A 144,179-nucleotide genomic window follows, 5' to 3' on the forward strand; every position below is an offset into this window, starting at 1 on the left:
CATGCACTGGGAAAAGGGCCTCATTCAATGCCTGTGAGGCCTCGCTCACCACGAGGGCTCCTGGAAGAGTTTGCAGCTGAAGGTTTTGTGGTCAAAAGAGGCTCCCTGTCTCCTTCACATTATTAACTCGGGCAAAGCATTTGTTCGAGCAAAAGGGGAATAAGCTCTCTAATCATCCGTAAAACTAATTAACTTCTTTTTTTTTTTTCAAATGCCTTATCAGATTTCTCCTTTGTAGCTTTCCTCCAATTCCTCAGGACTCAAGGACTGGAGACATTGGAGAGTGGTTATCGAAAAATATATTAAGCAATCAAAAATGTCTTTGAAGGAGAGGCGCCTTTGCAGCCCTGAAAAGCTCCAGCCTCAGAGGCTTGCACATGGATTTGAACCCTGGGTCTTTCCCCAGCTGTGATCTCTGATGGGCTGTTTATAACGTCAGCTTGCAGTTTCTGCTTCTGTAAAATGGGGTGAACCTCGTGAAGTTGACCTCGTGAAGTTGTTGTGAAGGTGAGAGATGTAAACATACTGTGCTTGACACAAAGAGCAGGAGGTGGCAGCTAGCACGACCGATGTAAGACAGCAATGGGGCACGAGGTGGCTCTAGTGGCCTATCAGAAGTGTGTGACCCTGCAACTTGGAGGACCCTGCATTCCCTGTGGATGTGGCCCTGAGGGGCCTGGGAGTCAGGTGTGTGGACTGGGATGGTCTGGGTCCTAGAATTTTAAAAAGACTTATTGGGCACGTGGTATATCCTGCCATGGAAATCAAACAATGTTTTGGGGCGAGTCTGGTCCAGTGAGAGCTTTAACAAAGGAATATAAGCCCTGAAAGGAGGGGACACCTAAACCCACTTCATATGCCTGGGGGGGTATGAGGTGAGGGTGGAGGGGATGGAGGGAGCTAATCAGGAGGGCCAGCCTGACTGTAATCTCAAGCTGGCTTGACAGGTGCTATCCTGTGACACAGGTGTTAACCTGCGAGGTAGGTTTAATCTTCCAAATGAATCAGACCCCGGCACCCAGGCCAACCTCGGGCCCCTACATTCCGGCTGTTAGTCACCAGCCAGAGGCACGCAGCATCCCTCACCATTCAATTTCAGCTCATTAACTCCTCACCAGAGCTCTTTTTAGATGGAGAATTCATCTATCCCCACCTCAACCCCAGACAACAACTCAGGAACATTCACCCAGTTTATGAGTGAACTGCGAAGATAAAGTTCATGGTTAGAGCACTATTAAATAGGGGAAATGAGAAGCGACAAGAGCAGGACTAAAACATTAAACATAAAATTCTGTGTCCAAACAAGTGTATTTCATCACCATTATGAAAAACCACTTGTATTCTTTTTCATAGTGTTTTAGAATTAATTAAAAATACTTTCAGAATCAGAGAAGCAATGTTTCAGTTGAACACCATACTAAAACACTTAATATGCTTCAAAAGTCGTGAATATATAATCCTGAGTCATAAAAGAATACACGCAAAAGCAGTTCTAGGAAAGAAGGGGTAGTGGCTTTCCTTTGCTAATATGGAGAGACAGGTGGAAGCAATATTTAATCCCAGTGACATTTAGAGTAGAGCCTTGTCCAATGTTAACCTTTGAAAATCAATTCCAATTTTTAAAAAGTATAAGAAGAAACACTACTTACTCACAAAACAAGACAACAGAAAGGATAGTGGTTCAGAAGACTTCCTGACTTCTAAAGTAATTTAGCCATCTATTTACAATGGTTAAATGTCATTTTCCTGAAATATATGACTTTTCAAAGCCTACTTGGAGTTTCTTTTTGTTGATCTGATGTCAGAACGATAAATCATTTTGATCTCGAAAAAGAAAAGTGAATCTTAATTTATAAAATAATTGTAATTTGAAAGGTTGTTCGCTAGTTTTAATCAGTCAATCAGAAAATCTTTATAATAACTGTGATGGGTACTGATAACCTCATTAATCATAAAGCTTCTAATTTATGCAGCTTAAATGCATTTTTTCCCCTACAGTATCAAATGTGACATGAAAGAGAGAGTACAAAAGAATGTTAGCCCTGGCTGTGTGGCTCAGTTGGTTGAGCTCTGTCCTGTGCACCATAAGGCTGCAGGTTTGATTCCCAGTCAGGGCCCATGCCTGAGTTGCAGGCTCAATCCCCAGTAGGGGGCGTGCAGGAGGCGACTGACCAATGTTTCACTCTCACATCAACGTTTCTCTCTCTCTCCTTCTCCCTTCCTCTCTCTTTAAAAATCAATTTAAAAATCTTTAAAAAAAAAAAAAGAATGTTAAATCTAGCCCATATCAAAGAGAAAGGAGACAGACCTGGTCTATTCTTGTGAGGAGTGGCATACTCACACAGGGATCAGGGGACTAAGAACAGCCAGACGTGGAGAGACTAAATGGTTTGCCTCAGAAGAAGGGTCTCATTTTACAGAAAAGATGAGACAGTGGTGCATAACATGACCATAGAATTCACTGTGCTACCAAAATACCCATCAGCCAGAAAAACTGGACTAATTTAAACCACAGATTTTAGTTAATAATAATGTGTTCGTATTGGTTTATTAATTGTAACCAATATAGCCCACTAATCCAAGCACACTATTAAGTGTAACAAATATAGCACACTATATACAAGATGTCAATAATGGGGAAACTACATGCCAGGGGTGGATGGGTATATAGGGCTTTCTGCACTATCTATTCAATTTTTCTATAAATATAAAATGGTATTAATAAAAACATAAAGTCTATTAATTATTTTTTAATAACTCACAATGATGAAAGAATTTCAAAGGGATACAGGAGTCAACTGAAATAGCTTCAAAGGGTCAAGCCTGAAACAATTTGTATAAGAAAATAAGTAATGTAGCAAAATAAGTAACGTAGATATGACCAAAAGTATAAAATAAATATCTATGAGTACTAACTGACATAAGTAAATTATAGAATAAAATTTCTCGTGAAGAAAAATTCCAAATAATTTATGTAGATATTCCACACTTAAGGACATAGAACATAACTATCCACTCCTTCAATGTGACGTTGTTCCAAAGAGTGCAGTGTGGAAAGGAAGAGAAAAAAGTAACTTTACATTAAAGAAAAACGGCAAACACTACTCCTGAGGCCAGGTGATCAAGGTCAACACCAACAGTGAGAAGCCACGTTGACAGAATGCAGCCTTGAGACGATGTAATTAGAATTGTAAACTTACCTCTGTGGACTTGCTGCATTTATATTTAAGGTGATCTGTGAGGAATTTTGGCTTATTTATTTAAAAATTTTTTACATATTATTTCTAATTTTTGTAACTTACATTTTCACCAGGGACATACTTAAACAGCTCTGGAAGGCCTTTATTTCATGTGAGTCGGAAATAGATTAGAGGATTTGGGAATTATACTTGAACTTTGTCTAATAGTTTTTATTAAAAACTATTAATCATATTTTCTTAATGATTTTAAATGCTGCTCCTATTTTCAACTTGGTTTGTTTCTTGATTCTGTTCTGCTTTTTAAAAATATAATGCTGTTTTATTTATTTACATTTTAAAATTATTTTTATTTTTCAATTACAGTTGACATACATTATTATATTAGTTTTAGGTGTACACCCCAGTGATTAGACATTACATAACTTACTAAAAGACCATCCCAATAAACCTCGCACCCACCTGACACCATATAGTTATTACAATATTATTGATATTCCCTACACTGTACTTTACATCCCCAGGACTATTCTGTAGCAGCCAATTTGCACTTCTTAATTCATTCACCCTTTTCACCCCTTCCCTCTCCCCCTCCCCGTCTGACAACCATCAAAATGTTCTGTCTATGAGTCTGTTTCTGTTCTGCTTATTCATTTATTTTATTTTTTAGACTAAATTGTTGATTGATATAAATTTATTGCTATTTTATTGTTCATATTTTTAATCTTTTTTCTTCTTAAAGAAGATCCTTTAATATTTAATATAATACTGGTTTAGTGGCGATGAACTCCTTTAGCTTTTTCTTGTCTGGAAAGCTCTTTAGTCATCCTTTAATTCTAAATGATAGCTTTGCTGGGTAGAGCAATCTTGCTTGTAGGTCCTTGATTTTCATCACTTTGAATATTCCTTGCCAATCCCTTCTGGCCTGCAAAGTCTCTTTTCAGAAACCAGCTGACAGTCTTATGAGAGGTCTATTGTAGGTAACTAACTGCTTTTCTCTTGTTGTTGTTTTTTAAATATATCTTTATTGATTTCAGAGAGAGGAAGAGAGAGGGAGAGAGAGAGATAGAAACATCAATGATGAGAGAGTCATTGATCGGCTGCTGCGCACAACACAGGCATGTGCCCTTCCTGGGAATCGATCCCTGATCTCCTGGATTCTAGGTCAACGCTTAACCGCTGAGCCACGCCCCACTGGGCATCTCTTGTTGTTTTTAAGATTCTCTGTCTTTAACCATTGGCATTTTAATTATGATGTATCTTGATGTGGGCCTCTTTGGGTCCATCTTGTTTGGGACTCTCTGCGCTTCCTGAATTTGTATGTCTATTTCCTTCACCAAGTTAGGAAAGTTGTCTGTCATTAAGTTTTCAATTTCTGGCTTCCTTTCTTCTCCTTTATGATATGAATGTTGGTATGTTGAAGTTATCCCAGAGGTTCCTTACACTATTCTCATTTTTTTTTTTTAATTCTTTTTTCTTTTTGCTGCTCTGATTGGATGTCTTTTGTTTCCTTATATTCCAAATCACTGACTTGATTCTCAGCTTCAACTACTATTGATTTCCTGCAAATCATTATTCATTTCGGTTAGTGTGCCCTTCATTTCTGATTGGTCCTCTTTTATGCTGTTGAGGTTCTCACTAGGTTCATTTAGCATCCTTATAACCAGTGTTTTGAACTCTGTATCTAGGGAGCTTTCATTATGGTGTACTCTAGGATACAGAGCAGATCAGGGAAGGATAGGTAATGGATTTGAGAGAAAATAGGCAAATTAGGGGCATGTCCTGCATGAAGCCACACTTGAACCTCACCAGACAATGATAATTTGTAGTGGTTATCTGTTGTGTAACAAACCATCCCTTAATTTAAGGCCAAGAACAGGAAACACTTTATTAGCTAAGAATTCTGCAACCTGGGTTAAACTCAGTGGGCAGTTCTGCTTGCTTTGTAGATAGTCACTTGTGTGGCTGAATTCAGCCAGAGGGTCTGTAGTGGACTGTGCTTAGCTGGGATGCTGGGATAGCTGGGCCCCTCTCTCTCATATCATGGGATCCCAGGATCTTTCCCTCTCCATGTAGCCTCTACCCATGATATTCCCAGTGGGATAACTGGACTTGTAACATGGTGGTTCAATATTCCCAAGAGTGCCAAAGAGGAACCCCCCAGGTTTTCTGAAGGCTGAGGCTGGGAACTGGCACAGCAGTTCTTCCACTACATCTCTCTAGGCAAGGTAAGTGAGAGGATCTGCCCAGAGCCAAGGGGGAGGGGATTACAAAAAGGTGAGAACTCTGGGTGGCATGGTTTATTGGGGGCAAAAAATGCAGAACACTACTTCATAGTTGCTTCCTGTACTATAGCATATATCACCTGTTTTTAAGCAGTCTCATCTTAGGGTGTTAAGCATTAAAAGTTTTTATTTACTTTTTTGCCAGTTAATGTTCCCCAAGTAGGAGATACCATCTGCACTTCTATTTTCCTCCACCTTCCATTACTAATTTTAATTCTCCTAATTTGAGTCAGGACAGAGGGATTAGGGACAAGGGTTAAAAATATTTTCCTTAACTTGGTACATGATCACATCCTCTGTCAGTAGTCCTCACCTTCCGATTAACCCTGAGTGGCCATCAATACCATCTCTGTGGCAGACATTCAAGGCCAACCCTCTTATGGGGCGCATGTATGACTTTTCTTGAGGGCTCCACACAGTGGTTTTCACCTCTACATGGTTTCCTAGCAGGTAGATCCTGATGTCCCTAAAATAGTCTCAAGACCTCCAGAAAACCCTCCTTTTCATGGTCAACTGATCAGCTATAGAGGGACTTTCAGGAATGGGAGCGATGGATTAGCAATGCCAGTTTGACTGCTTCCCAATAAACCCCGAGGCAGTGCCTGCCTTCCATTTTCTGTGTTCTTAAAATGTAGGGTCCTCAGTTTTGTACACTAGTTGCCAATTCTTGGACAAGTCCTTCTCTACATCCTGTGACATGTCCACCACATTGTACTTGTTATTTTATTTCCATCTTTAGATGGGAAAATTAGAGGTACATTGAGGTAAGTCCCAGTGATGGAGATGGAGGACACACTTGCACAGTGTCCACTGTGCTGGGCCGTGCGTTCTCCAGTTTCCTTTCCTCTCTGTGCCTCTCGTCACACTCGCGATGTTACTGCCATGACTGCTACTGGGGCTTGGGTACTTGAGGAGCCCAGGCAAGGACAGCAGGAGGGCTGGGAAGGAGGAGCGCTGTGAACACCCACTGCTATCTGAAACTGCAGTTCTGCTTTTGACATGAAGTCCTGCACTTCCAAGTGCCTCGCTCAGAGATTCTTTGGGCCTTTGTCTTGTGACTCACGGTTTTCCTACTCCTAGACTTCAAATGGTAGAAGACGACAGGCGTTTAAATATATAGTCGTGTGGATAGGGTTCCTTTTAAGGTCTTGACCCTTCAATAGGCTCCCTTTTAGGTACCATCTGACACCCCTGAGGTCCAGCAGGATGCCTCAGGGCGGGCCTGCTGGTAAGACTGGGCATTCTCCTCTCACCCTGGAAAGGGAGGGGTAGAGTTTTCTCTCATACTCAGCTCACTTGGTTGTTGGAAGGTGACTTTTTTTTTCTGTTACAGTTCACGGCATCTAGAGATACCCATTCTTTTGATCTTAATCCCCAATTCCCTGGAAAGAAATTCAGGTTGGTCCAACGGGGGAGAAGTGCTCACCGTTGGTCTAATTTCCTGTGGCTTCCAGGGTCCCCCACCTTCCTCAGGTGACGCTGGACTGGGTCGTTTGCTCCTGGGTTGGGTAGTTCTCAGTGCCCGTGGTTTTTCTTGCACTCGCGCTTACGCGTCTGTAACTGTCTTTAAAATGACTTGCAATTGCCTGTTTTTCCTTTTCTTTGGGCCTTTCCTCTCTCTTCATCTGTCTCCAATGACTATAGCTGCCTGGGGTTAGAGCGACGTGCGGGGCGAGGGGCAGGCGAGAAGCCACACCCCGCGCCTGTGAAGAGCTAGATAGCAGAGCAGGATGAGGTCAGTGCTCAACCAAATGCTAAAATCATAACATCCTGTATTTCTTAAAACAGGCTTCTTCCACCAAAAGTGTCACTCGAACCAATGACTTTAAAAAAAAAAATTATGGACTATAAAGCGCTCCTGGGCACCAACCACTTTCGCGGCAAGTCAGCGGCCGCCAGGACGTGCGGGGCTTTCCCCGGGTCTGAGAACCGGGAGCAGCACGTGCAGGCAGCTGGGGCGCGGTTGGTGCCGGAACTTTGCCGCCTGGCGCCGGTGGTCGGGGAACCGCGCGGGGAACCCTTAAGCCAGCGCACCGACGGCTCCGCGCGCCCGGAAGAAGTGGGGCATTGTGGGAAGCACCCGCCGTTTCGGCGGGTTCCGTTAAAATGGCGCCCTTGTCGCCGGCGGTTCCCGCGGGGCCTTAGGCTTTTGGGGACGCCGGGAGCCCGTGGGGCGCGTGGCGGGCACAGGCAGCGGGGCGCGGCGGGGCCTCCTGAGCTCGCCGGGCTCGGGGCGGGCGGGCTCGGGCCGGCGGCTCCGCGGGGCCCCCGTGGGCAGTCTCGGGCGAGGATGGCGACCCCCGACCAGAAGTCGCCGAACGTCCTGCTGCAGAACCTGTGCTGCCGGATTCTGGGCAAAAGCGAAGGTAGCGGACTGGGGCGGGCGGCTCGGGGTCCGGGGCGCGTCCTGGAGGCCGGTCCCCGCGAGTGCAGCTCAGAGGCGTGCAGGGGACTGGCGGGGCCAGGGCAGGGCGGCCCCCAGGCTCCGCGAGCTGGCGGCAGCGGAGCCGCGAGGGGCTCGGCCGGCCAGCGGGGCTGCAGCCTCCCGGCCGGGGTCCCGCGGGGCGCGGGAAGGAGGGCAGGGCCTGGGTGGGCTGAGTCACCGCTCCCCGCGCTCTGATTCCGAGAGCGAAGCCTGGGCAGATGTCAGCTCGCGAACCGTGTCCACCTTCTCCCAAGTCCCTGGGCCGGGCGCCTCCGAGTTTATTTGGGTGGGGAGAGCGGTGGACCGGTCCCCGGTCACGCGCCTGTGCAGCGCCGAGTGACGCCGCGGAGGGGTGTCAGGTGGTGGCGAGCCACGCCGGTTTCCCATTCCCTTGGGAAAGTATAGCAGGTTTGAGTATGATGCAGAGCGGATGCTTACGACCTTCACCTGCCATATTTTCCTGCTATAAAGGGCTGAGGGTTGCGTTTAATATAAAGCTATTTCTAGAGAGTTCACATAGCGAATACTGCTACCCAAAGCCAGTTCCGTGCAGTGCGTAAAGCCGGTCTGTGCTCTTGGTACTGTGAACGATGGCACCAAGTGTCATTTCTTGGTATTTGTTTTGGCCGGAGGGAGTGGGGAGTGGGGATGCACCATGAAGGAATTTTCTGGGTAATCGGAGCAACTGGGTTACTTATTCTTTAAGCACCATAACGTGGAAAAGAAGTTGTGCAGTTATTGCGAGAAGACTTTAAGCAGGATTACATTTAAAACATTGGGATTGTATTTTGACCTTTCATGACTGGTGACAGTGTACATAGTTTATTTGGTGTTCTGCGATAATCTCAGGGGCAAAAGATGAATTTTTTTTGTCAGTCTGTTAAATGACACTGACTTCACACAGATCTTGCTGCATTATATGAAGTTTCACTCTGTCAAGAGGCATCTCCACCCCCAGGCACTCTGCTAGGTGGTGGTGAGACACAGCCCTACAGACAAGTCTTTCCTCTTACATTCTAGTGGTGACCTGATAAAGGAGGTGAATGTATAATGTTAATGATGAAAGCTGTGGTAAAAATAAAGTAGGCCAAAGGGATGTTGAGAGAAGAGGTGAAGGAAAGCCTCAGGGAAGATATTTAAACATGGGCCTGAATGGAGTGAGGGAGAACCCTGTGAACATCTGGGGAGGGTTGTGGGTAGAGGGTACAATGGCCTTGTGATGGGGGGGACTCTGTGGTGTGGTCTTCTGTGTTTGTCTCTGGCTCTTTATGTGACTCTCTAGTTCTCTGAGTTACCTATCTGACTTGATGATCCTAATCCTGGAAGAAACCAGAGAGCTAAGATTGTTGGTTATGACTGACTTTAACATCAGTGTTTTCATTATACCAGTGGTTCTAAAATTGTCCTCCAAGGGTAAACCACACATTCCCATGGTCATAACTGGACTTTGAAGGCCACTGATGAGGTAGCATGATGTTTCTCAATTTAAAACAAACTAAATTTGGGACTTCTTTTGGTTGACTTAGTTTCATCCCTTTAAGGAGGTGGAAACACTTATCTTTAGCAAAGTGCTGCATCTTTCCACTTAGAATTGTGTCTTAGTTAAGAATAAATATACTTTCTATGAGAGTCTGAGGGGAGTCTCTCTTAAAATATAAAATCCATTAGAGATGGTGCTCTCTTTGCTGCCAAACAATTGATGTTGCTAAATAATCATTATATTCATAATTCCAAATAATGCTATTAATGAAGAATTTATAAGTATTTAATAGCTTGCTTTGTTCTATTTTAATTTGTCCTACCTTAGCCAAAAGAGCAGTATTAATTCTGCCTCTATAGTTTTAACATTTAAATTTTTTTCTTTTCATTAGTGTGTACTTTACCTGATAACTAAGTAGAACATTTGATTAATTACTTTATTTTCTAATGACATGTTACAATTGGCCTTATGCTTTTGTAATACATTGCTTTTTTAATACTATGAAATTGAGGCATACTAGACACTTGTTACTTTTAATGTGAATTTTATGTGAGTCAATTTTTCATAGGGCATTAGAAATTTTTTTGTTGCAGTTGGTTTCAAGGGACCTTCAGAAACTAAGCACCAACGTATCATGGTGCTTGACATTTTTATAAAGTTGTATAACCATCATTTCCTACCTTTTCCAGCTTATAACAGCTGTGAATTTGCTTGAAATATGCACTGCCAACCAGAAAATTCTCCATATCCCCTCTCATAGAGCAAATTTTACTTATATCTTTGGATAGTTATTATTTGTGTTTTTGGAAACAATGTGCTTGATGTTACACTGTTTCAACTCTTTCAGAAGCAGCACTCCTTTTTATAGTTTGTAATTCTCTTTCTAGCTCTGAGAAAAAGAAGAAATAAAGGAGTTTTTATTAGATAAGCATTTTAACAATATGACTACATATTGAAGTAAGATGATTGCCCTTACCTAATACTCTAATTTTTAGTCTTGGATTAAGCCAGGTCATCAAAGAGCTACAGTGTGGACCTCCTCATCTGGCACTTTTCTTGAAATGACTTTGGCTTTTCTGGTTTGGATTTTAGATTTCAATAGTATTGGCCCTGTGGATCTTAATACTGTGTCCTTTTCACCTGTTTCTTTGGTTTTTCACGAGGCAGACCCCTACCTGTCTTAAAGTTCACTTCCTTAGAGAGGCTTTCCCTAGCCAACCTATTTCATGAAGTCTTTCCTGTAATTTGCCACCATGGTGTCCTGTTTATTTTCTTAGTAGCTCTTAACCACAGTCTAATTACCTTGTGTATTTATTTGCCCCATTTTTTTTTTTTTTTTTTGGTATTCTCACTAAGGCTGCCTTGTTGACCACTATTTCTCTTCTATTCTTGGGGCCTGTGGTGTTTAGCATATAGTAGGTATTTAGAAATTATTCATTGAATTACTGATTGAGTATAGTTATACTTAAAAACTGAGCAATATTTTGGTAGTGTTAAACTAGACATTTGTAGTTGACATTGTCGGATATTTCATATTTTAATCTTTGAGGGTAGGTTCATTAAAAAAAGAAAAATTGCCCCTGCTAATTTCCTTAATAGTCCAGATTTTGTGTGTGTACCTTTGAAACATACGATAGGTAGATATGGTTTAAGAAGTAGCAGGTGGATTTTTCATATATTTTATAATTAGCAAGAAAGATAGACTGGAAATTTGGTTGGCAGGCAGGTAGAGATATTGAAATGTGGCTGAAGAGGTAGAAATGAAATAATATACATACCAAAGGTGTAGAGAAAATGTAGAGACAGAGAAAGGAGAAAGAATATTACTGGTATTGAGGAGTTTTGAATTTTTGGCAAAAGAAAATTTATATGTTTATGAAACTTTCGGAGTGGGGATTTTTTTTGATGTACTTGAGTATGTTAATGAACTATATTTTGTAGAACTCAGGATCATGGTAATTGAAAAATATTTTTAACTAGAATAGTTATACAAGCAGCCCTTTTAAATTAGTAATTTTCAATGACACTTTTAATATTTATAAAATTAATATATACTCAGTGTAGAAAATTTTAAGTGTGGAAAAGTATAAGGAAGAAAAGAAAAACTACCTCTAATTCTGTGACTCCACAAAAAACATTTAAATTACTTCCTTTTGCTTTCCCTGCTATGTATGCATTTACCAAGTACTGAACACATTCTGTTGATACAGTGGTGTTTAAGAAACTGTGTGTATGTGTGCACGCTTGTGTGCGATTGTGTCTGCTGGAGCTAGGAAAGCTTTTTGAGGAGGTGACATTTAAATAGAAAACCAAGTGAAGTAATGGAATAAGTCCTGGGAAGATGTGGGAGAAGAGTGTGTCAGGGTTCTGAGCTGGAAGTGAGCATGGTGTGCTCCAAGAATGGCAAGACCACAGAGTGTGGCATGGCTGGGAGAGGCAGATGCCATTGGTGAAGTAGCATGGGACCAGATCATGTAGGCTGTCCTCAGGAGTTTGGATTTTAGTATGAGTGTGATGGGTGGATTTGAGTAGAAATTTATTTATGATTCATGTCTTTTTTTTTTTTGATTCATGTCTTAAAAAGATTACTCTGACTGCTGTGTGGATAATTTACTCTAAGGTGGTAAACTCAGAGTAAGATGATCAGCTACTTAGAGTTATTACTATTGGATAGTAGCTGTGGAATGATCATATTTGGGATATGCTTTTAGAAGTGGTCAACAGGATTTACTGATATGCATAATTGCTTAAGAGTCTGAAAATGTCTTCATTTCCCTTCTCCTGTCCCCATGCTCTTGAATTATCAATCAGATACAGAAATTTTGGTTTGAAGATGTTTTCCTCTGTCCACTCTGAAGGTATTTCATTACTGATGAGAAATCTGATGTTAGTCTGATTCTTACTGCTTTGCAGTTATACCTGGCAGCTTTTAGGATTTTCTTTTTATCTTTTATGGTATGAAATTTTGCTATATATAAATTTTGCTATCATGTTATGAAATTCTTAAAAGTTTATCTGGATTAACACTTGGTGATCCATCAATTTGAGGACTGTCTAATTATAGAAAAATTTTACCATGAATTCTTCCTCATGAATTGTAACTGTTGTCTTTTGTTGTGTTTGATTTCCCAGCTTGCATTTAATTTCTCTTTAGTAGCTCCATTCTGGTATCATCCTATTTTAAAAATTTATATTTGTTTCTTAAAAAACTTTTCAATTATTTCCTTTGTACTGGCCACTTTGTCTCTGGCACCCATTTTCTGTTCTGTCCCTATATTTCGCCTTTTCTAGAATCGTGTAAATGCAGTCATACAATATGCAATCTTTTGAGACTGGCTTTTTTCATTTAGCCTATTTGAGATTCATTTATGGTGTTATGTGTATCAGTAGTTTATTCCCTTTCATTGCAGAGTGGTGTTTCATTGTGTGAATGTACCAGAGTTTATTTATTCCTTCACCCATTGAAGGACATTTGGGTTGTTTCCAGTTTTTGGCAATTGTGGATCACACTGCTATAAACACACACACACACACACACACACACACACACACACACACACATCTGTACAGATTTTTATGTCATCGTAAGTTTTTATTTCTTTAGAATAAATGCCTGCAAGTGTGATATAGTAAGTGTATGTTTAACTTTGAAAGAAACTGCCACACTGTTTCAGAGTGGCTGTACCAGTTTTATTTCAGTGTGAAAGAGCTCTAGGGGCTCTGCACGAATCCTTATCAGCACTCAGTGGTAGTAGTATTTTTTATTTCAGCCATTCTAATAGGTGAATAATGGTATTTCATTTTGTATTTAACTTGAATTTCCTTAATGACTGATGACATTGAGTATCTTTCCATGTGTTTCTTTGCATTTATCTTGGTGAATGATCTGTTCAAAACTTTTGCTTATGTCCTACTGATTTTTAGAAAAAAACCCTCCTGATTGAGTTTTGAGAGTTCTTTATGTATATCTAGATTCAATTTCTTTGTTGGGTATGTACTTCATAAATATTTTATCACTATTTTTGTCTATTAACAATGTCCTTTGCAGAGCATAAGTTTTAAATTTCAGAGGAAGTCTAATTTATCAATTCTTTTTCTTACTGGATCATGATTTTGGTATCTTATGTAAGAACTCTTTGTCTAATCCAAAGTCAAAAAGTTTTCTTCCATTCCCCCCCCAAAGAGTGTTGTAGTTTTATGTTTTACTCTTATTATTGTCTGTTTGAGTTAGTTTCATATATGGTGTGTGGTATAGGATGAGATTCTTTTTTGAGTTTACCAAAGAAGGCTTTTTTTTATTTTTATTTTTTATTTAAGTAGCTTTTACCTTTAAGACTAAGGGTTTTAAATCAGAGCTTTAAAAAAAATATTTATACCTTGGCCCCACTCCAGACCAATGAAATAGTGATTTGTGAAAGATGAGTTTTAGAATCAGTATATTTTTAAAAATGAACTTTTAATTTTAGAATTACAGAAAAATTATGACAATAATAAAGAGTTCCTATATACCCCACAACCATTCCCCCATTATAAGCATCTTACATTAGTATGGTATAACTGTTACAATAATGATACACTAATATTAATTAAACTTCATACTTTATTTAGATTTCCTCAGTTATTGCCTAATGTTCCTTAACTATCCTAGGGTTCCATCCAGGGTATTATATTACCTTTAGCTTTCATGCCTTGTTTGGCTCCTGTGGCTCTGACAGTTCCTCAGACTTAAAAACATTTTTTTTGATGACCTTGACAGTTTTGAGGATTAAAAGTCAGGTATTTTGTATAATGTCTCAATTGGGATTTATCTGATGTTTTTTGCATTAGACTGGGGTTGTGTGTGATTGGGAGGAAGATCCCAGAGGTAAAGTGCTCTTCTTATCACATTGTATCCAGAGTACACACTATCAAGGTGGCTCATCACCATGGATCTTGACCTTGATCACCTGGCTGAGGTGGTGTTTGTCACGTTACTCCACTGCACAGCACTCTTCTCCCCCTTTCTATACTCTACTCTTGGGAAGGAAGACACTGCAGCCAACAATTAAGGAGTAGATGTTATGTTTTATCTACCTCTATGAGGGAGTAGTATCTACAAAAATTTTTTAGCCTTTTTGTTTTAAGTTTCTGTGGGATCAGTGGTAATGTCCCTGTTTCATTTGTTTCTTATTTTTCTTGGTCACAAATTTATGTTTATCAATTCTATTAATTTTTTTTAATAACCAACTGTTGGTTTCACTGATTTTTTTCATATTTTTGTTTTAAATTTCATTGATTTTTTCTCTTATTTTTATTATTTCCTGATGCTTAACTTTGAATTTAGTTTGCTTTTCTTTTTTAGGATTTTATTGTATAAGCTGATATTATTGATTTGAGACCCATCTTCTTTTGTAATAAAAGCACTGTATACTATAAAGTTTCCTCTAAACACTGCTTTAGCTGTATCTTGCACATTTTAATGTGTTGTATTTTCGCTCAGTTCAAGATATTTTCCAGTTTCCTTTGCGACTCTTTTGCCAGTGTATTAAGTAGTACTGTGTTAATTGACTTCCAAATATTTGAATATTTTTTAGATGGCATTCTGTTACTGATTTTTAATCCTATTATTGATAGAGAACATCCTTTGAATAATTTCAGTTACTTTATATTTAATAAGGCTTATTTTGTCACCCCTAACTGTAGTCTGCCTTGAGGAATGTTCCATGTGCCTCTGAAAAGAATATGTATTCTTTTGTTGATGGATGAAATGTTCTGTAACTTAGGTTTAGTTGGGTGGTGGTGGTGAAGTCTATATGCTGGCTCACTTTCTCGTCACTTATTTTTCTGACTACCAAGAAAGGCACTTCTCACAGTGGAGCCTAGGGACTGGGGTTTTAGTTTTGTTACTGGTTTTTGTTTGGTGTGGGATTCAGCAGCACACTGCAGGGCAGTTGAGCTTTAGTGGGAAGGTGGAGGGGTGCTGCGTTTGGCTAGAAAATTCCCGGGTTTAGGAATTTTCACTCCCAGTGTTTGGGAGGGAGGGCCGGGTCCTTAACTCAGTCCTCTGCTTTTACTTCATATTCTTTGCTGTCCTGGTGTTCCATCCAGACCTTCTTTAATTTGCTTGGGTAGGGCAGTCAGCCGTTGTCTGGTTGTGTGGGAAGGAGTAGAGGACCCAGGAGTTCGTTTTCCATCCAGACTCTCAGCCAGCCCTTGTCCCTCAGCCATACTTCATCCACACCTGAGGTACTGAGTTTCCTTTCTGGAGCCTCCCTGGGTTTGTGTTCTTCTTGGCTTTTGTCTCCCCCAACCCCCTTACCCAGCAGGCTTGGAGGTTCAGGTTTCACTGTTCTCCTGAATCAGTTTCCACCAATCCTTTTGCTTTCCAGCTTCTCACATTTCGTTGACTTCTCTTTGTGTTGTTTCTGCCTTTTTTTCTTTGCCTTTGTTGATTTATGAGTTAAAAACAAACAAAAAAACTTTGGCCTTGACTAGTGTGGTTCAGTTGGTTGGAGTGTCATCCCATGTACTCGAAAGCTTTCGGGTTTGATTCCCAGTCTGGGCAACCTAAGTTTTGGCTTTTTCTAGTACAATGATGTTTCTCTCTCCCTCCTCCCCTTCCCCTCTCTCTAAAATCAGTAAAATATATCCTTGAGTGAGAATAAGAAAAACAACAACTTTGTTCTCAACTCAGTGGGTTTTATGAAGGGAGTGGATGCAAACATCTAGTTTAAGCCACCATCTTTACCTAGAAGTGCAAACACAGTTTATAAATTAATCACGCATTTTGATTGCTCCACGGCCCACTCTGGTTTTTTGTTTTTTGTTGACTTGAATCTTGCAGCTTCTCAGAGTCTCTCTTTGAGCAGGCTTGCTTCTCTCATGCTTCATACTTTGCGCTGTGACTTTTCCTGTTCCCCTTTTTTTTTTTATGGTTATCAGTCCAATTTGTTTTCTATCTCTTAGAATTTTTCAGATTATCTGGCCTTTTGCTGTCTCCCTTTCTTATTTTATAGAACTGTTATTTGTTCATTCATTTTGTTGTTTTGATTTCTTAGTAGCTTTTCTATACTCTCAGTTAAAACCTTGGGAAGGCGGAAAGTAGATACCTGTGCCCAGTCCACTTCTTGAACTGGAAGTTTCAGGTGATCAAAAGTGATTGGCAATAATTTGCATTCTTTTATTTACCTTTCAGCTGATGTAGCTCAACAGTTCCAGTATGCTGTGCGAGTTATTGGCAGTAACTTTGCCCCAACTGTTGAAAGAGATGAATTTCTAGTAGCCGAAAAAATCAAGAAAGAACGTACGTATTTTTCCAGAATGTTAGTTATCATGTGTTGGATTCTTAAACTTCTCAAAGCTTAAGAATATATATACACATATATATGCACATATATACATATACACACAGGGTGGGGCAAAAGTAGGTTTACAGTTGTGAGTATGCAAAATACAGAGTTTGTTCTTGTATTATTATTTATTAATGTATTATTTTACATACGAACATCTCTAAACCTATTTTTGTCCCACCCTGTATGTGGTTCCCAAGGTACTATTATGTATAATTATATTTATATAATTATGTTAAAAATAGGACAATTCAATTCTTTCTTTTGTTAGAACATAGTGCAAGACAATTGTTTAAATACTATTATAAAAACATAATTTGGTTTAAGAGTATGAGGAAGATAAAAGGATTTAATATAACTTCCTGCTTATCTTGTGATTTGCAGGATTTAATGTTATGCACCTTTTGACCAGACAACATAGAACACTCACTATCTTGGCAGTAAACAACTATCAGTAGATCAAATATTGCTTCTATTAATTGTCAACATCCAAACTCACAGTACTTTAGAACTTATTATGTGAACATTTGAATTCTGAGATGATACTGAAAGCTTCCTTAAACGTTGTTACCTTAAAGTAGAAAGCTTCCCATTTATTAGCACCTGGTTACTAATGCATTCTGTGGAAGGTGGGGCTCTGCTGTCCCTCTGTACTGCAGAGTATCTAAGAGAGGGAGGCTTTGAGCATAGGAACCCATGTATGAGAATTGCTCTTGTCTGGGCTGTAGAGTTGTTTTTCTCTGGTGGCCGTTTCCTTCCCTCCTCAGTTTTCTGGGCTCTTTGAGTCCAGCTCCAGCTGCCTGAAAAGTAGCTGCCTTGAAAGTCAGTGGTCTTCCTACCGGGGCCTCGCTCGCTATTAAATTGCCCAAATGAAGTGGGCTTTGGCCTTATTTCTAAGTGTGCTGGCAAACTGATAATAACATCTAGGAGATCTGTTTCTCATGGCACAGTTTCTCACACCAGCTGTTGCATTATTAACTGTATTCGGCCAGTGATCTATGTGGATGCCCCTTTTCAGAGCTGTGTAACTGAGCTGGATGGCGAGGTAGCTAGTGGTAGAGTTGAGGCTGTGGCATGTGAGTAACTGGATCTGACCATGGCTACATTTACAAGTTTAGAGCTTGATGAGCAATGCAAGTCTGAAATGATGATTCTGCTGATATGAGTCAGATCTTGGTGTTACTTAGTGTTATGTGTTTTATTTAAGGTAGTTGGACAAAAATTCAATATTTATCTTGCTATTAACTTATGAGAACTAATTTTCCTTTCTTGTCTATAAAACTGAATATAAGTACACTGTATTCTTGAACCCTGATGATTATTACATTTTAGATTATTTTAACATTTTACGTTATTTTATATTTTATATTATTAGTGAGAACCTCGCCTATTGGGTAATATTTTAACAAACCATTCCCTTTACAAATTTACATTTCCAGGCCTCCTGGTGAGCATATTACACATATGTGTAGTAGCTAAAAAAATTTTGAAATTCAGAGTTAACTGGCAGCTACATTGTTGCAGTGAATATGGCAAAGGAAGTCCTGGAATTTCTTTTTTAAGAAGAAAACTGTAATCATGTAGTCTTTTCCCTGTGTATCTTCTGTGTTTTTGAAATAAGACTTGATATATATTGATGCAGTTTGCTTCTCTGCCCATTACCCCCCAGAGTCCCCAGCAGTGATGTGGCCCAGCTGTAGTTCATAGAGTGTTATTGATGGTCTTTTCATGTAATGGTCAACATTGACCTATCACTTTTCAATAATTCTTAGACATAGTTTTTATAGTTTAACATTTTTGAAATATGATTTGTTTTTGATAGATTAGTTGAGTTATGGTAGTTCTGTTCTCTGGAATAATACAAAAACGTTAAACTTTCCATTTTATGTGGCTGACTTTAAGTATAAAATGCTAATATGATTTATATTAAAACATTGCAAAACTCATCATCTGTGATAAAATTTAACACCTATTGGTTTCCTAATTTTTCCATTGGTGGGTGGGGGTACATTGTAACCCAAGATTTGTTTTGCTATGTTTAGCAATCTATTAGATGAAACTTTTTTTGGGGGGTAAATATTGTGTTCATTTTGTTTTGTATTTACTATTGTTTTGCTGTCCTGTGACTAATTTTGTATTTGTGAATTAGTGTCAGTGTCATTCTATAGAAAGAACATTACTTATTTAATGTCATGGTAGTATTTATTTGGAGTGTTTTTATGTAAGCTTTAATAGGTAGTAAAGAATATTAAATTTTAATTTCATTAGTTTTGTTGAATGCATTTTGTGAAAATAGATTTTAAAGATAGCTTTACCTTTTGGCATAGGAAGACTTGAAAGTACAGATGTGATTAGGATGATGTAACCTCTGGTATGTGGTTCATATAATCAGTACATGGTACCAGCACCATTTCCTGGCTGATGAATATGAAAAAGTGTTGGATGTAAAGTCAGTCGTTGTCTCTCTAAAATGAATTTGAACATTCAAAGCTAAGTGAGTTTGGCTGATGAAATTTTAAGAAAGCGCTCCTACTAAATTGGGATAAATAAGCACAAAGGTTACTTGGAGAAGCTCTAAGATAGCTTTTAAAAGTGGTGCCTTTTCTCATGAGTGTAACAGGGTTTCTTTGAGAGGTACCTGTGCACAGGTGGTGTGTACAAATATTATTACAGATGCCGGTGAGTGGAGTTTCCTCCTACACAAATCCTGTGTATAGTCTTTTTCATCGAAACAGTAAAGCATGGATTTCTCATTTGTAATTGGGCTTTCAGAAAATTTTAAGTGAAGCGTCAAGGATCTGAAGATGTTTACTAATAGAATGAATTAGTGGATGAAAATTAGCTAATAAGCTGTTTTGATTTTTATCATAAGCAGTAATTGACTATTAATTTTGCTGTATGTGTTAACAAAAATGCTTAGAATGTGTAGTTTTAAGTCAAACTATTATGAATGGTATACTTTTTGTTACTGCCCTTTGAATTTAGGATTCCAAAGTTATTTTCACTTCACATCCTCTCCTCCAGATAGCCATTATTAACTACTTAAATGGATGGTAGTTTTCCCTCCTGGGCTGTTTATTAATATTTGTAGGTAGAATCTAAAAGGTCTCATCATTTCTATTACTTTAGCTTTTTACAGAAACTATTTGATTTCAGCCTAAAATTGTCCATATTTTACAAACATCAGAGAGATTACATGAATTGACCAAATTTCGTAGAGCTGAAATATCACTTGTCTAGTTATTTTGATTCTTAAGCTCAGGATTCTTTTCAGATTTCAGAGTTGTTACTATAGGTGAAATAGTATCATAAAAATGAATTTTGGTGTATGTGATTTAGTGTGTGCTTATTTTCTAACTTGACAGTTATTCGACAAAGAAGAGAAGCAGATGCTGCATTGTTTTCAGAACTCCACAGAAAACTTCATTCACAGGTATCATACAAGTATTCTGAAAGCCATTCCAGTAATGGTGAGAGTGATCTGGGAACGTTTGAACATTTTTCTGTGGTATCATTAAACTTTTCTTTCTTGAGTTATGGCTTTTAATTGTAGATGTAAATTGAGTTACGTAATTTTAATTGTAGAAAATCTTTTTTTAAAGATTTTCAATGTTAGAAGTAAGTTCTGGCTGGATTTAGTGCTAAGTTGCTTATAAAGATGAATGAAACTACACTGGGAAAATAATCAGACTTACTTACACAATAAGTATGTATTACAGAAGCCTTAAATCTGTTTCTGGTATAACAGCAAAAGCTTATCTTGATGATACACTTCATTGTTTATCAGGTCCTAATTTGTACTGTTATAGTAAATAACTTAAAAATTGATTTTGAACATTTTGTGATTGGATGTTGATACTTGCACACAGTGGTTTTTCTAACCTGCTATTTTTATATAAGACTCTGCCAGCCTCTACACCAATAAATTAATTGAATCATAGGGTGAGATTTTTGTGATTCTGACTATAAAGGATCTTAGTTCATCTGGCTGTCTCCTGCCTCTTATAGGGAAGAAAGTGAAATCCAGAGAAGCTTAATACTTTGCTCAACAAATATTAGGTTAGTGTTACAACAATAAAAATCACTGACTTGTGCCTAAAGTTGCTAGTAATCTACTTACTATTTTTCAGGTCTTCCTATTTATTTGTAAAATTAAACTTAAATTTATTTCCTGACCCCTTTGATTCCTTAATTCAACTTGATTTACTTGGAGTCACTGTTTTAAGTATGCTTTTCCATCTTTGGTAACATTTGCTTTGCTGGTGGTAGTCCCTGCCTGCTTCACCACCTTGTTTCCCTGTCCCTGTGCAGTTGCACACACCTCAGTGTGCAGTCCCTCTATCAAATGTTCCTCAGCAGACTGATCCTATTTAATACTTGTTTGTCTATGTTTAAAAAAAAAAGCTGACACCAGCTTTAAATATGCTGATTGCTGATTTTTGTGCACAGTTTTGTTTATTTTTGAAACTTTCTCCACTCTCCATCCTGTATACATCTTTGTTTTTCTGAAACAGCTGAGGATCTAACCCAGGACTGTTGTTGCACAGGTAGAATGTCTGCCGTCTTCCCGATGCCTGCTGGGCATTTTTACACAGGCATTCCTTAGGAAACATTCACAGGGGCTTGCAACTCAGCATCCTGGGAACTGAAAGGAGCATACTTTTAAAATTTCTATCTTCTAGGAGTCCATTCACATCCACCCACATTAAACCTGCTTTTCCTTCCATGTTCTCCCTTTTGGTGAATGATAACACCATTCACCTTTTACCAAAGACTAGAAACCTGGATGTCATCTTGACTCTCTCTCCCAAGTTCTGTCCCCAGGTCTTACTGATTGTTTCTCGTAGGTGTGCTTCTCGTTTGTCCTTATGGAGTCAGACAGACCTTGGTTTGAATCCTGGCCTATACCTTTGTGATTAAGTTATTTAACTTTCATCTCTGCTTCACTCATTTATGGATTGAACAGAATACAGTTTGTGTCTCAGTGTGGTTGTGATGATTATGGGATATGATGTCTGTAAGGACTTGTCCCAGCAGGCCTCCTTTAAATGACATTTGCTGATGACTAACTGCCTTCTAGGGCTTAAAGGAAACGGGATTGGTAGAGAGCAGATCTTTGGAGATAAGTAGATGAGTTTTAGCTTTTTGGTCCTGTGCCCCAACAGAGTCATTTAGCCCAGAGGCTTGGCTTATGGGGTTTGTCCAGGTTACCTTAGCAGATACTCAGTCACAGAATCCCAGCTCAGCCTCTGGTCATTTCCCTTCCAGATGACTGCAGTTTCCTAAGGAGGGCCTGTGCTTCTTGCTTTATCTCCCCTGTAGTCCATTCTCCATGGGACTGTCAGTGAGTAGATCCATTCCCCTGCATGGAATCCTTCAAAGGCTTCCTGTTGTCTTCAGCTTAAAATCCAAATTTGGTACAGCATACAAGGCACCCTTTGATCTGATCTTCCTTCAGTTTTCAGTTTCTATTCTCATGTCTAGCTTCAGCCAAATTTATCTGTTTCAGTTCCCTGAAGAGGCCATTCCCATTCCCCTTCTCTGCCTTTATATCACCCATCTTTCTAAGAGACTCACATCTCTGGGGCTCCTTCCTGAGCATGGAACACTCGAGTGATCCTCCTGTGTCTGAAGTGTAACTTATCGTACTGAAATAATTTGTCCATTTGTCCACTTACCACTGGACTGAGGACTCTGTCAGTACTGGGCCTCTTTCTTGCCTGTGCTGCCCCAGCTGGGGACTTTGTTTTTTCTGCAAAGTTCTGTGTAAATCAATTTTTTAAGTTAGACAATAATTTAAATACCTGGGATGAGCTTATTCTTTAGAGAAACGTTCAAGGAACATTTTATATAATGAAGAGCTTGTATAATGTAAGTAACCATCCCATAATTTGTTTTGTAAATAAAGATATTGATATGTTCTAACCTGTGCATTCAAAAGGTAAGGCTGTATGGATAGAGTAGAATGCTCTGTAAATTTGGATGAAATGTATTGAGGTTGGGCTGCTGTTAATGGTTGTGAATCAGGGCAGAGGGGTAGGTAATTGAAAATTAATGAAATCTGTAGACTGACCTTACATAGAAACCTAGGGGTTAGTTATCCTGACAACTAAGATCTTGAGTTTGGTTATGCATGATGCTGAGACTTACATCATACGCTTTGGAAATGTTAAAAAATTTTTTTAAACTTACTATTATTTTTAACCCTTACCCAAAGAAAAAGAGAAAGAGAGAGAGACAAGTATCTGACATTTGCCTCCCGTATGCACCCCGACTGGGGATTGAACCCACAACCTAGGTATGTGCCCTGACTGGGAATCGAACCGGCATCCTTTCCATGTACAGGACAATGCTTCAACCAACTGAGCCACACTAGCCAGGGCTAAATTTTTTTTTTTTTTTATAATACTCTATTTTGTGACCTAAATGGGACATTGATAAGGATGAGGGAATCACATATTTTATGATGGCATTTTGCTTATAATCACTATGTTTGGGAAGTTGGTTATTATAAGAATTATTTCAAAGGGAAAATATTATTATTCAGGAATAGGGTAATTTTAAAAACGTGCTCTTGTTAGGGACTTTGGAGTTAGTTTTCAGGAGAGTAAAGGTTCCAAAGGTATTACCTCATGAGACATTAGCCTTCTGATGGGTAGTGCTATTTGCAGTGCTTGGAAAATGAACAAATTTAGATTTGATGTTACTGTGTGAACTTTAAAGTGCAGTTCTCTTTTGGAATAAGGGTAATTTAGGAGAGAGGAGGGTAAAACTGGGAAGTAGTACAACCTTGTCTCTTTAATGTTTTCTTTCTGAACAGGGAGTTTTGAAAAATAAATGGTCAGTTCTCTACCTCTTGCTAAGCCTTAGTGAAGATCCACGCAAGCAGCCAAACAAGGTGAGAGGCTCTATTTTAGCAGCTCAATACCTTTTTAAAGGGCACTTTGCATCTTTTGTTGGACAGTTATGCCAAATTTTGATAGGAATTGGCTTTTATACTTAAGAAAATAGTATGAGTAAAACAGAAAAACTGGTCTAGTTTTCTGGACAGTCATGAAAGGCTGGCCAAGAGATTTCTTTTTCTTTTCTTTTTTTTTTTTTTTAAGAGCCATTTTAGTCACTGTTCTGTGTTTTCTTAAGATGTTTTTTAAAGTTATGTTACTCAAATATAACAATGTTCAATTAAATAGAGCATGAACTAGCAGTTTTCAAATTTTTTACTGCGTAAAGTTATTAATATTAGCATAGCAGCACAATTCTTTGAGTTAGAAGACCTTTTAGAATTTTTTTGTGTTTTTAGATGTCATTTTAAACATTAATTAGTTATACCAGTGCAAACTTAGTTGTCACACGGGTTCAATTTTAGACCTGTGCAGCATTTAAAAAAACAATTTGGCTGCTCCATGTCCCAGAGAGTCTGTTATAATAAAATACTCTACTACAGAAATTTGAATGCTTAAAAGTTGGAGAGTGTGGGTGAAATGATCATATTTATATCTAAAGCTTTATTCTGAATAATGAGCATTCTTTCATTATATAAGAATGCCAAACTTAAAAATATTTGAGTAATTATTTGAGTTTTAATTTGCATGGATTCCGAATAGTTATCACACCACATGGGAGTTTTAGAGTTTAGAGAACTTTCTAAACTGTATTAGTTCTGGTGTATTTCAAAAGTATAACAACTAATTTATTGTCTAATAAGTGCAAAATTCAATTGTAGGAATAGAACTAAAATCTAAACATTAATTATCTTTGTCGATTTGGGAAAAGTGTTCTGTAATTTTATATCTCCAGATACTTAATGCATTTTAATTTATTTTCAGATTTCCAGCTATGCCACGTTATTTGCCCAAGCATTACCAAGAGATGCTCATTCAACTCCCTACTACTATGCCAGGCCTCAGACTCTCCCATTGAACTACCAGGATCGTGGCACTCAGTCAGCGCAGAGCTCTGGCAGTGTGGGAAGCAGTGGCATCAGCAGTATAAGCATGTATGCCCTAAATGGCCCGACCCCCACACCACAGTCTGTTCCAGGGTAAATCAAGCTTACATGCCTTGATTCCTGCAATAGTAGAAACAGGAAAATCCTCAGGCTTTTTATCAGGCATTTTGTGTTCACTGAAACCCCTTTTAGAGGCTTGTGTGTGTCCGGAATATTCTAGGTGCTGTGTCTGGTATGATTTGTCTTTGGCTTTTACTCTCCCTCAATACTCAGTTGCATATAGGAATTCTTTCCACTTCAAATCTCAGTTGACTGTAAATTTTTGACCAGCTCTCAAGCTGTTAGTGCAAATGCGTATTAGTAAAGGACCTAGTTCACAAGCATGATGTGCAGAGCCTTTCACTTTGAGGTAAAATGATTGGCATTTCTCTTGCTAAACTCTCAGATTTATCTCTCAGTGAATATTGTCCCCTTCATTGATGTATGCTGTTCTCTTCATTGAATTATTTTTAATAAGTGAAAATTAAAATAAAGCTGTCTCATTCTCAAATGCTGAGATCTTCAAACTAAGAATTATGGCATCTTATAGTGCAAGTGAATTAAAATGAGAAACTACAGGAACACACAACTAAGATGTTATATACTTTGCAACAACCTGCTGTCACATCTAATTACATTTTGAATAAATATAGAATTTGCAGTTGAGAATACAGCAGATGCCAGTGCATTAATGGACTTATAACTTTGTTTTTCTTTTGTTTGTTTGTTTGTTTTTTCCATAGACAATTCTATGCACAGTTCATTCCTGGAAATCACATTAAAGCAGACTATTATAAAGCAGGGTATTTTTCCAGAAGAATAGTGACCAGGGATTTACCATCAAGTGATGTTTTCCACATGAGCATAATATAATTATAAATCATTGTGTGACTTAATAAAATTATGTTCAAGTTATTAGAAAATAGAATGTGTGTACCACACATATGGATTATAGATGGGAGTCTAGAGTTCTAGAAAGACAGCATAATGCATTCTACAAATTTAATCTCAAACTCATAATGGCTTCAAGAGTAAACAGACTTCTCATTTTCACTTTAAAATTTGAAATAATTATTGTCGTGATATGAAGAAAGCTTTATAGAAAACTTTGAACTGAAGTGGTTTTTTAGAATTTTTCTCTTAAATTTAGAACTGTACTCAAAGACATAATTTTAGTAGTTGTTGATGACCTTTTCCCCCATTGAAAACAGAAAAAAGTAAGAGCTTTTCAGGTTTTTGCTTTCCTCTCTTACTTCATCAGTGGATTATAGATGGACCCACCAGTATTTTACCAGTAATAAATCAGAGCTCTGCCACTTGGAAGCAACAACGTTGTTGAGATTTTTGTTTTTGCATTTTGTAGTCCTAGGAGGTGATAATTTTGTTACAGTTTTCAAAACATGTCATTGGAAATCAGCTATCATGTTCTTAGATCTTCAAAGAGCATCTTTGATGTAGTTTCCCAGTGATTAAAAGCTAACTTTTAGACCTTGGATGTGTGCTTTTTCCTTAAATTTTGTTTGTACATTTTAAAAATTAATTACAAATTAGGTTTTCCTTTTCCTATCAAGCACCATGAAGGCTGGGAGACAAGTGAAGTCAGGGAAGAGGGACAGTATTCCAGGGTTTTTTTCACTCTTATGCTCAACAAAGTGTTGTGTGAATGAATTATGTTAATACTGAAGGTAAAATTAGTAGTGAATTTCAAAGTGGTTTTAAATGAGTAGTGTATGTTATGTGTATGTAAAGAAAAGTCAAATATATTTTGGCTTTATGGTGGGAAATACATGTGGAGGTGACAGTAAGAGCCTGAATGACAGCTAAGGATCCCAAGAAGGCTTTGGACTGATGATCATTGTTGTTATGTTTGGATATGGTTAAGTCATTCACCTCTCTCAGATTTATAAGATTATATAATTCAGTGAAGTAATATAAGAACAATTTCTGGAAGTGTTTTTGTCTCTTCAGTGAATAGCTGGGATATTTGAAGATAAAAAATGTTCTTTTCTTTTTTTAGACAGTCTCATCAAGCTCCGGGAGTAGGAGACTGTCTTCGACAACAGTTGGGGTCACGTCTTGCATGGACGTTAACTGGAAACCAGCCTTCTTTACAAACCACTACCTCAAAAGGTATACCCAACACTGTTTCGCGCAATGTGACAAGGCCAAGGAGAGATTGGGATGCAGGTGGTGAGTAAGGATATATTTTAATGTAGCTTTTCTTTGAACATTCAGAATTTATGCTTCCCTTATTTTAAAATACTGATCAGGAATCCCTGCTTATAACTTTTGAGTGATTTCTTGTTCTCACGATGAAGTTCAAAATCCTAAATATTGTCTGTAATGCCTTGGGAAGTCTGATTTTATCACCCCATGTTACTCTACCTTGTATTCACCAGCGCCACCCCCTTTTCAGGTCATTGTCTGAATGCTTTCCTCTGTCTGGATCTCTTTTCCCTTCCTTGTCACAGTCCCTTTCTCCTTTTATTCTGCCTTTTTTCCTGAGAAAGCATCTCCAGGCTGGGTCAAGCCCTAGTGCAAGTGACTGTCTACTGCCAGAGTCCAAGTTCCATGAAGGAGGGGCATTTCTGTCTTGTTCTCTGTGCTAGTAACTAGCATAGTGCCTAGAAGGTTGAAGAAACTCATTGAAGATTTATTTGGTGGTTAATTGAATGCCTCGTTGAATTTTAAAACTTTGTTAGGTTCCAAAGAAAGTTTGAGTTTCTTACATGAGAACACTACAAATAGCCATGTTGGGAACATTATTCTGAAAAATAGGAGAGTGGGCTTTATCATTGACTCATAATCTACTGAATCTGAAATTCCTCTAGCTGTTTTCTGTCCTTGTGTAGGATGGGAGGACGAGCTGTGTCTTTTAGACTTCTGAGAACACTCATACACAGCTTGGCCTGTCCCTGTGTAGCTGCACTTACCAGCCTCTAGCTGTCCTGCAACATTTGACAGCTGTGTGCCCTTGGGCACAGAAGCTAGTGTTTAGAGCCAAAGTGCCATTCTCTTCTTCCTTTTTGTTTGCTGTGACTCCTGATCCCTAACCAGTGCCTTCAAACCTGTATTCTATACAAAGCTAAGAGATAACAGGACTTAAAAATATACTCGATTTATCCAAAAGAGCAGGAGAAGTACAAAGGAAGAAAACGGTGGGATAAATAAAACACATACCTAAATAAGGTAAATTTAAATCCAAGCATATTGGTAATTACATTAAATTCATGGGGATAGATAATTTGTTTAAAAGACTAAAAAAAATGCTGTTTAGATAATTATGCACTACTCATAAGAGACATTTGAAATATAGGGACACAAATAGGTTAAAAGTAAAGAGATGGGAAAAATACCTTTTATAAACACTAACCATGAGAAAGATAGATGGCTATATTGAAGTTGATGGTGGCAGGAGTGTTAGGACAGAAGGACATTTCGTAACAATAAAAGGATCAGTACTTTGGGAAGAAATAGTACTCCTAAATGTATATATTCACCTGCGATAGCTTCAGATGCACAAAGAAAAACTGAAAGAACTGCAAAGAAAAGACAAGTCCATAATTACAGTTGGAAAATTCAACTTGTCTCTTAGTAGTTGATGGGAAAAGTAGATAAAAATGGCCAATAATGATAGGTAAGGGTTGAACAAACTGCTAGCAAATTGATGTAATTGATGTTTATAGAATATTAGCCCCACCACTGAAATACAAACCTGTCCTTGCCTTCTGACTGTGCTGGCCTGGTTCTGAGAGTGCTGATCTTTGAGTATATTCTGACTGCTGGCCTGGTTATGAGAGTGCTGATCTCTGACTGTGTATTCTGACTGCTGGCCTGGTTCTGAGAGTGCTTATCTCTGACTGTATACTCTAATTATGTTTCTCCTCTCACTGATATATTGGATATCTGGACATTGCCTCTATCATTATTTTGAATAACACCTAAATTCTGACTTAGCTTTTGTTCCAAGGTTTCTGGAAATTATAAATAACTTTTCTGCTGAATTAACTCCCTTTTATATGGAGTTGGGAATGGACGAAGGTTGTACGCTTGCTCTGTAGTAAACCAATTTTTCCAAACATCATCTATTAAATAATTATCCATCCCTCTGTGATTGATTTGTGCTGCTCTTTGATTATATATTAAGTTTCCACATATTGTAGTGTCTTTTTAAAAGACTTTTTGTATAAGGACTTGCATGATCTCCATTTTCTTTTCAGAAAATTCTTGTTTCTAATAACTCTGTACTCTCTTCTCCATCTTAAGCTCGTTTACTTAGTTTTAAATTTTTGTCCTGAATGCAAATATATAATCTGGAACTAATTGTGTTATAAAATTCTTTTCATCTTAAAAATGTGTTCTTTAGTAATTGCTCTCTTATAAAAACCATTTTACAGGTACTGCGGAAGTTACTGAGGCAGCCCTTGTCAGAGACATTTTGTACGTATTCCAGGGCATAGATGGCAAAATCATCAAGATGAGCAACGCTGAGAATTGTTACAAAGCAGAGGGAAAGGTACAGTAACTAAATGTGATTAAGACCAGATAGGAGCTATTAATTTGTGAGGTGTTATTGGGGTAATGAGGACTGGATTTATAAAATTGTGTGTACCAATCAAGTTGCACTATTAAATTCTGGTTTATATTTCCCTGTGCAGTTTGGGACTTGTATAGTCTTGTTTTGAGGCCCTTTGTCAGCCTTTTCTATCCTTTTGCATCCTTTCTCTGTGTTTCTTCCTTTTCTTGTTTTCACTAATGCAGTTGCCCCACTTAACTGGTCTCTGTATCCTGTAATGGTGATGTCAGAGGTACCTGAGGGACCAGATATATCTTGGCATCTCTGCTGTTGATATTGGCTTCCAGATAAGGTTCCTCAGCTTGCTTTTGCTTTCACCTTCTAGAATCTGCCTCTCCCCTTCTTGTTGATGCCATGTTCTTCTTGACTCTCAGCTGTTTCACAAGGTGCCTGACATCACAGACTGTCCCTGAGACGCTGGGGGGTCCCTGGCCAGTCACTCCTTGGGGTGATACTACTCAAGCTTAACATTTACTCGGAGGCGTTTTTTACTTCCCCTGCCTGTTACCTGATGCTTTTTGTTTTTCAGAATCTCACTGTTTTTACTTTAATGATGGTATGTTAGTTATTTTTAAATTAAATGTGTTGAAGCCTAAGCATTATAATATTAAAAGTACAGATGGTTGAGAAAAATAATAATTAAAATTCTAGTATTAATTTTTATCTCTTGATATATTTACTTTTTAGGCAAACCTAAATAAATCTTTGAGGGATACGACAGCCAGACTTGCTGAGTTGGGTTGGTTACACAATAAAATCAGAAAATACACGGACCAGAGGAGTCTAGACCGTTCATTTGGACTTGTAGGTCAGGTATGTTCATTATTACTAGAACATTTGGGATGCCATTCACTTTGGGAAATGCTTAATCCACTTAAAATCTTAGGAAAAGAATTCTTAGAGGGTTCTTTTTAAATAAAAATGCTTTGGTAATGACTATTGTATCAGTCATGATCCAGTTTACTTCTGTGCAGTTTACTTCTGCTCTTTCTCTCCCCCTCAGTAATTTTTTAAAGGCTTCATTAGAAATAATTACTGACCAAGAATCAATTTGAGGCACCTTATCAAGAAGCAGCTATGCTGCTTAACCATTCAAGTAGTAGGGACTCCGCAAATTTCTTTGTTGGCTGCCTTCTGTCAGGATCCAGAGCTAATGAGAGAGGAAGGACCAGGTAGACACTGCCCCAGCTGTGACCATTCAGGGCAGCAGCAGCAGTTGGTTTCTGTTTCTAGCTTCTGTAGCATTCCCAAATCCAGGCTCAGTGTGCTGTCCGGGGGCACACACAGCAGCTGGGAGTGTCCCTGCTCACAGGCCTGTGCCCCAGCAGGCCCTCTTCAGAGGGCTGTGTTTGCTGGGAGCCCCTCTTCCGAGCTACTGGATTCAAATAATCCCAACACCTTCTCTTTGCCCCCAGTTTTACCTGTTTTAATTAGTTTATGTTCTTTTGCTTTTGTAGTCCTCCAAAAGCTATGTAAACAATTTGCTATACTTGATTATCTTTGTCAATACCTGCTGTGGTTTCTATGTCCTTGAATGGATCACTGCACAGCATTGTACAGCATTGCACAGCACAGCACAGCAGAGCAGCGTGGCTTTGAAGTGAGACCGCCCAGGGGTCTAACGTTGGCTTCGCCTTTTAATAGTTATGTTATCTGGCACAAGTTACCTCCTTTTGCCTTAATTTCTGTGTATGTAGAATGGAGGTGATGATGATATGTAAGATGATAATCTCCAAGGTGGTTAGCATTAGGAGACAGTGCCTAGAAAGGTGCTGTCCCCAGCCTAGCACTGCTGTTAATGCCGTTCACTAGTATAGAGAATTGGATAGATGGGTCAGGGACCCTTCCCTCTTGCTGTAATGCAAATAGGACTCCACCTGAAGGTTTTAATGATACATGGAGTTTGCAAGCCAGGTGAGCCCATTCGCCATCCCTTCCAGCATCATGCCCTGATTTCTGTGAGCTGTTGCACTCTTCTCAAAAGGAACCATTTTATCATGTCTGTATCGTTCCCTCATGAACTAAAATTCCACTGATATATCCTAGTCAATTTATTAGATATGAAGTAAGACAAACACCAAATAAACAGAGGAAAATTAAATAAACTATTATATAGATAGTCCATTAAGTTGATGGATAATCACTATAGTAGTGTCATGTAGTATTTTATAGTACTGGATTTAGAAGCCTTTTATATTTGATTCTAATAACAGCCCTCTAAAATTAGCAGGGCAAATGTAATTGTCCTCATTTGTAGATAATAAAAGTTGAACCTCAGAAAGTTTAAATGGTTTACCCATATTGTCCTGATGCATACAGGCAGATATAGGACCAGAATATGACATGTAATTTCTACTCTAGTTCTTTGCATTCCACTCTCATTTTCTGCTTTTTAAAATCATTGCTCTGTACTATCTAGTTACTGAAGAAGTAGTGGTTTAGCTTATTAGAAAAAATCATTGAGTGCTCTTGGTGGGTGATCAAAGGTTACGTTAGCATGGGTACTACTGATTTGTGCCTGTTGTTACAGTGTAATTATTATTAGTTCCCCTTTACTCTCAGAAGTGTCCCGGCTCTAGACATACTAAACAGAACAAATTTTATTTATAAAGGGAGATATTGTTTTTTAAATATGAATCTTATATTTGCTTTTTAATAAACCAAGATGAGAACAGCTTCAGTTAAGTGAAAATTTTTCATGTTGAATACACAGGTTGCTGAAATACTCAGATTGTAATTCTGTTAATTTGGTGGGAGACTGCTTATAGGCTGACTTGTATACTCCGTATACTTATGCTCTACATGATAAATTATGATTTATTTATACTGCTCAGCAGTTTGGTTTTAACTTTTATGTGTTTGTGCGCATGTCTGTCATGGACACCAGGATGCGTTTTGGTAAAAAGTGATGTTATGCCTGAGAAGATGCCACATTGTTTTCTCTGTGAATATTACTTAACTATTGAAGTATTCCTTTGAGTCTGCAAAATTAGTATGTTTCGTGTTCCTTTTTATAGCTTATAAGGAGGGAAGTGTTTATATTAGATCAAATCCATGAGACAAAAATACCTAAAAATAAAACAATAGATGACTTGATTATATGTTGCCTTAAAATAAGCAGAAAAGTATAGAGCCTGACACTTAAAGAAAACAGGTTTTATCATTTACAAGTTCCGTTGTAGGCTCTCAGAAACCAAGCGTCCCATTGAGTATCCCTGGGTTTACATCCCAGAGTTTATTACAGAAATTTCTTGTCATAGGGTTATGTGAAGGTCCTCCTTATAGGTTCTGTTTTGATACCTTTTTAGCATTTAAGATGGAGAGATACAAAGAAGTTTTTAATAATATGGATGGGGAAAATGAGCAGTAAAAATCACTCCCCCCAAAAAAACACCTGGGGGAGAATTGGCATAAAGTTGCCAATTAAAAAAATCTTCCAGCCCAACTGGGCGTGGTTCGGTGGTTGAGCATTGACCTAGGATCCAGGAGACTGAGGTTCAATTCCTGGTCAGGGCACATTCCTGGGTTTCGGGCTCGATCCCCAATGACTCTCTCATCATTGATGTTTTTGTCTGTCTCTCTCTCCCTCTCCTTTCCTCTCTCTGAAATCAATGAAGATATATTTAAAAAAAAAAAATCTTCCAATTAAGAACATTAAAGAAAATTACATTTTAACACTATAAATTTCAAAGGGACATAATTTTAAAATAAAGAATCATTGTCTAAAGTGAATATACTTTTAGCTTTATGAAAACCATACTTTGTTTTTTTCATTTCTTCATTTCTCTTCTTCAAAATTCATGCTAACATTACTAAATATACTGTGTATTGTGGTTAAACCTGCTAGAAGACCACTGACAGAACGAGAATTAAGTCACGCAGAACACCTGAACTTTGTCTTAAAGCATTGTGCCTGTGCAGTTCAAATGAGTTGATGTGTGATGACTGTGTCATGTGTAATGACTATGTCATGCTTTACTTATATTTACTCCTTTCTGCACAGAGCTTTTGTGCTGCCTTGCACCAAGAACTCAAAGAATACTACCGATTGCTCTCTGTTTTACACTCGCAGGTAAATATCTTGTTTTTATTTTAATTTCTTCATGATTTGAAGTGTTACAAAATGACAGCTACATAGAACTTTAAAGTGTTTTCATATATTACTTTTATAAGATAAAAATCTGTTTAATAATACTGTTTGTAAGGTCTGGATATTTATAAAGTTTCGCTGTATCCTAGAGGTAGTTAATTGCTAATTTTAGGGTCTTGTCTGTGGTTTAAACAGGTCACTTGTAGTTTGAAGGAACTGTTGTTCATTCAGAGGGGACCTTTGGCTTCATTTTTATGAGAATAATCCCCTCTCCATATTTACTTTACCTGGATTAAGAAATGATTATATCTTTATTGTTTTTCAGCTACAGTTAGAGGATGATCAGGGTGTGAATTTGGGCCTTGAAAGTAGCTTGACACTCAGGCGCCTCCTGGTTTGGACATACGATCCCAAGATAAGACTGAAGACTCTTGCAGCCCTGGTGGACCACTGCCAAGGTTATTTTGCATCTAATGGACCTGCTTTATTTCAAAGGAGATTTTAGAGAGTGTCATCTGGGTTTATTTTTGTGCCTGTTCTTTTGTATCCTTAATAGCCATAAATATGCTGATTAAATACAAATTAATAGGTATGAACTTATAGGAGAAAGTAAGTTACCAATGTGGCCAATATTTATAGTTGTGGAAGCTCAGGATTTCATTGAAATGAAGGAAGAAAGGAGGTTTTTAAAGATTTTTTCTCTTTCTTTTTTGGTAGTCCTTGGTATTATAACTGTTTATCTTTATTCTTCTTTTACTTGTCTCTTAACCAGCAGGCTTTTCTAGAGTTTCATTCCTCCTGAGATTATGGTCTATGTTTAGCTATATGCTACAAGTTCCCATGTTTGCATGTCTGGTGTAGTTCTGTATTTCTAGTTGCCTTCTGAACCTTTTTTCTCATTAGCCAAAAACTTTTCTTTTTTCTCTCATCTGTAACATTGGGGTACTAGTAGTCTGTACCTCTTAGGATTGTTAGGACTAAATGAGATGTGAGATGCTAGTTGTCTTCCCCATGGTTCACGGCTCAGTGTTTGCTGCTGTCCTCCTGTTATACGATTCATAAAGACCAGAACTTCAGCCTGACTAAATCCAAGTTCATCATGCCATCTGTGCCCTGCCTCCCCCACCTCCTGACACTTCCTCTCAAAAAAAGAAAGAAGTCAACCTTCGCCATTGTGCCTCAGTTAGTTGGAGTGTCATCTCCTACACCGAAAGGTTGCAGGTTTGACCCCCAGTCAGAGTGTGTGCAGGAGGCAACTGATTGATGTTGTCCTCTCACATCGATGTCTCTCCCCCCTTCCTCCCTCTCAGCGCCTTCTCTTTCTTTCAAATCAATTTTAAAAAGCATGAAAAAAATGAAATATCCCATTAGCCACTGAAGTCCTGATACCTCGAACTCCTTCACATGTCTCAAATCACTGCCTCTCCCAAATCAGTGCCCTCAAACAGGATTCTGTTTGAATCCTGCTCTGCATCTTTTCTCTATGCTATTGTAATAACCTGCTCACTGACTGTCCTCCTTCTCACCCACCTCCATTTTTGTGCATGTATGCCAGAAAGACCTTAATTAAAATCAGTCACCTTAGTCATCTTCTTAAAATCTTTCAGCAGTCTAATAAAATTCTGAATTCTTAACATAAATTCTTCATGTGCTTATATTTTCTTACTTGATTTTTGCCACTCCCAATACATTATACTGAGCTATGTTCCCAGGATACAGGGGACTGTTATCTCAATGTAGTGTCATGTTTTTCAAACTGTAATTTGCAGCCAGTTAATGTTATGAAGTCAGTTTAGGGAGTTGAGATTAGTGTATTATATCAAAAGAAAAAAGGGAGAAAATAGAAAATACTAAAGTGTAAGTACTGTTTTGTAAACTTTTATATATATTTGTATATTAGATTGCAATATAAGATTCAAGCGTGAATCTTAATGTGTTTCTCAGTCAAAAAACTTGAAAAGTCATGTTCTGAATCTCATAGCAAGTCAAGTTTTTACTGCTAAAGTACTCTGTAGGGGTTACGAAGAGATGAGTGATTTGCTCTGACCCATGTAAAGCCAGGGGGAGACTCTTGCTCTCTTGGCTCCTGATTCATGACATGTTTATTGCTGCTTCTGTGTCCAAACTGGTATCAAGAAAACAAACACACTTTATCTTCATTACTTGACCATTTTGGTTAGTGTTAAGTTATTGGTTTCTACTGTGAGTCTAAATTTGGCTGTTTTTCATGTATTCCTTCCCAGGAAGGAAAGGAGGTGAGCTGGCCTCAGCCGTCCACGCCTACACGAAAACGGGAGACCCGTACATGAGGTCCCTGGTGCAGCACATTCTCAGCTTAGTGTCGCATCCTGTCCTGAGCTTCCTTTACCGTTGGATATACGACGGGGAGCTTGAGGACACTTACCATGAAGTAAGGAATGCTGCTCGATTGTCAGACTTGGATTTAAGAAGCATGGGCACTCAATTACTCGTCCCCCCCATGATTACTGTTTTCTCTTAACAGTAATGCCACCACACTTCATTTGAATGCCATGCATATTTTGTACAGTGCTTTTGAAAACCAATTATTTATTGGCAGAGCTGTATTTGGTTAGTGAAAAATTGTTACCCCATTTTTAATAGTGGGAAACTCAGCAAGGTCAGATCACTTGTCCAGATTTACTAGCAATAGCAAGTTTATGGCAAAGCTAGGACTAGGTCTCCTATATCTTAGTCTAGTTTTCTGCGCAGAACAGTATTACATGTTCTGTCATTTTGCATGATTACATGAAACCAAACTAACCATGGTGCTAACAGTTTTAATAAAACAAGTTACTTGTATATGTACCCATTGTACAGTTAGTTTTGCTAGAGTGCAACATATGTGTTCCTAAAAAATCACTGTGCTAAAATCACAGAGCAAAAGCAGGACTTCTGACAAAAAGGGGAAATGAAGGGGGCATCACACTCGATAATCTTGTCAGTGATGTTAAATTAAAAAAGTATAGGAACTTAATAGAAGTTATAGCACAGTTTTAAACACATACTGAATTGTTAAGAAATATGTACATTCTAGAATAAATATGGCATTTACCTTGAAAAAGCCCTCTTGTTGGCTTGTGGACATGGGCTAAAGGAAGCTTGTCTGAAGTGGAACAGAAAGTAGTGGCTGCTGACACACACGATGATGGATTAAGGTAGCTAGTGGGTTTGAGATGTGTCTGTGTTTGATTTGTGGACTCCCGTGTGGCTGGGTTGCTCTTTTCACCTAGTTTCTTGTGGATGAAATTGCACTTAAGCGATCATGAAATTTGTATTAATGCTCAAATAGTTTCCTAATTATCAGTTGTGCCGTAACAAGTTGTTTTAAAAACAAGCATGATAGTGGAACCAACCATATGTGGTATTGTTTTGTGGGTGCTTTTGAAACATAAAGGTCATGCTTTATGTGCATATGTATTGTGCAAGTCACTCATTATGTCTTGTGGCTCCTTCCATGACAGTATTAATAGCTGTACTTTATTACTACATATTATTTCACTGTATGGACATTTATTTAGCAGCTCTCCTATTGATGGAGATCATATTCTTTGTAGTTTTAAACCTTATGAACATTATTAAAATTGACCTCCTTATATGTGCCTCTCTGTGCATATTTATGAGTTTCTCTAAGGTAAGTACTGGGAGGTGGGATTGCTAGGTGTGGGGAATGTATACTTTAAATTTTGATTCTACCATTTGAGCTCTGGAGTGGCTCTACCAGTTTTCCCGAAATCATCAGCTTTCTGTTATGGTTTTTTTTCTTCCAACCTTTTCAGCGTTTCATGTTACCCAGCTTTAATGAAAGTGTTTTTAACCTAATATATAAGATGTGGCATCTCCAGTGGTATTTATTTGTATTTCACTGGTTACTAGTGACATTGACCAGCTTTTCATGTTTATTAGTTATTTTTATTTCCTCTACTAATTGCTGTTTATATTCTTTGCCCAGTTTTCCTGTAGATTTGTCTGTCTTTTTAGAATTGAGTCATGGGATAGTTTTATGCATTTATATAACTTTTGTCTGTAATGGCACTTTTTTCCTTTAATTATTATTATTTTTAACTTTATTTTCATGTTCTGACTTAGAGAAGAGTTGTCAGAAGAGCACAAAGAATCATAGTCTTGACTGAAACTCCCTGAATGTTAGTGTTGCCTCATTTTATCATATAGTAAACAACCATATACACCTGAGTCTGCTTGTGGATTGTTTTTTTTTTTCAATTTTTATATTTTGTTGGCCATTTGTCAGTATTATTTAAATAACCATAGCTTTATGGTTTCATATCTCATCGGAGCAGTTTCTTCTTTTCACAATTTTCCTTGCTTTTTCCACACATTTCTACTTAGATGTGAATTTAGAATTAGCTTGTCAGTTCTGCTAAAAATTCTTTTTTTGTATTTATAGGAATCACACATTGATTTATAGATTTAAGAAGAAATGTTTTTATGCTTTCTGTGTTTCTTTTGCTAAGTGAGCTATTTTATCTGCTTCTGCCATTAAGATAAGGAATTTTGTACCTCCCCCAGGTTCTTTTCTGCCATGCATTTAATCTCTATAGCTTTTGCTACGTTATTGTATTATTTTCAGTATTTTATATTCAGTTTGTAAAAATTGCCTGCTCTTTTAAAATTTTAACTTGCTTTTAAGATTTGTATCATTTATTTAGGCATATCTTTTGTTTTACTGGCATTATTCCCTATCACCAAGCTCAGTTATAATTTCTGTTATTGAGATATACATATGCAAAAGTACACAAATCATAAGAGTAATGCATGATACCTTACTACAAAATGAACTACCATCCAGGTCAGGATAGCACCTTATCAGCACCCTCATTGTATGTCCCCCGTTCCCACCCCCACCCAGTCACTGCCCCCTTCCTTATTCCTAAAGGGAAACACTTTCCTCACTTCTAACAGCATGGTTTTGCCTTATGTTAACGTTTATGTAAGCGGAGTCAGAGTTCCTCCATGCTGAAATACATTTTATACGCCATCTGTACGAAAGCATCCTTTGTATTCGTCGTAGTTAAGTATGAATCTTTTAGACTTATGGAAAGTGCCATACAGTTGTTTATTTAATTCAGACTTAGAACTTTAAATCAGACTTAAATGTTTAAGATTAAATGAAGACTTTAATTTTGGTGCAATTCAGTTTTTATTTATCACTTTTGTGATAAGGAAACTTTTAGGTGATGCTTTCACTTTCATATAGTGAAACATCATATTTTATTAATTTGAGGTCTGTTATTCTGTAATTACAGGATGAGGTGAATTTGGGGAGCTATTTAAAAACCTGTGTAATTGATTATTTACAATGCTTATTAAATCTGACCATTATCATAATAAGTAAAGTGACCTTAGTTTTAGGAATTTGTCATTTATGAGCTTAAGAGAGTCTAAATGATCTTACTATGGTTAAGAAAATTAAAAAAATAAATGTTCTTTTTGTATTATAATTTGTGTCTGATGAGCCATGCTTACTATGTAAATTTATGAAAAATGGCTTGACCAGCTTGCAAACCAGAAATAAAAAGCTCTCTATATTATTATTTTCAGTTTTGAGGCTTACCTGTTTATCACCCATTAAAATTATACCTGTAGAATTAAAAAAGATAATCTTTTAAGGCAGCCTTTAAAAATAAAGATTATTAAAAGATGAAAAATTGTATCTTTAATAAAAAATCTGCATTCTAACTCCTCCCTCATTCAATAATTAATATGTTAATTATAATATGAATTTGGGTGATACGAACTTTTTAAATAGCTGCTAATCAGTTGATTCAATGAATCTGGTTTTCCTCAGAGGTTGGGTTGGGAATTGCCTGAGATATAGTGCTACCAATTAAAACCAAAATTAAAGCCACAAATTGATTAATTATCTTTTCTAAGTTCAGTGCCTAATTTCTACTTTTGTCTTTTTTCTTGAGAATAATTTAATTTGTATTTTCTAGCAACCAGATTTTTTAAGTAGTCCTTAATTATATCACTAATTCATATAGACTTCTTGTTTTTCAAAAGAGTTTTAGAAGTACCACCAATTTTTTATTGATTGTCTTGCCTTGTGTGTTATTCAGGCTTATTTACTTATTTATTTTGTTGTTAGTAATTGTGGAACTCGAGTTGATGGAAAATGTAGAGAGAATTGGGAACAAACTTCCAAAACTGATTTTCTTCTGGACTTTTTCTTTACTATTTTTGGACACTGATTCACTGAGGTGAAACAAAAACAAGGTCTTTTTAAGACTAGTGTAGCTTAAATTTGGTGTACTTTTTTTTTTTTAAAAACAACTTTTGTTTCATAGAATATGTATAAGACAAACTTCTGGGTTTTATTTATTTAAAGATAAAATACTAAATAAATATCCATGACTGTTGAATACAATATTAGCATTAGTAGCTGAAATGATCACTTAACAAAGTTATCTCAGATCTTGCCTCATTGGTAAAGTTATTTATTTTTAAATGTTTTTATTTAACTGTAGACTTCTGGAAATGTTGAAAGAATTATACGAAACATTCCCAGGTACCCTATCCTCAGATTACCAGAATGCTAACATTTTTCTACAATGAATTTATCTTTTTTTCAAAGGTTCTATATTACTGGTATTCACACTTAAGGTCTGAGTTTAGATGGAGCTTTAGGAAATTCAAGATTTGTAAATTTTTTATTTGCTAGTGTTATACCTTAGATGTTCCTGTTTGCTTCACTAGTTTTGCTTGTGGGATTTTAAAAAAATGCATTGTGATCGTTAGAGCTAAAATTAATCCTTCTTAACAATGTATTTTATTTTCTTTGGATGAGCCTGCCATGTTTAGCACTGCTATGCCAGTGGGCTTTACTACTTAACAGTGTCTTGTTATAATTCATCTGCTTTATTTCTGTGGGTTAGAGCTTAAGAGTTCAGATTCTGAAGTCACATGACTTGGGTTTGATGGTCAGCTTCAGTTTCTAATGGCTTTGTGTCCTGGTTGAGTAATTTAGCTTCTATTAGCTTTACCTTCTGCATCTTTCATATGTGCAGAATAGTAGTGCATATTTCAGGGGATTTTGTGTAAGTGTGAGGATTGAGTCAGGCAAAGAGCATGCAGCATGTTATCTGTTGTTAATATAAGAGAAGCATTGGATAAGATTTGAATACCTGGTGGCCCAAAGATGTCTGTGGCCTTTCTCTTATTTGCATTGTTCTCTGACTTCTCTGTTTTGTTGAACCCTAAATTTATAAATATTCATTTAAGTTTCATTAATTTTGGAAAGGTTTTCTTTAATTTATTCTAAGTCATATATTTACCATAGACAAGTGCATTCTGTGTTTGATCCTTATATAATTAAGATTTGAGAATTTTTTTTTTTCAGTTTTTACATAGGTTAATTTTTCCTTAATCTGCATAATGACTTATAACTTGGTTGTAAAGTCCTATTCAAGTATATGTATAGTTAACTTTAAATAGCTGTACATGAGCTTTATAACCACTCACTTAATAGTAGTTTATTAAATATTTACATAATATTGCCACTTTCTAGAATCAAAAGAAAGCAGAAAATATGAATAAACAGAAATTGTAAAAAGGAACCAAATAGAAATTCTAGAGTTAAAAAGTACAACTGAAATAAAAAAAATTCTTTGTGGGGCTCAATAGCAGATTCAAATAGGAAGAAGAATAAGCATTTTGAAAATACAATAGATCAATTAAGATTATCCAGTCTGAGGAACAGAAAAATAAAGAGTGGGAAAAAAAATGAAAAGAGCTTATGAGACCTGTGGAACTCAAATTTGATGAAAAACATTAATCTACACATTCAGGGAGCTAACAAACTCAAAGTAGGATAAACTATAACAGATTCACAATAAGACACTATAATCAAAGTAGGATAAACTATAAAAGATCCACAATAAGACTATAATCAAACTAGAAAGCCAGAGAAAACTTTGAAAGCCTCAAGTGAGGAAAACTCATATAGAAAGGGTTTTTTATTATGTTAACAGCTGATTTCTCATAAAATCTGTGGAGGCTAGAAGGCAGTAGGATGATATATTAAAAATGCTGAGAGGAAAAGGCTATCATTTAGGAATTTTGTATTCTGCAGAAACTGTTTCAAAAATAGTGAAGGAGATATGAAGATATTTCCAGATAAATAAAACCTGAGAGAATTCCTAGAAATAAACTCAAAAAACTGACCAATGAAGAAATAGAAAATCTGAATAGACATATAACAAGTAAAAAGATTGAACTAATAATCTAAAGCAACTTTTCAATAAAGAAGAGCCCAGGATCAGATGGCTTCACTAGTGAATTCTACTAAATATTTAAAGAACTAACATTAATCCTTCTCAAACTCTTCTGAAAAATAGAAGAGGAAGGGAAAATTCCTAACTCCTTTAATGAGGCTAGTGTTACTCTGATACCAAAGCCAGATAAACACAACACAAGAAAAGAAACTACAGACCAATATCCCTTGTTCAGAAATCCCCATCAAATACTAAAAACTGGATTCAGCTGTACTGTACACCATAAAGAAGTGAGACTTATCCCATGAATGTCAGTGTAATGTACAATATTAATAGAATGAACAAAAAAAGCACGTGATTAACTCGATGCAGAAAAAACGTGGAATTCAGTACTCTTTCATGTTTAAAACATTCAAAGAAGAAATAGGAACTTTCTCACCTACTAATGGACATCTATGAAACACTTAACAAGTAACATCATACTTAATGATGAGCTTTCTCCCTAAGATCAGGAACAAGACAGGGTGTTCATTTCACTACTCAGCATCATCCTGGATGTTCTAGCCAGGGCAATTAGGTAAGGCAAACAATTAAAAGACAAAGACATCTACATTGGAAAGGAAGTATTATTATTTCTGTTCACAGATAATACGATCTTACATATAGACAACTAAAGTATCCACGATATTTATCTAGGTAACTAGTTTGACAGATTAACTGGTATAAGATCAATACACAAAAATCAGTTGTATTTTTATATACTTGCAATGGACAATCTAAAAATGAAATTAGGAAAACAATTTCATGTACAGTAGTATCAAAGCCAGTACAATACTTAGGAATAAATTTAACCAAGGAAATGCAGACTTGTACAATGAAAACTGAAACATGGTTGAAAGAAGACCTAAATAAATGGGAAATCTTTGTGACTTTAGATTTAATGTAATCTCTATCAAAATTCCAGTGGCTTTTTTGCAGAAATTGAAAAGCTGATTATCAAATTGGTATGGAAGGGCACAGGGCCCCAAATAGCCAAAATACTCTTGGAAAAAACAAAGTTTAAAGACACTTTCTGATTTTCAAACATATTAAGATGCAAACTAATAAAAAGAATATGGTATTGGCATAACTATAGACTGGTAGATCAACAGAGCAGAATTGAGAGTCCAGAAATAAACTTACTCATTTTTGTTGAATTGATTTTTAATAAATGTCCAAGACCACTCAGTGGAGAAAGACTTGTCTTTTAAACAACTCATGCTGGGACAACTGGATATATACACATTAAAAGAATGAATTGGGACCCCAGTTGCATTCCTATATAAAAATTAACTCAAAATAGATCATACATCTAAAGCTATAAGAAGTTTAGAAGTAAACATAGGTGTAAATCTTTGTGACTGGATTAGGCAATAGTTTTTTAGATATGTCACCAAAAGCATGAGCAATAGAAAATAATAAATTTGATTTCACCATAGTTAAAAACTTATGTACATCAAAGTACATAATTGAGAGAGTAAACAGAACCTGTAGAATAGGAGAAAATATTTACAAATCATATATATGGTATGGGCCTAGTATGTAGAATATGTAAATAACTATTATTACTTGACAGCAAAAAGATAAATAACCCAATTACTTGTAGATATTTTTCCAAAGAAGATATACAAATGGCCAATAAGCACAGGAAAAGATTCTGATCATCATTAGTCCTTAGGGAAATGTAAATCAGAACTACAGTTTGATACCACATCACACGCATTGAGATGGTATTTTTTTAAAAAAGAAAGAAAAACCCAACATAACTTGATGAGGATTTGGAGAAATTGGAACCCTTGTACATTGCTGGTGGGAGTATAACCATTGAGGAAACCAGTTTGGCACTTCCTCAAAAACACATTCATATAAAAACTTGAGCATGAGTATTCATAGCAGTATTATTCATAATAGTTAGACAATAGAAACACCACCAATGCTTATCAGCTGATGAATGGATAAGCAAAATGTATATCCATACAGTAGAATACTATTCAGCCTCGAAAAGGAATGAAATTCCAACACGTGCTGCAGCATGGATGAATCCTGAAAATATAGGCTAAGTGAAATAAGCCAGGTCACCTGACATATGTTGCAACATGGATGAATCCTGAAAATATTAGGCTAAGGGAAATAAGCCAGGTCACATTGTATAATTTTATGTATACAAAATTTGCAGACCAGGCAACAGAGAGACAAAGTAGAGAGGGATAGGGGAGATCCCAAGTTTGATGGGTATGGAGTTTCTCTTTGGGTGATGAAAATGTTCTGGAATTAGATAGTGATGGTTGCACAACCATACTGTGAATAATACTAAAAGCTACTGAATTACACACTTTAAAATAGTTAAAATGGTGACTTATGTGAAGGGATGCCAGCTACATCTGGCTCCTAAGGTTTAACTTTCTGGTTCATTTGCTCAGTCTTCTGCCTCGTTGGTGGCTTAGGAAGTTCCTTGCTGTCCACCACATATTTACGTGCCTCGGTAGAGCTCAGTGGTTCTGAATATGCATGTCCCTTTGACCTGCATTCAGGAGCCTCGTAGGGCGTTTAAGGATTTCCAAATCTCCATGGTGTTTGTGATGTGTGTTGACACTTGAGCTGGTATCCCCACCCTCTGATCCCCTGCAGCACCAACCAGACTTGAGTGGGACATCTGCAGAGTCTGTCCTCGAGATTGGGGGCAACGAAAGGGAGGGGAATTCAGAGTGCCTCCTTATTCCACACCAGCAGTCATTCGTAGAATACTCTACTTTTCTTGGGAATTTTTCTGTGAGGAAAAAAAATGTTTGATAGTCAGTTAAGAATAGGAAACTGCATTCTACAGAAATGCTATAGTAAAGAACTTTTATCTAGTGTTTCTAAACTTGATATTAAATTAGTAATAGAGTAATAGATATGTGTTTTTATTAACATTCAGTGAGAAGGATTAGTGGCTATATTAAGGTACAGGCAACAAGGTAACATGCAATGTGGAAAGATATGTTTTCTGTTGGTGACAGAATCATAGGAACTGAGGTTTGTTATTCGAAGAAAAAGCTAAATTTCAGATAGAGAATAGTGCAAATAAGGTGTAATAACCTTCCTTCTGGGTTCACAGACTCCTCTGCCTTGTGAAACCCTCAGAACAAAACCTACAAGAGAAGTTGTGAGCTGGTCCTGACACCATGGAATGGAGCTAGTTTTCTGCAGAGTTATCAGAGGTGTGAATGTGAACATCCATGCCTAGGTTTTCTGCCTTGGAACTGCTGGAATTCCAGTCACGTGGGACTGGGAACCATCTCTGTCCTTGTCTGTTTTTGTTGGGCTTCTTGGACCTTCCTCTCCATGGCCCAGCTGTGTGCGCCTCCTCAGTAACTTTCCTGCAGTAGGCTCTCTGTGATGGCTTTTCAGAGCTCACTTCAGGTGCAGTAGCTTTGCTGCTGTTGTCCCTCTGGGAAGCTCTTTCAAATGCCCAAGGCTACCTGTTTCCAGGAAAGGCTTTCTCTTCCCTTCCTGCTGCTGGATGATGCCCAGTGTCCTGCCTTAACTGCCTCTGGGTTTGGCTGATTTGCAGAGGAAGGAAGAGCTTTTACTCTTTTCATCTAAAATAAAAACTTCCAGGTGGCTTCTGAGCTCTGCTATTTTTGGCGTGGCATCATTAAAATCGGCCTCTATCCCCTACCCTCAGTAGTGCAGGGACTGGTGTCCAACTTTTATTTTGTTTTTATCTTGTATTATAATGAAATGGGAAGAGAGGAGAAAATAGAGTACTATAATAATTTACAGATATTCTGAATTATTAGTGTAGAAAGTATTTTCAGTTGTTGGGGGAAAGCTTCTAGTTATTTTTGGAAGGAAAAGCAATATTATACAAGAAAATTTCACTTGTTACTAAAATATCTAGAGAAACCATATCCTTATGCCTTTTGTGGCTAAATGCTTCTCACTCCGTAAACTGACTGCAGTAAACAAACCAAGCCTGCTGTGGGCGAGGAGTCAGCTCAGTGTTTAGTAGATGGGCGGGAAGAAGAGGCTTCAGGGTGAACTTGTCAGAGCTGTAAAGGACCAGGGCTTCAAACTGGGGCAGAAAAGGGGGAAAGTAAGAATGAGGCACTATTGCTTTCAAAATTAGAAAAATTTCAGACTTGCTTCAAATGTTTACTTAAATGCTCTAATAATGTCCTAAAAATCTCTATTCTTAAGTTGGAAGGGCACTGAATTGTAGATAATGCAGTGACTGCTTTTGGGGTTATCTATCTTTGTGGATATATTCAGTTCTCATTATTTTGTTCCTTTTATACTTTTGCTGGGAATTACTGAAATCTAAAAGTTTCCCATATAAGATTTTTATTGTTTTGGTTCTTTTACGCCCCACCACGGAACTAGCGTAATTTATCAGTTTACCTTGTCAGTTCCCTTTTCACCCCTTCCTCTGGTTCAGAGCCATTTTAGCTTCTCTAGGTGTGGATCTCTTGGTATTTGCCTGCAGGATTGACATGTTGAAGTTGGGTCTTTTGTGGTCTGTATTAATGGATCTGGTTCTTAGAAACTAAGTTGCTTGCTAAGAAAATTACCCTCTTCACTTCTGTGTTTAGTAGGGAGGCCTTGGCATTTGTCCAACAGTTAATGAGAAATCGTGGTACAATTATGTTTTATTTTTCCCCTCAGTTCTTTCTGTGTTTGACATAATGCTGAAAATTAAAGAACCTTGAGTGGGAAATGCATCAATAAAATAAAAGCATATTGCAATTATATTCTGACCTTGATTTTTCCTCTATAACCGTATATTTTTCACAGGATTAATTAAATTCTAAGATGTACCTATTCCTCTCAGTGTTTGCTACTAGACGTTTGCTAGTAGAGTAATTGCATGCTACTTTGCCCTCAGATGAAGTGATGCTTTCATAACTTCTAAAGAAGACAGAATTGTCTGAGGTTTTTATCTTTTAAATTAAATTTTCTTATTGTTCGCACTGATAACAATCCTACTGCACTCCCAACTCTCAGGATAAATTGGTGTGTTGTCTGTAGAACCTAGCTCTTCTGTCTAAGTGAATAGCAGATAAATACAATTTATATGCAATTAATCTAATCTATTGAATGGCAAGCTACAGCATGGTGATTGAGTAACCTTTTAGATTAGTACTCCTGGTGGGATTATAACATGTTTTTATTTCTATCTGGGATAATTGAAGTATATGTTGAAGTGATGATAGTCTCAGTACAGTAGTACTGTTTACCCCTTAAAGCAGTCATTAGTTATGTATTTAAAATTAGAAAGGGAATATAAATTAAAAACTAAAAAATAAAGATCAATAAATACTTTAGTAATTTAAATTAGTACCTAATGATAAGAAATTTGAATTGAAAATAAATGTAGAGATCTTGTTGTCATAAAAATGTTGACATTTATTTAAATACCTACTTATAAATGAGACTGTACTTAATTGATACCATCTAGCCCTAACTTACAAGGATCAAATGTAAGATCTTGACATCATTAAAAATTTTGTTTCCTTAAATATGTTTTTAATTGATTTTAAAAATGTATATATTTATCCTTGGTATTAGATTTGTGTGAACAGAAGAATCATCTTTTTTAGTTGGTGCCCTGAAAAAATGATGTCACTAAAAACATTCTTTTTGGTGCCATATGTTTACTCATTGGCCTGAATTGTTCCATTCCTTTGAACAATATTTTTTCTGATTTAAAAATATTTGTGCAATTAAAATTTTTTTGAGCATTTAAATGGAATAGAAAATTAAAATTAGTAATTTCATGATAAACATAATCTGTTAATATTTTCATATATCCCCTTTTCTAGTTTTTCTTATATGTTTCTGTGTGTGTATCATACTGTGCATAGTATTTTGTAAACTTTTTTTACATGAAATAAATAATGAAACTAACTTCATGCCATTAAATATTATTCTTTTGTACCAAGTCTTCTTAAAATGTGACCTCCGAAACTGCTGAGTAGTACGTAGAATTATGTATCCTGTGGGTATATGCATTCTTCCTGGGAGGAAGATCTGTACTTTTCATCAGGTTCTCAGAAGGGTTTGTGATAGTTAAGAACAAACTTTATTTTAAATCACTACATGATAATGCTTTATAATTCATTATGTATTTCCTTGCTTTTAGACATTTAAGGCATATTGTTAGTATAATATGCCTGACCAAAATATTTTATCCTAGTAATGCAAGAATAATATTTTATTCAGAATTTCATCTATGTTTGCAAGTGAAACTGGCCTATAGTTTTCATTTTGGGTATTTTCTCAGGCTTTGCTAGTGTTATACTGGATTTAATCTACATTAGCATTCTATACATTTTTAGCAAAATGTAGCATTCTGTACATTTTTCTGTGATTTAGAATACTTTAAATAACAAGAATGATAACTTAAAAAAGTAGGCTCTTAATTTGTTTTCATTATACTTCAATTTTAAAAGCCTGGGTTTTAAATGCCTTAGTGATAACATTTAAACATATTGCTCTTTTTAGAGCACCTCCCCCTTCTCTCTTTTCTTGGGTTAATTTTGGTTATTTAAATTTTGCTAGGAAACCATTAATTTTGTATTGCTATATAGATACTAAAAATATTAAAAAATTCTTTAAACCGATTTTGTATCTGTGGATGCACCTTCCTAGTCAGGGGTGTATGTTATTCACCTATTTGTGATTTGGAATTTATTTGTAGGTATCACCAAAAAGACACTTTAGGTATGTTATGACTTCAATGGATTTTACAGTCCGCTTGGGGAATCAAGCCGCCATGTATAACATAGCCAGTGCTGAGCCTCAAACCATCCAGCTTCCAACTGAAAAAACTGTCAAGTACTGAGGCTGCGGTCCAAATGCCATTCCACCCCTAAAGGAACTAGGGCTCCTTGGAGAGTTGACTGATTCTAGGTCCAGGGTAGAAATGAACAAGATGAGCCTAGAGCACTTTATAAACCAGAAGCAAGGAAGACAACTTGGGTGAAGGCTGAAGAACTCAGGAGCCAGCTTGAAGATGCTCCCGTCACCCTAGAATGGGAATCATGGAGCACCAGTAAGGACAACAGCTAATGTATTAACACTCCAGATAGACTTAAATGCATATTCATAATGATCAAACAAAAGCTGATTGGTCACCATTGGAGGATGGGAAATAAAGACACCAAATATCTCCTCTTGATCTCGTAATACAGTCAAATTTCCCCCCTTTTAATCTATTGATATAATTAGTTATAGTGATAATTTCTGATAAGACATCCCTAAGTCAGAGGAAAGCATGGCGTATTAAGTAAAGGTGCTGACCTGCCATTAAAGAGAAAATTCTGTCTAGAAGGAAACAGATCCCCTACATCATGCTATATCTAAGATAAAGTCTAAAGGGAAGAAAGATCTAAATAATAAAAGTAACAATTGGAATACTGAATGAAAATAAGGTAGAATATTCTGCAATCTGAGAATGGGAAGAGCTCAGGAATATAGGAAACTCAGAAGCTATAAAGGAAGACATTTACCTACAAACCAAAAAATAGAACAAACCATAAACATGGACTAGACCATAAACAATAGCAAATAGTTAACTTGGAAAAATTAAATTTGTAATACTTAATGATTCACAAACGGTCACTATCCCTAATATAATAGAATCTGTTGATAAGAAAAATAGAATAGACAGGTCAAGGATATGAAAATACAGTTCACAGGAGAAGAAAAGCAAATGGCAATCAGCATTGTGACAACAGGCACAACTCCCTTTGTTGTCAGTAAAATTGCAGTATAAGCAACCATGATTTTACCTAACTGATTGGCAAAATCTAAAATGAGTGAAGGTGCAGAATATAGAGTATCCTGCTGGTAGGAATATCAGTTGAGACAGTTATTTGGAAAGGAAATGTGGCATTATCTATAAAAATTAAATATTAGTTTGATTCAGCTGTTCTGCTATTAGAAATTGACTGTATAGGAATAAAAGCACAAGTCTATTAGGATATATTACTAAAAAATGAGAATGGCTTCAGAATAGCCAATGAACTGGAAACAATAGCAAAAAGTGTTCTTACCATCCCATGTTCTTTCTGATGTCAGTGATCAGGCTGGTTGGTGGGGAAGCAAAGGTGAGAAGCACAGTAGACAGAGGAGAAGCTTCTGAGCACAGGTGGTTCTTGGGAAGAGCTACCAGGAGAAGGTCACTTCTTGTGCCATTTAGTAGACTGGTGCTGGCCATTCCCCTGTGTGGTCTGCCTGTAGCTGACAGTGAGCAGAGTATGCTAGCTTAGGCACCTCTGTTCCATACTTGAGGGCTCTGCAAGAGAGAGCCTACAGAGGGTCGGCGTGTGGTAGGAGACACAGCTAGGTGGGTGGGAGTGACATAGATGGAAAAACCGAAGCAGGCAGGAATTGAATATTCAAACAGCTCCAGAGGCCGGTATGTTTTTACTAAGGTCTGAAGCAGATTTGGTAGCCCTCACACTCAGATCTTTGACATTACACAGCAGAGGCCATATTGATACTTAGAATGAAGATCATAGGTCTTCAAGAAAGGAAAGCATTGCGCTCGTTATACATTGGTTTTGAAAGTCTGGGAAATACGTGATTACTTTTAGAGAGATCTACCCAAAATGCTTTTTAAAACAAGTTTTAGTATATAAGTGGTAAGTTTCCCTGTATCTGGAGAACTTTGCTTTCCAGAATAACATTCTTTGATGTTGCTGTTAGATAATATTGTGTCATACATACTACTTTTTGATGTTTCAATGCCTCTTTGTTTTCAGTTTTTTGTAGCATCAGATCCAACAGTTAAAACAGATCGACTGTGGCATGACAAGTATACTTTAAGGAAATCGATGATTCCTTCATTTATTACGATGGATCAATCTAGGAAGGTAGGATTAGAAGAAATTTTGGGAATTTTGAGGTTTTAATGCTATATCTACCTGGATCATGTGACAAAATTAACCTTCAGTTAAACAAAATTTTGTTGCATTCTAGGATTAGCATTTTGAAGTGAAGTGTATGTTAATTGGATACATCAACATATTAATGTGTTTCTTAATAATATCTTTTCAGTTCCTAGAATTCACTTCATATTATCCCACATGTTCTTGTTATTTAGTTTTTAATCAATAGTTAAACTTGTTTCTTATGAATATTTGTTGTAGTTGGACGATTAATTTTATATAAAGGTAACTCTAGGATATTTTCCTCTTTTAGGTCCTTTTGATTGGAAAATCAATAAATTTCCTGCACCAGGTTTGTCATGACCAGACGCCCACTGCAAAGATGATAGCTGTGACCAAGTCTGCAGAATCACCTCAAGATGGTATGATGATGGTGGTGGTGGTGATGGTAGTGGTGACTGTGATGACAGTGGTGTTGATGGGTGGTGACAACAGTAGTAGTGATAGTGATAACGATGACGCATATTGCTTGAAGTATTTTTCATTCCATAGGACTGACACATTTTCGAAATGACCTAAAAATACCTTAATATACAGTGTAATGTGTATAAAATGTCTATTACTATGTAAATTTTGAATTCACCTTTTTATACAGAGTTAAACAGTAAGTGTAGAAATTAATGTAGCAGTTTTACTCTTACTCGTATTACTCTTTTTTTTAAAAATCTTCATCCAAGGACATGCTTAGAGAGAGGGGGAGAGAGAGAGAGATCAGTGTGAGAGAGAAACATCATTGCCTTCCGGAATCGAACAGGAAACCTTTTGGTGCACAGGATGACATTCAGCCAGCTGAGCCACTCTGGCTGGGCATGTATTACTTTTTTTTGTAGTGACAGTATGCCAAAATAAGAAAATAAAGGAAAAAATGTTGCTATGGTAGCCATACTTTGGAACTCAAGACTTGTCCAGAAATTAGCAGGGATTTACAAGTGTTTATTGTTTTGAAAATGCTGCATAAATTCTGCCTGCATTACATGACTTACGGTTATTCCTCATTCACTGCTGTTTTCTATTTTTTCCTTTTGCTGCCTGCCCCAGCCTCAGCAGTTTCGTGGTATTTTGTGTCTTGGCTATATTTGCTATTTAGATTGTCATCTTGGTTCATTCATATTTACTTTGCATATGACATTGTGGTAGATATAGGGGAGATGATGTGAATTCACCATGGCTGTGCCTTTCATGAGCAATAGATATGCAATAGAGGCTGCTTGAATCTGAGTTTCAGCTTCTTACCTTCCTCCTTGAACAATATGAACTTCAGCACCCACTCCAGCTTTTCCACAAATATCAGACCCTGGGCTCCATGCAGGCACCCAGCCACGGGGCCTGGCTGGCCAGCAATGTGGGAGACTGTAGCGCAAAATCCGGGAATACCTGGAGAAGAAGGGGCCCCTGGTCAGAGACTGGGGGCATTATTTCAAGACCATTGAGGACCTGAGGGCTCAGATCTTTGCAAGTTCTGTGGACAATGCCAGCATTGTTCTGCAGATTGACAATGCCCTGAATTGCTGCTGATGACCTCAGAGTCAAGTATGAGACGGAGCTGGCCATGGGCCAGTCTGTGGAGGGTGACATCAGTGGGCTCTGAGAGGTCATTGACAACACAAATGTCACTTGGCTGCAGCTGGAGATAGAGATCGAGGCTTTCAAGGAGGATCTGCTTTTCATGCAGAAGAACCACGAGGAGGAAGTAAATGCTCTACAGAGCCAGACTGCCAACTCTGGGCTGACCGTGGAGTTGGATGCCCCCAAATCTCAGGACCTCAGCAAGATCATGACAGATATCCAGGCCCAGTATGTGAGCTGGCTCAGAAGAACAGAGAAGAGCTAGACAAGTACTGGTCCCAACAGATTGAGGAGAGCACCACAGTGGTCAGCTCGCAGACCGCTGAGATAGAAACTGCGGACATGACATTCAGAGAGCTGAGATGTATGGTCCAATCCTTGGAGATCAAACTGGATTCCATGAGAAATCTGAAGGCCAGCTTGGAGAAAAGCCTGAGGGAGGTAGAGACACGCTGTGCCATGAAGCTCAATGGGATCCTGCTGTACCTGGAATCAGAACTGGCCCACACATGGGAAGAGGGGCAGCCCTAGGCCCAGGAGTATGAGGCCTGCTGAACATCAAGGTCAAGCTGAAGGCTGAGATCAGCACATACCCCCGCCTGCTGGAAGAAGGGGAAGACTTCTATCTTGATGATGCCCTGGACAACAGCCACTCCATGCAATCCATCCAAAAGACCACCACCCACAGGATTGTGGATGGCAAAGCAGTGTCACTAAAGTTCTGAGGCGTTAAAGACAGCAAGAGTGAGGCACCGCTTGGGGGCACGTGCAGGTGATTTAACACTGACCCACCCTATTCTTTGCCCTTTTCACCAAACTGTTTTAGTGAGATTTTGAGTTAGTTACATTGTAGAAGGTAATTTGAATTTTAAATCTGTGAGGTGATGAACAGTGCCGTTAGGGATCTTCCTGTAGGTTACAATAGAGATGTCTGCTGTAAATCTAGCCAGATATCAGCATTTTCAGTTTCATGGGCTCGGCACTCTGGTTTGTCTTCCTGACCACGCACATGACCTGTTTGGGCTGCCACCAATGCCATTTACAGGCATTGGCAATGACTTTTGTATGTGTGGTATGCGCCTTCAGTTTTTCCTTTGTTAAAATACAAATTATGTATGTATGTGTACTTTTTCCTTTTGTTCTTTACAGCTGCAGACTTATTCACAGATTTGGAAAATGCATTTCAGGGGAAAATTGATGCGGCTTATTTTGAGACCAGCAAATATCTATTGGATGTTCTCAATAAAAAGTACAGCTTGCTGGACCACATGCAGGCCATGAGACGGTATTTGCTTCTCGGTCAAGGAGACTTCATAAGGCACTTAATGGATTTGCTCAAGTATGAAAACTATTTTGATTTTTATAAATATACAGTAGATTTCAACATGGTAAAGAGTATTACATTTTTTGTTTAAAGAATAAATGGCATCAGAGGAAAATTTGTTGAGTTCTTATACAACGTATTGGTAAGGTAAAATCGGAAAAGAATTGTCACATTGTCATGCTCAAGTCTCTTTATTGTTGCTTGTTCTTTGCTTTGTTCTCAGGAGACGCTTGTGCACTTTACGAACACTGTGGCACTGGCAGTCCAGTGTACGAGGCGCACACAGCATAGTCACAATCCTCTTAGCTTTACTTTGAATGTAGTCGTAAAAATAAAATGTGTTTTAAAGCTGAACTTTTTAGTTTACATTGCTTTTTGTTTTAAAAATAACTCAAAAAACAACTATTACTACTTTTTTTGTTTTGTTTCATGACATTAATTAAATGTGTGTCCTTCCCCTCCATTCAGAGAGATGTAGACAGCTCTGTACCAGAGCCTGGCTCTAGAGTAGACAATTAGACACTCTGGCTGCAACCCAGCGCTCCCAGGCAGCACTGGTGAGAGTGAGCATGTGAGTGTGGGCACAGCATGGGACTAGTGGTTTTCACTCAGGCATATAGGAATGGAAATGATTTTTTTGGTGTTCCCTTTAGGACACTTAAAATAGTATGTTACCTTTCAATCATATCTGTGCTGACCAAGCAATTGTTTCAGGCCTTTGGTTCTGACTTCAGTATGCATCAGAGTTCCTTAGAGAGTGTTGAAATGGATCGCTGGACCCACCCCTAAAGTCTGGTTCTGTAGATCTGGGGTAGAGCCTAAGAATGTGCCTTTCTAACAAGGGCCCAGCGGAAGGTGATGCTGCTGGTATGAGGACTATGCTTTGAGAACCCTTATTTCAATCACATAAGCTCCTGTAGTCCAACCTCTAATATGAAAAATAATCTAGGTTTTGGGGGAATATATAACAATAACTGACCTTCTGCATGCTCATGGGTGATGCTGTTTAATTAATTAGCTCAAGAAAGAGTTGATTATCTGAAAAACAAACTCTTTGTGATTATACCTGCTCAAGTAAGCATGTCTGCACTCTTAGGTAAGGGGTGGTTACTAGTTAGTTAAATACTGTTCATGAGGTCAGTACTTGCTGGAAGTGTGAGTGGTGATGAGTTTTTAAATGGGAAATATTCTTTAAATGCCAGAGGGTTAAAATGGGAGTACATGTGAGGATGTGGGATGAGCCAGACCCATAAGTGTAGATGTGCAGGTTGACACACAGGTAGAGATTAGCAAGGTGTTTACAGTTTAAAGTTAAAGCAAAATTTAGAGGATGGCAACATTACAGATCAGCTCATACAGCTGACTTAACATATTAAAACCTATGGTAGGTTTTAATATTTATAGCGTCTCATTTTTGGTATTAAATGAAAGCTTTATTTCTTCTCAAAGGCATGTTTTAAGTCTAGTTTTAAAGGGGAATGCCAACCAATGTTTCACTTGCCTCAGATTTATTTGAGCGGAGCTAATGCCCCTTTTCACTCGTCTCTGCCTGATGTTTTACTGCCATGGAGGCCTGCAGTTGACAGATTTATATTCATACCTGGGGAAGATTGGCTGTGTTCTTAACTCAAGTCAGCTCTTGGTCACAGAAATGTTAGCTTCATATTTAGAAACCCAGATATTAGGACCCCTTCAGGAATGTTTGCTGATAATGCAGTAGTTTTTAGCCTTTAGAATCATGACATCCACCGATCTGATTGTTTTGATTTAATGGACCCCTCCTTCCATTGGATCTATGTAGGAAATTACAATAGTTCATGCTACAATAGGCCAGTCTTTAGTTGGAAAACTTTATTTGTTAGCATGTATGGCACATTTAAGTACCTTCAATTTAAGCTGAATCAAAATTAAATTTTTTTTGAGATTTTTAAGGAGATGCTTTACTTCCCCACATACTTGGTGAAATCCTATTTACAGTTAATTCTGTGAAAGTTTTGTTACCATGTAGTATTGGTTCTATTTGTCTTTAGTTTTTATAATTTGAACTCTTTTTATAATTTTAAGTTTCTGCACAGCTCATTAAGAATTCCAGTAACATTTTCATTTTTAAAAAATCTGTTAAGACCAGAACTTGTCCGTCCAGCTACAACTTTGTATCAACACAATTTGACTGGAATTCTTGAAACTGCTGTCAGAGCCACCAACGCCCAGTTCGACAGTCCTGAGATCCTCAAAAGACTGGATGTGAGGCTTCTGGAGGTACTGCAACTCTGGGTTTTGTACAACCTACACAAAGCAATGAGCTCTCACTGAGACCAGCACATTCCCCCCTAATGTTTTCCATGTTAAGACACATCTAGTCTGGCGGGTAAGAGTCATTACTGAAAGACTGGACATGCTGAGTTCGAATCCCTGCTGTCGCCTGTTATGGCATCATCTTAGACAAGTCACTGCTTGTCTACACCACACCAGGTCTCACTTCTCACCTTACAAAGGGGGACCCTCACAGGGCTGTTGGGCAGAGAACATGCAACACTTGTCACAGTGCTTGGCGGCACATCATGGATGCCTAGTAAATCATAGGTCCTGTTCATGGTAAAGTCCATAGGAGGCACAGAGATGATATAGAATAATAATATTTATCAAAAATAGATGTTTTTAGTTTTAGTTTGAAAGAAGTTAACATTTCTTAGGGAAATGAGTATCATAAACCTCAGACATTGTTTACTTAGCTATGATGGACCATTAGCAGAACCTGTTGGAGTTTTATTTTTAAATGTTGATTTTTAAGGATTTGGAACACATAAAGCAGTAGGTTTTGTCATAAAGGAATGGTGATGAATTTTAAACACATTTTACAATATTCATTTAAAAATATTCCATTTATTTCCAAATATTTGTAGAGTACCTACTGTGTGCCTGTCATTTTCTAAATGCTGAGGACCCAGGAAGTGACAACAAGATATATTTCTCTGCTCTCATGTAGCTAACACTTAAAACTACTGAATAGTTTTTAAAAATTGGGCTTTATTTTGTTTCCTTTTCTTTGAGGATTTGACAAGTTCTTTGGCATTAAGCTTAACAGTAGTGGTGGCAAGTCCTGCAGTTGTTTGTTTTTGCTCTTAGGTGTCTCCAGGTGACACTGGGTGGGATGTCTTCAGCCTGGATTACCATGTTGATGGACCGATTGCAACTGTAAGATCATTCTGTGTATTTTTATAATAGTCACAGCTATTTAGATTGCTAAACATTTTGTTGTTTTAGAATTGGCTTTCTTCTCTAAGAACTTCTAATTAAACTGATTGCTTGACATCTGCAATATACCCAGTGAATGAATACTTAAGCCAGGATTGTGTGTGTGTTTTAAATAATCATTAATGAGTGCTGAAACGCTGTATTATTTTAGGAATTCTTAAAAATATCATTTGATCTATCACAGGTTTCAGCAAGTATTTAATAAATGGATTATTCATTTTGTTCCATTATCCTTAAACTGTAGCAACTAATTTAGGATAATTTGAAAGGAACTATAAAGTGTATTTTAGGGGAGTCGTATTTTTATTTCTTAGATAAAATTTGATATTTACTATTCATTTCAACTGATGAGAAAATAGCAGTACTGCTGTTCATAGTGCTTTTAGCATGCTTGAAGAAAAGTGCTGTTTCTTTTAACAGTTACCAGGTCATAAAAGACTGACCAGCAGAGTTTCCATTTTAGTGTCTGTAATTCATTCATTCATTCACTCATTCATTCATTCATTTTCACTTTCATTTAAAAAAATTTTTTTTAATTTATTTTTTATTTTTCTTTAAAATATTACAGATGTCCCTTTTTCTCCCCAATGACCTGTTCCACCCCGTCCCATCTCGCTCCCCAGTCCCTCCCCCCACCATTGTCCCCGTCCTTTGGTTGTGCATATATGCATATGAATTCTTTGGTTACTCTCTCCCCCTCCACCCACCCGCCCTCCTCCATCCCTCTGACATTCGTCAGTCTGATCTGTGCTTCCATGTCATTGAATCTATTCTGTTCATCAGTTTATTAAGTTCTTTAGATAGTGCCTGCAATTTAAATGTCCTTTCTTAAGTGCTCATTCTTTCTTTATTCAGATTCGCTTAAATTCTCCTTGACTGAGATACCTCTGAACTTATTTCAGCCATTTTTATATCTGAAATATTGAAAAAGGACATTCATTTGTTTAATTATTGGGAAAACTATTTTGTTAAGAAGTGATATAATTTGGGTCTAAAATTTCTCCGTAGTGGTTCTTGCAGAGTTTTGACTCCATGGTTGTTCCTGCCTCTCAAGATATAAGTCACATATCCTGCTAGAATACTTTCATCAGAGCCATACCTTCCCTCTTTTCAAGTTAACAGATTTGCCATTGACAAGTGGCTCTGATGTCTCTACTGTGAAGTGGTGGCTACTAGTGTAGTTCTTTTTACAGATAAGTTACCAGATCAAATCTACCATATTTTGAATGTGCAACTGCTCTCAAATTTAATTTTCAGTCATATTCAAATATGTTTTTTTCACCTTTTTTTGTTTTGTTTTCCTAAACTTTATTTCTTAAAAAAGATACTTAGTTGGAATCTTACTTACATATCAATCTCATACAGTAATTTTTATAGTTTAGCAAGACATACATTTTTAAAAGTGATATCTTTACCTAGCAAATACAAATTTGGACATTTTGAAAGTTAATATTCATATTTTAAGAACTCAATCTTGTCTTATGAGAGTACACAATAAGCTAAGTTATTAAAATATTTAAAAGACAAATACCTTCTCCAAAATTATAAATCAGTAGTTAAATAGGTTTCTGCAACTATTGTAAATTTCAAACTCCATATTTTAAACACGTTTATTTTTTTAGAGACATGGGGCAGACCAAGGACAGGAATAAAGTGTTAGTTTTTTCACCTTTGACTTATATCCTAAACAATTTTAAATACTTTTAATGTACAAAACGGGATATTTTAGCAAATTATTTAAATTAGGAATTGTCATATTACCTAATTTGTTAATATTGTATACATGGTTTTTTTTATAGTATAGTGTAAAAGATACCATAGTAAAAGCAATTGTATCGATTACTTCACAAAATGTAAGTGCCTTGAGAAAGTGGTCTATATATACAGTATTATTTCATAATATTGCAGCTCTTACTAGGGAGTATCAGAGTTAATGCATTACATACCTTGTGTATAAATGATTGATCATGCAATATTATATTTTAAAAACTTTAGATTTTTAAAAGCTCTAGTAGAAAGAGTATATTATACATTTATTTATTTATTTATTTATTTTAAATATATCTTTATTGATTTCAGAGAGAGGAAGGGAGAGGGAGAGAGAGAGGTGGAAACATCAGTGATGAGAGAGTCATTGATCAGCTGCCTCCTGCACGCCCCTGACTGGAGATCGAGCCTGCAACCCGGGCATGTACCCTGACCGGGAATTGAACCCTGATTGCGTGGATCCCAGGTCGACGCTCAACCTCTGAGCCATGCCCGGCCGGGCTATTTTATAAAACAAATTTACGATACATTTCTGTCTGTGGCCAATAGGTGCCAACTCCAGTGGGTTGATGGTACAACCTGAGGGGCTGAATTGGGAAGGAGAAAAGGGTCTTATAATTGATTAGCAAGGTCTACTAGAGACATACGGGAAATGATCTCTTGCACATCTGGTATTTGCCGTTCCAGTCTTAGGGTTAGTTTATGTCCTGGGTTGGTATATTTTCAGCTAAATGGCTTTACCTATAGCCATATTATTGCTCAATTGCAGGTATTCAGACTAATGTTAGAAATTGAAATAATTTTTAACTATCAAGAGATTAAATTATATGCAGTTGTATACGGAAGTTACAAGAAAGATAAAAAGAAGACTATTGCATTTAAAAGTATAATTTGAGTCAAATTTTGGGAGAAAATGGATTTTCTACTTTTTCCCTGTTAAATTTATCATATTATCTATTCCTTTTCTATTCTCATTAATTGAGATTGTCATTTTTGTACAGAATTTAGTTATAATAGATATGTCTTATATTAGTTATATAATTATGTCTTATATAACACATAATTTTAGCTCCTTATTAACTCTTCGAAGAAGGATGTGGAAAGATTATCTTTAATCTTCTCTTTCTGACAGTGGGCAGGATAAAATCCAGTTATTTCTGTCATTGATCTCTAGGGTGTTAGATGAGATGTCAGAAGCTTATTTGTTTAATTTTATCTGAACTTGATTTTATAGTAGGCGATGAACTGAAAGAACATCTACATAGCAAGACTAATATGTGGAGGATGTTTTCCCCTATGTAAATGCAGTGGAATGTGGATTGTTACTAAACTAAATTTTTGTAAATCCAGTCACGTTAAATGTACTCTGGGAGCTTCATACTTACAGGAACCTTGTAAGATATTTGTATAGCAAAGAATCCTTAATTTATTTGTAAAATTGTTTCATTTAAGTAAGTGTAAGAATGTTAATAGTGTAAGTAGCACAGCAGAATGGATAATCTCCAAAACATTCATAGTTGGCGTTGGAGTCCCTTCAAACCAGCTCCGAATCACTCCTGATTAGACATGTATTGAGCACTTACCAGATACTGGCACAAAAATGCATACAGAAGGATAAACAGGTCGTCCTTGTAACTGGTGAAAAGTGCCAAGAATATATGAAATAAGACAAGGTAAAACATTCTACAATTAAGTGCTAAAATTGTAAGGGTTAAGCAGTAAATGTTCTAAGTGTCTGAAGAGGGAAATTGGTGAGACCAGGAAAAGGTGTGGCCTTTGTCTTTGAGAGACAGGTGGGATTTGGGCAAAAGAGAATGATGGACTAGGTCATAGGACAGTAATGTGAATCAAGGCCTAAGGGCATGAACAAACCAAGCTGAGCTTCAGCGTGAGAAGCAGACTCCAGGAGCAGAGCACATGCTCCTGAATGCCCCGCCTAGACCTGCTGCTGAGTGCACAGGCCCTACTTGGACCAGTTATTTTCAGTAACAAATGTAAATGGGTTCTCTGTAAACCAGGTCACGTTAAATGTGCTGGAAGCATTAGAAAGGAATGAAAACGTGCCCATGTCTGTGCTGCACACACATGTGTGTCAGAAAAGTGTTTGGCTGAAATCTGCAGAAAACTCTGTTACCTTTATGCATCGGACAAACTTACAATAGAAAATTATTTATGGCTTATCTGACATTCAAATTTAACTGGGTTTCCTGTGATTTTATTTGCTAAATCTGGCCACCATAGGAGGAGGGTGGGCATAGAGAGCAGGCTTGGCCCCATCCGTACCCACAGGGCTCACTATGGTTGTGAAGCTGCTATTTGCAGTGAAATGGTCTTCAAAAGCAATGAATGAGTACATGTGTTGAAATAACCTGGATGGCCTGTTTTCAGGCTAGAGATTCTTCTAGGCCCTCCTTCCATGAGAATCACCACTCTCACATATCCTTCAGGTTGGTGGGGGTAGAAAACACTGCTATGCATTTGGACTTGTGACGATTCCACATTTTAGACTAGGATTAGGCTAGGTTTAAAAATCCCCCAGCACCACTTACTAGCTTTGTGACCTTAGGCCTCTCTTTCCCCATCTGTAAAATTGGCATAACAGTATTTACCTTGTATTATTGTGAGTTTACTTAGCATACTGCTTGGCACATAAATAACCAGTGTAGTTGTTACATATGACACTTTCCTAAAATGTACCATATTAGTTGCTTACATACTTCTTAGAATCTATTAGAGTTGATTGTGTGTTCTCTGTTTTTTTGTTAAAAAAGAAAAAATTATTGAGACCTGTACTGGGAGAATTTTTATGTCACAGAATACTATCAACCTGTCTTCTATGTTTTCTTTAGGTGTTTACTCGAGAATGTATGAGCCACTACCTAAGAGTGTTTAACTTTCTTTGGCGGGCTAAGCGGATGGAGTATATCCTTACAGACATACGAAAGGGGCATATGTGCAATGCGAAGCTCCTGAGGAATATGCCAGGTAAACCTCCATCAGAAGGCGGTCGGATGAACTGCGTGTCCCAGCCTGTTTCATGCTTACCAGTAGCCTCACACTCTGTGGTGTCCAGCAGCATAGCACAAATGAAAGTATACTTAAATGTAATTGAACTGAAAAGTGATTTGTTATTGTGCTTTTGGATTTGACTTCTGTGATAAGGCTTGTTTGTAATATTGCTTATCTTGACCTCATTGCAAATCAGAAAAAAATAATTGAGTCAAGTTAGATTTTTTTTTTTAGACCATAACATTTATTTTAGGATCACATTTGTTTCTCACCACAGTGCTCATATAGGTACTTTAATTTAAAAAAAAATTACTTTTAAGGAAAGAAAGCTGTTTAATAAATCACTGGCTCACTTGAAACTCAGTGTTTTCATTAAAGTCTGTTTGGAAATTTCTTTAATGTTTTGTTTTGGTTCATAAACCAGGAGGTGGACATATTTTATAATATTATTTTACAAGTAAAAGCTATAGTAAAAATTCTGAAGTTAGATAGCCAGAGTTTATTTTAATGTTATAAATATTGAATGATTTCAATTATTAGTAATTTTGAAATCTTTATATTGAATTTGGTCAAAGCCTTTGAGACAATATTTCAATAAGTATGTCTCTAAAGAAGAACTAAACTATTATACTCTTAATCATTTAATTGCTGAAAGTAATTATTTAAAAAGGAGCAGTTGTTTGAAGAAAGACGTTGGTGATCTCTGCTTGCTTCCTAGGTCAAGGCTGGTTCTTGAGCAGTTCCCACAGTTCCAGAATAATGGCGTCCCAGAAGGCTGGGGTCTAGAGGGTACCTTTTGTGTGTTGACATGTGGAATTGGCAGTTTTTACTGAGTGCCCATGTTTTCTGTATTCGCAGGTCTTTTCCAAAGGATCATGATACTCATGCTCTTGTCCTAGCTTCCTCTAGACTCATTTTATAGAAAATTAATTGTAGAGATCCTCTGAAAATAGCTGAGAAGGAAGTGAGGGGGACATTTTCTTTTAAATAATGGTTGTGAACTGTAATGCCTTCAACATTTACTTTCTAGTAAATGTGGGTTGACTAGCATGTGGGTGCCTCTTGACAGGAGGCAGGAGGAGGAATCAGTTGTGGAGAGAACCTCTCACTGTCTTCCACTCTGCATTGTTGACTCTTTCCCATTATCTCATGAGCCTCTCTTGTGGTGTGCCATAGGATTACCCACTTATTTCCCTGGGTGTACACCCGCTGGTTATTCAGTTTACGTGCAACGGCCCTTCTCTGCATTTTTAAAAATACTGTTGAGTAGAGCAGTTCTTAGCTATAACTTCTCTGTGTCAGCATCTTATTGTCTGGTTTAGATCAATTTAATGTGATGCAAATACTCTGTTATTGTATCACTCTTCTTTCAAAATAAGCATCAGTATTTTGTTTAGCCCTGGGAAATCTGAACTCTATAACAATTTTAAATACTAGCTGGTTTTGGTACATTTTTCTGATTTGAATATCAGCTTAGCAATGTCTATATGAATTTGCTTTTCTCTTGTATTGAATAATCTGCCATGAGCTTTGTTTTCTACCTGAAGATAACACATTTGTTTGATCAATTTGCTGTCTATGGGGAAATACGTATTTTATCTTTTATAAAATGAATAACTTTAATTTTACTTTATCCTATTATATAGAGTTTAGTTTCAGCTTCTTTCATAACCCTTTTTCCCTATCATTAAAGCTTCTATCCTGGCCAGGGAGGCTCAGTGGTCAAGTCGTCTGCTACACCAAAAGGTTGCTCGCTCGATTCCCTGTCAGGGCCCACCAGCATCAGGCTGTGACCTCAAGCTGCTTTTCTAATCTTCTGCCTCAGTTTCCTCATTTGGGGAATGGGGATGATGATAGCACTCACCTCCTAGGGTTATCAGGATTACATTTGTGTGAAGGACTTGGACCAGTGCTGCCTCAGGAGAGCACCCTGTGTACAGTTGTTTCTACTTGTCTGGTGATACAGTGGACAGATGGGAGGACTGTAACCATGATTCAAGATACTGAACACAGGAGCTCTAGAGAATCCAGGTTCTTACCAATGACCTTTGAATCCTTAGCCTTGAGAAATAAATCAGATGGGTAATTTGATGAAGTCACTTTTTTTTGTTTTGTTAATCCTCACCTGAGGATATTTTTTTATTGATTTTCTTTTTAGAGAGAGTGGGGGGGGGGGGCGCGGAACATCAATGTGAGAGAGACACATCAATTGTTTGCCTCTCACATGCACCCCAACCGGGGCTGGGGATCAAACCTGCGACCCTTCAGTGCATGTGCCAACACTCTAACCACTGAGCCACACCTGCCAGGGCTGAAGTCACTTTTTTTTTCAAATATATTATCTTTATTGTTGAAAGTATTACAGATGTTCCCCCTTCTCCCCCCATTGATCCCCTCCACCCCGGTCCTACCCCCTCCCCAAGCCTTTACCGCACTATTGTCTGTGACCATGGGTTATGCATATACGCATATAAGTTCTTTGTTTACTTTTAAATACGGTAGCACCAGTTATAAATACAGGTTGAAGGAGATGATTGTGAATTTGTGAAGAAAATATTTTAGGGTATATTAAAACAACAAGCTTTTATAATTTTTAACAACACTCCACTGTTTATGGAGCATCTCCACATGAGCAGGTGCTTCTGAGTGAAGATGCCGAAACCGCATGGTCAAGTCCTTTAAGAGCCATTTGTGTTTTTAAATCAAAGTTGAAGTTCTTTCAACAACCTTTAGAGGGCAGTAAAGAATTACAAATGAGTCTGATACATAGATCTTAAATTAAAGGAAAGAATGGTCATTCTTTATGTTGTGTATAAAACCGTCTACTGTTAAGTTAGCCTAGTGGGAGATGTACTGTATTTATGTATTTATTGGACCGCAGTGCAAATGTTGCTTTGCTTTTGGGATTCTTAGAATTTATATAGTTATTTATGAGTCAACTATAAAAACAGAAGTACTTATATTTTAACTTTGTTTTAAATGTATTTTCAAGGTGCTGGGTAAAGAGACTCAAAGGGTGTTTCAGGTTTAATTTGTTAAGTTGTACTTTTTAGGAATTAAAGGACCATATTATACCTTGTGACTTTAACCTGCTTATAAATTAGATTCATAGTCAGTGAGAAATTTCAAAATGCAGCATGTAGTGTTTGATTTCTCGCATGGGGAAGAGAAAGAATTGTAGTGTTACAGGGATTTCATACTTTTATTATGTGGATTGTTTTATCAGATTTCTTTCCACCAGGCAGTGTCCTCATAGCAGCAGCCATAGGTCTCTTCTTTCTCAGAGGCTTTATTTTAGGAAAGTGCCATTAAGATGCTGTTCTCATTTTAGACACAAGAAAAGATGATTTTTCAAGAAAGAAAACATATTATTTGGTAGTACTTTAAGACTATAAGAGAAAAGAACACATATTTTAACATTGTTGTTAAATTTGCCTTGGGCATGGAAACCTTTTGAAAAGGATGTGAATTTAAATAGTCAATCTGTATAAATAATCATCTATTTAAATAGATGAATGCAGACTCTCCTCTTTAATTTCGAGGCTCTAAGTCACTCAAATGCCATTCACGGATATGACAAACCAAGGTGCCTGTGGTCAAGAAGTTTATTGCCTATTAGGGCAAGATGTACATTTAAACAAGAACTTATAATACACTGTGATAAGTTGTTTGACATGAAAAGACCAGATGCTATAGGAATACAAAAAGCAGACACCTGACAGATGTGAGTAGGATAAAAAAGGCTTCCCAAAGGCAGTGACATTCAAGTTGGCATCTAGACAGGAGTATGTTTAGTCAAGGGAAGACTGTGGGAGTGGGGAATTGGGCAGTGGCTTGTCAGAATAGCATTTTCAGAAAGGGGGTGAGGAGGAGGGGGCAGGAGAGCGACCTAAGCAGAGACCTTGAAGGCTGTTAGTTTGACTTTAATGGCAGTAGGAGCCATTGAAGGGTTTATACTGAGGCCTGACATGCTTGGATTTGTGTTTTCCGAAAACTCCTCTGGCATCACTCAGAAAATTGGATACACAGGGTGAGAATAGAGGTCCGCAGACCAATCAGTTGTAATAATGTGTGAGGGACAGCGTTGGCCTTGGTGAACTCAGCAACTCTGGGGTTGGAGAGAGAGGATGAATTTGAGAGATACGGGAAGCAGGACTTGGTGCTTCTGTGTGCGGAGGTAAGGAGGGGAAGACTGGGCCTCTGATTTGTGGAGCGAGTGGGTGATGGTGTCATTCATCAGGCCAGGGAGTACTGGAGGAGGGGCACATTTAGGGGTAATGCTTCCATTTCAGATACATTAATTTGAGTTGTTTTTAAGGATATATGGTACACATCTGGTTAGATTGACCTGAAGCCCAAGACAGATTAAGCTAGAGATAAAGACTATAGACGTAATTAACTTAGATGATACTTGAAGCCATGGAATTAATGAGGTAGCCTAGAAATAGAGCGAGAGGAAAAAAGGTTGTGGAGTAAAGAGAGGTGTAACAGGACTTCCTAAGGGAGATGAGGAACAGCCAGAAAGAGGGGCAGAGGACTGGGAGAAAGTAGTTCCTCTGAAACCAAGGAGAGAATTTCAAGGAGGAGGGAAGGTGAAATATGGCCACAGCTGCAAGAAACCAACTAAGGCTGAAAACTGTCCTGTCATTTGAGGGTGACTCTGGCCAGGGCTGATCAGTAGTGCTCATTCTGCGGTGAGAGGGAAGACAATGGGCAGCGGTCTCTCATGCACAAAACTCAGGGCTGCAGAGTTTTGTTTGTTTAAAGGGTAGTTTAAAATGCTTATGGGAAGAAGGAAGTAGAGGTTGACGAATCCTGGAAGGAAAGGAAGAGAAGAGGACATGTAGAGTGCAGAGGTGGGCTGGGATTAGTGTTAGAGCTGTGCTACTGCTGCTGTGAGTGTGTGTGGGCTGGTGCCAGAGGGTGGAGGGGTTCCTACGTGATGGCCGCTTTTCCTCATGACCTAGGAGGGAGAATGGAGGGAGGGTGGTGGATGAGAGATTTCAGGATAGCGAGAGCTAAAGCATTTTAGGTTGACACCAACATTGCATGATGATGCTTTTGGTAAATATTTTTGTTTTATGGTCATTCAGTTGCATTGTCATTTCCAAATGCATGTGACATTAAAGACTCTATACACTCTAGTAAATCAGAGATTATAAACAGAATTAATGAATTAATCACTACATGTCAATTTATCAAACTGTCTTAATGCCAGAAAAAAATTTCTGGTTTGCAAAGGAGGTAAAAAATGAAATGTAAAAATGTTAGTAAAAATGTACAGCCTGCTTCTAAAAACCAATGCATTAAGTATCTAAGTACTGTTGGTTTGACTGTTGGTGTGACTCCAGTGACACAACTGTAGAGGAGACCCCCAAGAAATAGAGACAAAAAGGAACAATAAAAACTTGAGTTTTCATGGAATTGAGCCCTTTCATTGTGCATGGAAAATTGACTTGGAGCTAGATGGTGGGAAGTACCCACAAAATTTTTTCTTATGTTTCTGTAGTAAGTATAGGGTCCCCCAGAGATAGCACTGAGAGCAGTCTAGTTAACATTTTCATTAAGTCACCTATCAGGAGTATGTGAAGAAATCTATAGTTTTGTCAGTGATGTTAAACTTTCTCTGATAGAAAAATGTCAAGATGGGTAGGTGCAAACTGCAGAGCTGTTCACAAGGCTGGAAAATAAGTTGTCGGCATTCACTGTGGATATGTGCAAAGCAGTGCATTTTAGGAAATATTCAGAGTGCACTTGAGGATAGATTCAGAGACATTGGATATCACAGTGAGACCTGAGTGTCATTATGTTTGATTGATTTGTAAACAAATTACTCATTTTCCCTATGAAAAAGTCCATCGGAGTTCTGTAATAAAATTATGAACATTAAAAAAAAAACTTCTGTAAATGATATCTAGACTTATATAAGTTTGTCACAGTACAAAGAAATTAAATCACACCCTAGAAAGATTGTGAGGACCAGTATGTGCTGTGCATGCCTGCACTCATGCTGAATGTTTTAAATATGCACAGATAGTGCTCCAGGTGAGACTGCCTGGCTCCAGGGGGAAGATCCAGTTCTGTCATCCCAGCTCTGGGCTATAACCCAAGATTGAAATGGTAGTAACTATTGAAATGGTAGTTACTCCCTGAGAAGCTTACTTACAGCATAATATGGATGAATATCACTTAAAACAGCATTTTATTATGCTCTTTACATTGAAAAGCAGTTTTGGTTAAATAGGCTATGAGTATTATATTAGAAATCTTAGCCCCATTTGATAGTTTTAGTAAAAGGAAAAAAAAGTACGTTCTCCATTCTAGGCTTACAAATGAAATGTGAAGCTTATAGCCTGTTCTTCAGGAAGCTCTTTACCATCTATGTGGGTTACAGATTCCTGATGGTGCGGGAGACATCAGGTGTATTTGGAGCACGTGCTGATCTTTTGAGGCGGCCGTATACTGTTTCTTCACTGGCCAAATAGCATATGTCACACTAGGCCCGCATAGCCCCACAGTGCTACCTAATTCTCCACTTTCAGAAAGGAGCATTTTTAAAGTTTATATTGTGACTCTTATTTTTTTCACACCTGTCTATATATTTTACTTCCACATTACTCTCTGAAGAAGGGACAAGAATGATTTTTCTAACAGCTGCATGCAGCAACAAATGATTTATCCAGGTAGCTAATTAAAGGCATTTGGAGTGGCAACAAGAACTTGTCAAGTCTGACCCTTATTAAAACCTCTTTGTAGTCCTTCCTCTGATGGACCCATCTCTGATTGAACCCTCGTGTACAGTGGTGGCCCATCATACTCTGGTAGAGTCTTTGAACAAAAACATTAGGTGCTCCGTTGTGACCTTCAAGCCTTTTGATGGTTTTATAATCTCGTAAAGAATAGAAGCAGAGTACTGCTCAGGCTCACCTCCCTCCAAGGTTCATGTTTCTCTCAGGTGACAAGGTCATATTCGGGTCCTTAAGGAAATGTCACTTTTGTCTCCAAATAGCTAGGGAATAGTAAATGTTTCATGCACAGTAGGCAGACTAATTGTAAAGAAGCCATAAAATTGAGCTTGCATTTATTCAAGATATTGCAGCATTATAAGATAAAATTTTTCTATTTAATTTTCAAATACATTTATTTTGTTTCATGCCATTCTTTATTAGGTCCTTATATTCTGTAAAGTAATATAATGCTCCTTGAATAGATAGCTAAATCCTTTTTTAGCTTGAACAGCACAGACATTGACTATGAAAGGGTTTTTTGTTTTAAAGGGTCAGGAGTTAAAGCTAGTGATTTTTATTTTTTTTTTAAAGCTATATCGCAGATACGCAGGAGGGAGAGCATGGTGTTGCTTTTCAGTGCGTTTCCCTGTGGTGTCTAACATCAGCTCTTTGACTCTCTTGCAGAGTTCTCTGGGGTGCTGCATCACTGTCACATTCTGGCATCTGAGATGGTCCATTTCATTCATCAGATGCAGTATTACATTACATTTGAGGTACCTTCGAATCATTTGTTGATTTTAGTTTAAATAAGTCATGTCTTATGTCTTTGTGTGGTGTTATATATGAAAGATACTGTACTAGGAAGGACTTAACCCTAAGTTTTCTGTCATTGTTTCTCAGGTGCTCGAATGTTCTTGGGATGAACTTTGGAACAAAGTGCAGCAGGCCCAAGATTTGGACCACATCATTGCGGCACATGAGGTGTTCTTGGATACTATCATCTCCCGGTGTCTGCTGGACACTGACTCCAGAGTAAGGCTGCTGTGTGGCTTAGGAACAAGAAACAGAAATGATCATAGTCTCCTTTTCTTGGGTTTCTGTCAAATGGAGAATCTTAGAAATTGCCTGATGCCCATATTAGTAGTGATTAAGGCAGTTTTATTTATTAATAGTTTAATGTTTAAGGTGCATGTTTCTGAACAGAATTGGAACAGTAGTGCTGGAACAAGAATGTGCTCTAAAGTGGATGTGAAAATGGTAAAGAATTGTAATGCCCATTCATTTCCTAGGTGCAATAATATCCTCTGTGGTTCAGAAGAGAAACACTAATCATGAGTGATGGTGGCTTTGGTTTGTGGAGGGATAATACCTGAATAAAGTAAACCCACCAACAAAACAAAACAAGCCAAACAATAACCTGTCTGAAAGTCCAGAAGAACAGGGCCCTCCAGGCTACATGCTCATTTTCTTTTCTTTTAATATATCTTTATTGATTTCAGAGAGAGGAAAGGAGAGGGGGAGAGAGAGAGAGAAACATCAATGATGAGAGAGTCATTCATCGGCTGCCTCCTGCACGCCCCCGACTGGGGATCGAGCCCGCAATCCAGGCATGTGCCCTGACCGGGAATCGAACCCCGATCGTATGGATCCTAGGTCGACGCTCAACCGCGGAGCCACTCCCAGCTGGACTACATGCTCATTTTCTTAATCTGGCATAACGGTCTTCTCTATGTTTTGCCTTCAGTGTGTCAGCATCTGGCTGCCTGAGTTAGAAAATAGGCTGTTTGTCTAGATAAACTAAGCATTTCTAGGGCCCCACACTCTTTTGCTAACATTCCTTTCCCTTAGACTCCTGTTCTGAAGGTTGCATGTTCTGTGTAGCAAGTCTTCCAGGAGTTTTGATTTTAGATGCGGGGAAACAAGGAACACCTTGCTTACACGTGAACAAATATATTGTGAAATAGGAGGCAAAATTTCAAGTGCATTTGACATTAATTGTGCAACTTCAGAGAAATTTCAGGCTGGTAGAGGGCTGCTTCCTATTAAACCTCCCCTGTCTTTAAGGGTTTTATGGGAAATGCATAGCTTGAAAGGGCTTCATTTTGTCTAAATTTTTAGTATATCCAGGTTAGCCAACTATGGCTGGGAAAACATATTTTGATAAAGAATTATTGATTATATGTGTAAAAAGTTTGCTCAGGTCAAAGATGGTCCTATATAGAATGCTTTATAAATGTATTGAAATAAAGGCATAAATGCAATTTAAAATACTTTGAATGTAGTTAGTAATTTAAGAAATACACATCTCAAACCTTTTAGTGTCTATTGCTGTTGTTAAACCTTGTCTTTTTTAGGCTGAGATCATAGAAGTTGGAGTTTTCTATGAATTGTGTCTGTTGACATATTTATTTTTCACCATCTTCACACACTATCGGATAAGTTGATGTAGCAACAGATAGGACATTATTCCTGGACTCAAGGTGTACACTGTCATGTGCATCCCAAGTGTCCTGGTTGGACAGCACAGGGGCTCTGCAGGCAGATGGATTGAGGTCTCAGTCCCACGTCATAGCTTTTGACCTCAGTGTTCTCATGTTTTAAAAGGGCATGATACTTGTCTCTATTCCATAGATTTATGAGAATTAAATTATGTAATTCACTTAAACTGCTTATTATATGGTACCTGGCACATAAGTGTTAGTTGTTAACTGTTTTTAAATTATTAAAAGTCATCTTGTGCGTGTGTATGTTGTAGAGATTTATGATTGTTAGATTTATTGCTTTTCAGAAAACGTGAACTACTGAGAATTATATCCACACTGAAATCAAATCTAACTGGTAAATGAGCACGCATGCAACTGATAACGTAGGAGTTTTAACCAACTTACATCCGTGAATATTCTGTATGGAACAAATTAAATAGTCACACTTCTTGCCTCTTGATCTGAACAGAATGCAAGGGGAGAAAATATTTTTGCCTGTAATACTATTTTCTTGTGGTAATGGAATGTTTACATGTGAGTTGGTCCCAACTAACTTCACTGAAGAGTCGTTGTGTTAAAGGCTTAATAATCATTTCTGAAATGATCCCTTGCTGATGGTTTTACTTTTAATTTGATAGTTTGTTTAAAATAATTACTAAAGGAATTTTTTTTTAAATATATTTTTATTGATTTCAGAGACAGGAAGGGAGTTAGGGAGAGAGAGATAGAACCATCAATGATGAGAGAAAGTCATTGATCAGCTGCCTCTTGCGCAGCTCCTACTGGGGATTGAGCCTGCAACCCGAGCATGTGCCCTGACTGGGAATCGAACCATGATCCCCATGGCTTATTGGTTGATGATCAGCCTCTGAGCCACACCTGCTGATTTTTGTTTTTTAAGAAACTCAATATACAGTGGTGAGCAAAAGTAGGTTTACACTTGTGAACACACAAGTTTATTCTTGTATTATTATTTATTATTGTATTATTTATTTGTATTACAACTGTAAACCTATTTTTGCCCACCCCTGTATAAAATACTGAAACGATCTGTTATTGACATAAATTAAGTAAATTTTTATATCACTAATTAAGAAAAACAAGGCTGTTTCATACACATACAGCTGTAGGTGTTTGTGTACATTTTTGTAATTTTTATTTGTGCATTATTGAGAAAAATCCCGAGTCACGCCATAAATTGTTGCAAACTGACATCACCACAGAACACACTTTTGCAGTTCCTGTGTATGAACAAATTGCTAACAGAAGCCCCTATTGCACCCTGAGCTGGAAGCAAACAGCAGTAAACTACCTTGCAGGTTAATTAATTGCTCCAAAATTAATATTTATTTCACTACAATAAAGAAACAAATTAGAGGAAATAAATCATTATTAAAAACAAAATATTTTACCATCTTCATATTTTGTTTTGCCTTTAAAAAATAAAAATAAAATATGATTCCTCCAAGAGAACAAACAACTTTTAAGGTAAGCACAGTGTTTACTGTCTGAATCTGAGTTGCCCGGCCAGCGGAGCAGTGGTACATGGTCGGGTCCTTCTATCAACCCAATCAAGTCTGCATGGTTGTTGTTTCCCACAAATCCATTGTGGCAAGTTACCAAGAACATGAACTGTTCATTTCGCAATATCTGAGTTCTCTTTAATCAGCTTCTGTAAGTATTTAGCAAATACTAATTTCAGTTTTGTTTTACTTAAGCTTCAGACATTAGCTCAACCGTTAGTAAATGAAATGTGAACCCAAGTATTACTGTTGCTTCACAACGGGAAATGTTTTAGCAGGTAGAGCTCACAGCCACCAGAAGATGGTGATGGGAATGGTATTGCAGATCTCTTCTTTAACTCTAAAATTGTTTTCAACAGCAGAGTTAATCCAAACTTTATTGTATCTTCCCATCCGTGAACTTGGAGTTCTCTCGAGTTCTATAGGTTTCCTTTATGCTTCTCCCATAAACATCTTGTAAATCTTCTTTTGAATTATTGCTACATTTGTGGAATTTGGCTGGTCTATAGGAATGCTATTCTTTACTTTGATCTTTGATCTTTTATCAATTTTTTTATTCCATTATTTTCTAGATCCTGTTTTAGTCAAGGAAAAACAGTTTTGTTTCTTTCCACAGGTTGTGCCTTCTGCTGCTTTTCTTGCCTTAGGGTACTAGCTTAGGTTGCTAGGAACACCAGTGGGACTCCTTATCTTATTGCCACATTAAAGAGCTGCTTTACTGTTTCACCATTGACAGTGAGCTTGCGAAGACATCTGATAGGACCTTTGTCAAATTAAGGTCCTAGTTTGTTTAGGTGTTTTATATAAATCATGAGTGGGCATTAAACTTTAAAACATGGTTTTTTCTCCCTGCACTATTGACATTATCTTTTTCCTTCTAAAATTGTTAATTTAAAAAAAAAAATCTGAGATGGCAGGGGGTAGAGTTAATCTATCAGTTTATCGTCACTTGTGGCACTTTGTTGTCATCAGTCCATAAAAGAGCATAATGTTTGTTGGATTTGCCCTTTTAACCCTTCCTCACTGTTGGCACCCGTGTCGTCGTGTTTGCTATTTTGCATGGATATAGTTTTTATTTACATAAATGATTTTGTGCTGTAGATCTCATTCTGTTTCCATCTTTCTGTGCTGCCCTAGGAGAAAGAATAACTAAGATATGGTAGCTGTATACTGAACAACACTGTGCAGCACATAAGCAATGAACTAGAGAAATGTGCTGCGGAATGGATGTGTTTTCAAAACATTTAGAGTCCTCCCCAACCCCAGGGTCGAACAACCTTTTCATTCCTGGTATAAAATATATCCGTTTCTTAAAAACCTTGCTGAATTAAAAAAAAAAAAAATTTATTAGGAATTTCTTATAGTTTCGATGTTTGTTTTTGGTGTAAGTTACCAAACCAAACCAAACCATACCAAAAACAAGTACCTTCCATTTCTTTCCTTTCTAAACTGTGGAATAGTCCAACTCCTGACTCAACCACTTACTACTAGTTTTGACACTTGGGGCAGCACTTCTAGTTTGTAAGGTTTTTGTGAGGATTGGGTTTTTTTGCATAGAGAGCTTGGGGTATGTCTTACTGCTCTTGCTATGGTGATACAGGATTACAGGGTTTTGCCAGGACCTGGTATACTGCTGCTGTGTAGTAGGTGTTCAATAAATGCTGGGTAATGAATGAATGAACAACTAAAGAGCATTTTGAGACTGTGAGTTGGTACCTTGTTTTATAGTATCTTATTACAGTTACCAATATTTTATTTGAAAAACTTAGTAAGTATGTTGGTGGTGTATTCATAAGAAAATGTCTTATCTCTTTAGGCACTTTTAAACCAACTTAGAGCTGTGTTTGATCAAATCATTGAACTTCAGAATACTCAAGATGCAATATACAGAGCTGCCCTGGAAGAATTGCAGAGACGATTACAGTTTGAAGAGAAAAAGAAACAGCGTGAAGCTGAGGTATGGTTTTTATACTAGTGGATTTGTCAGTTTAAATAATGAACATATTGCCATTATAATAAAAAATACAACAGTTTCACGCTGAAATGTTCCTAAAGCTGAGACTGTTTTAAAGGGAGTAGTTACCATCACTATCATCATGTTTTAAAAAATAAAGAACAATTTTCAGGAGAATCACAAATCTCTTGCCACTTTTCATTAGTGTGTGTCGAGATGCTGGTATGTGTGTATTGGTACCCTCTCCGAGTGGTACCCGACTCTGCATTGCTTTGTATTTGAAGCTCGTGGATACATTTATACATATGGGAGCCAAATTTCCGCATGTATGGCTATTTTCAGTGACCTCACTAAAGTATTTTATGTCCTCCATGACCTTGAATTATGAAGATTATTGAGCAAGTTTGGCTCTTTATAAGATTTCTTGTATTTGGTATAATTTGTATAATCTTTTTCAAGATGTTTATTCTTGGGATAGTGACAGACAATTTTTTCAGTTAATACATTTTAATTAGTTTTATTTTTTAGTATTCCCTTAAAGTTAGTGATAGAAGATCATATTTGGCTTGAAAAATTTACAACTTAGAGCACAAATTGTTTCTTTTGGCTATTTTAGAAACAGAAGTACTTGCTTCGTTTGTGTTGCCAGGAGTGGTTGTCTGTAATTATGAAACATCAGAGTTTGCACACGCAGAGAGGCATGCCTAACCGCCAGACAGAGGTTCAGCTCCAACTCTAACTTACGGGCTTTGTGCCATGTGGTGACTTGACTCCTCTAAGAAGTAGTTTCCTTTTTGTAAAATAGGAATGAGTTACTTATTTACATGTGGTAATATGTCAGTTATTTAGCATTTAATAAGTATTCAATAAATGCTAGCCACTGCTGCGATTTTTAAAACTGCCTACATGCTCCAGAGAATTTTCCCTTCTGGAGAATTAATAAACTATGTAAATCTACAAAAATCAGTCCTTAGGATTTTTACACTCAGATAATAGTATGGTGGCCAGGTGTGTGGGAGTAGGTGATTCTCTCTCCAGACTGTTAACCATCAGAGCTGGAGCGGAACAAGCTCTACATAATTCAGGTTTATTCAGTGTATTTTATTCAGATATGCTTAGGGATACGGCAGGAGATCTAAAAGCTGAAACCATTCCTGAGAAATTATTTAAATTCAGTGGGCAAAATAATTTTTGAAGCAGTCATTTAGACGTGAGGTCCACTGAAGTTTTAAAGAGATTACGCAAGAAGACATACCAGGATTTTAGAACCCTGAGTGCGGAGTGTGATAAGTCCTGAGTCTGATGGACGTTGGTTCTGCCTGCTTCACTCTCAGTATTTTGTCTTTTTCCCCCCTCATGCTGCTGTCAGCAGGGCAAAGAGTTCCCTGAGTCCACTTTTCTCCTCAGAACTCCTACATTTACAATGATGTTTTAAATTCAAGTTTGGGATTAAAGCATTTTCTTTTTATATCTTATACATTGGAAATCTTGGTTTCTAACATTAGCATGCTCAGTTATATGCTATCTGACAACACTAATGCCCTCCCCCCAAACGCACGCAACACATCTCCAAACACACACAACACATCTATACACACAATTCTCTCAGAACAAGAATCCCGTTACTACCACTAACAATGTAGCGCCAGTATAGTTCCTGAACAGTATGTCCACTAGGTGTGCACGTCAGATTCCATGTTGTAATGCCTCTTGAAATAGTTACTTCTATAAGGTTATTCCACAAACTCAATACACAGGTTAATTGCTTTTATTTTTTTCTTTTAATTTTTAGGGATAGCTTTTATTTATAAAACAAAATTGAATTTAATTGTGTAAAATAGTTAACCTGGTTCTAAAGTCAAACCTACAAAACAAAGCATTTAGACAAGTCTGGTTTTGGTGCTCTCTGCTCGATACTTGTCTCTGTCACGAGCATGGGTGTAAAAGCCCAAACAGAATATCGCCAAGCTGCGATATATCAAAGGATAGGATGGCACAAACAAGTTTCAGTTCATTTCAAGAATACAAAGCTTTTTCATCATTCCAATAAAAATATTGTAATTCACCACATTTACAAACTAAAGAAAAATTATAATCATTTGAATAGATGGAGAACATTATTTAATACCAAGTAAAATCTGATAAAAGGTTTGTCTGAAAAATCTATAGCAAAGCATACTTAATGGTGTAGGAATGAGACACAGTGCCGTCATCACTTTATTTAGCATCGCACTGGTGGTTCAGCCAGTGTTATGCAAAATGAAATAAGGAAAAGCTTTTTTTTTTTTGGCGGGGGGGGGAGGGCAAAAGTCATGGTTGTGGATATAGAAAATACAAAGTAATCATTAGATAAATTACTAGAATTAATAGGTCAACTTACCAAGGTAGCAGGAACAAGGTCAATATGCAAAACCCAAGAGCATTTGACTGCAAAAATCGATTGTATTTCTTCCTATCAGCAGCAAACAAAATGAAATTTTAAAAGAAATACCATTAAATGAACATTAAAATGTAATAAAATATATGCAAGACCTCCCTACAGAAAACTATAAAACAGGATTTGGCAACCTAAGGTTTGCAGCCAAATTTGGTCTTTCATCTGTTTAGATAGTTTTATTGGGATAGTTGGGCCTACTCATTTACATATTGCCTGTAGTTGTTTTTGTGCTGTAGCAGTAGGATTGAGTGCAACAAAAGCCATGTGGCCCCTAAACCCTAAAATATTTGCTCTCTGGCCCTTTACAAAAATAGCTTACTGACTGACCACTGTGTCACTGAGTGATTTTATGGGGACTCTAAATAAATATGTGAATGTATCAAGTTCATGAATTAGAGAACTAATATATATTGTAGATTTAGTGCAATCCCACTTCTAATCCCAGCTTTTTTTTATTTTGGTAGAAAATGATAAGCTAATTCTAAAACTTATGTGGAAATACATAGGGCCTAACATAGTAAAGATAATATTGAACAAGAACAAAATTAGAGGATATACATTTGTAATTGAGTATACATATATACTCAAGACTTAAAATAAAATTGCAGTAATTAATGGTTTGGGCTCAAGAAAGGACAAATCATTGGAGCAGAGTAACGTTCAGAAACAGCCCCACACAATTAAGGACCATGACTTCCTGACAGCGGTGGCCCTGGGAACAGTGGGGAGTGCATAATCAATAAGTGGTGTTAGGTAAATGTCTTGATCCTACCTTGCCCACACAAAACTACTATGAGTTGGGTTGTAAGTCTGAACATGAAAGGGAAAATGCTAACGCTTTCAGAAGGTAATGTAAAGAATAACTATAAAAGAAATGCAAGATTAATCATTATGCTGCAATTAGTAATGTCTGTTTATCAGAGACCCCTTAACATGAAAAAACAAGCCTTATGGAATGGGAGGAGATATCTATATACACATAAGTGACAGCTTATCCAGCTGTATAAAGAGCTTATATAAATCAGTAAGATAACCCTGTTGGAAATAGGCCTTAAGTTTATAAAAAGGTACTCACTCTCATTAACATCAGGTAAGTAAAGATTAAATAGACAACAGCAAGTGTTGGTGAGGATATGAAAAGTGAGAATTGCCAGATCTTGCTGGTAGAGGTGAGTTTGTGTAGCCACTTTGGAATACTATTTGGCAGTTGACTAAAGCTAAGTTTAGGAACACTCTGACCCAGCATGTTCACTCTTAGTGTATACTCAGCAGGAATGCATTCTCAGATACCTCAAGCATCATTCCTCATAGCTACAGGGGCGGGCAAAGTATGTTTACAGTTGTTCATATGGAAAATAATACAATAAGTAATAAATAATAATATAAGGATAAACTGTGTTTCACATACAACTGTAAACCTACTTTTGCCCACCCCATAATATGAGTTTTATGAAGGTATAGTTAGTAATAAAGGTAACCATTAGAACAAAAATATAAATCTTTCAGGTTATCAGAAGAAACACAGACCATATAATAAAATATTTCCACCTTCAGGTAAACCAGAAAGCATATTATAACTATGACAACAATACTAAGACTAGGCATATCCATCCTATCAATAAAGGTGGTAGGTTAAACCCACCGAGTAAAAGAAAAGGGCTGTCAGTAATAGGCATTGTTTGGCTGGGCCGTCTGTGTGAGTGGACTAGATTGCCCGTTGCTGAGGGTGGCTTGTTAGAGGACTGAAGGGCTCATTGGGCAGACCTGCTAGTTGGGAAGTTCTGATCTAGAAGAGATACTCAGGACAGAGTGACCATAGAAAGAATGAAAACATGCAAGGTGTCCTAAGCAAGTTAAATTATTTGAAGGAAAGCAGGTAGCACTTTGGGGTACAAACCAATAAACAGGACCAAGGATACCTTGTGATGACAAAAGGTGCAAGTCACAATGAAGATTGAAACACAAAGTAGGAGATACCAAAAGAAATGGATCAAAGCACATGCATGTTAGAAGTGTCATCAGCTTCTCTTAGACCGTGAAAGCTCAAGTGCACCTAAATAAGTAGGACATCATTATGAAAATCCATAATCCTCAATGCTTATATTAATAGAATAACAGTAAGTAAACTAAACACCCACTATAGACATTAGAAAAGCAGCAGTAAAATAAACCTAAAGAAGGCCAGAGGAAATATTTAGTAATGGCCAGAGCAAAAATTAATGAAATAGAAAGCAGTAAAAAGAGGTGAATAAAATCCAAGAACTTGCTCTTTCTGGGGGCCCAGGGGGAGGTGGGGGAAAAAAGCTATTCACTAACCTAAAGGTAATGGGAGGAGAAAGCACAAATATGTAGAACAAGTGAGAAAAAACCATCTACAATTTTCTCAGTTCTATGGAAATAAACCTACATGCCTGAAGGAAGTTAATGATTTTCTAGAGATTTCCAAAATTGACCCCAGAAGAGAAAACAAACTCTAAACAGAACAACTACTAAACAAGGTATAAAGTTGTTGAGTAGCTCTGCCACCTAAAAAGTACAGGGTTGGACAGCACTGAGAAGCCTGTGAGACCTGTCAGCAGTGATGGACTCCAGTGCTCTGTAAGTTGTTCTAGCACAGGAAAGGAAAGTCTCCCAGTTCTGTTTATGAAGCATTGAAAGTCTCCCAGTTCTGTTTATGAAGTTGATACCAAACAAAAAAAGAAAGATCAAATCTGGATTATAAATATCGATAGAAAAAACCTTACATAAAAAAAAGAAAAAAAGATCATAAAACCTTACATAAAAAAAACAAAAAAAGAAAGATCAAATCTGGATTATAAATATCGATAGAAAAAACCTTACATAAAATATTAGTGGAAAATACTTAATAGAATATTAAAAGAATAATTTCCCAAGACTGGGTTTATTTCAGGAGTGCCAGAGTTTGGGAAATCTGTTAATGTAATTCACTATGTCAGTCGATGAAAAGAACCCTTTGATAATTTCTTTCCGTGCTGACTGAAAAGGTATTTGGTCAAATTCACCTTTGATTGAGAACAACAGTCTTTTAAAAATAAAGTAGATGTCTGTACCTCCAGTACAAAAAAATACATCATGCTTAGGGGAAACAGTAAAAAGCATTCCCGTTAAAATCAAGAGTTAATGCAAGGTTTAAGAGGTGCCAGTCTTTGGCCTATCTGGCTCCACTTTTATGTATACCTTCTGCACTAAAAACACGCAAAATGATGGAAGGATACAGGCTGTTTATTGCAGCATTGTTAGAGCAAAAGACTTATGACTAGTTATCTAAATTGTTACATGTTATAAAGTGTAACGCTATAGTTATTTAAAACAATGAGGGAGTTCTGTTTACTCAGATGTATTGGTTTCCAAAGTTCATTATTAATTGGGAAAAAAAAGTAAGCTAGAGAGCAATTTAATCGGAAAATTATCATGAAAGTTCTTAGTAGTACAGAGGGACGTAGAAAGCATATGTCCCCTGCTCCTGACACTTCTTCTCAGCCCCACTCTAACAGTTTCTTCCATCCAGATTTTAATTTAATTTGGGACTTCTGACTCTAGGGCCAGTGGGGAGTGACGGCAGCCGAGGAGGAAGAGGAGAACACGAGGATTCAAGAATTTCAAGAATCTATACCAAAAATGTGCTCCCAGTTGCGAATATTGACACATTTCTACCAGGTACATTCCGAATAACATGCTGTCCAAATCACCTTGCTCATTTTCTGTAATTGACAGTTGGCTGTCAAAATGATTAAAAAATAATTATTTCAGTCACTGTAGTTGTGAGTAGCACCCACAGTGGTTCCCAGCCTTGGCCGTGACCCTTCCCAGAGATTCTGACCTGAGTGCTCTGTGGTGCGGCCAGGTCTGAGAACTGCCTGGGATGGTTCTAGTGCTGGCAGTGGTGGGGACAGCTCTGGGAAGACCAGCGTGCATCTGTGCAGCTCAGACTTCTTTGTGAGCCCTGGAGAGAAGTGCAGAGGGAGATATGTCAGGATCGTAAGTGCAAGAAACTGCTTGTGTGAGAAGCTGAGTTGCCAGGGCAGCCAGGGGTTAAGCTCAGGGAGAACAGGTGTGAAGTGCTGATGAGGGAAGCTGATCCACAGAGCCCATATTTTTATTTTGTGAGTTTGGTTTCCAATATCATCTGTTTCTCAATGTGATTTTCATGTTGGAAATACAGATGAAAAGATTTGTATGAAGAATTTTTCCATTTGGTTGCTAATAACTAATTAGAAAGACAAATCCAACTTTTAAAAATTATGTTTTTGTGTGCTATTATAGTCGTGGTTCAAAACTTAAAATGAAACACCACCGCACCGTGCCATAGGCATATAGTGTGTTTCCTGGGATACTCAGGTTTTAATTTTATATTTTTCTTGTACATATCTAAGAGGGAAATATGTGCCTTTTGCAAGTGGTCTTACTCTTCTAACATGGGCCTACTACTGCATTTTGTTGAAAACATGTTTCAGAAATGGTGGAAAAGACTGGTTTATGTTCAGTGCAGAAGGTACTTTGATAATTAAATGCCTTCTTGGCCCTGTGTTGTACATATAGTATGTTTTCATAGTTATAAAAATGGATTTCTAACGATTAGTTCCATACTGTTAATTAAGATATTTGTATAGCTGCAAAGGAATAGTATATAACTTAAAAATGTGTCCACCTGCTCATTTCTAAAAGAGACAGTGATGATTCACATTTTCCTAATAGAGTTAGTACATTTTTAAAAAATGTAATCTTAATCAGTATAATCCTATTTTATCCCTATTACACTCTTAATCTTCTCTGCAAATCATTACAAGACTTCCTTAACAGAAAAAAAGTCCTTTTCTTTCTCTTTGTATAGGTCTGAAATGTTAGGCCATTAACAGCCCTATGAATAACCGCCAGAGCCTCAAACCTGTAGAAAGAAATATTCCTCAGATTTCCTTGTAGTGAGCTTCACACATCATCATATTTCATCACTCAGGAAGTCACTATCTATACAGTTTTAAATAATTTTTATTTTTCAATTACAGATGACATACAATATTATGTTAGTTTCAGGTGTACAGCGTAGTGATTAGACATTTATATTTTTAACAATATAATTCCTTAGGAACTTTCTTGTAAGTCTGTCACTTGGAAAGACAAAGTGATATCCACACACATGCACCTGTATGCTTGCTCAAATATAAAATTATTTTGTATGATATATATGAGCCTCCACAGGCAAGGAGAGGGAAAGTGGCAGCCGTTAGAGTTTGGGAAGGTTTAACAAGTATGGGGGTGTTTCAGTGACTTTTTATCTGCAGATAAGAACTCTCCTAAACCTGAAAGTATGGAGACGAACAACACTTACCTTGAACAGATAAATAAATATCTGCCGGCTGTGCCACAGGCTGTGGAACCTGATGGGATGGAGTTCATACTTACCAAGTAGCTCCTTCAACCCTAATGGAAGCAGTCAGTCATTTTGTCCTATAGTCTGAGTAAACTCTGACATACGTCGTTATCTTTACAGAGCCCCCTTGGTAAGGAGGTGATACAGGCGCACTCTGCCCCACCCTTTAGGGTGGTGACTGCAAAAGGCGTTGGGGCCCTAAAAATAGAGCTTAGAGTGTGCATCCATTTTTTATGTTCCCAGCTTGTGTTCCCAGCAGGGCTTTGGGATTAAGTACTCTTATGACTCATGAAAGATGAGATGTGTAACACTGAGTTTTTAAGATAAAAATAATGAGAGGTTTTAACATCAGTTGCTTCGCTGTTTTGATTTTCTTACAGAACTTAGGGCAAAATGGAAAAATCTGTTGGCCAGTTCTTTTCTATAAAATTTATTGGTTGCTAATTTGTATTTGTAAAAATGAGCATCTTTTCCTAATGTGCGTCCCATTAGGTGGGTCAACTGTAGGGTTCCAGAGCAGTTCTCATCACCCAGCACCATCGTGGGTGTTTGTGTTTGGAAGGGAAAAATAACGTCAAATGGGATTCAAGTGGAGTGGGGCATGTTTTGTGGACAGTTCCTTTCTGAAACAAATATTTTACTCTTCCTGTTTCCTTTTAGGGGATTGTGCAGCAGTTTTTGGTGTTGCTGATGACCAGTTCTGATGAAAGTCTCCGGTTTCTTAGCTTCAGGTTGGACTTCAATGAGCATTATAAAGCCAGAGAGCCAAGACTCCGCGTGTCCCTGGGCACCAGAGGGCGGCGCAGTTCCCACACCTGAACTTTCCTACCGTCTCAGGGAGCTGCACATGCTGTTAATTGCGTTGACATGACATTCACATTTAAATCCTCAAGGCAACTGGCATGCTGCGGGCACCACCACTCCTGCCCACAAATACTTCAGTGTTGCAATGGCATGGCGTCTGGTAGAATCAAAGTCATGTTTTTATACATTGGAGTGGGAGATATTTGTGATAGCACTAAATTAAATAGGCTGGTTTGCACTATTCACATTTATTTTTTAAAGTCTTCATATTTAAAAGATAACCACACTTTGTTGAGGCTTCTTAAGCTCTCCATGATATAATTTATATTTGTCACTTTTTAAAAAAATCACAGTTTCTTTTAGAGAAAATTAGGTCAATGGATATTAATCAGTTAAGATGGTAATGTCACTGGTATTTTTTTAACATCCTCTTTAGAGGCAATTTTTGTTCATATAATCAAATTAAACCTAAACAAAATGTCCCTACTAAGAAAATATATAGAGCATTTTATTTTGTTTCTTAGTGTTGTAAAATATTAACCTCTATAAGAACCTTTATATCTTTGTGCATTTACACATGTTTCTTCTTTTCAAAGTTTACATTTTTTATATTTAATTTACTCTTTCCCATAACTGCTAAAGTAGTGTAGAAAAAAAAGTAAGAGTGATGTGGAACAAAAACATCCTTAAAACCAGTTTTTTTAAACCATCAGTGAAGCAGTGTGTAAATATGGATGACTAGAAGGTTAATGAAGTGTTTTATTTTCAAAATTCTAATAAGCATTGGGAAGAAATTGACTTGAATAATGAAGATTTCCTTTTTCCTTGCCTATTTTTTCATTGTAAATATTTATATACCGCTGACCAGATGTTGGAGGGAAATGTTTTTGTAAAATGTCATATCAAGTCACATAAATCTGCCTTTATTATGTTGCTTAAGTGAAAACTTAGGAAATTAAAAGCAATTATCTTTCACATGTATTGGTTCTCTCTTGAGTAGTCTATGGAGACACAGCCCACTTGCCAGGTTTGGGGGACAGGAGTTGACAGAATTGGATTTAATGTGTTTCAGTATATGAATTATTTAATCAATGAAACCAAGAAATCAGACCATGTGTAACTTTCAGGGTAGAGCCAAAGGGAATACCACCCGATCAGTGCTCACATGATACAGGTGGCCTTTCATATCCATGAGTTCTGCATCTGCAGATTCAACAAACCACAGATCAAAAATATCGAAAATTAAAAAAAGTTAGGTTGATGTGCACTTAGGCCCATGTGGTTGTGTCTGTACTGAACACATACAGACTTTTTCCCTTGTCATTCCCTAAATAATACAGTATAATTACATAACATTTATATTATGTGTTATAAGTAATCTAGAGATGATTTAAAGTGTACAGAGGATATGCGTAGGTTATATGCAAATACTTTGCCATTTTATAAAAGTGATTTGCGCATCCTTGGATTTGAGTGTGGGTGCGGGGTTCTGGAACCAATCTCCCAAGATACCTAGGGATCACTGTATATACACATCTGATTCCTGTGGAGTCCTGGCAGTGCAGAATGAATCTAGGGTGAAGGTCAAAACTTCTTAGGATATAAATTTTATTTTAGTATAAAAATTCACAAAATCAGAAATTTGAAGCAGGTTTCTCTATGCAAAGCTTCCCAGAAATGATGGTGTACTGCGATTTGCAAGGGAAATTTCCCAGTGTTTTGACCCTGGAGCCTGCTTGTATTTTATTTGAAGATTTCTCCAGAGATTAATCCTCAGTAGAAACCACTCTAGAAAATTCTACTTTGGGGAATAAAACTCCATCTGAACTTTGGAGCCATCAAGTGATTAGGCCAGATTTGTGGGCTATGAAGGAGCTTCTGAGAAGGGGCCCCCTGCATGGAGCCAGGATGGTCCTGGCAGGGCCAGGATGCAGGTCTCACTCAGAGCAGAACTGTGGGTCTGGTAGATGGAGGTGTGGACCACAGAGGGTCAGGGCAGTCCAGGGATGGTGGTTAGATGAAACTGTGGAAGAACTCATTTTAGACCCACTGGAGAAGTCACTAACGGACAAGCAGACCTGTCACAGAGCAGGTTCCTATCCACCAGGATCAGCAAAGGGTTTGATGAGTGGGGGGCCCCACACTGGTGGTTGAGATGGGAAAACCTGCCACAGGGGGTGAATTGGCTCTGGAGATATCTCTGACATGGCCCTGGGTGGGTCACTTCATCCAGAGGATGGTGATCATTCTAACCTTTCAGAGTTGTAAAGATTAGAGCTAATGTATGCATAGGGCCTGGCTCATAATAGGTTCTTAACAAATGGCGCTCTTAGGTTCTGGTGGAGTGAAGTTCTTGTCCTGGGCAGTCAAGTAGGCTTTAGTCTAGCTTTTCTGTGATGCCTCATGCCCAGGGAGTTCAGTTACCATGGCTGAAGGCACAGTTATCCGCAGGTGGAAAGGATTTGCCTCCCTCATGTCCAGTTGTGTTATTAGGCGTGACGGGAGGGGAGTGGGCCTACCTTTCCTCCTTGTGTGCATGTCACCAGCAGAATTTCTGGCATTGTGATTTCCCTATTCCCATGGAGATTGTGTCCTGCAGACTTTAACATATAGACAGAAGGGTACAGCCAACTTGAAAATGCCACTTATTAGGAGCACTTTCATCAAATAACCATGGTCACCCTCCAATTGAGTCATGAGGCACAAAGTCTATGTAAAAGGACAAGTGTTACCAGAAACTGTTTCACCTATAGGTTGTGTGGACAGCTGAAGCTGTGGACTGGGCTTGTGGCCGTGGTGAACACAGGCTGCTTGTGGCTGTAGCTACAAGTAGTGGTGACAAGCCTCTTATCCCCGTCTTTCTGGAAGAGTTCTGTAGAACTGAGGGTGGCTGGCTGGCCAGAGGTGAGCAAGAGGAACACCTCCCTGAGTCTAGGATTCAGGGGAGAGGCCAGGGCTGGAGATACTCATTTGGGAACTGTCAACGTATAGGTAGCATTTGAAGGCATGGGGTTCAAGGTGATTGCCGGGGAAGAAAGAGAGAGGAGGATTCAGGACCAGGCTGAAGTTCTCCCATCACCTGGAGGCTGAGCAGGAGTGTTGGAGTGTCACAGGAGGCCACGAGAACAGTGTTGCAAGGAATCAATGGTTAACACTTTTGAATGCTGCTGAAAGGCAGAGTTCAATTATAATAAGAGAATTGATCATTGCATTTGGAAAGAAGGTTTTGACAAGAGCTATTTCATTGGAGTGCTGGTTGATCAGTTGGGGGCCGGGGCAGAGGGGGTCAGTGGGACAAAAAAGAAGGACATCTGTAATACTTTCAACAATAAAGATAAAAAAATTATTGCTAAGAGAAAAAAAAAAATGAAGTGACTTCGCCAGGTATAAACAGGCATGATATTCAAAGGAGCATTTGTTAGGGCTATATTGTGATTAAAGAAAAGCATCCTTGCCCCACCAGTGTGCTCAGTGGTTGAAGGAACCGAGATGTCACAGTTTGATTTCCGGTGATGGTACCTGCCCGGGTAGCCGGCTTGATCCCCAGTAGGGGGCGCACAAGAGGCAGCAAATTGATGATGCTTCTCTCTCATCGATGTTTCTATCTTTATCCCTCTCCCTTTCTCTCTCTAAAAATCAATAAAAACATTTTTTTAAAAATTCATCCTTGATAATAAGTAAGTAAATAAATGCAGCTTTTGATTACGCAGATATTTTTCTACATAATTAGTTGCATGTATTTAAGACATGTAGAGTTTAAGGATTAATTATAAAGCCAGAAGTCATCCATGCTCCTACTTGCTAGTTTAAAATGTAGAACATGTCTAGTAACCTGGGAGCTCCCCTTTGACTTCCTGGTTTTATTTCCTGTTCTCTCTGTGCAGGTAAGTCACCTGACTTTTGTGGTGTCGCTCTCTTGATTTTTAAAAATAATTTTACCACTTGTGTATGTACTCCTAACAATAGATCGTTAGTGAAATACTTATTTCAACATTTTACATGGGGATCATGTTGATACCTATAATTTAAGTGTCATGTTAATAACTAACTGATAGCTCCAGTTGTAACTAGTTCACTCATTGCTGTATGCTACAGGCACACCTCCTTTATTGTGCTTTGCTTTATTACACTTCGCAGACACTGCATTTTTCACAAATTGGAGGTAAGACCCCTACCATTGAAAAGATTATGACTCGCCAAAGGCTCAGATGTTGGTTAGCATTTTTTAGTAAAGTATATTTAAATTAAGGTTTGTATATTATTAGACATGAGGCCATTGCACACTTAATAGATTACAGTATAGTGTAAACATAAATTTTACATGCACTGGGAAACCAAAAAATTCATGTGACTTGCTTTATTGGACTATTTGCTTTGTTGCGGTGATCTGGAACTGAACCCGCAGTATCTCCGAGGTATGCCTGTATTCCGTGTTTTGATCATACCACAATTTACTCTGCCATTCTGTTGATAATGGATGTTTGGGTTATTTGCAATTTTTTAGTTATTACAAACAATGCTGCTGTGAACATTCTTGAACATGTTTTCTTGAGCTCATATGCAAGAGTTTTCTAGAGTAAATAGCAGAAGTGGAATTACTAGTCATAAATAGGAAAGCTTCAACTTTACTATGTAGTGCCGAACTCCTTGACAAAACGTGCCAGATTATATTCCCACCCCTAGTGTTTGAAAGTTTTTCTTGCCTAGTATCCTGGAATACTTGACATTACCAGACTGTAAAGGTTTTGCCAAATCTGCTGCTATATGATGATATGTTGTGGTTTTAATTTGTATTTCTTTTTAAAAATGTTTTAATTTATCTTTATTGTTGAAAGTATTAAAAATGTCCCCTTTCCCCCCACATTGATCCCCTCCACCCTGCCCTCAGGCCTTCACCACACTATTGTCTGTGTCCATGGGTTATGCATATATGCATATAAGTTCTTAGGTTAATCACTCCCCACCCACCCCCACCTTCCCTCTGAGATTCCTCAGTCTGTTCCATGGTTCTGTGTCTCTCGATTTATTTTGTTCATCACTTTATTTTGTCCATTAGATTCCACATATGAGTAAAATGACTTGTCTTTCCCTGACTGCCTTGTTTCGCTTAGCATAATATTCTCCAGGTCGCACTGTGCTGTCTCAAAGGGTAAGGGATCCTTTTTTACAGCTGCCTAGCATTCCATGGTGTAAATGTCTGAGAAGATGCTTGATATGGTTTTAGTCTTCTTGAACTTGTAGAGACTTGTTTTGTGTCCTAACATGTGGTCTGTCTTTGAGGGTGTCCCACGTGCATTGCAGAGATTGTATATTCTGCAGCTTTGAGGTGAAATGTTCTGTAAATGTCAATTAAATCCATCTGATCTAGTGTGTCATTTAGAATCACTGTTTCCTTGTTGATTTTTTGTCTGAAAGGTCTATCCAGTAAAGTCAGTGGGGTGCTAAAGTCCTCTACTATGATTGTATTGCTGTTGATCTGTCTCTTAAAGTCCTCTAGAAGATTTTTTTTTTTCCAGCCTGTGTGAGTCTTTTACTCTGAGGTGGGTCTCTTGTAGACAGCATATATTTGGTTTTGTTTTTTTTTTTCTTGTCCATTCAGCTACCCTACACATTTTTATTGGAGCATTTAACCCATTTATATTTAAGGTTATTATTGATAGGTACTTATCTATTGCCATTTTATTTCTTTATGCCTATGTTTCTCATTCTATTTCAACTTCTTCTTACAGCAGTCCCTTTAACATTTCTTGCAGTGCTGGTTTGGTGGTGATAAACTCCTTTAGCCTTTTTGTTTGTTTGTTAAGCTCTTTATTTCACCATCTATTTTGAGTGATAGCCTTGCTAGATTGAGTAGTCTTGGTTTCAGATCCTTGCTTTTCATTATGTTGAATATTTTTATGCTATTCTCTTCTGGCCTGTAGAGTTTCTGATGAGAAATCATCTGACAGCCTTATGGGAGCTCCTTTGTAGGCAACAGATTGGTTTTCTCTTGCTGCCTTTGAGATTCTCTCTTTGTCTTGAGATTTCGGCATTTTAATTATGATGTGTCTTGGCATGGGCCTCTTTGGGTTCTTCTTGCTTGGGACTCTCTGTGCCTCCTGAACCTGTGTGACTTTTTCCTTGACCAGGTTAGGGAAGTTTCCTGCCATTATTTCTTCAAACAAGTTCTCTAACTCTTGCTTACTTTCTACATCTTCTGGCACAACTATGATGAGAATATTGTTACATTTCATGTTGTCCCATAGACAGCTCCCTTAAACTGTCCTCCTGTTTTTTAATTGTTTTTTCTTTTTGGTTCTCTGATTGAGTGACTTTTTTTAGCCTGTTTTCTAATTTGCTGATCTGATCCTCAGCTTCCCCTAATCTGCTGTTTATTCCGTCCAATGTTGATTTATATCTACTCTATCATTCTTAATTTCATAGTTTCCATTTCTTTTCTCATGCTGTTGAGCATCCTTATGATTAGTATTCTGAGCTCTATACCTGATAGATTGTTTATCTCCATTTCATTTAGCTCTCCTGGAGAATTCTTTTGTTCTTTCATTTGGGGCTTGTTTTTTTGTCTCCCCATTTTGGCTGTCTGTTTGGATTTGTTTCTATGTATTATGTAGACCTGCTAGGACTCCCATCCTTTTGAATGGTCTCTGGTGCAGGCCAATGTCAGATGCTCATTGTGACTGGCCTTGAGTACCCTGTTTGAAGCTTTGCACACTTCACAGCTTGTGGCTTCCTCTGCTGGGGCTAGGTGCATTTGGGAGGGACCAAGATGTGCACCAAGGTCTGTTTCTCCAAGGCCCAGGTCCAGAAGCAGATCAGTTAAAGATTCAAAGCACCCAGAGTCTGAATGTTATTCAGTCTCTTAATGAGCCTCAGGCTGTAGAAACTCCACAGCGTGGGTGGAGAAGTTGCTGTTTGGATGGTAAATGTCTGTCTAAGAAAACTGTCCTCTGCTGAATAGGAGAATGTCTCAACACAGGAATCTAGATGGCTGCCCTCTGAACTCTACTCTCTCTAGCCAGCAATCCCAGACTCTCTTCACACAGCTCTAGTCCACTCCACCCTCCCTCCACCGAAGCCCAAGGTGAGTGGCTACACATGAAACTTTGTGCGTCGGCCCTTTAAGAGGATGCCTACATTTCCAACTGCCTCTCCCTGGCAGACAGAAACCCCACTGGTTCTCACAGCAAGATGTTATGTGGGCACCTTTCTCAGTCTGGTGCTCTGGGCTGGGTAGCCCAGCTTGGGGTTTAGATCCCAGAGTTCTCAATGGGAACCCCCACAGCTGAGATATCCTTCTGGACCTTCAGCAGCTGCCTGTGGGAGCCCAGCCAGCCCTCTTGCATCTCCTCAATACCTACAAGTCTCTATGCCATCTCAGCTTTACGTCCTTGGTTATGAGGGTGCTCTCCAGCTAGTCTTCAGTTGATTATTCAGGATGGGTTTTCTATATTTATTTGTAATTCTAGTTTGGTCCTTGGAGAGTGTCAGTGTAGCTTCCCCTCAATCTGCCACCGTCTTGGAATCTCCTCTTCTTGATACCTTTTGTTGATGAAAGAAATGTCCAAACCTGTAGAGAATTTTTGTAAGAGTTTATTTGAGCCAAACTGATGTCAGTGTTGGGAAGCAAGATCTCAAATGCTGACTTAATATATAATTCTTAAATATTGATGAGGTTAGCTATATTTTAATATTTTACTGGTTATTTTTCTCATTTTTCAATGACTGGTTTCTGTATTTTGTACTTTTTGAAGGGCTGTTTCCCATCTTGTTACTGATTTATAGGAGTTCTTTATGTATTTTATATGCTTATCTTTGGTTATTATAATATTGCACACACCTCTCAGTTTCTGGCATGCTTCCTTTGTGTTGTCTTTACTTATTTAAACTTCAGTGTAGAACCATCTATCAATCTTTGTTTTTATAAAATGTTATGGTTAACAAGTGTGTTTTGTTTAAGAAATACATCTCAACCCTGAAATCATAGAAGATAGTCTCCTATATTTTATTCTAAAAACTTAATAGCTTTGTCTTTCATATTTCGTTTTTAATTTACTTGGAATGAGTTTTTACATATTGTGTGAGGCAAGGGTCTAATTTCATTGATTTTTTAATAAATGTATCTAGTTCCAAACACCAATAATTAAAAAATCTAATCTGAAATACTACCTCTGTCATAAGTAAAAATTCTATATATTCATGTTTTTTCTCCATTGGTCAAATTGTCTCTCCTTGTATCAAAATAAGGCTGTCTAAATTTATCTAGTTTTACAATAGAGATTGGTATCTCTTAAGGAGAGTGCTTCAAAGTTCTTATTCTTCAAGAATGCCCTATTTCTGACCCTTTTTCTTTTCTATAAATGTTAGAATCCAGCCCCACACCACCAAACAAAATGGTATTTTGATGAGGATTGTACTGTACCTATAAATCAATTTGGAGAGAGGCGACATATTTATAATACTGATTCTTCCAATCTGTGAACATGGTATATCTCTATGTTTACTTAGGTCTTTCTTAATGTCTTTCAAAATTATAAACTTCTCCATGATGGGTTCACACAACTTTAGTTAGATTTATTCTGAGAGGCTTCATTTTTTAAAATGATATTATATATGGTATTTTTATTTAAGATATAATTTTCTTCCTGTTACTGATACATAGAAAAATGCAATAGATTTTTATATATTGATTTTGTATTCTGAAGTCTTGCTAAATTAGCAATTATCTATTCTAATAGTTTATCTGTAGGTTCATTGGATTGTCTATATACCTGTGTCTGGATCCCCCAAGAAGTAAACAGCACATGGAATTAAATATGTGAGATATATTGGGAGGGGAATACCTGAGAGGGACAATGGGGAGGGATTCAATGGAGCCTGGGAAAGCTGACAGACCATGATTCATGTCCTATCTTTGTAAAGAAGGGTGAGAGGGAAGGATGGTTGGGAGGAATAGTCTCAGACTGCAGTGCGGTTCTGAGGGTGTTTGGGAAACATCAGAGAGTCCCTGAGCCAGAGTTACCCATCGAAGGAGTCCTGTGTCTCTGAGGATGGGTCTATATTAGCATCCCTGCAACTCAGTTGTGGGATTGGAGAGGCCATGGGAAGCATGGCCATGGCATGAAGGCCATGGGTTTCAGATCTGATATTCCCATAGGTGAAGATCTGAGAGACTCATTTTCATGGTCCATAGATCTGTTTCCCCCCCAAGGTTGGGGATCCTTGGAGCCTCTCTTCCTTAGGGAAAACTCAGAAGAAGGTTGTGAGTGGAGTGAGCCCTGGCCATCATCGTGTGCAAGGCTGTGACAGGTCTCTTCCTCCTCCACTGTTCATTTGGAATTGTCCTCACTTTGGCTGATGTTGGTGCCTTGCCTCACCATGCAGCCTAAACCTTCATTCCTGGGCTGGGGATCTGAATCTCTGTAGTCCTGTCCCTTTCAGGCCAGGGTTGCTGCATTAAAATGGAGGTGCCCAGGTGGGATCCCTGGTCCTGGTGTGGATGGGCCATCCACCCTGTGCCAGTGTGGTGACTTCTCTCACCTGTGGTCCCTGGACACAAGATGTGTAGGCTGCCTTGCAGCAGCCATCCCAGTAGTCCTGGGAACCTTGCTGTTGGGGGGCCTTACTGGGTACACTGCATCCTGCAGAGCGATGCCTATGAGAGGTGCTTCTCCAAGGCCCAAGCCCAAGTCTTGGATGGACTGTGTGTAGCTCAACCAGCGAGCCCTCTGGGTGTCCACTCCCAACTCCTGCAGCTTCCCTGGAGCGGCAGGCCCTGGATCCTCATGGGGTGATCTCCCCATCTGGGCCTCTAGCCATGCAGACAGTGTCCAGGGTCAACCTGGCTGCACTGGTTTCGGTGAGCAAACTAGGAACTTCCTTTATGGCCAAGGACAGAGGTGTTGCTTAGCGAATTATTATACAGTCACGTGATGAAGGAGGATTGACATTAAAACCAGAGCTGTGGCAGAATAAAGTGATATTTTTGATATGTGATAGTAAATGGTTACAATAAAAAAGCAGACTTCAAAATAGGAAGTATGCTCGTATACACAGACACACACACGGTGTCCCAAAAAATGTATACACACTTAGAATAATTATTAATTCCAATGGGTTATCAGATGTAAAATGTGTATACATTTTATGGGACACCCTGCACTTTTGAATATATAGAAATATAAATATTTACATATATATTCACTTTATAGATATGTGGACAGAAAGATAGACTAGAAGATATGCCTCAAAATAATAGGCTCTCTCTGATTATAGAATTTATGGGGATTTTTGTTTTCTTTGTACTTTTTTGTACTATATAAATTTCATGCTTTAATACCATGACAAATGACTTTTCTAAACTAAATAAAACTACAACTACTGTACAGGCTCAGAGCAGAAGGACGAGGTCAGTGGTGTAGGACGGGTGATGAGACACTGGAGCCGAAGGAAGCCTGCAGTGGGCAGGGTGCTGTGGGTCACCATGCAATAGAGCAACAATATGCTGGGATGTTTGTGCATTCGTTTCAGGTTGTATTTTCTTAAGCTAAGCTGAAGAACAGGTAATATTTTTTCATTTATGGGTGTTTTCCGTTTGTCATCTTCCCACTTTTTAAAAACACTGCAAGCTCTCCAGAAATTGTCCTCTCTAACTCGGTCAGCTTCAGGATATTAAAGACATTTGAAATCTGGGGAGACTGTTCTGTGAGTTTCTTTGCAAGTCAGTGGGGCCTGAGTGTGGCCCATCTGGGCTGGGACAGCTCCACCGGGAGCCCTGCACCCTTCCTCTGAGGAGTAAGCGGCACTAACCTGGGCTTTAGCGTCTAAGAACCTATTGGGTCAGCAGCCAGATAATTGGTCTGAAGACCTCCAGGGTCACCTGGCAGGTGTGTCCCGTGGGGTCACAGCATCACCTGGGAACTTTGCCCCGTGGCTTCCCAGCATGCTTGCTGCTGGCTCGTTTGGCTGTAGTGGCCTCTGGGCAGGAGGGATGGTTTTCATAATAGTCACAGCACCTGCTCCTCAGGTACCTTCTGCAGTTCACCTTTTCTTGCACAGCTGCCCTCGAGGGTGTTTCCTCGCCTGTGTAATTTGGAGAGACCCAGGTTCAGGAGGTGAAGTGACCTGAGGTCACCTGACCCAGAAAGAGCAGGTCACCAGGTCCTAAAGCCTATTTGGCCCCACCCCAGCCATTTGAGGCCAGTCCCAGCCGGGCTGTGACCTGCATGGGTGCCCAGCCAGGACAAACAGGGCCGAGATCCAGCCCAGCTTCTCCCACCATGCCGGCCTGCTGCCTGGAGGAGGTGTCAGCCTCCTCCGGCTTTGCTGGGGAAGGGGGTGGGGGGCTCAGCCCCCTGGGCCACCCAGGCTCGCCCCTGTCCCACTCAGAAGCACATCTCCAAGCTCGGTGAGGGGGATGCATGGGCTGAAGGGCTCCGGGAGGAGAGGGAGAGAAGCGTAAATTACACGCAGATCTCTGCACTCCGAAAATATACCGCCGCTTTCCAGAAAATTGAGTCAAATGGTATGGAAATTTGGCTAAGTGATTATGGATATTGTTCTGTGGACGTGTTTCCAGGTGTCTCTTCAAGAAGAGAAATAAATTTGTATTTCTCTGCCTTTATTACGGGTTTAAGATTTTAATAAAAATGCAGCGAGGGAATATCGCATAGCAACTTGCCTGGAGCAGAGATTAATGTTGCTGACAAAACCTTCAGGCTGTCTTGTCTCAAGTGAGTTTGCTGCTTCGGCTGATAATCTAACCCTGTCACCCTGAGGGACATTGGAGAGCCCGACGGCACACATTTGTCCCCCCCAGGGGTGCAGGGCCCAGCCTCCCCATCAGAACACCCTGCTCCCCCTAGTCTGAAGGCTCGGAACTCATGGTATTTGTCAACTAGAAAAACAAGCGGAAGGCACACTTTGTTAATATTTAAAATGCAGAGGGATGCTGATGATACGACGCAGTCTGTGTGTGGGAAGGACACAAGTCATACACTGTCATGAGTTGTCCCGAGAGAAAAGGTATGTGTGGGGGGCGGGGAGGGTTCCATGGCCCTTGGAGGGACAGCGGCCGCTCTGATGTGCTTTCGTTTTTTGAAGAATATTTTTCTAAATATGGAAATCGAGGTGCACACTTTCATCCGTTTAAGCATCGTGTCTCATCACCCCTTGGCCTCCTTTATTTCAGATAAGAAGCCAGTGGTCATTTTTATCTTTGTTCTCCTGTATGTACGATGTGTTTTCTCCCTGATGCACCCGTTGGCCCTGGTTGTCCACCGTTGGACCAGGTGTTCCCGGGGGGCTGTCTTCGTATTTTTCCTACTGAGGGTTTACCAAGCTTCTTGGATTGGGGTTCTCTATTATTTTGTCAATATCCTTGCGTGTTATTTCTTCGGGCATTTTTATTAGGCCCCAATTTCTCTCTCTCCTCCTGCTGGGGTGCCAATTACATGTATGTTGGGCTGTTAATATTTACCCAGAAAACTTAGAAGCTCTGTTCTCTTTCTTGCTCTATTTTTCCCCTTGTGCTTCTGTTTGGATAATTTCCATTCCCATGTCTTCAAGTTCACTGATTGTTTGCTGTGCTGCTTCCAGTCTGCAAAGAAGCCCAGAAAGAGGGTTCTTCTCTGATATATTTTTTTATTTCTAGCATTTACATTTGGTTCTGTTCATGGATAATATCCACCTCTTTTTCTAGTTTTTTAAACATACTTGTCATAGTTAAAGTTTCTCTCTGAAATTCCAATATCTGAGTCATTTTTTAAAAAAAATCCTCGCCCAAGGATATTTTTTCCTTTGCTTTTCAGAGAGAGTGGAAGAGAGAGAGAGAGAAACACATCAATGTAAGAGGGACACATCAACTGGTCACCTCTCACAAGCTCCCCGACTGGGGCTGGGGATCGAGCCTGCAGCCGAGGTGCACGTCTGTCTGTCTGTGGACAAGCTGGGCACAATGTGGAGTGAACCGCAGGTTCTGAGGGGTGGGAGGGAAGCTGCCCTTCTGCCTGTCCTCAAGAGTGAGAGTGCCCAAGGGCGGAGAGCAGAAAGAGCTGCATAGTTTTCAGGTGTGATTACAGCACACGACCTCTGTCGTAAGATTTCTCTGTCATTTGGTGGCTGCTCTACGCCTGAGCCCTCACACTGACTAATGAGAATAGCCACGGGAGGCGTTAGTGCCTCCATTCTCTTCACGGGGTAGTTTAGGGGGCTGGGGGTGGTCTGGGGTGGATAGGGCTATGAGGCCCTGGGGGGCTCAGGGAGGTGGCTGTTGACCCGCCAGTAGAAACATATTTCGATTTTGTAGCAGGCAGTGCAGCCCAGCTCCCCTCTCCCAATGGCCACATTCCTCCTGCGCCTCTTAGCTGCAGGCTCCCTTTCTTCTCTGCACATCAGTAAGCCCACCCAGTCATTCCACCAGAGGGCCTCCCGTTGCTTCTTTCGTTCGCCAGCCTTCTCAGGATGATCCCACGTGGGAACCGGCCTGGTCCAGCCTGCAGTGGCCTTTAGCCCCACGGGGAGAAAATGGGCGCTGCCCTTCATCTGCCTTCTCTCCGGGCATCTGTGCCATTTCTAAGGCTGCATCAAGCAGCTCGGGGGCTCTGCTGGAATAGTTCAGCATCCTGTGGTCACCCTGCCAGTCCAGACCTTCTGGACCTTTCTGCCTTGGGCAGCTACTCCCAACCTCCTGCCCTCCTCCAGTGCGGGGACACATAGTGAAACCCTGGACCAGATTTGCACCGAGTTCTCACAGCATCTCACACATGCCGTTTGGGCTGCAGCATTGTGACAGGCCAGGGCAGGTGTGATCCGGTGGCTGCTGCTCTTATTTTGATTTTCACCTCCCCAACCCGCACATCCGGGGGGGCCGTGGTTGCTGCAATTTAAGGATATTCTTGCTTGTTAAATGCTAAACCTGAAGCCTCACAGCTGGTGAGTAAATCAAACTTAGTAAATGAATAAACCATTCTCTTGCAGTACTGTCTTTAGATATTTCTCATGCGTCTCTTCATTAGAGGTTTTTATTGTCGCCTCGTAGGCTCCACAAAGACAACAAGATCTGCCCTGTTAATTTTGTAATTGAGGTCTGTGCAAACATATTGCCGTAGGCATGGAAAATGTTTGCTCTCTGTCAGCTGAACACACAGTATATCTTTAGTTGCATCAGATCCAACCGAAAGGCATTAATCCGAGGATGAAGATCACAGAAGCTCAGTGTGTCAACATGCTAGCCAAGGAGTAAACGACAGCAGAGTGGAGGTTAGACTGCTTGGTGCTGCTGGAGAAACTCAATCTGACCTCCTTAATATGTCACAGTGTTCACAGTTCATTTCTCATGAAAACCTACAGAAAGCCTTCTGGCAGGAGGAGTCAGCATTTGGAGGTATAGATTAACAAAGGAAATAAGATGGTAAAATAGTTACCGTTTTCTTTATTCAAAAGCTAAAATCTGCTATCATTGTTTCTTTTCGCGTCTGTGAAAGGAAACAAATACTTATCTATGTAGTGAGGCTTCAGGCCGAGTTCAAGCATGGAGCCTGGTGGACGCATCTTGGCCAGGATCCTGTCCGTGGAAACTAAGACACCCAAGGAGAGAGAAAATCACAGATCGCTCCCCTAAAACCCTGTGATTAGCTCATGCCTTCTGAATTACTATGCATCTGGAGACAGGGTGGAAGTCAGGGAAGACGGGAGTGGCTACTCACTCGATTAAGGGCAGAGATCAGAAACAACGGAAAGCTTGAAGGGCCTTTGGGATGATCCCGGCACAGAACTGCATTTGGGGAAACCCACCACCTTAATCAACACATCAACAGGTATCTATTGTCATAACTACAAATGTTCATTTTCAGAATTTCATTTTGCATACAACAAAACCTGAAGCTTGTAGATAGTAACTTATCCAAAGGTCACAGAACTATCCGAAATCCAAATCCAGGTCCCCGTCCCGGGCTTGTGGGGGTACAAGGATGAATTAGACAGTCCCAGCCAGGATGGACCTCAGTCTGATTGAAGAGAGGGGAAGGCTGTGCAAGAATTACAATAAGGGGGAGATGGTAACAGTCATGACACAAAGTGAGACAGAGCTTCTGAGGAGTGAGGTTTGCCGGGTGCTGGGGAGACTGGATCAGGCTGGGTTTGGAAGGACAGGTCTGGCGTGGCTGGAGAGGGCTGGGCCCGGTGGTGGTGAGCGAACGTGTGGGGTCTTTGCAACAAGGATGAAGGTGGCGAAGGTTTGCAGAGTGTCTCATGCTTTGCATTAGGACTGTCATACTTGCCTGACCGCAGCAGGGTCCAGAATCACGAATGATACACGAATGATAATAGCTCTAATTTGCTGGGCATGTTTTCTGCACTCTGAGCACGCTAAATGCTTTAAATGCTTTGTTTCTTCCAACTCTCCCAACAATCCTATGGTCTGCGCATTTTGCAGGTGAGGAGCACAAGGCTTCGGCAGGGTAACTATTTTGTGTATGGTCACTTGGATCCCAAAGGGCAGGGCAGGGTCTCACAGCCTCGTCTATCTGACTCCAAATCCAGGGGATTTGTCACCACATAAAACTGCCAGTCTCCCCAGGCTCCTCATGGTGAGATCTGCCTGGTGCTCCCCCCACTCTGGTGCAACCCAGTTCCCCTGGGGGACTGTCTTGTCTAGGGCCAATATATAGGTGTCACCCCTCTAGAAAGGAGTCTCCTCCTTGGTCCCACCCCTGGGGAGGAGGTCGCTGTGGTCTGAGCAGTCTCATTTTCCAGTGCAGGTGGGGACGCTGGGGGTGAGGGCTCTCAAGTGGCAGATGCATGTCTCAGACGGGCCCTTAACCACCACTCGCCACTATGTGGCCAAGACTGAAGCTAGGGGTGACACCTAACTAGCCTAGCCTGAACTTTCCCAAGGACCTGGTGGTCATTATTCTTGGATGAGCCATGGGGAGGCAGTGTAGGACAGTGATTGAGGCCCTCGACCCACGAGCCAAGCCCCTGACTCTGCCTTGGCCCCTTCATTCCTCAGCCTGTGCCTCTGCACCTCCAGACCCCATTTGTTCATGGGGGTGAGGCAGCAAAGAGGCATGGGGTGGTTGATTTTACATGTCATCTCACCAGGCCATGGATCCGTGTTTGGTCAAACACTAGTCAGGATGTCACTGGGAAGGCATTTTTTACATGAGAATGACACTTAAATCAACAGCATCTTAGTAAAGCAGGTCACCCTCCATGATGTGGGTGGACTGCAGCTTTTCATTGAATCCTTAAGAAAAACACTGAGTGTCCTGCACAGGGTGCTGGGTGCTGTCTGCCAGGCCTCTGCTGTGTAGGGTGTAGGGCCATCAGAACTGCCTTTATGAAGCTCTGTTATCAGAGATTCAGAATCAAGCAGGTAAAGTGTATTCTGAGTTGGAAAACATCATGTGGGATCTTTAGCTGAAAAACATTTTCTAACAAATATTTCTAAAGTCTGTTTGGCCACTTAAAAAGGAATGTCTTTCATAAAGTGTTTGGACTTACCACTTTTAGACTCTTAAAGACTCAAAAGAAATTTTTCTTTTTCATACAAAACTATGCAGCAATTTAGTCTGCCACAAGAGGCAAACCTTTTTTGGGTCTTAAAGGAATTATTAAGGATAGAAGGGGTAAGGCTAGAAAAAGGGCCCCTGTGCACACACAGAAATGGTTCTAATGGAAGGCACAGAAAAGCTTCGAGCTCCAACCGATAGATTTCAGTCCCAGGAATCTCAGCGTCTCACTCAGAGCTGGGCTGTGCAATGGGGAGGGGGTGGGCAGCAGCCACATTGGTCACCTACATTTAAATTACCTTACATTAAGTAAAATTTAAGATTTAGCTCTTCAGTCACACTGGCTACATTTCAAGTGCTCCTGGGCCCCAAGCAGCTGGTGATCCCTGTACTGGGTAGTGCCCACAGAGAGCGTTTTCTTCACTGAGAAATTCTACTGGACAGTGGTGCTCTAAGCAGGCCAGCTGCATCCTTGGGCCAAATCTAGCTGCCTGCCTGTTTTTGTAAATAAAGTTTTACTGAGACACAGCCACACCCATTTTAATGGATTGTCAGGCTACTTTTGCACTGAAGTCTCTGGGTTGAGTTGCAGCAGAGACCATATGACCTGCAAGGCCGAAAACATTTCCTAACTGGCCCTTTACAGAAGGTGATTGCTGACCCTGCTCTAGACCACAGGTCGGCACATCTGTGAGGGTGGCATGACTGCCTGCCTTATGCTGGCCACATGGGGCTCGGGAGCACTGGTCTTGCCTGTGGTACAACTGATTGGACAGGTCCAAGACATGCCAAAGCAGGGACACGATGGTTTCTGTGCATGGCAGCTCAAGCACGTGTCACCCAATGTGCTGGGTGGGAGGTGTAGGGACAGAGGGCCTAGTGTGCACAGACATGTGCATGCATGCATCTTCATGTGTGTATATGCACCACATGTGTGTGTGCAGTGGGGTAGGCATCCAGTCGGCTTGTGAGCAATGCTTCTGTGGGCGATGGCCGTGGGCGGCCTGAGGCTGTTTCCGTTCCCAAGGCAGAGAGAGAGGGGACCACACAGAGCAGAAAGTACCCTTTATAAAAACAAATAAGGAAAAGGCCACCAGATTATTTTCCAGAGGGACTGTGGGAATAATAGGCCTCCTGGCTCACTGTCCCCTGGGGAAAGAAGTGCTTTATTCCTGATCACACCAGGAGACAGATTTCTCTCTGCAGGGCTGTTTCCAGAAAATGCAGTTCACGGTAGCAGCACAGCCTCTGGAAGAAGAGAAAGCTGGCTCTTAGAATCAAAGTGACGACAATGGTGCCCAATGCTGATAGCAAAGTCCTCCAGACCAGCGGACGCACGCAGCGACATGTGGGGCTTGCGGCCAACATGGGGCTGTGAAGGGCCTGTTTCAGTCACTTGCAGGCCAGTGTGAGACAAAGTGGACCACTGCATTCAATTCTTGTCCTCGTGGGACACCTTCGAGTGACGCAAACCAAGGAGGTCGCAAGCAGCCACCGTGTCCTCGAAGGCTCTGCTGTGGGGATTGCACAAAAGCAACATCTTCTGGAAAAGTGGATGGAATTCCAGGAGCGGCTTGACTGCAGAGCACATGCTTTTGTGAATAAATTAAGGGTAGGCTGGCGGATATTCAGTTAAGATACTAGAGAAGACAGAGACTCTGGAGTCAACTACACCTCAGCATGTTTAAATGACCACTTGAACTACTTACTTTGTCTAGTTATTTTTTTTCTTTGCCTGAAGTTTTAGGTTTCTAACTAATATCACTACAGGGTGAGAGGATGCTTTGGGTCCCTTGGCCTCTGAAAATGCTATTCACAGAAGACGCAGGATTGAAATCAGTTTGTTTAAGCACAACCATAGGCCTGCGATGCTGACTTTTTTTTTTTTTTTAATTTATCTTTATTGTTGAGAATATTATAGGTGTCCCACTTTTCCCCCCAGTTGACCCCTCCACTTTGCTCCCACCCCCTTCCCAGGCCTTCACCCTGTTATTAACTGTGTCCATGGGTTACGCATATAACTTCTTTGGTTACTCTCTTCCCACCCTCCACCCCCCTTCCCTCTTCCCTCTGAAATATGATCATCTGTTGCCTGCATCAATGTCTCTGGATCTATTTAGTTCGTCAGATTCTTTTGTTCATTAGCTTCTTCTTAAAGAAGACCCTTCAACATTTCCTGTAGTGCTGGTCTGGTGGTGAACTCCTTTACCTTTTTCTTATCTGTGAAGCTCTTTATCTGACCTTCAATTCTAAATGATAGCTTTGCTGGGTAGAGCAATCTTGGTTGTAGTTCCATGTTTTTCATCACTTTGAATATTTTTTGCCACTCCCTTCTGGCCTGCAAAGTTTCTGTTGAGAAATCAGCTGACAGTTGTATGGGTGCTCCCTTGTAGGTAACTAATTGCTTTTGTCTTGCTGCTTTTAAGATTCTCTCTTTGCCTTTAACCTTTGGCATTTTAATTATGATGTGTCTTGCTGTGGGCCTCTTTGGATTCCTCTTCTTTGGGACCCTCTGTGCTTCCTGGACTTGTAAGTTGATTTCTTTTCCCAGGTAGGGGAAGTTTTCTGTAATTATTTTTTCAAATAGGTTTTCAATTCCTTGGTCTCTTTCCTCTTCTTCTGGCACCCCAATAATACGAATGTTGGGCCTCTTGGAGTTGTCCCAGAGGCTCCTTATACTATCTTCATATTTCTGGATTCTTTTTTCTTTTTGCTCTTCTGGTTGGGTGTTTTTTGCTTCCTCATGTTCCAAATTGCTGATTTGATTCTCAGCATCCTCTACTCTACTGTTGATTCCATGTAAATTATTCTTCATTTCAGTTCCTGTAGCCTTCATTTCAAATTGGTACTTCATTATGTTATCGATTTTCTCAGTTATTTCCCTAACAGTCTGCTTAAACATCCTTATAAACAAAATTCTGAACTCTGTATCTGTTAGCTTGCTTGGATCTATTTCATTTAGTTCCTCTTCTAGAGATTTCTTCTTTCCTTTGTGACATGTTTCTTTGTCTCCACATTTTGGCTGCTTCCAGGTGTTTGTTTCTTTGTATTAGGTAGAGCTGCTATGTCTCCTGGAATTTGTAGGGTGGCTTTGTGTAGTAGGTGTCCTGTGGGTCCAGTGGCTCAGCCTCCCCAGTCACCTGAGCTGGGCCTTCTAGGTGTTCCCCTGTGTTGGCTGCATGCACTATCCTGTTGTAGTTGAGCCTTGGTTGCTGTTGGTATCCCTGGGAGGAACTGACCCCCAGGCCAATCAGCTGTGAGGACCAGCTGCAGCTACAGCCAGAGAGCTGCTGTGCTGGAGACACCCCTATGGAGCAGGATTTACTTCAGTGGAGCTTTGGTGTTCACCAAGTGCACCCCTTGAGTGTCACTCGTGGATGTGGTAGGGTTGTAATTGAGTCTGACCACCAGGTGCACTGTCTCTGGGGCCTCCCGGGAGGTGCAAAGTCAGCCTGTGCCTGTGCCTTGCCCAGGGCTACCCAGAATGAGCTACACAGCAAACTGTAGTTGGCTGCTACTTGTGCTGGGCTTGGAGGTGTCCAGGAGAGGCCAAGCTATGAACCAATGCAGGCTGCTGCTAGTGCCAGGCCTGGGGCCACTTATCAAGCCGTATGGGGCCCGCTGCTGCTTGTTTGAGAGATTTTAGGAAAGTCCTAAGCATGAAGGATCGAGAGGCCACTTGCACAGAAAAGCCCCTGGAAATGGCCTGGATGACCTGCAGGTGGGGAGGGGCGGGGCCTCCAGGAATCACGGGGCGGGGTCAAAGGTGTCAGGTGCTGGCGATTCAAATATGGCGCCTGCCTGCCGGCTGTGTGCGGGGAGGACTCGCCACAGGAGCAACGGCCTCTGCCAGCCCTTCTGCCTGGGAGGAAGCCACCCCTCCACCTCTCGCCCGGATTCCAGGCAGGTTAGTTCCTCCCCGAGTGTCCCAGGTCCTTTCAGGCCGCTGCCCGGCGCTGGGCTCAGAGGGAGCGTCCGAGTGAGTCCGTGCCGGGCCCTTTAAGAGGAGCTGCTGGGGCTCCCGCAGCCTCGGCGACCCTCAGGGACAGTCCCTGCTGGTTTCACAGCCCGGAGTTGTGGGGACGTCTCTTCCCGGCCTGGAGCCCTGGGCTAGGGGTCTGCTTTTGGGCTGGGACCCTTCACTCCTCCAGGAAACCCCCACCACCGAGATTCCCTCCCACGTTTCAACCTCGGCACTGGGTGTGGGCCGGCGGCACACCTTCAATTCAGCCCCGATCCGCCCGCGTCTCTGCCCCTCCTACTGGTTTCAATGCTCCTTTAGTTCCCTGGTTGTAGGGATTCTGTTCAGCTGGATTTCAGGAGGTTCTGAGTGACGGTGGTTCTGTATTTTAGTTGTAATTTTAATGTGGTTGCGGGAGGTGGCGGGTGCAGCTGTTACCTACGCCACCATCTTGTTTCTCCCTCGATGCTTACTTTTTGATGGAAGTAACTTCATCAAGAATTAAAGTGAGCCTGGCTGGGCATGGCTCAGTTGCTGAGCATCAACCTAGGATCCAGGCAATCGGGGTTCGATTCCTGGTCAGGGCACATGCCTGGGTTGTGGGCTCGATCCCCATTCAGGGGTGTGCAAGAGGCAGCCAATGAATGACTCTCTCATCATTGATGTTTCTATTTCTCTCTCTCTCTCTCTCTCTCCTTTCCTCTCTCTGAAATCAGTAAAGATATATTAAAAAAAAAGAATTAAAGTGAGAAGTAGGGCAGATGTTGGCCGAAAGTTCAAATGTATGACTGTTCATCAGCATTTCAGCTTGTTTTATGGTTTAGAAATATAACAGCCTGAGTCAGTGGCTCTCAACTTAGGCAGGTGCCAGAATCTCCTGGAGTAATGTCTTAGGACAGGACCCTAGCATTTTTGCTTCTAACATGTTCTCTGGAGTTGTGGATGCTACTCATCCAGGAGCTTTGTTTTCAGGGCCACCAGTCTGACAGACAGAGCTATAAGCTTTATCCTGACACCTGCAAAGAAGGCAGGGTTTTGCTGTAAACAGGCAAAGCCAGAGCTTCTGCATTTGGAGCTGGGGAGGACACAAAGAGCAAACCCAAAATGCAATGTGTTTGTGCATGGCATGGGGTGTTGCAGGAGCATCAGGAAGAGCAGAGGTGACTCAAAGGCATTTGTAGCCATTCCAGTGAGTTATACCTCAGTGTCTCACTGTCCATGGGTCCAACACTACATGGATCTGGGTAGTGACAACTAGGAACCAAAATTCAACAGCAGTGATCAGCCATATCCTGAACCCTGTGTAGGTTAAGGACTGTTAATTTGTTGCACCAGTATCAGTCAATGGCTAGAAGCACATGTGTCAGGAAGAGAACAATAAGACCTAGGTGATGGAAGAAGTGAAGGAGCAGGCTCAAGACCAGGGCAAGACAAGTACCCATATGGCCTTGGCAAGGTATTTTCAGGATGAAACTGCTCAGTATATACATGGTGAATGAGTATGTGCATGAAAGAATTGCTGTCTCAAAGCGAATGACAAGTAGTCATACTTGTACATTATCTGGAATTTTTCTTAGGTGTTTATAGGTTAAGTTACCTATTAGTAAACTACACATTGTTTATTCTTTCATTTGAGTTTCTCAATCAATTGCTTTGTTGTCCTTATAGAGAGCTTATTTAATTCCCATACTATTAAAAATGGATACTTTGGTGTAAAATTATGTGATGTTGCATTTTGATCAGATGTACCTGGGGAACCACTTATATTTTCACCATAACAAGAGAGGAAAAATTCCTTAACTGTTTCCTCAAAGTTCCTTTTATAATTCTTAGGGGATGTTGTAAATAACAAATTTCTTGTATGTCAAATTAAAATAGATACTTTATGTCTTTATTTTTTATTCCTCTCTTTTGAATCTTCTTCATATCTTTACTTGGCACACAGTAACAAAGGCAACAACCTTTACTCCTTTCTTTGGGACACATGCTGAGCAGACACTGACACACATTTGGATGACAGTCTAATGATTATACAACTTTAAAACTCTTAAGCGATGATGCCCAGTCTAGAATGGGGTTCTTAAATAGATTGATCTATGGTGAACAGGGGACAGTGGATGATGCAGGGGAAATCTCTCCACTTGTCTGGGAAATAACTCAAAGCATGCCCTCATGATAGCCAATAGCATGATTTTTAGATCAGAAAATACAAAGAGGTAATACTGTTTTGTGCAAATTTTCTAAATATAAAAATAGGCAAGTCTTATTTTTTCTTTCATTATGTATTCTTACTGCCTAGGATAGATCAATGTTTCTCAGAATTTCACTTCTGGAAGTGGCGAATTAGTTTGTAGCAGACCAATTATCCCATTGAAAATAACTAGAAAACCTAGATAATATACAAATACGTACATTGGAAAGCTACCTGAACTCAAGGGTGTCAAGACTCCAGAAAGAGGGAAGATTTATTGATGTGAGCTTTGAACTTTAAGCCCATCATCCTCTTAAGGCATTTGTTAATTCTTATGCAAGCACAGAGAAGGTGAGAAGCATAGCAGAAAGCTGGTGCTTAGAGGCTTTCAGTAATTTCCCAGGGCTGGGAAGAAAGAATTGTGAATTCAGGTCTTCTGAAACAGCCAGTACTTGAAGTTCCAGAGAGAAGGCATGTGAAGTATAGTGAGTTTATACTTCATCTGATCTGCTTTTCCCTCAAACCATTTTCTAAGTCTTTAGCTGTGCATGCTGAGATAAGGAGAGCAAAAAGTGGTAGTCATATGACCTTGGCTGAGCAGCTAAAGAGAGCTTTCAAGCAGTCTCATAGTGTAAAAATAAAAATGAAATCCAAGGGCCCAGATAAACTGAGATTTAAATAGGAACCCCTTTAGAAATAAAGAATAAGAGAAACTGGCAATAGATCAGACATTATAAAGACTGAAACCTAGTGTCAAAATAACTAAAGATGATCTGTCCGTATTCTAATTGGATGCCAGAACTAAAGGCTTTCTGACGTTTCTGCAGTTTTTCACAATACAACATCCAGCATTCAGTAAAAAAGCATCAATCACACCAATGGCCAGGCAATAGAAACAAACTCTGAGGTGATCCAGATATTGCAATTACAGAGCACAGATAAAAAAATAACTATGACTAATAGAATTCAATGAAACAGATGAAAGATGCTGAGTTCACAGAGAAGGGAAATCCATAAAATAGAATCAAATGGAAATTTTAAGATTAAAAAGCACAATGATTGAAATTTAGTACAAGGCAAGGATTAAGTACAGTTGAAGAGAGTAAATTATCTGGAATTAGGTCAGTAGAAAATATCTGGATAAAAGCCAACTAAAACAAAGAATGAAAAATAAGAAGAATTATAAGAAACAGGGCACAGCAGAAGGTCTAAGATGTATGACTGGTAAAGGGGAAGACAGATAACACTTTAGGATCAATATATAAAGAGCTAGCCTAGAATTTTCCAAAATTTACTATAAATTATGCCACAGATTAAAATGTCACTATAAACCCCAGGTCTAATAATTGGAATGACAATACATTCAGGCACATCATTGTAAATCTGCTGAAATCAAAAGGCAAAGAGAAATTCTTAAAAGTGCCAGAGGGAAAAAGGACACATAACTGCTAAAAGAATAACAGGAAAACTGACAGCAGACTTCTCTATGGAAATGATGAAAGTCAGGAGACAATAGAAAATCATCTTTAAAACACAAAGACAACTGCTAACCTAGAATTCTATACTTAGTAAAAATATATTTCAAAAATAAAATACTTTTAGACAAAGACAAACCTGAAACTATATCTACCACACCCACATTAAATGCTAAAGGGAATTTTTTAGTCATAAGGAATATACTGTCAGGTGAAAGCATTAAGAATGCATAATAGAATAAAGATCTAATGCAGGGCCAATGTATGGGTAAACCTAAATGAATATTAACTGCATAAAACTATAACTATAATGTTTTGTGACATTTAAAATATATGTAAAATTAAAACACCCGATTAAAATAATATAAAAGATGGTTAGTAAGTAGGATTAAGTATTCTGTCTTTGTAATCCCCAAGTAGTGAAAGTACAAATTTATTTTTGATTATAATAAATCTAGCATGTATAATTTAATCTCTAATATAACCATTAAGGTAATATTAAAAATATTAAAAATTAACAATCTAACAGAAAGACAAGTGGAAATAAAAAATGCTTGATTAACCCAAATAAGGTGATAAAGGAGAAAATTTAGGCAAATAGAAAACAAATAGTAAGATAGTAGGTATATATCCAGCTATATCACTAATGACAATGTAAATGGATTGAGTGATCTAATTAAAAGACAAAATGATAGAATGAATTAAAAATACATTCTTCTACCTAAGGATATAATGCCTAAAAAGATATACATTAAATATAATATACAGAAAAGTTGAAAGTTTAAGGATGGAAAATGATATACCACACAAACATTAACCAAAATAAAGTTAGTGTGATTATGTTAATATTGGACAAAGTTGATTTACCGCAAGAAAAAATACTACAGATAAAGGAAACCATTTTGCAACAATAAAGGCTTTGGTCTACCAGAAAGATATAACAATGTAGTCTTTATGAACTTAATAACATAGCTTTGAAATATATAAAGCAAAATTGACAGAACTATGAAGGACTAAATCCCTCATCATAGTGGAGGACTTTAAGACACCACCTTTAGAAACTGATGAACCAAAGATCAATAAGCAAGGAGAAAATTTTGTCACACAATTGACTTTGTAGGACACTGCACACAACAACTGCACAATAAACAGCCCTCCTAAGTTCCAAATGAAATAGTCACCAAAATTGGCCATGTTTGATAAAGTAGACCTCAATAAATTTCACAAAATTGAAATCATAGAGTGCATCATTATTTATTTAAACATTTTTTCCAATCCATAATATGTACTAAGGGATCAGTCTGACACCCAGTGTGGTAGTGCCCATAAACACCCACTTGTGTTTCTTACTTTGGGAGGGTTAAATCTTCTCCATGGATCACCTGTCCAATTAGACTCCAGACCCAGCAGATGGCTCACTTCCATCTCAGAGGAATGTCTTTACCACTTACTACCTAGAAGCCAATTCATCACTTGATTTTTTCCTAGCTAATACTAATATTTATGTTATTGTTCATAAATTTAGTTCCTCAACTATATATTAAGCCCCCTGAGAGTATCAACTCTATGTCCCCGACAGCATTTAGAAGTGGGCCTGGACACTATGATTCTCAGTGACATTGAGAGCCAACATTTGACTTGACTATTTTTGATGTTATCACTGAGAAGAGACATTTTGATGCAGTCAAGCTATTAAATCATTAAAGTTTCACCTTGTGAAAATCACTGTAATCAGTGATCCCATAAAATCAGGAATGGAGCTAGGGAGAGGGGAAGCCAAGGCAATGATGTTTTCATATTCTGTTTTATTGAGGTGAGTCCTGCTCTGTCATAGATTCCCTGGGGACAAACACTGGAAGGTTCTGCCTAAGAACAATAATGCAATTGACTATCAGATCATCAAGCAGGAAGATCCCAGCCTGTGACAGAGCACTGGGTCTACCACGGTGTGACAATGAGAGTCACCTAATATCTATCAGTGGAGACAAAGTGGAAATGGCACCTCCCTCCCAGAAAGCACTGTGGTGAGGGATCAGTGACATTATGGGCATGGAAACCATTCACAAAGCACAGAGCACTCTAAAAATATTTTGTGAGATTCAAGCACAAAAGAGAAAAATTAAAACTATATGCACAAAAACAGAAAAAAAATCACTGAAATATCCATTTATTGATGGGATGCAAAATGGTGTTGTAGAAAGAGTATAGGTTTGGGAATCAGAGATATATATATATATATATATATATATATATATATATATATATATATATATTTAAATATATCTTTATTGATTTCAGAGAGAGGAAAGGAGAGGGAGAGAGAAAGAGATAGAAACATCAATGATGAGAGTCATTGATCGGCTGCCTCCTGCACACCCTGACTGGGGATCGAGCCCGCAACCCGGGTGTGTGCCCTGACCGGGAATCAAATCCCGATCGCCTGGATCCTAGGTCAAAGCTCAACCGCTGAGCCACGCCCGGCCGGGCGGGAATCAGAGATATTTGCATCCTGCCTTGCCACCGACTTACTTGGTGACTAGCAAGCCTTGTGACCACCTGTCTCTGCCTCAGTTTCCCTCCTCTGGGATCACAGGGTTGGCTCAAAGGTCTCGATTCTCTGATTCTAATCCCCTAGTCCTCTGTTTTACAGTTGACTTGACATCAGGGAAAGAGGATATGTATCTCTTGAGAAGAGTGTATAGCCAGAAATTACAAATAAAATGGTTTAGTTTAATTCACTTTCCAACTGCCTTCAAAAATGGTGTCTTAGAATGAATACCAATCCATTGCTAAGACTGTACCTCGGCACGGAAGTTCTCTATTCAGGGTTGTTCTAAGACCTGATTCATGAACTTCTCCAGATGTGCCTTTCTGAAAAAATGGGACAACCACATTTTGTTCTCAGTAACTCTCTCCAACCTGGTCACCTTATGAGCCACATGGAGAACAACCTGCCCACAGTTAGAATGGGTTTGGATTAAAGAGCTTGCTGAGAGTTATGTTCTGGTCAGCCCTCCTCCCCACCAAATGCTGTAGGTTGGATACCCCATGTGGAGCACACGTCTACCTGCCATCCCATAGAGACCCAGCATTTGTCCTCCCAAGCCTGGTAAGCGTGATGGTGCAATGTGTCTGCTCTGTACACGTGCGTGTGCACTTTGCAGCCGCTGCAGCAGCAGGGAGACGTGGGAGGGCTGACTATCAGGCCCTCAGGGTCAGAATATCTGGGGTTAAGATTCTTAAACCTTTCCCTATTTAAAAAGAGGAACCTTTCGAGGCTCTTCTTTTCATACTCAATAAATTCTTTTGTTTCTTGTTCCTTTTTAAAAAACACCGCACAAATGAAAAGAAATCCACATATCCTCTAGCTTAATGTTTAAATAAACAGACTCTACTTGGGAACACATGAATAAGAGAGCTCCCTTTTTACCGAATGGTTAACAATACATGCATATGTGTACACATATGTTCTTTATTCCTAAGAATGGGGTGGATGGGTGTGTTCTCATTCGGTCAGGATTTCGTTCTTTACCGAGATCTCTCGGAGCTGTCCGCTCTCTGCTTTTGGAGCCTTGCTGGTCTTCTCCGATTTCTCAGAAAGATTTTCTGTTTGGAGAAAGAAGATTTTCTTGAGACATTGGAGGTGTTCCTCTCAGTTGCATGAGCATGCCTTCCAGGGCACCCCACAGCTGCAGAGGGTAGGGACGCCTGAAGCCAGCTGTGAGCATCCCTGGTGCTGTGTGAACTGGAAGGACATGGTGAGAAGAGTCCCAGGTGGGGGAATGGGGCTGGTTGCGAGCATTCCATTCCATGGTCAAGGTGAAGACATCACCCTGGAGATGGATGTTAAAGGTGTGGTACAAAAACATCACAGCTGTTAGGGCTCACATGGGCGTTATTTACATGGAGGGAAAGTGGAAGTGTGGGCTTAGGTGAGGTTGGTAGGGAGGTGGAGGAGAGAACTGGCAGGTTCTCAGAGGAATCAGCAGAGAGATGGGAAGAGGGAGAGGAGAATCTGGCAGGCCAGGCTGCAATCTGCTTGCCCCAGCTAGTCTGTTTAAGGTGTCAGTTCCAGTGCATTCTGCCTCAAAACCCAGTGGGGGCCTTCTCTGAGCTTTGTGGCACTGGGTGGTCCCCTTCTCCCCTTTCCTGTCCCAGCATTGCTGTGGCCCCAAGCCCTGTGTGCCTCCACTGTCATTCAAGGAGCTTCCATTGCCTGCCCCCCAAATGTACAGGTGCTAAGGTGACTTACAGGAGGGTCTTTAAGTAGAGAGGCCCCTGCCCCTGTCTTTAGTTTCTTGGGTTACAGGAGAGTTTATTGTTCTCATGTCAGAACATTCAAATCCCAGGGAACTGGGAATTTGTCAAAGTCTCTCCTGAAATCTGCATCAAAGCAGCAGAAATTGGATGGATGATAGTACAGTTGGAAAATTTGCTGCAGGTCAAGCCACCACTACCATCCCTTTCTACCTCTGATTGTGTGGGACTGGTCCCGCTGGGGGTGGGGGTGCAGACTGTGGAGCCTGAGATTTTGTGGCCCCATTACAGGCTCTGGTCCTGAAAAGTCTGAGGTGGGGAGAGTCTCACTTCAGAGCAGCTCCTGGCCTGTGCCTGATGACAACTTGTACAACTGAGAGGTGTCTAGTAACGTGCCCAAGACTCCATCCTCATTGGCATTTAAAGGACAAGATGGCAGGCTTGTCACATGCAGGATGGTCAGGGCCATGGAGGAGAAGCTGATAGGAAGAGTTAGAACCCAGGAATTTTTGAACAGGCTGGAACGATGAGACACATCTGACCTTCCCTTAGATTGTGAGCTCCACGAGGCCAGGGATTTCTGTATCTACGGTGATGAATCTTGAGAACCTACAACAGTGCCTGGTGCATGGTAGATGCTCAACAAACGTTAAAGGTTGAATTAAGGTGACCAAGTTTAAATGTTTGGTCCTGCACGTGGATCTACAAAAAGCCAACTGCATGTGGCTTAGCAATAGCACATTTACTAAATCCTTAGAAGTTTTCATTAACATTAGCCTGAAATTAATGGTGTGATGTGTCCCCAGAACCAATGCAGTCTTACGGTGTGTGGACAGATGTGTGGGATGTAGAATGCTGAAGGTATTGAACCATCAATGTGACTACAAAGTCTAACTCAGAGAGGTTGGGAGAATAGGAAGAGGGCTGGCCTGGAGAAGAGGCTCAGAGATGTTCTGGAAAGTTCCAGGGAGAAGTATGGGGCCAGGGGCAGAAGCCATGGGGGCTATGTGTGGACCAACTTCAGCAGTTAGGAAGTCATATCAGAAAAGGCAGTGGGAAGGGCAGAAAGTAAAGGGCTCCTACAGATGTGAGACTCAGTTCCAGGTGGGAGGCCTCTTGAAGTGAGGGGCAGGTCTGACAGGTGATTTGGGGACCTTCCTGAGTCTGGTCACAAGGGACAGCATGCACTGCAATGTGTGTGTTTGATGGCAGCCTCTCCTGTCCCAGTTATTCCTGGGAAAGAGGGACAGCCTTTTGCTCAGTTTGGCTGAGAAGGAGAGGAGATACCTATACATGGTCCATGACTCCTTGTACCTGGACTTGATGGGCCAAGTGTCCCCTCATTGACAACCACAGGAAGCTCCTGAGGGGCTCACAGCTGGTCTACCCAGGGCCCGAGTCACTTGCTCTTTCAGAGAGTTGTCCACAAAGCACGTGTCCCTTGAGTAGATGTTTTATTTCTCTTCACACCAGAACAATCATCCCCAAACCAGAAGCCACTTATCTATTATTCCAATTTACCTGAATATTTTCCAATTTTTTTGAGGATTTTGTCCAGAACCGATACACTTTCATATGGATAATTTTTTGAGTCTTTTTTTTCTGTGGGGAAAAAATAAGTACAATGATCAAGCTTTGGTAAATGATTAAGGCATAATTCCAAACATCATTTCTTTTCAACTTCTGAGGAAGCGGCATCCTGTTCACAGAGTTCCCGGTGGTCGCATGGCCTCAGGTGAGGCCCTCAAAGCACCCTTTCCTTCCACGAGCCCAGAACCAAGAACGCGTGGCCTGTGCTCGAGCCCTGGGTGGAGAATTGCACTTGCGCACTTTCTCTCCCCACGCTGAGGATACCCCAGCATGGAACTACTTTGTCAATCGGTGTAGGAAGGACCCCTCATTCGTAGTGGTGAGCACCGGTTCCTCCTGGGTGCTTGGATTCTGTCCTTGGATCCATTCACAAACGGCTAATTTCCCACCCTTCCTCCTGTCAAGCCCTTTCTACCAATAATTGTGTGGGACCAGTCCTGATGTGAAAACTCCAGTCTGGGGGAATCAGGGTGGAGGTGGGCTCACTTCAGAGTCAGAGGGACTCCTTTGCTGTCCCTTCAGCGCACGCTCAGCCTTCTGATTCTCTACCTGCCTCCTCTCAAAGGGTGTCAAGAAGACCCATTTCCCTCCAGTTTCCCCAAAACTTACAGCTTGGAACACTTAATAGAAACCTTTAAGTTTAGCACATTTATATTTTAGCACATGAATAATAACTAGTTGGGTCTTCCATTGGTCTGTGGGTTCTTGAGATAGAACCACCCTCTTGTTTCCCTATCAGCATTTAGGTGCTCAATAGACATCAAGTGAGTGAATGAATCTTTTTTTAAAGCTAATGTTAATAGGAACTTAATGATTATGGCATAAGATTACATAAGTCTCATGGGATACCTAGATTTTTAACAAAGCCCCACATCTTAAACTAAAGTTTAGGCACAGTCAGGATCTCAGGAATGGTGTTATGGACCATGAGGACTTTTCAGACATGCTGGGCATCTCACAGGGGAAGTTGGCTATTTTGGCAACAAGAAAGAGGCATTTGCAGGTACATTTTCCTTCAAGGTGCTCCAGGCTTTTAAAATATGAATCTAACTTATTTTAAAGTATCAAATTTATATTTTTAAAAAGTATTACAAGCCCATGGTATAATTTTTAAATTAAAAAAAAAAGGACATCCATGAAAAGTAAAGCTGTTTCCAATAGTTGACCCCTCATTTCCAGCTTCCTCCTCGAGGACACAATTGTTATCCATTTCTTGTGTGTTCTTTCAGGTATAATCTATACATAGAGATTGTTGCCAATGTCATATTTTCACTGAATATTTAGAGCCACATTTATATTTTTTAGAGGCAATTGCTCAGGAAAATTTGGCTGATAATTCTGACAGATAAGTCAAATACTTGTTTTATGGAGACATAACTCACCAGTAAATATAAAAAATCTGCATCTTAAGTTTGCTTATTTGTGGAGTATAATCTTTAGCCATTGGCTGTCCCCAGGAAGAACATATCATGAAAACATTTACACGGTCCCTGTGTAGGTGTGGTTCCATAGGACCATCAATGCACTTGATGAAGTTTATGGGTAATATTTACTTTCTGTTTATAGATGAAACCCCAGGGAGGTAAAGGGGCTTTTGCTTAAGGTCACTGAGGCAATATGTGGCCCAGCTGGGAGAGGACCGAGGGGGTTAAAGTCTCTGGCCCCTGCTCCTTCCAGGCCACCCTAAAGCTTCTCCCAGGATTGAAATACAGAGATGTTCTAGCTACAAAATCCCAGTGGAACCACATCAGTGAAAGTCTAATATCTGAAGTTTCGTGTCTGGACAAAATGAAGTAACAAGGACCAGATTTATCCTTCCAAGTTAATTAAAATACTAGATAAAATAGAGGAAACAATGATTTCCCACACATCAGATAACAGGAAGCAAGGTCTTTATGCTGAACACTACCAATGCTGATGAGAGAAATCAAAGGAGACCTAAATAAATGGAGTCATTCATAGATTGGAAGACTGAATATTCTTGAGGTGTCAGTTTCTACAAATCCATCTATAGATTCATAGCAATCCCAATAAAAATCTCATCAAAAATTTTAGTAGAGATTTACAAGTTATTTCCTAAATTTATGTGGGAAGGAAAAGGAACCAGAATAGCCAAAATGAATTTGAAAATCAAGAACCACATGGGTGGGAGGATTCATACTACCTGATTTTAAATCTTGTTATCAACATATGATAACCAAGACACTGATAGCTGAAAAAGAATAGATCTTAGATCAATGGAACAAAATAGAGTCCAGATCAACTGACCGTCAACATAGGTGCAAAAGCAGTTCAACAGAGAAAGCTGAGTTTTTTCACAAATAGTGCTGAAACAACTGGACATCAATATGCAAGAAATCAAACTCAAACAAAATAATGCAACCTTATGCACAAATTAGCTCAAAATAGATCATAGTCCTAAATGTAAAACCTACAACTTTGAACCTATTAAAATGAACATAAAAAATATTTGTGACTTTGAATTAGGCAAAGATTTGTTATATTTGATATCAAAAGCATGAGCCATAAAATGAAAAGTGATACATTGGACTTGATCAATATTAACAATTTCTGATCTTGGAAAGACACTGTTATGCAAATGAAAAGGCAAGCCATAGACTGGTAGAAAATATTTTCCACTCACACATCTGATAAAGGACTTGTATCCACAATATACTAAATATCTCTCAAAACTCAATAATAAGAAAACAAACTAATAAAAAGTGAGCAAAATATTTGAATAGACACTTGACTAAAGAAGATATACAGATGGCAAATAAACACATGAAAAGATGCTCAACATTATTAGTCATTAAGGAAATACAAATTAATACTATAAGATATTACTGCAAACCTATTAGAACAACTTAAAAAAAAACCCAAGAAAATATCAGGCTTTGAGGAGGACCCAGGCCAATTTAAATTCTAGTGGGAATGCAAAAATCTGTTTAACAGTTTCTTATAAAGTAAAATGTAGTTACACACCTCAAGCTATTTACCTAAATAAATTGAAATTTTATAGTCATCCAAAAACTTGTATGCAAAGTGTTTATGGTGGCTTTATTTGTAATTTTCAAACCTGGAAATAAGTCAAATGTCATTCAACTGGTGAACCAATAAACTGGCTCCAATGGAATGCTACTCAGCAATAAGTGAGCTCCTGATACACAGCAACATGGAGCTATCTCAAGTGCACGGTGCTAACTGAGGAAAGCAGACTCAAAGGCCACATAGTAGGCAATCCCACGGACATAACATTCTGGGAAAGCAAAATTGTAGGGACAGGAAATCAGGCTCTGCCCCAAATATTTTTATTACTGGGGATGGTGGAAGGAATTGACTACACAGAGGCAAGGAATTTTAGGCATGAGGGACCTATTCTGCATCTTGTTTGTGGCAGTGATGGCATGAATGGATACTTCTGTCAAACCTTGCAAAGCTGTACACTAAAAAGGCTGAATTTCACTGTATGTAAATGATACCTTAAAAACAGAAAGTCTAGTAATAATAGCTACTACTTCTTATGAATCAGGCTCTGCCCCAAGTTCTTTATTTATATCAGTTTGTTTAATCCCCACGATGACTCCATATGCTAAGGTACTGTTATCCCCAGCTTACTGTTAATGAGCAAAGGTTCAGAGAGGTGAAGTAACTTAACTGATATCACACAGCTGGCAAGAGGCGGAGCCAGGGTCTGACAGGATCTTAGTTTCTACCCTGCACTGTTTCCCACATCCCCATGTCCCATAGAAACTTTTCCATTTTCACTTCCCTTCGGCCCAGGGAGGTATCAGGAGGGTTAGTTGGATTTCCATTGGAATATGATAGATACCATTAAGAAGTTAAGATTCAGCTAAAAATTATCGTTAGGAAAAGGTGGTATTACATGGTCAGTGGCATCATGCCACTTAGTAAGAGAACTACTGCTGCCCAGAAAATAGTGTGAGTAAGTTTCCAAGAGGCTCTGCTGCTGTGGGGGCTGGAATTTCACACTAAAGATTAATTCCCTGCCTCCCTGCTTTCAAACCTCTTTGCCTCGTCATTCCGAGGTATGTCTCATAAGAACAATGTTATGGAGCTTACGCTTATACTTTTTGTATCTCTGGGGAAGTCAGTGGTAGAGAGCTCAGTGTAGCCCTGAACAATGACCCCCAAAACCCTGGGACTGCCTGCTTATGGAATAAATGAACCCAAACCAACTGCTGGGCATTTTGAGTGTCCATTTGGGGAGAAGGTTGGAATTCTAAGAAAGATTGTTCGGCAGGGGAAGGCTCTGCCTGTGGCATCAGGAGCAGGAGGATCTGCCTCTGAACCCAGCAGAGCTGGGTGTTGCGTGAGAACTGTGGCTGGAGAGAGGAGAGGGGCACCCTTCCTGAGAAAGGCCCAAGGGGTGTGTGAGCTGCTTGGTGGGGCAGGAGCCCCTGAAATGGTCCCAGGAATTGTGCTAGACCAATGAAATAGTGGGTATTGGACCATTTTTGAACTGCACAAATAGTAATTTTTAATGGTTCAACCTAATACATTGGTCCTCTAGGAGATGTTATAATCTACTCATTTTTTCCAATTTTGAGGCTCCCAAATCCTTAAAACCACTGTTGATCAGAGACAAATAGAATGACTGTCTTCTAAGGTGATCGCTTGTCTACAAAGGATTGGGATTGACTTCTAACCTAGTTTAGAAAATCACTGCAGACTCTGAGGGTCTCGGATGATGTAGGAGCAAAAGTCCATTTTGTACTTAACGCTGAGCATTGAGGCAACCTCCTGGAAGGTAAGAGAAAGTCAGGAAAACTGACGGCCCAAGAGCACTTAGGCAGAGATGGTTTTCTCTTTGGTGACATGAAAAAGTTCCAGGTAAATCTACTCACAAAGGCTGGTGGGAGTGCCCGGGCCAGGGGAGCCAAGCTCTGTGGGGGACACCAGGGCTCACAGTCCCCTCTGTGTCACAACCCAGAGAAAGGAGGTGCTGTGCTGGCTGCAGGCTTAGATGGAAATCGTCGCGTGCAGTGAGCACTTGAAAGCTAAAATACCACTGCGAGGTTCCCCGGAGGCAATGCTTCCAGCAAATGAACAGCGCAGGTGGAATCCTCCCAGAGAGAGATGGGAAGGGTGGAGGGAGAGGTGCTGGGTGCCATCAGAATTGGAAAAACCAAGGACCAGTCCTCAGAGCTGCTTATTACTGCTCTGGGTGGCCTCCAGGGAACTCTGTGGTGCAGGGTGCCATCGAAAGGGGCATGAGTCAGTCACACGGGTTCTCCCAGGTCCCTAGGCTCCCACCCCAGGGCTCAATAGGGGAGAATTACTCAGTGTCTGCCTCAGACCCTGAATCTATAAAATTGGCAAAGGATTGCTGAGGGCTCCAGTGGGATCATCTGAACACAACAGTACTGGGCACGTAGAGAGAGCTCCAAGGTGATAACTTCATCATCGCAGTGATGATTAGTAATGGTTTCTGCTCTTACAGAGGATCGATCATTCACTATTCTTCCTAAGCGTCCATTATTGATAATTCCACATTTATTGTTCCTCTGCTCACTCACTTATTTAACAAGCATTAGTCAGTAGCTACTGATCGCCAGATAGAAACTTCCAGGCCCGAGGGGGAAACATTAATTAATGCTTCCTGGTGCTTGTCCAGGAGGGGCTTACAGTCCAGGGGTTGAGTCCCAGATGTTAAAGTGTTGCTATTTGTTTTACTTCCACTTCTACTCATGGGCGCGGAGGATGATTAAGGGTAAATCTAGAGGGGGAAATGGACAACCTTAAGCAGGAGAATGCTTTGATCGAAAAACGTTTGCAAACCACCACAAGCTACTTTGGTTCCTCCCAAAGCAAGAGTAAAAATTACTTTCTTGAAGAAACAGCTTTTCAAGAAAAAAATCTTAAACAATAGCTTTCTTTCCCCCAAATTAAATTTGTATCTATAGCTATGTCTGTATCTATATCTATAGCTATTATCTATCATCTCTATATCTATCTCTATCTATCTATCTATCTATCTATCTATCTATCTATCTATCTATCTATCTATCTATCTATCATCTATCTATCTCTGTATGTATATCTATCATCTATCTATATCTATCTATCTATCTATCTATCTATCTATCTATCTATCTATCTATCTATCATCTATCATCTATCTATCATCTATCTATATCTTTCATCTCTGTCATCTATCTAGATATATGGCACATAGTTCAGCTGGTGGATTTCTCAGTATTACCTGCCAGTTCTTTGGAGAGGGGTATATATGCAGAGCTCCTTGGGAGTAGGTAATTTGGCAGATGTTAGTTTTATAATCGACTTTCACTCACTCACTCACTCACTCACTCACTCACTCACTCACTCGGGAAGACTTTGGGGGGTGCCTGCTATGTGAAGCTACCCTGGGCCCAGCCCAGCACCTTCCTGAGCAGTGCCTGCCTTGGGCCCTACCTCTGGTGCTTGAGGCCTCTGGGGGAGTGTGGGCTTTGCCAGTTTCCTAGAAGGTGCCATGCTCATTGTAGTCCAGGTTGTTAGCTCTCAGCGATTGCAGTACGGATGCAAACTCTGTACCTTTCTAGAATGGAGAAGGCAGTGCTGGTGGCTTCTGACCCTGGTGGTAAGGGCTGCGAACCCAGCCTGCTCCTTAAACAATTCCTGCTCTGTTCTGTAAAAGGCACACACAGCGCCTATCTCGTGAGCTTGTTGGTGAGATAGCATAAGATGTAGTGTGTGACAGTGTCAGGCCTGTCCATGGTCCACTGTTACCATCCTCATCACTATAGACACCCACATGTGGCCCAAGGGTGGTCACAGGGGCCCATGGATTTGTGGAGTTATCTTAATACAAGGTGCTGAAAGGTGCATTGAGGCAGCATTGTCATCATCATCATCATCATCATCATCATCACTACTATTACCTGCAGCAATGTGCTAGTTGAATTTTTATATGTATTTTCCTGTCTAGAGCAATCAGGTTCAAGGCAAAAGTATATTTTCAGCCCAAGAATAAAAACCCCGAGTGCTCCTGGTGGTACAGCATAGAAGCAGCCTGGCAGCTGAACAGGCATCTATCGTGGCTCGGAGGTGAGCAGAGTTTGCAACGGCACCAAACCACCGCCTCCTCAGAGACCGCTCTCATGATGGATGGGTGTTCTAGCGGGCTCTGGACACTCAGCACCCAGAAACAACCTTTTGACTGCCTAGGATCCTTCCTGTGCCACCACCATGGGAACCACATCTTCAGTCTCCTCAAAACAGGAGCACACCCTCATCGCCCAGGGGCTGGGTGTCAGCGACAACACCCGGCCATGAGAAGAAATAACACAGGGACGATGAGGCTGCCCTGAGCTTCACTCTATTTCTTAATTAAAATAAAATGGCCAAGTATTTACTTTCATTAGTTTTTAAATGCAGCCAAGCCCTGGCTGGGTGGCTCCGCTGGCTGGAGCATTGCCCCGTACACCAGAAGGTTGAGGGTTCGATTCTGGGGCAGGGCGCACCTAGGGTGCGTGCGGGAGGTAGCTGATCGATGTTTCTCTTTCACATCGATGTTTCTCTCTCTCTCTAAATATATTCTCGGGGGAGGATGAAAAAAATAATGCAGCCGACATTCAGTGGGGAAGCTGCCGACTATTTCCTGGGCTCTGGCTTGAAGGTCTTTGCAGGCAAATGGTATTATGGGTCACCCTAAAGTTCATGTTGAAGTCTTGACCCCCTTTGCCTCAGAATGTGACCTAATTTGGAAAAGGGGTCATTGCAGATGTAACTAAGATGAGGTCACACTGGAATAGGGTGGTTGTAATCCAATATGACAGGCGTCCTTATTAAAAGGAGAAATTTAGACAGAGGCAGGTATACACGGAGAACACCATACGATGGCAGGGACAGACATTGGCAGATGCATCTACAAACCAAGCCTGAGGGAAAGCCTCAGCAGCCGGAGGACAGCATGCGGCAGATTCGCCCTCACAGCCTTGAAGGGACCAGCCTGCTGACACCTGCATCTCAGCCTTGAGCCACAAAACAGAGACAATCGATTCCTGTTTAAACCACCCAGGCCGAGGTGCTTTGTTATGGCGGCCCCAGGAAATAAACACAGAGGGGTAAACTGGTTTCTACTGGGTGATAGGTCTCATTTGTGCTGAAAGCTAACAGTTCCGGGGCCTGCCCATCTGCAAGGAGAGAGCCTTTCTGGTAGGGAGGACACCGCTGAGTGTTCCCTCCAGGAGGTCGGCCCAGCTCCAGCTCCAGTGCAGTGAGGAGAGCCGCTCTGCATACAAGCCACGAGCAACAGACTTATTCCCCCAGATCCCAAGACTTTCAGAGATGAGTGTGTTACCTGAAGCAGCAGCTTCATATCCTTTAGCTCTCCACCCATGGGAAGGAAATTATGTTATATCGAGATCAAGTTTCTCTCTCTCTCTCTCTCAACCAAAGCTTCATCAACATAGGCACTCTATTTTTACTATTCTTCTGTTTTAAATGTTGGTGCCAACCCAATAAATTGATTTCATGACCCACTCATGGGTAGCCACCCACAGTTTGAAAGCCACTGGCTTGAGGCAGCCCTTCCTTCCTTTGCACAGGTGTCTAGCTAACCAGGTCAGGCTGAGGGGAAGTCAGCTAGTGTCCTGATTCCCAGGAAGAGGGTGAGTTTCTCTCTAGTTGTAGCTATTTCATTGTCTGATCTTTTCTCTGTTTCTGCCAGAGTTTATCTTTGCCATTTGCCTTCAGTGGACACAGAGAAAACATGTCCTTATATTTTCTTCAACTGTTTCTCCAGTTCAATTTCTCTATGATCACACATCTCTTCCTAGTATAATATTTTCCTGGCCTGTTTCTTTGACAAGATTCTGAGCACCTCAGGGCAAGGTACAGACCCCAGAACCCAGTACCTTTTTCGACACAGCAACACTGTCAGATTGCATTTGAGTTGCCTATAAAGTTAGTAGAACATTATGGAATTTTGCCTCTTCTCCATGTTAATGGATCTAAGTTTTCTCCACACATTTCCACAGAAACATCTTTGCAAGTCCTTTGCTCAAGTTAAATCCAAGGTTTCATGTTCACCTTTAGATGTGACACTTCATTTATTCATTCACCCATTCATTCATTCATTCAGTCAACAGACACCTGTTCTGTACAGGTGTGTGGCATGGAGGACACAGTATTCCCTTCAGGAGGCCAAATTCTCCTGGGGGTGGCAGTGGACATGCAAAGGGACTCATGCAACCCAGTGTGGTAGGTGCTGAAACAAAGCACGAACAGTGCTTTCTCCCCAGGAAACCAAGGCCGCCACCAGCTCCACCTTACATCTTTCCCTTAATTTTTAGGAACCAAGCTAAATTGGGAGCTGTCTTAACACTCCCAGTTAGCTTTGCTAAAAATTAAAAGGTCTGACTCAGGCTGTAGGAGGAACTAAGAGGAAGCAAAGCAGTAATTGCAGATAAGGCCCCAGGGATGCCTTTTGTCAAGGCTCAGACTCTGATTCTTTGAACCTTCCCCCTGGAGGGAAGGTTGAGATTTCATGATGCAGTTTTCTTTTCATTAAAAAGGCTAAGACTCTAACACAGTGTCACTAGCTGTTCATCAGCTATGCGTGCCACTCGGTTGTTCCATTCGCTTCTGACAACTAACTCGTTCTGGGGGACCACCTAGATCTCTCCTGGCTCTGCTATTCTATTATCCTAAGTGCATCACAAAATCCAAAATAGACTGTTGCAGAGCAAAAGGAGAGGAAATCAATGCATGATAGGAGGTAGAAAACATTATATTAGTGTAATGACATTTGCCGTTATACTAATATCAAAATGGCAGTGGGTATGAGGGGAGAATTTTCCGCCAACTCCTCGCCGTGCAGACACACCTAAACTTGCCCAGACAATTTGGCCAAGACTCAGAAACACCTGTTTGAAATTAGGGGAAAACCAGCACTCATGGTATGTTGAATAAATTGCAATGAGTAGAAATTGCTTCACTATTATTGTTTTACTCAGAGAATCTTTGTTTGGATTTAGCCCCATAGTTTTCAGGATTTTTTTTTGTTCACTATTGCTTCTTACATTTTACTTTTCCATTCCTCCTACATTAAATCCTTGATGAATCGTTAATAAAATTCTATCGATGTGTAACTCTCACATTTTTCTAACAAATGTCAGTCACATCAGTAATGTAAATGGGCTTCACTTATCCATTAAATTATTTTTGCAGTTCTTTTTAGAGAACAAGACCCAAGTAGAGTCTGTATACTTAAAGTGATGCTGAATGATAAAAAATAAAGAAATAGACAAAGATATGTCAGTAAATTGAAACAATAAGAAAGCAATAGCAGTGATCCTTTTATCAGAGAAAGTAAAATTCAAGCCCCACAGCATTAAACATGACAAAGAAGTGCTCTTTTTAATACTAAAAGCTAGAGTTCACTACGAGAATATAACAATCCTGAAAAATCTATGCAGAAAATAACACAAGAATCACAGTTATAAAGCAAAAACCACAGAAAAGGCAAGAATACATACACAGAAACACATTTATAACAGGAGACTTTTGTACACCATTCTCAGTAAAAGATTAAGGGGATAGAATATAAGTAAGGAGGAAGGAGACAAAAAAACATAATCAATAAGATAGATATTATAATTATACACTAATTACCCTTTACATCTTGATAGTAGAGAATACATCTTCTCAAATGCTCATGGAATATTCACATAACTGATTTGTATATTAGGTCAAAAGAAAACAAGTTAATTTCAAAGTAGACCTATTAAAAACAATACTCTCTGATCAGAGTACAATAAAACTAGAAATTATTAACAGAAACAAAGAGAGAAGAAGGCCCTACCACCTGGGAATTAGAAAACATTTTATTAGAGAACTTTTGGGTAAAAAGGAAGTACAAACTAAAACTAGAATTTCTGAAAAATAATGGTAATTAAAACACTATGTATAAAAATCTATGGAATATGTTTAAAGGAGCAGAGCATTAAGCACTTATTGGTAAAAAATTAAAATTAAAAAAAATTATTCAGCTCTAAAAACTAGAAAAAGGGCAACAAAGTGAATGGTAAAGACAGAAATTAAAGAGCTACAGAATGGAAATACAGTGGAGTTAATTAACTTGCTAAAACCGTGGATTTTGGAAAAAAAATATAAACTAGAACAACTACTAGTTTACCTGATCAAGAAGGGGAAAAAGCATAAATTTAAAAAATAAGAAATGACAAGAGGGAAACAGCAGTGGAAATAAATGGCATTTTTAAAATCACAAAACAATTTGAAGACCTCTATGCAAATACATTTGAAAACACATAAGAAATGGATAATTTTCTAGGGAAATATAGATAGCTAAAATTTACCCCATTTGATTAAGAAAGCTGAAATTAATCATTTTTCCTAGGAAAAAATAGAGAAAGTTCTAAGTAAGTACCCCAAGGGAAAAACAGCAGGATGAAATGGATTCACAGGGCATGTCTAACAAATCTAAAAAGACCAGATGGTTCCAATGCTCTATAAATTTTCTGAAAATCAAGAAAGAAGGAAAAATTTTAATTCTATATTATAAAGCAGGTATAACACTGATGTTTCAACCTGATAAAGACTGTACAAAAAACTACAGACTAATGTGACTTGTGTATTTGGGTCCAAAAAATACTAAATAAAATATTAACAAGCAGAATCCAATACGATTTTAAGAAAATAATTATCATGACCAAGTGGTGAAATGCAAGTTTGGTTCAATATTAGAAAATCCTGATACATCATATTAATAGATCTAAAAAATGATTATCTCCAAAGAGAATTAAAAAGACTTTGAAAAAATGCAGAATTTATGATACTTCTTTTACATGTGAAAATACACATAACTCTGTCCTACAACCAGAATCTTACTTTTTGGGTAAACATTATAGGCATTTCTGTTAAAATCACAAGCAAGGCAATGATGCTCACTAACTCTACTATTAAAAATTATCCTAGATATATTAGCCATTTCAATTAGTTAAAAGAAATTTGTGAGATATATAAACATCGGTAAAGAAAAATAAATTTTTTTCTATTTGTAGATGATAATATAGCATATCTGGAAAATCCTATAAGATCAATGATAAAACCAGTCAAGCAATAGACAAATTCTATAAGATAGCAGAATAAAATATTAACCTACAGAAATCAGTAGCTTTCATGTACACAAATAAAACCAATTGAAGTATATAATAATAGAGTCAATCTTATTTGTAATAGCAACACAGAAGATTGAGTACTTAGGAATACACTTAACATGAAATATACAACAAAGAAAAATTTAAAATTATCCTCAAAGACATGAAAGTAGACTTGAACAAATGGAAAGACAGCACCTCTTCTTGGACAGAACAACTCACCATCATGAAGACCCCCATTCTCCCTAAGTTATTTTAGAAATGTAATGCAATTCCAATAAAAATACAACTTAAAAAATGGAACTTAGCCATGTTGACAAAACATACAAGAATAATCAGGAAAACATTGAAAAAGAAAAACTAAAAGGGTTACTACCCTCCCAGACATTAAAATACACTTTAAATGAAACAAAGTGGGGTTGGCTCATTAATAGACAAACAGAGCAGTAAGAAAGGATACATACCCCAGAATAGATACCCATACATATAGATATTTAGTATAAAATAAGTGTGGTTATTGCATATTATGGGGGGCAAAAATGGACTTTTTAAACAAATGGTCCTGGGATGAGTAGGTAGCCATGTGTAAAAAGATAAAATTAGAAATGTACTTGCACCATACCCAAAGATAACTCCAAATAGATGAGGGATCTACGTGTTACGGAACAAATGAAGCCAGGTAAGCAGTAGAGAACATGGCAAAACATGGCAAACTGCTTTTTAGTGGCAGTGAAGGGAAACTTTGTAGCTATGGCTCAAAAGCTAAAGGCAATTAAAGGTGGGTAATTCTGACTACCAAAAAATCAAAATTTTTTCATGAAAAAATCAGAAACATAGTAAAAAGACAACTGACAAACTCAAAAAAATACTTTTCACATATATCTCAGACAAAGGTGTAATATTCTTAAAATATAAAGAACTCTACATTAAGGATAAAAGACCAAAAACCTGGTAGAAAAATGAAAAAATGTCACGAAAAGAACATTCACCAAAATGATATAAAAATAAACATTAAAAAAATGAATAAAAATGAACAGAAGTGATATAAAAAGCCATTAAACATATGAGATAGTCAAACTTACTCATAATTAGAGAACTACAAATGAAAAGAACACCACTCTTCACCCATAAGATTAGTGAAAGTTTATAGCCTGACGACACACCACTGGGGAGGCTGTAGGGGAGACTCTCCCACCCTCCGTCTGCCCCACTTCCTGTGGAGTGTGGTGGGGTCATGACCAGCTCACATTTACCACTATTGAAAATTCTGTCCTCTGCTGGAAGAGAGATGTGACTCACCATTATCCTCAGAACCACTGACATGGTAACTACCATTAACACTGGATTCTTTGATGAAAAACATGGGGGAAAAAAGAGAGACATATTCTTGATTACACACTTGTGAATATTTTGGCCCATACTTCATTTTAAAAGGTTAAGTTGAAATGATAATATCGATTTTGAGTTTTATTAGAAAACGTGTTTTGGAAATTTACGTAAATATGGAGTCAGGCACCATATGACTACAGTGGAACCTTGGTTCTCAAACTTAATTCATTCCGGAAAGCTGTTTGGGAAGTGACTTGTTCGAAAAATGAATCATTTTTCCCCCATTATAAATAATGTAAATTGAATTAATCCATTCCAGACCCTCAAATGATTCCCTGTTTTAACCTTTCTTACATACAGTACATATCTAAGCTCTATCGTTGTTCTCACAATTTTCCTTTTCACTTTGCTGCTATCACTAACCTTCTTAGGACCCATGGTGACTTACTGTATGTATTTAATAATAATAAGCAGCAACAAAAGCAAAAAAAATGAAAATATTCACAGCACAATTTCCTGAGATGTTAACAATGTGAGGTTTAGTGGTAAACTGACTCATACTCATGTATTCTCTCCTTTGTTTGTCACCTGACTGATCATACAAATGTCAGCATGAAAGGGTTGTTGTCGAGAATGGAAGTTTTGTTTGACAACCAAGACATTTTTTTTTCCTGTGAACAACTTGGTCAAGAACTGAGATGGGAGACGTTTGAGAACCAAGGTTTGACGGTATTAAGATATAGTCACTCATTTTTTGGCCCAGCCACCCCAATTCTAAGAATTTACCCTAAAGGTACATCTCCAACAATAAGAAAACATATATGCACTGGGGTATTTATTTATTTGCATATGAGAATACTTCCCCCTAGTGACACAGAGGCCCCATTGTGCTCTCTATCCCCCCACTAGCCCCTGTTTCTCAGAGCTGGGCTGGAGACAGGCCTTGTACTTCATTTCCATCACTCTCCCCCACCCAGACCCCTTGGTGCGGAGAGGCTGGAGACTCCCCTGCAGTCACTAGGCTAGCTTAATTAACTGTTTGCAAAGTGCTTTGAGACAACCCTGGGCAATGTGCTGGGTAAGTGCAAAGCGTTATCATTACGATGCAGTCACATTTCCTTTATTGAGCAGATACAATATGCTAGGAGACCCTTGGAAGAGCCAAGATGAATCAGTGCAGGTCATTGATCAGATGCTGCTTGCATGTTCCTGGGAAATTCTTAAGTGACAGTCAGATGGCACAGCAGAACCCAACATAGAGAAAACCAGCAAATTTGATATTTCAAGGGACAGACTCTCTGAAATGGCCAGAATGAAAATTCTTAACCTTATTATCTAAGAATAGGGAATTTACAAATGCTGTTTCACGGCTCTTGGGAGTTTACTTAGTGGTCATACTACTCTCTTGCTTTATGATTTATCTGGAAGATCATCTTTGGTCTCGCTCATTCCCCATCCAATAATTGTGCCATAGGCAGGATAGAGGTTTCCCAATTCTGATCTTATCTGATAATCTGATCTTTTCTTTGTTTAAAAGCCTATGCTGACTTCTGGTTGCCTTTAGAATAGAGTCTGAAGTACTCAGTATGGTCCACAGGTCATGACCTGATCTCTGCTCTCATTTAGCATCATTTCTCACCTCTCCCCTCTCCCAGCTCTGGGCTCTGCACCAGGCTATTTGCTGCAGTATTGTTTGTAATTGCAGAAGATTGAAAATATGTGAAAAGACCATACACTAATAATGGGGGCTCTGACTATGGTTCATATGCACTGTGGAGTGCTTTGCAGCTGTAAACAATAAAGGAAGATCTCTATTAGCTGATATTGAGTGGTTTCCAGTTTACAATGTTAAATGGAAAGAGTGTAGGGTATGTGCCCCTTGTGTAACAAAGTAGGGACGTGCGAATATCTCCTCATCTGTGCAAAAGGAAATACAGGAAGGATAAATCAGAATGACTGAGGTGGGTCACCTATGAGACTGATGGGAAAATGAGTGAATGGTAATTTTTTATATATACCTTTTTCTATAGTTATGACTTTTAAAACCATGGTAATGCTTCATATATTCAAATATAAATCAGCATTTAGAATCAACAGGATGAGGGAACAAAAAAGGGATGCAAACACTAACAAATGAGCCTGACTTTCTTAGAAACGAGTAACACAATGAACAGGAGAGAGAGGAAAGAATTACTCTAGGTAACTTTGGAGAACAGTATGTTACTATATATAGACTGTGAGTCTAGGGACAAAAAACTATCCACAAATATTCTCTTGTTGGTAAATCTGATTTTCTTGGGGGTGTGGGCTAGCAAGTCTAAAACTCTAGGACTAAACAAATGCTTAAATATATTTTGGAAAATGGAAGCCAGTTTCTAACAAAGAAGAAATGGGATGGGTGGAGGGGAACAAAGGGGGAAAATGGGGGATGTCTGTAATACTCTAGAAAAATGCAATAAATTTTAAAAAAGAGAAGGAATAGAAGGAACCCTGTACTGCTGGGGTGGAATCAGAGGTACCCAGTGGTTTTAGATAAATGAAGGAGGGAAGGAGAGAGGCAGAGAATTCAATATTGATGTGCCTGTGTGTGCATCTGTGTATGTCTCTGTGCATTCGTACGTGTGTGCACATCCATGTATGCCTGTGTGTGTGCGCACACACACATGTGTGTGCCTGTGTGTCTGGGCATGCATCTCTGTGTGTTCATATATATCCAGCTTTGTCTGCTGGAAGAGCCTGGAAGCAATGATAATCTATTGAATTTACCCAGCATCCAGTTCTTAGCTTCTAAGTTCAGTTCTTCAATAAAAGAACCAGATTCCAGGACTGGGACAGGGAGAATACAACAGGCCCTAGTACATCTTGTGGTGCCAGAAAGTAAGGCTGTGCTTAGAATGGATGGGGCATGTTAAAAAGACAAGCGGACAAAATGGAAGGGACTCCCAAGGGAAATCTGGGATCATTTGGACAAGAAAACAGTGACACTGGTTTTCATTTCAGCAAATTGTCTGTTGGAAGGGTGCATTTCCTCCACTCCTGGGGGCAGCCTGGGAGGACACTCTGGGCTCTCACCATCCCACCCTTCCCAGGGGAGGAGCAGTGACTTAACTGAAATTTGGGAGGGGATGGGCAGTGTGACAGCACTTTCCTTGCCCTCTCTCATTCACCTGCCTGCAGGGATAACATTTCTGCCAGCTCTGTTAGGCCCCAGTTTTCCAGGCTCAGACCCATGGGCAGGGGTGAGGGCCTGTGGTCCCTGGGCCTTGAGAGAGACTGAAAATCTGCCTAACCTGGTGAAATGGCCATGCTCTCCAAACACGTTTTTCACCCCTTTTCAGGGAGCTGTCTCCAACTGCAGCAGTCTGGCCCCTCTGTGCTCCCCACTAAGCTCTGAACTCAGGCAAGGGAATTATGGGGTTGCATTTACCATTACTGACAATCTTCTCACTGCCAAGCGACAACTGTGGATTATCTGACAATTCATGATAACGCTCAGAACCAACTTTATGCTTCTCAACAGAGCCTGCGTTTTTGAAGAACATGAAAAACAATGGAGAAACATTTTCTCGATTACACACTTATAAACATTTTGCTCCATACTTTATTTTAAAACGCTAATAGAGTTTTCAAGTTCCATTGGAAATGTGCCTTGGAAGGTTAATAAGTAAACAGGGAGTCAGGCATCATCTGACTGCCTTGAACCCGGCAGTTTTGGTCTCAGCAGATGTGGGTGAGCTAATCCAAGGGCTTGGAATTTACATCTGGATGAAAAACTTCAAGAAAATGTGGAACTTCCCCTCTGCTTTTCATGCACTGGGTGTAGATTTCTGGTACCCGGTTTTCTCCTTAGCAAATGTCAACCAAATATTGTGTCTTGGTTTTCAGTGTGCTACTCAACTTATGTTCATTTTGAACATCATGAAGCTGTGTTTTGGAAAAGCACATCCTTTACTTTCACTCACCACTAGCAGCATGGCCTTGGGCATGCCCTTTTTCAGGCCTTAGCTTGGTCCTGACAAATGGGGTCCTGGTCTCTGCCTTGCTCTCTCAGAACCTTAGGTGAGCATCACATGTGCTGGCTTATGGAAAGTTCCTGTTTTCCTGTGCCCTGTGTTCCTGCAGTGGCTGAACCCCATTTGCATCCCAAGCCCAGACCTTGCTTCCACATGCACCCCAGAGACCACCCCAAAATGAAGGGAACTTGTCTCCGCCTGCCTGGGTTTGATCTCCCCAGTCTTAGGCAGGTTATAGAAACAGTTTGGGACAACTGCTTCTCTCAGATCTCCATTTGCTTTTGCCCCCAAAGTAGCTGGCCTTAAGAATGCTAAAATGATGGGATTGTGCCTTTAATGCCATAGACCCCCTGGAATACATGCAATTATAGGGTTAAAAAATGTATACTTGCTTTTTTCCTTGACTATTGTTGATTGTGTTGCTGCTGACTTGGGTGTTTCATTCTTGGAAGATTTATTTGGATTCACTATCTCTTGGACTAGGATTTCATCTTTGGAAAAGCACACAAGGACATGTTAAAGCCAGTGATGCATAATCCATTCCGTTTTGCTCTACATGGACCTAAAGCAGTCTGTGAATGCAGTGACTAGAAATAGGAAATCAGGGACTCCATGGACACAGGAGTTGGCTTTCTAAAGAACCTTGTCTTAGAAATTACTTTCTAAGTAATTTCTGAGAACCTGAAACCATCCAGATTCCTTGGACAATAGACATTGACCCCCAAAGATACGAGGCTGGAAATCTGGCCCCAGATGTAGTCATAATTCTTTTTGCCCCTGCTGTCATTCTGTCCCCTCTGAGACTTTTCCCAAGCTGTCTTCATGGAGGCATGAATGACGTTCCTGATTTCTACATCACGTGGCATTGTTTTTTCCTTTACATCCTCTGACCCCTCCTAGGAAGATTATAACATAAGCGTCCAGTGCTTTGTGTCAGACAGGACTAACCCACATTCTGGTTCTTTCATTGGAATGTGATCTTAGACATATTTCCCTCCAATCTTCAGCTTTCTCTTCTGTAAAACGGGGTCTGTATTTCATTGGTCTTTTTATGAAGTTCAAATGAAGCAGTGAGTGTAGGGAACACACTCCTGAACTGTGGTGGAGGCTAAATGAATAGATAGCAGGTGTGAGTCTCCCCATCTCTGCAGCACAATCACACTTTTAGCTTTTCCCTGTTGCGTATGATGTTAGCAGTGGCTTTGTCATATATGGTGTGGCGTTTATTATGTTGAGGTTCCTTCTATTTCCACTTTGCTGAGAGCTTTTATCAGAAATGAATGCTGGGTTTCATCAGATGCTCTTCTTGTATTTATTAATTTGATCAAGTAATTTTTATCCATCATTTTGTTTATGTGATATAGCATGTTAATTGATTTGTGGATATTTAACTAAACTTGCATCTCTGGAATAAATCCCACTTGATCTTTTTAATGTATTACTGAATTTGGTTTGCTAATATTTTGCTGAGAATTTTTGCATCTATGTTCATCAGGGATATTGGTGTAAAATTTTCTCTTATGGTAACATCTGTGTTTGGTTTTAAAATGAGGATAATAGTGGCCTCATAAAATGAACTTGGGAGCCTTCCCTTCTCTTGAATTTTTTGGAATAGTTTGAGAAGGATAGATGTTAATTCTTCTTTGGATGTTTGCTAAAATTTACCTGTGAAGCCTTCCAGTCCAGGACTTACGTTTATTGGAAGTTTTTAATTTATTTATTACTAATTCAATTTCATTGGTAGTAATTTGTCAGTTCAGATTTTCTGTTTCTTCTTGTTTTAGTCTTGGAAGATTGCATGTTTCTAGGAATTTATCCATTTCTTTCAGATTGTCCAATTTATTGGCATTAAATTGGTCATAGTATTTTCTTATAATCCTTTGTATTTCTGTGATGTCAGTTGTCATTTCTCCTCTTTCATTTCTGATTTAATTTATATGGGTCCTCCATCTTTTTTTCTTGATGATTCTGGTTAAAGGTTTATCAATTTTGTTTATCTTTTCAAAGAACCAGCTCTTGGTTTTATTGATCTTATGTATTGCTTTTTTAGACTCTATTTCATGTATTTCCACTCTCACCTTTATTATTTCTTTCCTTCTACTTACTTTGGGCTTCGTTTCTTGTTCTTTTTCTAGTTCTTTTAGGTATAAGTTTAAATTGTTTATTTAAGATTTTTCTTGTTTCTTGAGGTATGCCTGTATTGCTATGAATTTCCCTCCTAAGACTGCTTTTGCTGTGTCCCATAGATTTTGGATTGTTGTGTTTTTATTTTCATTTGTCTCAAGGTATCTTTGATTTCTTCCTTGATCTCATTCTTAACCCATTCATTATTTAGTAACATGTTATTTACCCCTATATGTTTATGTGTTTTTTAAGTTTTTTTCTTGTAATTAATTTCTAGTTTTATAGAATTATAGCAGAGAGGATGTTTGATATGATTTCAATCTTCTTAAATTTATTAAGACTTGTTTTGTGTCCTAATATGGTCTATCCTGGAAAATTTTCCATGTGCACTTGAAAAAAATAGACATTCTGTTGCTTTGGGGTAAAATGCTCTAAAAATATCAATTAAATCCATCTGGTCTAATTGTAATTTAAGGCTGCTGTTTCCTTGTTGATTTTCTGCTTGGAAGATCTACTCTTTGATGTCAATAGGCTGTTAAAGTCCCCTACTATGACTGTAGTACTGTGAATCTCTCCCTTTATGCCCATCAATATTTGCTTTATATATTTAGGTGCCTCTATATTGGGTACATAAATGTTTATAAGGGTTATATCCTCTTGTTCGATCGATCTTTTTATCCTTATGGAATGTCTTTCTTTGTCTATTATTATGGCCTTTATTTTAAAGTCTATTTTGTTTGATATAAGTATTGCTACCCCAGTTTTTTTCATTTCCATTTGCACGAAATATTTTTTCCCATCCCTTTACTTTCAGTCTGTGTGTATCACTCATTCTGAGGTGGGTCTCTTGTAGACAGTATGTATATTGGTCTTGTTTTCTTATCCGTTCAGCTACGCCACGTCTTTTGATTAGAGCAGTTAATCCATTTACATTTAAAGTGATTACTGATAGGTATATAGTTATTGCCATTTTGTTATTCATATTTATGTTTCCTTTTTCCCCCTTCTTCTTAAAGAAGTCCCTTTAACATTTCTTGTAATATTGATTTAATAGTGATGAACTTCTTTAGATTTTCTTGTCTGGGAAGCTCCTTATCTTTCCTTCAATTTTATTTATTTATTTATTTTTAAAATATATCTTTATTGATTTCAGAGAGAGGAAAGGGGAGGGAGAGAGAGAGAGAGAGATAGAAACATCAATGATGAGAGAGTTATTGATCAGCTGCCTCCTGCATGCCTCTGACTGGGGATCAAGCCCACAGCCCCGGCATGTGCCCTGACTGGGAATCAAACCCTGATAGCCTGGATCCTAGGTCGATGCTCAACTGCTGAGCCACGCCCGGCCGGGCTTTCAGAGGACTTGTCTAGGCCTCAGTTTCCTTAAATATAAAATGGTTGGATCAGAACTGTGGGCCCTGTGGCTCTGGCCACACAAAAACACACTGTCCTCTAAGTGTGAAGTACACCTGGATTTTGATGACTCAGTGAGATAAAGACTTAAAATATCTCAATAATAATTTTATATTGGTTACACATTGAAGTATCATTAAGTAAAATGTTATTAATTTCACTTGTTTCTTTTTTCTTAAACTATGACTAGTAGAAAATTTAAAATGACATTTGTGGTTTGCATTGTATTTCTTTCCAACAGCCATGGGCATGATCAATGATTCCCAACCTGTCCATGCTTCCAGGTGGGGCTGGATACTGGAGATTTCCACAAGTTCCCTAGGTGATGCAGGCACTGCTGATCTATGTACCTCACTTTGAAAAGTGAGGCTACAAGACTTTCTTAGATCTAATGGCCTAAAATTCTACATCTGTCGTAATTTCTTGGGAAAAAGTTTGACTTTTAGATGTAAGCACTCAAGCTATGGGACATGGGGAGGTGATTCTAGCTTCAAACCAAATCACCTCCACCCTGTGCAATTTGCATCAGGTTATTTGGGAAACACCTACTGTCAATCACCCAACCATTCCAAAAATAGACTAGATGTTTGATAACGGGAGGCTCTTTACCTAATAATCCAGGAAAATGTTCCTGATTATTTGATCAAGTGACTTTCTGGGCCTAGTAGAGTAATAAAAACACTAATAATCTAACAATGTTCATTGAATTTGCACTGACTTCTCTCTAAATAGATTCAGCTTTGCAGAACTCTGCACAGAGTTCCTAGGTCTGGGTTCTCATTTGGAAAATGGAGGGCAAAGTAGCTGTGAGGATGGAGTGACACTTGCCTGTGTGCTCTGAGCTGACACTTGTGCTTCCTGGCATCATCCCTCTAGAAGAGTACAAATTATCCTTGCTCCAAGGATGACTTTGCTTGTGCAAGTGCTCTGAGAGCAAATGAAGAGGGATATGCATAGCCTTTTGTAGTAAGCAGTTAGACAGATGTGAGCAGAGTAAGGACAATGGATCAGGTACAGAAGGTCACCAGGGCAGAAAGACCTGGGTGCCTAGCAATGGACAATTGTAGGGTGAGACCTCACTCCCCCCCCCAGGGTAACCTTTCCTCCCCTAGCATATAGCTGGTCATGAGGTTTGGATGCCCTCCACCCCCAACCTTTCACATCACTGGTTGTAGTTTAGATACCCAGACTTTTCCTCTCTAGAGATAATATCGAGGCCTCATTTATATTTCAGTTCCAGGCCCAGAAAAGCAGCAAAACCAGACAAGTGACACCACAGCTGACCAACTGCATTGAATAATGACCCCTTGCCCTGGCACTGACCAATCAATCAGCGGAGACTCCAACCCTGAAAGGACACACCTGGAAAACTGCTGAATATTCTCTTGAGATCTTTCCCTGAAATCTCCCCTAAAATCTCCACCCTTAAAACCCTTAGGAGGGAGGACCCAGTGTGCGCTCCTTCCTGAAATCACCCCCAAGGCTTTCCCTTGCTCCTCCCCATTTTCCCACGGGTGTCACCTTTACCTTCCTCACTTCTAAGCTCCAAGGGCCCTTCCTTTGCCTCTATAACTTGCCTCCATTTCTTCTACAAATTACTTCTTCTACTCCTGTGATTTTCTAAATAAATGTTTTCTCATAGTTTGAATCTTGGCTCTGAATTCTTTCTTAGCCAGAAGTACTGAGGTTGCTAAACCCAGGTCCCGTCTGAACCCAGGTCCAGTCTGACTCCAAAGGTCTAATACCTGTGCCGTTCCTGCTGCCTCCAACAGTGGCAGGCTGACCAGAGAGGAGACAGCACCCCAAGAACTGGCTAGGCAGGCCACCTTCCCCTTGCTACAGCACGGAGAGTTTAAGTGGCTTCTGCAGACGCTGAAGTTCCAACACTAAACCAATGACAACGCTGATTTTCAAATGGGTTTAATGATGGACAATCTGCATACCAATTGACTCATCTGCGCACGGAGGGCTTAGAACAATACAGGAAAACGACATAAAAAGGTCTGTGCTGCGATGACAATCACTTCCCAGTGTGCTGACCTTCGGCAAATGAAGCAAACAAAAGTACAGTTCTCTTTGGAGGAGACATTAATGCGTCATTAAGAATGGGTACAGCTGCGTTGTGCAAGCACTTTGTTAAAAATATTCTTTTCATTTTGTGTCTGTCCCGTAATTATAATGGAAGTATTGTGCAAGTCAGCCAGTAAGCGTATGCAGAAAAATATTTATGTTTTGTAATATCTGCACGGTTTCTAAAGTGTATTGTCAAGTGTAGCTGCTGTATCGGATTTTGCTTGTTGTCACCTCTTACTGAAAATTTCTCAGTTTTAATGCAGCCCATTGCCCGTGTTACTGTGATAATTGGCTATTCTTTCTCCGTATTTGCATGGTGCACATCCTGGCCGCCGGGAAGGGCTCGCTGTTGAGTTCTGAGGCCGTGCTCTGGTTAATTTTAGGAAAACAAGGCTGCAACTTCCTCCACCACGAGGCCTCTGGCTTCTGTTCCTCTTGTCCTCATGGCCAGGCCAGACGCGGCCAATGCCACCGAGGCAGAAAGATCCCAGCAGCAGCATAAGGACACCTAACGTTCTTTGGAGAAAACAATTTAGGAGCCTTCCCTAACTGGTTTTTCAAGCAGGGGCGGACCTCGGAGGGAACCTAAGGTTTTCAGTGTCTGACAAGGAGACCAGATCTGGGGAAGGGCGAGGCTGGCTTAGGGCTGCAGCAGGAGCGTCCATTTAATCTCTGGGGATGGGCCTGGGAGCGGGAAGGGCATAAACAGGAATGGGCGGGCTGGAGGGATGGCCGCACCATGGAGTGACACACATCCCCCACCTGCTATGGACCCTTCAGCGCCCCAGCACCTCAAAGGACACTTGGGAAGTGCCTCACAACTAAGCTTCCTTAAGAAAAGAAAGCTGAAAATGTTAGCTTCTTATATGACATTGTCAGGCCCGGTTGACCCCCTGCCTTCTCACCCAGACCAAGGCCAGGATGGCTGTGCCTCAGTTAACTCGGGTTGGTGTGGGCGGGAGAGAGAGTGTAACACTGGGCTCAGGGCCAGGACCACAGGTCCTGCTCTCAGGAGAGCTGCATGAACCCTGTGGGTGACTCTTCAGTGTTGCTCACCCAGCTTGGGAGCTGGGGTTGGGGGACCCTCTCAGGCCTCTTTTCTTGAGCTCCCATCTTTAGTGACCTCTGTGGGACATGGAAGGGGGAGGGGGGAATAGGTGGTCTGAACATGGTTTCCTGTGCAGAAAGGGAGGTCATAGAAGTTCCCCTTTTCTGCTGCTTTCTGACCTCTACCATCGAGTCATATCTCCAGAAGGCCATCCCCCGTCCACTGTCCCCATTTCTCAATACGTAGGTGGTAAGGACAAAAGGGTCAAAGCCAAAGGCACATGGGCCCTGCTTGGGTGCAACTGGACCCAACCACACATAAAAGGTTATTCTGAGACCATGGGAGAGATTTGAATATGTGCCGGGTATGAGCCCATATTCTGTCCTTTATAGGATTTTTGTTAGTCTTGTCAGTGTTGAATGACATTGTAGATATGTAAAAGAAAAAGGCCCTTATCTTAGCCAGAAAACGTTTTCATGAAATGGTAAGACATCTTGCACAGTGCAAAAACACTCCCAGTAACAACGAAAGTGTGTGTGTGTGTGTGTGTGTGTGTGTGTAGAAAAAAAATGGAAAAATATATATAACTGAAACTGGGCGATGGAGGTTCCTTATACTAATTGTGGGTAATTACAAAATTTCCATAATAAAAAGTTAAAATACATAATGTATGCTACTCTCCCATGGAGTTCTGGATTTTAAAAAGGGCTTCAACTTGCTCCATTCCCCCAGGGAGATGGGGAAGAAGAGGGACCTGTGGCAGAAGGCCACCACCCGCCTGATTCAGGCCCAAGGAGGAACATATTTTCTACCTGCCACAACCATCCACTGTGACTGTACCTGAAGGCGTGTTAATCGGCTGCTCAGCCTTGTGACAGCAATACAGCAGCAGGACAAAGAGGGTCACTCCTCTATTCACTGCCATGTTCCCTCCAGCTGAAGGAGGAAGACCTCCTCCTGAAGGCCCCTCAGCTCCCCTCGCCTTAGTCTCCGGGATACTGTGGAATGTCCAGGGACCTGTGACATCACGGCAGGAAGTGAGCTGGGTCTTATCCTGTGCTGGGGGGGAGGGGGAGTCTTTCACTGGGAAGAAGCGGGGAAGTTTGTGGGGGCCCTGGAGTAATAGAGATCCCCTCTACTTGTTTCAGTTGTTTAGTCTGGTGCCTTCCTCAGTTATGCAGACCCTGAGGTCTGAAGAGGTAGGATCAGGACTCTTAAGTGCAAGTGGCAAAACCAAACATAACCTACTTAAGTGGAAAGAGATGTATAGGAAGGAAGGTGGAGAGTTAATTGAGTTACAGGACAAATGCTGGAAGCATCAGTTCCAGGGTGTCCTTGAAGTGCAGTGGCTGATGTCCCAGGTCTCCCAATTCTCTCCCCAGACTCCTCTCTCCCCCTCTCTTTTTCTCAGCATCAGCCTTAATCTCTCCCTGGTGGTAGACTTTCATCATAAAAAATGAACATGACTGCATGTTTCACAATATCATTCATCTCCATTCCCTAGAGATTCTAGAGTTTTCTCCAAAAGCACCAGTGAGAAAGTCCCCAAGGAAGCATTATGGTTAGCTCACCTGGATCGCATCCAATCGCAGGACCAATTTCTATGTCTGGAGCCCAGAGTGGGATAGCTGGTTCACCCAGCTCAAGGCTCTTCTGTGGGCAAGGGTAGGGGCCTAGGTGGACAGTCCTCAAATCACAGAGAAGTACACAAGAACAATAGGGTTCCCTAAAACCAGGTAAGGACCTTAAAAACAACTGGCCACCAGGAATCTTTTGGCTTTTTAATTTTTTTATTGCTGATGTGGGGAACTGCTGCAGATTTTTATTTAGGTTTCTTCCTAATAGATGTAATAGACTCTAGTCTAGCTCAAGGGATGATCATGGAGCACAATGCATATGTTTGCAGTGTCCATTAGACATAGTAAACATGTTGGGTTCCATGTCCCACTTGAGTCGATGGTATGATGACATACAGACCAGTGGCCTGACTCTTGCTATTCAAGTGTGATCCTTGGACCAGCAGCCTGAGCTCTAGACAGTGAAAATACAAATGAACAATGGCACCATAAATGAAAGTAGAACTCTGATTCCACTGCAGTGACCACTCAGGAAATGGAACTATAATCCACAGTAACCAGTCCAGGTAGTAAAATTATATTTCATAATAGCCGGTCTAGAAAATGAAACTACCATCTACAGTAACCAGTCAGGAAGTGAAACTACTACTGCAGGGGAGGAAGACTTTTTCTCTACCCTTCTAGGGTCTTTCAGCTGGTCTAATAATTAAATATACATGAGATTAAAAAGAGAAAAATAACCAAATTTAATTACATATGTACATACAAGAATCCTATGTACAGGAGAGAGCCAGAGACCCCTTATCCATAACAGGTTCAGGGACAGAAAGGTAAAATGAGGTATATGTGATGTTCTAAGCTAAGGTGCCTGAGGCTTTAGAGGGGAGGAGGGTAACTCATAGGATGATAAAAATAGCGGATGTTTAATAATTAGATGTTTGCCCTGCCATTTATCTAAGTCATAAAAAGTTATTTCTTATGGGCAAGTTATTTCTTATGGATTCTTATTATGGGCAGGACCCCGTTTTAAATTCTTTAAGGGAGAAATAAAAGTTTTTCTTGATCCTGCAGTGTCTTGATTTCCTTCAGGTTAAAATAATCCACATGTCAAAATAGCACATTTTAGGAAATCTATTCTGAACCCTGTCACATCCACAGCAACCAGTCCTGGAAATAAAACTACTATCCATAGTAACCATATAGGAAGTGAAAGTTCTATTTATAGTAACTAGACCAAGAAGTAAAACTATCTGCAGTAACCATCCAGGTAGTTAAACTACAACCCCTGCAACAATTGGTCCCAAGTGGTCTGAACCTGATCAATAACTGACAACTTTTCTAATTTTTATCTCCAATTTCAACTTAGGACCAACCAGAGAAAACTGTGGTGCTAGTGGAAGAAAGCTCTCGGCCTTTCCCTGTAAGGGTGTAGGAAGCAAAGCCAGATAGCTCCACCCTGGGCAGATGTGTTCTAAATAGGCATGTAAAACAACATAAATTTATTATCTTACCAGTTCTGGAGACCACAAGTCCAAATTAGGTCTCATTGGGCCAAAATCATGGTGTTGGCAGTGTTGAGTGCCTTCAGGGGGCTCTATAGGATCTGTTTCCTTGCCTTGTCCCGCTTCTATAGGCACCACATTCATTGGGCTGTGGTCCCCCCCCCCCCCCCCCCGTACCATCTCTCATTCCCTCTCTTCTCCCTCCCTCAGCCATTGATATAGACTCTTGTGATTATATTGGGCTCTGTGAAAGTTAATTTTATGTGTCACCTTGGCTGGATCATATTTGCCTAGACATATGGTCAAATATTACTCTGGATGTTTTCTGTGAGAATGTTTTTGATGAGATTTATGTTTAAATTTGTAGGCTTTGAGTAAAGCAGATTACTCTCCAGAATGTGAGAGGACCTCATCTAATCAGTTGAAGGCCTGACTTCTCCTGAGCAAGAGGGACTTCTGCCAGCAGATGGCCTTCAGACTTGAATTGCAACTTTGCCTCTTCTCTGGGTCTCCAGCCTGCCAGACTACCTTGTAAATTTTGGACTTGCCAGAATGCATAATCAAGTGAGCCAATTCTCTCAAATAAATTTTCTCTCTCTCTTTATCTATCATCTATGTATGTATGTATGTATGTATGTATGTATCTATCTGTCATCTATATCTATCTATCTATCTATCTATCTATCATCTATCTATCTATCTATCATCTATCTATCTATCTATCTATCTATCTATCTATCTATCATCTATCTATCTATCAATCTATCTATCATCTATCTATCTATCTATCATCATCATCTATCTATCATCTATCTATCATCTATCTATCTGTCATCTATCTATCATCTATCTATCTATCTATCTATCTATCTATCTATCTATCATCTATCTATCTATCATCTATCTATCTATCATCTATCATCTGTCTGTCATCTATCTATCTATCTATCTATCTATCTATCTATCTATCTATCTATCTATCTATCATCTATCTATCTATCATCTATCTATCTATCTATCTATCTATCATCTATCTATCATCTATCATCATCTATCTACCTATCATCTATCTATCTATCTATCTATCTATCTATCTATCTATCTATCTATCTATCATCTACCTATCTATCATCATCATCTATCTACTATCTATCTATCTATCTATCTATCTATCTATCTATCTATCTATCTATCTATCTATCATCTACCTATCTATCATCATCATCTATCTTCTATCTATCTATCTATCTATCTATCTATCTATCTATCTATCTATCTATCATCTATCTATCTAATCTATCATCTATCTATCATCTATCTACATACACATACAGGCACACACACACACACACACACACACCCTACTAGCTCTGTTTCTCTGGGGAATCCTGACTAATACAGGCATGACTAATCCAGAATAATCTGCCCATCTCAAATTCAGATGATTAACAATCTTAATTCCATCTGCAACCTTAGTTAGCCTTTGCCATATAGCTCAAAATATTCACAGGTTCTTGGGATTATAGGCCTAGGGACATAGACATCTTTGGGAGACCATTATTCTGCAGACAATAATGCCTTTTGTCCATTTTCTAATTAGGTTTTTTTACTGTTGAATTTTTATTCAACAGTAAAAAGAGTTCTTTATATATTCTAAGTATAAATACTCTATTAGATATGTGACTTGCAAAAAATTTCTCCCAGTCTGCAGGTAGCTTGCCTTTTTACCCTCTTTATAAAGTCTTTTGTAGAAATACAATTGTTTTTAATTTTGCTGACGTCCAATGTATTGATTTTTAAAAATAGATTATGTTTTGGAGTCATGTCTAAGAACTCTTCACCAAGGCTTAGATACTGAAGATTTTCTCCTATCTACTAAACTTTTATAATTTTACATTTAAATCTATGATTGATTTTGATAAGGTGTGGGGTTTAGTTCCAAGTGTATTTTTTTGCTTTTAGATTTACAGTTGCTCTCACACCATCTTCTGAAATGGTTATTCTTCTTCCATTGAATTGCTTTTGCCTTTTTGTCAAAAATCAGTTGGCTGTAATTGTGTGGGGCTATTTCTGGGTTTTCTCTTCTGTTTCTTCTGTTTCATTGATCTATGTGTTATGCCTTCACCAATAGTACACTGTCCTGATTACTGGAGCTATATGTATAAAAAAAAAAAAGGTGGGATTTTGATGGGAGTTATGTCAAACCTGTGTGCATCAATTTGGGGAGAATTGTCAAATTTTTTTTGTTTTGTTACTTTTTGTGTGAATTGAAATGCTCATGTGATTCTTTCTTCATTAGCCTGCTAATATAGTCAATTACATTAAGGAATTTCTATTGTTTTACCTTTTTTTCCCCACTGATTCTTTTCTGTCTTCTTTATTCTGCTATTGAGTCTATCTTGTGAGTTTTAATATATTTCAGATACAGAATTTTTTAGCTCTAAAATATCCAATTGGTTCTTCATTATATTTTCTATTTATTTGCTGAAACTTTCTGTGTTTTTATTGAGGCTATTTTTTTCATTAGTTTCAAGCATGTTTGTTAATGTTTGTTGAAGCATTTTTATGATTACTGCTTTAAAATCCTTATCGAATAATTCTAACAGTTGTGTTATTTCAATGTTGGCATCTGCTGATTGCCTTTTCTTTGTTCCATGTGCAATTTTCCTCCTTCTCGGTGTGACAGGTGGTTCCCGATGGAAACCTGGACACTGCGTGTTGTGAGACTCTGGATCTCATTTAGAACTGCCCTTCAGCAGGCCTCTGGTGTCACTCTGGTGCCATCACCTTACTGTCAGTTGGGGTGAGAGTCCAGGCTCCCCTGCTTATACTCTACCACCACCCAAAAGGGTGGGCTGGAGGGCATTCTTACAGCCCAGTGATGGCACGGGACAAGCCTAGGCTCCCCGCTCCGCTTCGAGGCGCAGGCTGGAGAGAGGGCTTCCCTGCTTCCTGGGCTGTTTGGCTGGAGTAGCGCTGTTACTGTGTAAACACTTTCTCTGTCCCTTGTGCTTCGGCTGGTGAGAGCAGGCTTTTTAAAACCCTGGGTCCATGGGTGTTTCCAGGTTCCCTGCTTCTCCGGCACCCCGTTGAAACCCATGAGGCAAACCAAGACCCCAGGGGACCCCTGCCATGCCATTCCTGGAGTCCCGAGGTCCCTTGTCCAGCTGCCTTCTCTGTAGCTTCTGGAGCCTTCTCCCGTTTGTTTTGCACGCTATGTCCGGGGCTTCTTGCTGGGCTCGCCGGAAGAAAGGGGACAAGCACTTAGGCTTCAATTTTGCCAAAGTCGAAGTTCATGCATGCTGTCTCGCAAAACGTTTGGGGCACGCGTCCCGCTTGGTTAGGCTTTGGGGAGGCAGCGCACCTGGTTAGGAGGTGAGCTCGGGCCGGGCAGGCTCGCTTACTTCCCAGCTTAGCACCTGCTGGCTGCAGATTTACCCTCCGAGTCAGCGTCTCAGAGCCCCGCAGGCAGCCATTCTCACAGGTCTGCTTGCTGGGCTGTGCCCACTCCCCGGGGGTGGCTTCTATCCCCCTGGCTGCGCCCGTGCCTGTCCATGGAGGGCCTCAGGCTGGCTCTCATCCCAGTGGCGTTCAGTCTCTGGGCCTCTGCTGTTTGCTGTTATACTTTGGCTTCTGACGTGTTTAAGTCCAAGGGAAGATCCTGTGCTGGCCGGATGCTGAGCGGGTGGGGTTGGCAGGATTTGGGGGTTCTGGTAAGGAAGGTTTGTTTGAGGCACTTTTGGCCACAGAATAAACCCATGGAGTCACCAGCTAATGGTCCTTCCGTGTGGTGTGACAGCCTGGAGGGACTGGGGTTTTCGGAGAGAGCCCAGAGGCCAGGGAAGGAGCTGCAGCAGACACACATTTTTCAGTTTTCCAAGTTCATAACAAATCTGCTTCCAGAAAAGTTGAGAGGAAAAGATGGGATGTTTGACCCACCGGGAGGCCTTGGAATAGTGGGACTAGGTGACTGTGAGACAGAACGTCTGTATGTCTCCAGATGCTCCAAATAAAGATTGTTTTCAAAGCACGTTTGTAGTTGTTTTCACTTATGAAAATGTCCTGGAGACCCACAATTTGGCAATATACATACAATCAATTGTTTCAGAAACAGAAGTGATGCTGGCTATTATAATGTAAA

General features: G+C 39.5%; 1 protein-coding gene and 1 pseudogene across 3 annotated transcripts; both read left to right on the forward strand.

The window, feature by feature from the left end:
- The first annotated feature begins 7,581 nt into the window (after window positions 1-7,581).
- TUBGCP3 (tubulin gamma complex component 3) lies at window positions 7,582-84,062 on the forward strand. Of its 2 annotated transcripts, none has more exons than XM_081127993.1 (22): window positions 7,582-7,848; window positions 16,562-16,669; window positions 20,081-20,148; window positions 23,536-23,613; window positions 24,542-24,756; window positions 26,720-26,892; window positions 29,100-29,218; window positions 29,966-30,091; window positions 33,282-33,350; window positions 33,694-33,826; window positions 35,612-35,778; window positions 50,410-50,520; window positions 50,849-50,957; window positions 53,311-53,500; window positions 55,609-55,744; window positions 56,612-56,680; window positions 61,357-61,492; window positions 68,929-69,017; window positions 69,145-69,276; window positions 74,067-74,207; window positions 80,203-80,319; window positions 82,691-84,062. In XM_081127993.1, the coding sequence occupies exons 1-22, from the start codon at window positions 7,773-7,775 to the stop codon at window positions 82,847-82,849; spliced, it is 2,721 nt and encodes a 906-aa protein (XP_080984119.1). In that variant the 5' UTR covers window positions 7,582-7,772; the 3' UTR covers window positions 82,850-84,062. The 2 variants fall into 2 exon arrangements, with proteins under 2 accessions (XP_080984119.1, XP_080984120.1); XM_081127994.1 differs by having other exon boundaries at window positions 7,686-7,848; window positions 24,542-24,711.
- On the forward strand, window positions 50,966-52,927 carry LOC308553515 (keratin, type I cytoskeletal 18 pseudogene; annotated as a pseudogene). Its single transcript has 2 exons — window positions 50,966-51,055; window positions 51,952-52,927. The product of its transcript is annotated as a keratin, type I cytoskeletal 18 pseudogene (transcript).
- Window positions 84,063-144,179: the final 60,117 nt, after the last annotated feature.

The sequence above is a fragment of the Miniopterus schreibersii genome, assembly GCF_964146895.1.
Source record: "Miniopterus schreibersii genome assembly, chromosome: 2".
In the NCBI taxonomy this organism is placed as follows: domain Eukaryota; kingdom Metazoa; phylum Chordata; class Mammalia; order Chiroptera; family Miniopteridae; genus Miniopterus; species Miniopterus schreibersii.

What these genes read in the sequence shown, in the direction of transcription:
- TUBGCP3 (XM_081127993.1), top strand. Translation starts at nt 7,773, where the DNA reads ATGGCGACCCCCGACCAGAAGTCGCCGAACGTCCTGCTGCAGAACCTG. An exon ending in AGTATTACATTACATTTGAG is followed by an intron (nt 69,018 to 69,144) that starts GTACCTTCGAAT and finishes ATTGTTTCTCAG; the next exon opens with GTGCTCGAATGTTCTTGGGA. An exon ending in TGCTGGACACTGACTCCAGA is followed by an intron (nt 69,277 to 74,066) that starts GTAAGGCTGCTG and finishes TTATCTCTTTAG; the next exon opens with GCACTTTTAAACCAACTTAG.